Genomic DNA, 142916 nt, shown 5'->3' on the forward strand with positions numbered 1-142916 from the left:
TCTTCCAATAATCACTGAGTGGCTGCTCAGAGTTATCCAATAGATGTGATATGCTACATGCTATATACATGTTATAGCTTTTTTAATTTAAGGGCAAAGGCAATGAAAGCATGCACACCCTCTCTTACCCAGAACTCAAATTCAATACCATTAGTTCTTTCTTTCTTTCTGTCTCTCTTTCTGTGTCTCTTTCTTTCTTTCTTTCTTTCTTTCTTTCTTTCTTTCTTTCTTTCTGCCTTTCCATTCCTTACACATTGTATTTCCTTTCATGTTTTAGTATACTAACTAGGACATCCAATAATATTGATTAAGAACCTACTATGAGCAGGTAATCACTCACCTGTAATACCATCGTTGGGGAAGTCTAAGTGGGACTAAAAAAAAAAAGGGGGGGGGACTTAATAGAAGGAAGTTAGGGGGTCAGCACGAAGAGTTGCCATGCCTGACACCTGAGTTGATTCCTAGAGACCCCACAGTGGAAGGAGAGAAATGACTCCAAACAGTTCTCCTTTGACTTCCACATGTGTACCTCTGAATGCACACCCCACTACCGTCTTAGTTACTTTTCTATTGCTATGATAAAACACCACCGCTAAGCCGTCTTGTAATGAAAGCATCTAATTTGGGGCTTAGGACTTCAGAGAGTTAGAGTTCAAGACCATGATGGTGGCGAGCATGGCAGCAGGTGGTCAGGCATGGTGCTGAGCAGGTGCTGAGAGACAAAAAAATGCTGAGAGACATCTTGAGACAAAACCACCAAGCAGAGATAGAGATACACACTGGGGATGGCATGGGCTTTTAAAATCCCAGTCTGCATGGGTGGTGCCCACCTTCAGTCCCAGCACTCTGGAGGCAGAATTAGGTGGATCTCCGTGAGTTTGAGGCCAGTCTGGTCTACAGAATGAGTCCCAGGACAGCCTCCAAAGCTACACAGAGAAGCCTTGTCTTGAAAAAACCCCAAACAAAACAGATCCCTCAAAGCCCACCCCAGTGACACACCTCTGCTTGCAAGGCCACACCTTTTAACCCTTCCCTAACAATTCCACCATACGGGAACCAAGTATTCAACTATATGAGCCTATGGGGCTGCATTCTCATTCACACCACCACACCCCCAAATAAACAAAAGGTGATAAAAAAGGAAGTGAGGACATTGGGCTATTCCTTTAAAGAGATTATTCGGGACCAGGCCTGTGGCTCAGAAGGTGAGTGCTTGCCCAATATGCCTGAAGCATCTGGCTGAGCTCCCTATCCCCCCAAATAAAGGGCATCTGAAGGGAATGCTGGAACTCCCTCCCCTGCCTTCATCTTTCTGCTTCCTGTTCATGCCATGATGTTCTACTTCATTGTGGGTCCAAAGTAACACTTTATATCACTACGGATTGAAACCTATGAAAACATGAAACCAAATAACAATTTTTATTTTAATTTGAAAGACTAAAAATGTCACTTGGAAATAAAGGGGGCGGACATACAGAAATGGATCAGGACACAACGGACAGAGGGGTGAGCTGTAAATACAGCAGCTTACACCATATATCTTAGAGGATCAGTCTCCCGCACACACAGGCTTTGTAATATCAGACGGTCTATTTGTTCACAATGTTAAAGGGCATCTAGAAATAGCAACAGCAAGGGATTGAAAGTTGCCTGAAGAATGAGCACAGAAAGGCTGCATCCAAAGACGGCCTGCCACTCAGGAGGGTGGAGCCTTCCTGTTGACCACTGTCTTGCAAAAAGTGCAGAAAGGGGTGGGGTAGCATTAGTCTTCTGCTGTCACTCCTTCCACTGGGTCCTTTTGTCTTGTCTCATCCAGCTGTCTCTTTGTCTCTTCTTCCATCCTCTGAATGTCATCCATAGTCAGATCAACCCATTTATCGGACAACAGAACAGCTGCCCGTGAAAGTTTGTAAACAGACGCTTCTCTTGGTTATGTATAAAATTTTCCACTTTGTTCTGCAAGCCCCACCAATTGAACTTGACAGTAACCAGTTTGTATGCACACATACATGGGTAGCCTTTCCGATTTACAAGTTCTTGCTTCCAATTTGGGCCCAAAGGTCTCCGTCCTGTTTTGGCAGATTTAAATTTTGCTGGGTCTTCTTCTGCCTTGTAACCCTTGCTAAGTGCTTGGCTTCGATCAGCAATGGTCTATATTTACAGCTTCCAAATGTTTCCATGTCTCAGGCTCCAGCTTATGCACATTCTCCTGGGTGCCAAGATCTGGCTTGTGCCAGGTTTCAATTTTAATCAGAAAGTCTTTTTCCATGTACTCATTTGCAATAACAGTTCTGCAGTAAGGGTAGGCATTCCAGGCTTTCTCATGTATATTCAGGGCTCCTTCTGGGGCTAGCATTCGAACAAATGTGGGTACTTTGTAAGTGGTAGATCTTGTGTGTGTACTGGCCTTTCTCGCTGACATCCTTCTCATACGGCTCGTTCACCAAGACCTCCACACCTTCCCCACCACCAGTTTCATTTTTACTGGCTTCAGCCACGGCATACAGCTGCCCCGCTTGATAATCATCTACAGACACAGGCAGGATGACTCTGATTCGCAGACCTCTCACATCTTTCTTGCCTACTCCCTCGACCGTCTCTCCTCCAAGACTTGCTCATGCATCTAGTAAAACAGAAGCTTGAAAGATTTTAGTTCACGGAGAGAAAAAGTTTCCCACAGGCCTTGGCCCATTACAAGGAAGCTAGCCCCAACCCTGGGCACATCCTATGGTTTAGACAGAGGCAATTGCCAAGACAACCCTCTTTGGGTCACACCTGGCTGGCCAACAGACAATCAAGGACCTTCCAGGGTACATTCTGTGGTTTTTCCTTTATAAAAAAGCAGGTCACACCTGGGTGACCACTCTAACATGAGATCATACTTTGTAATTAATCACTTTGTGCCCCTTGCCTGTATGCTGATCTGCGGTTTTTTCCTATATAAGGAGCCTGTAACCCTTGCTAGGGTGTGCAGCTTTCCCGATATTGCTGACACCCGAATGTGCATTCGTTCAATAAACCCTCTTGCTTTTGCAGCTCTTGGTCTGGTTTCTGAGTCTTGGGGGCTCCTCAGGATCCTGAGGCCCTTAGGAGTCTGGGGGTCTTTCAAGCTAATAGCGAAGACTCATCATGATGAGGATTCAGATTCAAAGAATGTGGCCCCGGTAGTGTGCATCAGTGGGCTCAACTTCCAACATCAGCCCTCAAGGTCAAGGGCTGTGAAGGAGACAATTCCCCAGAGCCTTAATCAACCCTAGAGACTCAAGTGCCGACACCTCTGCTCTCTGAAGGATGTTACCACCAAATAATTTCATAAGCTGATTTGCCAATGTATTTTGTCACCACATTGTTATAGCTTGAATCTGTGATGTCCTCCAAAAAGCTCATGGGTTGAGGATTTTCAAAAATGTGTGGATCCAAGGTCTCTGACCTAATCAATGTTCTAATCCTTGATAGGTTTATAATATGGTGGTATAATATATAGGTTTATAATATGCTGGCCTCGAACTCACAGAAACCCACCTGCTTCTGCCTCCCTAGTGCAAGGATTAAAGGCGTGCACCATCAATGCCTGGCTAATATGGTGATATTATTGGAAGGTGGCAGAGAGTAGGAGTTGGGCCTGGTTGGAGTAAGTAGGTCAGTTTTTTGTTTTTTTGTTTTTTGTCATCCCGGCAGTTTCCTGGCTCTGCTCCCTAACTGGCATGAAGTCGATGGCTTTACTGCTCCATGCTCTGCCACCTGGATGTTCTATTGTGCCATAAGCCCAAAAAATAGTGGCTACTGGCCAAGGATGGAAACTTCTGGAATTCTAAGGCAGAATCTATTCTTTCTCTAAATTATTCTGGGTATTTGGTCACAGACGAAAAATCTAATGCAGCAATGGAAACAATAGGCCATGGATTTGAGGTTGGAAGACAATTTAGCTAGTAAAGTGCTTATCTTGCAGGCAACAGAGCTCTGAAGCTAGCTGGCCAGAGCTGCTCAGTCTCCAGCTCCAGGTTCAGTCAGAGATTCTGACTCAAAATGTAAGATAAACAGCAATAGAGAAGGGCACCAGACACCAACTTCTGCCTTTCACATGCATGCTTTTGCACTCTGGGCTCACACACACACACACACACACACAGAGAGAGAGAGAGAGAGAGAGAGAGAGAGAGAGAGAGAGAGAGAGAGAGAGAGAGAGAGAGACCACATGTACATATACATGCAAAAGGACAGAAATCATAGATCTTATTTTAAAATTAGTGTTAGCTTAAGATTTCTGTTGTTTTGTTAGAAGTCTATCTGCCTTTATTGCCACTACTGTCTAACTAATTAGATCTAATTTCTTTTTCTTTTAGATTTCATTTCTATTTACGTGTATGTATATGTCTATGTGAATGTTTGCTATGGGTGTGTAGGAGTCCACAGAGGCCAGAAGGCAAGAGGTGACTGCTCTGCAGCAGAATTACAAGTGTTTGTGAGCCATACACTGTGGGTGCTGGGAACTGAATTTTGTCTTCCAGAAGAACTAAAAGCATTCCTGACCTCTGAGTGATCTCTCTAGCCTGCTCCCTTTTAAATTATATTTTACTTTTAAAAATTTTTATTTGTGTGTGTGTATGTGTGTGTGTGTGTGTGTGTGTGTGTGTGTGTGTTTATGATTGTATGCCAAGTGTGTATGGAAAAGGGGCCAGGGAAAAGACACCCTGACTTGACCCAGAGTGCCCGAGACTTGGAAATTTTTGCCCCAGTGACTCAGGTTTAATGTCCAAACAATATGTCTGGTCATACTATACTTTTCCACTACCTCACTGTACACGTGCCAAAAAGCCTGACAGAGCCCACCCTCTCTGCACAACCCTCTGCTGTCTCTCTTCCAGTTCAGAGGCAGCCACCACCTTGTGTTTCTCCCCCAATAAATCTCTTGTGTGAGGTTTGTTGCATGGTGTGACTTTGTGATATTTCTTGGCTCCTAATTGCTAAGATACCTTTGTAAGCATTGCAGCTCTGAGGGGGATGTTTCCCCAGTGGAGAACCAGTTATTTAAGAGTCTGTTTTTTCCTCCAGTGATTATTTTTAGTGTCATTGTCAAATCAAGTGGGTATAACTTGTGTAGGTTTATGTTTGGGTCTTCTATTGTATTCCACTAACCAATACGTCTGTTTTTTATGTAGGACTAAGGCTATTTTTTTTATTACTATGGCTTTGTATATAGCTTGAAATCAGGTATAATGATATCTCTAGCATTAGTTTTCTGCTTAGTATTTCTTGGCTATTCAAGACCTTTTGTACTTTCAAATGAATTGTAAGATTGTTTCTTCTTTGTTGGTAAAAATGATGTTAGTATTTTGATGGGTGTTGCATCTAATCTATAGATTGTTTTTTTTGGTAAGATAGTCATTATCACAATATTGATTCTTCCAATCTAAAGCATGGGAAGGCCTTTCTGTCATCTTCAAGGTCTCTCTTTGTTATTGTTGTTTTAATTTATTATTCATTTTTGTTTAATGTGCATTGGTGTTTTGCTTGCATGTGTGTCTACATGAGGGAGTTAGATCTACTGGAACTTGAATTTCAGATAGTTGTGAGCTGCCATGTGGGAGCTGGGAATTGAACCCTAGTCCTCTGGAAGAGCAGCCAGTACTCTTAACCACTAAGCCATCTCTCCAGTGCCCTATTTTGGTTTTTCAAAGTTTTCATTCAAGAAGTTGTTTACTCCCTTGGTTAGGATTATTTCAAAGGCCCTTTTCTTAAGTCAGTATTACACGTGTATATAGGAAGGCTATAGGATTTTTTTTTTTTTTAGAACAACTCAGCAAAATAAAATTCCGGTTTACTGTTGGACATTGTTTCACACATACATCAAACAGGCCAAAAAAATAAAACAGCAACTTCATAGACAAAAAAAAAAAAAAGAAAAAAAGAAACTTTTTATCTTTGGCCTTTTTAACCATCTCATACAAACCAACTACTTATAGTACAGCTAGGTACATACACAAAAAAAGTTACTGGAATGCTCGGAATAAGACTGTTTTTTTTGTTGTTTTTGTTTTTTTTACAAGGTTTCTTTTTCTCCTTTGAGATTATAATGAACATGGTCACACCACAAGTAAGGTCAGAAGTAGGACAGAAAACGCTCTGAAGGCTGGTTTGGTCACCCGTTATCATTAAAAATGGCTGACTCCCTAACAATATGCACAAAAATATAAAATGTAAATAAAAAATACAAACAAATTTTCCTTTTAAAGTATTTTTAAGAAAAAAAGCAGGGCCTTGGAAGTTTTGGTTCTTTTTCCCTCCCCTGTTGCAAATTCATGGTGTGGATTTGGTGGGGTGGTAGAGAGCGCATGTCATCTGAGACGGGAAGTGGAGGGTGAATAGGTCACGGTGGCCTTAAGTTTAGCTTTTCCTTTCTGCTGTCTAGTCATCCTCATCGGTCTTCTGCTTCTTGGTGTCAGCATCATCAAACTCATCATCTTCAGCTACCAGCTTGCCCGTAGGAGCCTCAGCTTCCTCATCTTCATCTCCATCCTCTTCCTCACCGTCGCCTTCTTCCTCCTCTTCCTCTTCCTCCCCACCTTCTTCCTCTTCTTCATCTACCTCATTGTCAGCCTCCTGCTCCCCATTTTCCTCATTAGCATTTCCATTGGCAGGTGCGTCTCTTCCATTCTCTGCCTCCTCCACAACTTCCTTCTTCTCCTTCAAGTCCTTGGTGGTGATCTCGGAGCTGGTGTCCACGGCCGCGTCTGACGTGGTGGGGCGCCGGTGATGTGCTGCAGCGAGCGCGAGCAGGACCCTGGAACAATGCAAAAGTGGCTTTTCAGAGCAGCCAGTGGGGCGGAAGGCTATAGGATTTTGCACATTGATTTTATATAATGCCACTTTACTCAAAGTGCTTATCAGTTCTAAGAGTTTTCTTATGGAGCTCCCCCTTTTTTTAATTTGTGTTTTTGAGACAAGGTCTCTCTGCAAAGTCCTGGCTGTCTTGAAACTCACTCCATAGAACAGACTGGTCTTGAACTCACAGAGAGCCACCTGCCTTTATCTCCTTGCCTACTTTGGGTTTAAAGTCTATTTGACAGAGTTTGGAACAGACTCCTGATTATCTCATAGTTCAATTTTTTAAAGATATGTTTCAGTTGTAAGCCAGGCATTGGTGGCGCACGCCTTTAATCCCAGTACTCGGAGGCAGAGGCAGGTGGATCTCTGTGAGTTTGAGACCAGCCTGGTATACAAGAGTTAGTTCCAGTACAGCCTCCAAAGCCACAAAGAAACCCCGTCTCCAAAAACCAAATCTCTCTCTCTCTCTCTCTCTCTCTCTCTCTCTCTCTCTATCTATCTATCTATAATTCCAGTTGTTTATGTTGGGGTGTTTCTTGGACACAACAAATAGGTGCATCTTGCCTTTTAATCCAATTAATTGGTCTGTATCTTTTGATTAAAGCATTGAGGACATAATATTCAAAGTTATTATTGAAAGGTATGTATTAATCCTGTCACTGTTGGTTTTGTAGTGTTTGGTGTTTTCCTGTTCTCTGGCTTGACTAGTAAAGAGTGGTTTATTTTTCCCTGTGCCTTCACAGATGTATCTGTCTTTCTATTCTGCCTGAAGAATTTATAGAGCTGACTTAGTGGTCATGAGTTACTTAAGCCTGTATTTATCGTGGAAATGTTTTCTTTTACCTTCAGTTATGTCAGATAGCATTGTGTTGGCAGCTGGTGTCTCAGAATTTGAAAAACATCATTCCAGGCCCTTCTAACTTTAAGTTTCTGTCCTGGTTAGCTTTGGGGGTTTTTGTTGTTGTTTGTTTTTTGTCAACTTGACACAATCTACAGTTGTTGTTCTTTGCTGCTGCTTAGGGAGATGAAACATGATCCACCACACTCAACAAACACATAAGGAGTTTATTGGGAAAGGGAGTGAAGGGAGGGGTAGGTGTTAACTGATCGGGAGAGAACAGGCAGGAGGCACTTGCTTAAAAAGGGAAAGGGAGTGGTTTGGAAGGAGGCCAGAAGTTGGGGCCTTCGAAACTGGAGTCTTGGAGCTGCTGTTGCCCAGCACCACATGGCTTCTTCATGCAGAGTCCTTATGCAGCTACTTAATACATGCATACATGACGTAGCAATGCAACCTTGGACAGCCTTTGAGCTGTCAGGGTGGAGCTATCACCTGTCAAAGATAGATCCCCAGGGCAAGGGAAGGTCACCCGGAGAAGGGCAATCCCAAGGTGGGGAGAGAGCCTGAGGATTAGAGAGTCCCTGAGACAAGGAAAGGTTCCCTAAGGAGAAGAAGGCCCAGGCCCAGGAGAGGGCTGGCTCAGAGTGACAGGCAGGCACTGAGGAGAAACCACCAGGGCAGGAGGAGAGGAGTTGGGAGCAGGAACAGGGTCAGGTTGCCCAAGACCCAGGGAGAGGGAGAAGCCAGGATACCAACAGAGGGGCTTATATAGGGCCTCTTAGGGGCAGAATTTTCCCAGAGAGAAGTTTTTCTGCTCAGGGATTGGTTACTTTTCCTGTATCTTTCACTGGTCTATTTTGTCCCTTTGACTCTAGTTTTAGGGCCAGGGTGTATTTGTTTCACTGGCTCTGATTCTAGGAACAAAGCGTTAGGATAAAGTTGGAGGGGGACCATGGCAGATTCCATGGCAGGTGAGGTGACTGAGGGGAACGGACAAACACGCCAGGCAGACAGAGCTTAAATGAGAAATTTTATTAGTAAGGGGAGAGAGAGGGTAGGAAAGAGAAAAGGGGTAAAGAGAGACAGAGAGAGGACCGAAGAGAAGAAGGAGACAGGAAAAGTCCTGTCTGCCCCAGGGGAACAGTGGGAAGAGAGAGCAGGAAGAGAGCTGGAAAAGAGCAGACAGAGAAGAGAGCAGGGAGTGAGAAGAGCCGGAAGACAGCAAAGAGAATGTGAGTGGGCAGAGGTCTTTCTTTTAAAGGGGTCCTTTGCACCTGCGTGCAGATTAGTACTCATGGAACCCTGGGCTGACCAGGGTACTGCCTGAGTGCGTTCTGCCAGGTGACAGGGGCAGGCCGGCATAATGCCTGAATCCTTATACAAAGTGTGTTTCTTTGGCACTGCATTCAAAGCCAGGATGTTTTTTTTTTTGAGTTTAGGTCCAGGGATAAAGTGTTACTTTCATTGGCTCTGGGTTTAGAGTCAGACTGCTCAGGGATTGGTTGGTTTCATGTATCAGTTGGTCAGGGGCAGAGTTGGCTCTGGTGTCAAGGCCAAAGTGGGTTTCTTTGGCTGGCCCTTTTACCCTACATAAGTAAACCCCCTAGTTGCTTTTGGTCGTGGTGTTTAGCCGTGGAAAGCAAATCAAAACAGTTTCTGTGGAGAAATCTGTTATTGTGACAGGCCTGCCTTCTATGTTACTTGGTGTTTCTCTCTTACCACTTTTAGTATATTTTCATTGTTCTAATATTTGCTAGTTTAATTATAATAGGATGCAGGAACTTTTTTCTGGTCTTGTCTCCTTGGTGTTTCAAATGCCTCCTCATCTATGTAATCTCCTTCCCTAATTTAGAGAAGATTTATGCTATGATTTCATTGAAAATGTTTTCTATGCCTTTGTAATGGAATTATTAACCTTCTTTATGCTCACAGTATTCAATTTGATCTTTTCATAGTGTCCCAACTATTATGCTCACAAGTCTTCAATTTGACTTTTCATAGTGTTCCAACTATCTTGAAAGTCTAGGCCATACTTACTAATTCATCTTTGTCTTTGTTGGAATGATACAATTCCTCCTAAACATTTTCAAGCTCAGATATTCTTTCTTCCTTTCATTCATTCTGTTGGTGAGGCTTTCCACAGAATGTTTTAATCTGATTTATATTTTTCATTTTCAGTAGTTACACAAGGCTTTTCTTTGGTATTCTTACCTCTTTATTGGATTTTTATTTCATATCTTGTATCAACATCCTTATTGCATTCAACTGTTTGTATTCTCCTGAGAGTCTTTCAAGAGTTTAATTTCTCATTTGGTTTCTTTGAACTTATTTATAATTATTAATTTTAGTTCATTTTACCTAATTCACTGTCACTAGAATTAAATAAACTACTGATGGATTAGTAATTTTCAGAGGAGTTAGGTTGACTTGGTTTTTCATATTATTTGTGTTTTTATACTGGGGCATGAACATCTGGAGTTAGACCATTGGTTGAATTCATTTATTATTTAACTAGATACTAGGCTGTTGTTACCTAGAAGGAAGGGTGTGGCTAGAACCTTGATATACACACCAACAATGCATCCCTCCATACCCTCAATGGATACTGGGTGATAGAAGAGTGGGAGCCTCTCAGACACAGAATCTTCACCAGGTGACAGGTGGGAGTAAAATTTCAAAGACATGCTGATTTTACTGGAGTTTGTGACAGGACTTCAGTCTCCTGGGCCCACTGTTCTCACTCACCTAGGTGAGTGATATTAAATGCCATGGAGGGCCAGTGAGATGGCTTGGTAAGTAAGAGCCCCTGAGGACAATGCCTGGGACTCACATAGTGTAATGAAAGAACTGACTCCTGCAAGTTGTCTTCTTGTCTTCGTGTAAGCATACTTACACACATATACCCCCCCACATATATACATACATACATGTAAACAGGTATGGAAACAGTAATTCTGCCCGATAGTGTTGAATTAGATAATGAAAGAGAATGAACTGAAAGTAGAATGGTTGTGAATGTTGAATCCTAGCCCTACATTCTTTTGTATTTAGTGAGTGAAGACCAGTCATGTAACATCAGTAAGTCAGCTTGTTTATCTCTAAAATTAGGATTGACATAATGGGCTTGGAGTGTGAATTCATTAAGATTTTTTCAGAAGCAAGTAACATAAATCCCAACTCAGATTAGCTTAAACCATAAAGAAATACATTAGCTTACATGATTGGAGACCTGGATAGAGGAAGGCTGAATCAGTTCAGGATCTCTGTCTTGCAGTCACTGTTTTCTAACTCTATTGCTCTTCTCCATGCTCACACAGTAATAGTAGTAGGGCTGCAGTGGTCCCAGACTCATGCAGGTGCAAGCTCATGTCTGGATAAAGAGGGAGTGTGTTTCCCGTAGGCTTGTCTTTGAGGGAGAATTTTCCTCAGAAGCTTTTGCACACTCTTAATTGGGTGATATTGGTCCAGGTGTCATAAAACACTCTTTTCTGCATAACTAAAAGTTATATAATTAGTTCTGTTCAAGGAGCTGAAAAAAGTCAGGGTTTTGTTCAGGAAAGGAGTCAAAGAAAAAAGTGGATATTGGATAGGTACCTAACCAATGTATACTGTAAGTGATAATGATCATTCAGTAAATAGCAGCCATAGATATAATGTCATAATAAGCCTTTAAAGGCATGACTTCTTGTTCACTCTATTCTAAAAAGTGATTAGTTTTCACTGAAAAGTAATATTTACAAGGCACAGGAACAGAAAGGCTTGTCATAGGGTTTTCACTTATACCTTTCTGATAGCTTTACTACTTTGAGGTTGATGTTTGTGATGGTTAGGTTGTTTGTTTGCTTGTTGTTTTGTCAACTTGACACAAGCTAGGTCATTTGGGAAGAAGGACACTCAGTTGAGAAGATGCCTGTAAGTACTAGGGCTTACTTACTGAACCAAGGTCTCCTGATATGCTCAGTGGGAATTAAAATCAGACTGTATTGGAGGGGGTCTCAGCAACACTGAGGCTGAGACAAGTTTATTGTAAGCAATCAGACCTTTTTTTTTTTTTTTTTGGTTTTTTGAGACAGGGTTTCTCTGTGTAGCTTTGGAGCCTATCCTGGCACTTGCTCTGGAGACCTGGTTGGCCTTGAACTCACAGAGATCCGCCTGCCTCTGCCTCCTGAGTGCTGGGATTAAAGGTGTACGCCACCAATGCCTGTCGCAATCAGACCTTTTATACCCTTATCAGAAACAGAGTACAATGGTGGTTGCCAGGGAGAACACATTGTAGTTGCCAGAATACAATGATGTTTGCAAGCCATACAGGGTACACAAGATTAATATCTAAGACTAATTGTCCTGCCAAGCTTCTATGTTTCTTGCTGACTTCTAGGGAATGCAAAGATACACAGGTGGCCTGAATGTGCCACTACCTGAGATAGTGCCTTGGTTTCTCAGGAGCTGGAAGACACACAGTGCCCCAGAACTCACGGACTTAATGGGGGATGTCCTTCTGTATACATGTTTCTTTTATTGGTTGATGAATAAAACACTGTTTGGCCAATAACCAGTAGACACAGGAAGATAGGCCGGACTAGGAGATGAGAATTCTGGGAAAGGTAGTAAAAGAGAGGTGCCACAAGAGACGCCATGAAGGGCCCAGGAGGATAGAACATACCAGGCATTCTCGGGTAATATAAGACCATGTAGAAATACATAGGTTAATAATTAAGACAGAGCTGGGCAATAAGAAGCCCTAGCCATTGGCCAATAGTTTAATAATTAATATAGCATCTCTGTGTGTTCATTTGGGGCTGAAGTGGCAAGACCTGGTGGACAAGAGAACCACCAGCAACGTGGACTCTAACTTGAAAAACCTTTGATGTGTGCCTCTTCAGGCATCTAGACCAGACCAACTCCATGATTCCAAAGAAATGCCCCCATCAGACTGACCTGCAAGCATGCCTGTAGGGTATTTTCTTGATTGATAATTGATGTAGGAAGGCCCAGCCCACTGTGGATGATGCCACCCCTGAGCAGATGGTCCTGAAGTGTATAAAAAAGCAGGCTGTACTGGGTGATGTTTTGTGTCAACTTATCATAAGCTATAGAGTCATCAGAGGAAGGAGCCTCAGCTGAGGAAATGCCTCCTTGAGACCCAGCTATAAAAATTTTCTCATTTAGTGATCAATGGGGGAGGGTCCAGCCCATGGTAGATGGATGGTACCATCCCTGGGCTGTTAGTCCTGGGTTCTACGAGAAGCAGGCTGAGCTAGCCAGTAGGCAGCACCCTTCGGTGGCCTCTGCATCAGCTTCTGCCTCCGGGATTCTGCCCTGTTTGAGTTCCTTTTCTGACTTCCTTCAGTGATGAACAGCAATGCTGAAGTGTGAGCCAAATAAACCCTTTATTCCCCAAATTGCTTTTTCATCATAATGTTTCATTGAAGCAATAGAAACCCCAAGACACAGGCTGAACAAGTCAGTAGTAAATGGCATTCCTCCACGGTCTTGAGAATTCATTACAAATACACAAGAGCATCAGAGTGCTTGGCTTATTAACTAATTTAAATTCTAAAACAACTTTGGTTGAAATAAGTATAAAAGAAATGTTTTTTGGAGAATATGGTTGCTCACTGATGGAAATCTGAATTGTAAAAGATGCAGGACAAAGGAACTGAGGAAGCAGGGACCATAGCTAACATGAACCACAGGGTAATGCTAGCATCAGTAGCACGGGTCTCTCCAACACCACAGATGCCCCTACCACCGAAGCCAACTCTGGATACTGTGTTCCTGCTGGATGCACATGTTAAAGACAGCTGGAAGACTTGCATGGTTGTAACTCTTGGCAGTGGGATGATTGTTTCAGTGATTCTGGAAGCTCCATTGGAGAAACTGAAATGTAACATCAGTGAAATAGCAAATGCAGGAGAGAAGACAGTAATAGGTTGGGGAGAGGGGAAGACCGTGAGTTCAATCCAAGATACATTGAAGGTCAAAGGTATCCAGGGGCTCAGAAGTTTATACATGGAACACAGGATATATGTTAGGTGCATTCAAGTATAAGTTAAAATTAATGCTTAGCTATGTACTATCATAAATCTAACATAAGGTTTATAAGGAGTATACGAAGTACTTCATTATGTTATCTCATTTAACATTAAAATAGAATGAAGTACATGATATTCCTTTATCTTACAGCTGAGGAAACTGGCATCAAGAGTTTAAGCAATGCTCAAACTCACTCAGTTCGCTACTGTCAAAGAAATACCTGCGTATCTGCCTGGGAAGGTTTGGGCAAACATCACTGCATCATTATAAAGAAAAAAAATTACAGTAGCAGGAGGCTGAGGCAGGAGGACCATGGAGGAAAATGAGATAAATCTGAGCTACATAGTCTCAAAAACAAAACAAAAAGAAATAGTCAAGTTAATGGGAAATGAATAAGTTGTAGCTCATAAAAATTGTGTCATCGATAAACTTTGTAGTTATCAGTATGGTTAGTCTAGAAAAATTAACAGGCAAAACAATTTCAGAATGTGACACACAGCATATCATTTATGGGAAACATATATGCTATGCAAAAAAGTAGTACTATTCATTAAGGAAAAAACACAGCATGCATATCAAATTAATGGCAGTAGCTGCTGAATAATATTTCACTGCATGTGATATGCCACGTTTTGTTTATCCATTCAGCAATCAGTGAACGTTTGAGCTGTACTTAGCTTTGGCCTAGAGTGAATAATGCTGCTTACATTCTGGGACAAGATAATTTTGTTTTTTCTTTGACACACACTATCACTCTATAACTCAGGCTGGCCTTGAAATCACATAGGTCTCTAGCTCAGCCTTGTGAGTGCTATGGTTATATGTGTGAGCCTCAATGACCAACTGCGGAGGCCTATTTTTATGTAGACATGTTTGAATTTGAGAGAGGAGTGGAATAGCAGGGACAGTGAACGAGGAAGTTCCAGGGGCCCACACACAGTAAACAAGGGTTTCACTTTGAAGCCACACAGCCCTCAACCCCTGTATTTAGCCTTTTAAGCTTCTGGACTGTTTTCCACCATTTTTACATTCCTATTAGCAGTGTCTAAGGGTTCTGATTTCTCCAACACTTTATTATCTTTTTATTATACCACTCTAGTTTCTGTGAAGTTTCAATGACTTGGCTTGCACTTTCCTGGTAGCTAATGATTTTGTGTCTTTTTGTATGATGACTGGCAGTTTTATGTATTGTTTTGAATCATTTTAATATTTATTCTGTTGGAATTGGTTTGTCTATTATTATTCGGCTTCTTTTATACAGTGTCTGTTTCTTTTGTGGTACTCGGGCCTTCAGCACACTGCGCAGGTGCTCTTCTAATGAATTACCACACCCTGTATCCCTCCTACCCCATTCCCCTCCCCCCCTTTTTTTTTTGTTTTTTCGAGACAGGGTTTCTCTGTGTAGTTTTGGAGCCTATCCTGGCACTTGCTCTGGAGACCAGGGTGGCCTCGAACTCACAGAGATCCGCCTGCCTCTGTCTCCTGAGTGCTGGGATTAAAGGCGTGCGCCACCAGCGACCAGCTTTACCCCATCCCCTTTGAGGCAAGGTATTGTCAGATTATTTAGCATGGAACTGAATTTTGTAGCAGGCAGGACTGGAGCTTGTGATTCTCCTTCCTCAGCTTCCCAAGCTGAGAGTGTGCGTTACTGGGACTAGCTCATGCTGGGTCTTTTTGTTTAAGATGCTACAGATTACATTCAGGACCTTGCACTCTAAGCAACCATTCCACCACTGAAGGGCATCCTCTGCCCATCATACAGTTTTAAATATTGCTACTTGTGACAGCCTTTCTGATCTTTGGGGCTGATTGTAGTGGAAGTCTGGAGCATAGGAAAAATAAATAAATGTTACCTTTCAGTGAGAAGTATAGTTTTATCTTTTGTTTGTAATATATAAACAGCATTAATTAGATGTTCTCACAGTTCTGCAGGCTGGAAAGCACAAGATCAAGGTGCCAGCAAGTTGAGTCATCTGGTGAGGGTGTCTTTCTGCTCCAAGATGCTACCTTGATGATTCATGGTGGAGAGGGAGGGAACACCTTACCCTCTCATAAGGAAAAGCAGGAGGCTAAGACCTGACGAATTCATGGTCTCATATCTCTGATTAGCTCTTGCCTCAGAACAACCAGTGGCACATCTAACTTTTGTAACTAACACTTGAATCATCGTGTAGAGCCACAGCCATGCAGCACACATACTTCAGCCAATCACTGAGCACTTGTAGGACTGAGGTCCAATAAGATTATATAATCTAGGCACACCAGAGCCACCTTTAAGCCCATTTTGATGTTTGCACAGTGAGAAGTAATCTAACGATACATTTCTTAGAACCTATTTCCACTGTTAGAGGATGAGCGATTGTAACTACTTATCAGCTAAGCTGCCTATAATTTTCTTAAGAGTTTGCTTCGTGGGGCTGGAGAGATGACTTCGTAGTTAAGAGCACTGGCTGCTATTCCAGAGGACCCAGATTTAATTCCCAGCACCCAAATGGCAGTTCACAACTGTCTGTAACTCTAGCTCCAGGGGATCTAGAATCGTCACGTAGACATGCAGGCAAAACACCAATGCACATAAAATAAAAACAAGTTATTTTTTTTAAAAAAGAGTTTGCTTTGTGTTTCAGTGTCTGAGAACTTACTAATCCAATTATGTGTGTGTCTGTATCTGCAAGACTTTTTGAAAAATCATAATATTTTGGTATATCTCTCAAACATGAATACTTAAGTCTACTTTTTAAAAGGGTAGAGTCTAAGCCAATTCAATCAATCCCATTTAAAAAACTGAATAAACCATGTGTAAAATTGGAGAGAGATGTTTTCCTCATTTCATGTTGGGGAAACTGGGAGCAAAGATATGGTGCCATTTGAAGCTGACCAGAAACAGCAGATCTGTTGCCAAATGAAACAGTACAAGTATCACACCTGTTACTTAATTAAACAGCATAAAGAAGCTTAGAAAATGTCCCTTTTCTTAAGTCCAAAAAATTACTTAGAATCCCAAACAAAAACAAATCATTAAAACCAACCAACCAAGTAACCAACAAAAGACCAAGACCGATATATTTGCAAATATAAAATATCAAGACCTAAAACAATGCCTAGCCCATAGAAGTGGCCTGTAAATCATTTTAAAATACTGAATGAGTGAATCAACATACAGAGTACATATCTTTCAGGAAGTGTTAGGAAGTAAACATCATTAGGCAGAGAAAAGCACAAAACCAGTCTTGGGCAAAAGTTAGTATATATTAATTTGGGAATTACAGAAGGGAATAAATACAGCACCAGGAATTCATGTTGCAATGAACTCTTAGTTGGCTAAGTAGGGTTTTATAAATGGTAAATGATAAACTATGGTAAGTACTGATTGGGCATAAAGAATCTTCCAGAGTTGTTGGAGTGTTGATTCTTGACTAGCAGGGCACTGTGTGTTAAAGTACAGAGTGCTTCAGAGTAATTCCAGAAAGAGGATTAGGGGCTGGAATGCACAATAACTCTAAAGGATAGGCGAGTTCATCATTAAGAATGAAGACACTGAATTTCCCAGGGCATCTTACTCCTAAGAAGTCACACAAACATGACAGACACATATAAAAATGGGGGCAATACCAAAAAAAAAGGAGTACAAAGAGGGAGGTGAATTATAGTGAAATTTTAATTTTTGAATACTCATTTATACATTATTTTTAAAATAATACTTAAAGCCAATGTAAGTGGATAATGAGATTATTCTGAGTATATGCTAAGCTCTTGGAGATTTGTTCTATGTACACTGGAGGGTGAATGTCATTATTTTGTTCTTTGGGCTTCCAGGAAACAATTATCCAATGCTACTGAAGTTTTAATGAAAGAATCACTCTGGGGCTCATTAAAAGTACAACAGTAGATCATGTACTTTCAAGTCATTAATAAGTTGCTTTCGTGATCATTACAGGCAGTTAGTATCCCTTCTGGGACACCCTCATTATGAGACATTTGGGATACCTCGTGTTCTCATAAATGAATACCCCAGGCAGGAGGCCAAGAGGGTCCTCTTACAAAGCCATTTTGAGAAGTTGCAGGTCAAGTTTTGTTGCACTCTAGGGTAGAGAAAGGCTGCCTTTGTTCTCAATCGTGTCCCTGTGGGAAAGATGGCTCTGCCTAGTGGGAGCTCCTTTTCAAAGACTGTTTAGGGAAGGAGTTGTCAATACTACTTTCTCGATTATAAATGGAACTATTGACTAGTCTGTGTGTAATGTCTGGGGTTTGCTTTAAATACCACAAAGCAAACAACACTCTTACAACAAACTAAAACCATAATACTGAAGGGGATAAATTAAATAAGATTGCAAAATGTTGATAATTTTGAGACAGGGAGTCATGTCAATGTAATTTTTGAGGTATACAGAACATTCATTATACTACCTTTATGTATACTTAATAATTCCAATTAAAACTATTATATAGCTATATAAAAAGAAATTTTCATCTATGGGTTAAATTAGTTAATGCTCTCTATATTTATGGGTTCTTCAGTTATAAGTTAACAGAAATTCCTATGCATATTAGCTCTAGCAATAAATGGAGTGCATAGAATTCATGTAGCTGCAAAGTCCAGGGCAGGCATAGGCCTCAAGAGATGCTTGACCCTACAGCTCAATGATGTAGCAAGGACTGAATTTCTGTCATTTGCTCTTCCTTCCATGACATTGATTTTATAGTAAAGCTTATATCTCCTAGCTTCAAGAAGACTGTCACTGGTTGCTGGGCTATTTACGTGTATTATATGGCATGAGCTGGATTTGTTCCAGTATTTCTAATGAAAGTCTGGGAGGCAACAATTTAAGCCACATGCCTAGACCAAAAGCACTCTTTCTTAAACTGTGAATCACAACCCTACATGGGATTAATGAAAACCACTAGTTCTAAAGTTTATGTGCAAAGGCAAAAGACCAGAATATTGAAGAAAGTTGGATGGCTGATATCTTTGAAAAAAATTAACTCAAAATGAATCACAGGCCTAAATACAAATCACAGAACTCCTAGAAGATATGAGAATAATCTAAATTAAATTAAAAACTGTTCTCTTAGTCAGATGGTGGTGGCGCATGCCTTTAATCCCAGCACTCAGGAGGCAGAGGCAGGCTGATTTCTGTGAGTTGGAGGCCAGCCTGGTTTAAAAAGCTACACAGAGAAATCATGTCTTGCAAAACCAAATCCAAACCAAACCAAACCAAACCAAACCAAACCAACCAAACAAAAAACTGTTCACTTGTGGTTGGGGAAATGGCAAAGTTGTGAAAGTGCTTGCTACACAAGCATGAACTAGTACCCATGTAAAAAGTCGGGAATGACAGCACACTTTTTGTTATTATTGGTTTTTTTTTTCCCCCACAGGGCCTTTCTTAGTAGCACTGGCTGTCCTGGAACTCCCTAGGTAGACCAGGCTTGCCTCAAACTCACAGAGATCTGACTGCCTCCCACCCCACCCCACCCCATATACTGGGATTCAAGGTGTGTGGCACCACCTGCCTGGCTATGGAAGCACTTAACCCCAGCACTGGGGAGGCAAAAAAAGGCAGTCCCTGGGGCTTGCTGGTTAACCAGTGTAGCTCCATTGATGAGCTCCAGGCTCAATAAGAGACTCAAAAAAAAAAAAAAAAAAAAAAAAAAAAAAAAAAAAAAAAAAAAAAAAAAAAAAAAAAAAACAAGGTAGATGGCTCAGAGGTTAAGAGCACTGGCTGCTCTTCCAAAGGTCCTGAGTTCAATTCCCAGCAACCACATGATGGCTCACAACCATCTAAAATGAGATCTGACGCCCTCTTCTGGTGTGCAGGAACACAGGCAGACAGAACACTGTATACATAATAAATAAATAAATCTTTTAAAAAGAAACAAGGTAGAGAGTGATTGAAGAAGACATTTGATATTGACCTCTAACCTAAGCACACAAAATGAAATGAAAACAAGACAACAACAAAAACTCCCTGAGTCAAGCTGCCCAGGCAGTGAGAATAAGTCTCCTTGAATCAGAGGAGATTCCAAAGATCTTCATGGGGTAACTGGGGACTCCAGGGGTCTGAGCTTAAGTAGTACAAACAAAGCACATTTCATTTTCAGTTACTAAGTCAAGTAAAATATGAGGTGACCTTTACAGCTAGCTTAAGCAAATAATACAAGTACAGCAAGGGAATACACCTGGTGTTGTCTTAGAATCTTTGGACATGTAAAAAACAACCAAGAATATTCCTCCCAGGGCTTTTTCTTTCCCACAGAGATAATGTAAGCATGCCAGGGCATTCCCGTCATGTTCTTACTTTCAAGTGTGCTCACTTGTAGTTTATGCAACTTTTTTTCTAGAAGGATGCCTTGTGGGAAGAACATTCTGCATTCTTCCTCAGCCATAGTTCACAGTAAGTTCACGGTTTTCTTACACAGGCTCCCACAATGTCCCTTTGAGTTCTTGGCCAGGAGGATCCAAGAGACTCCCAAAACAATACAGGTTATTGCCAATACCCTTGGCTGCCTCCCAGAATTTGACTGTAAGACCACATTGCTGAAGATACTAGAAACTTCAGATACAGGACTTGGAGGAATTGACCTGGAAGCGTCCTACCCAAGGACCAGCTCTCATAGTCTCTGAGGATTCTATGTCAGCTGCCAGGAAAGAACAGCAATCAACAGTTGATGTAAAGCAACACTAAGTCAACTTGGCAGAATGTATGTATATGTAATAATAATAACAATCAAGATAAATAACAAAGATAAAAGTCATGAGTTTGAGGAGAGAGAACTACATGGGAGGAATTGCGGAGGAGAAAGGGGGGTGGAAATGATTTAAATCCAGTGCTCATGCTCAAAAGTTTTGAATTTTTAAAGATGCTCTGAAAAAAAAAATGGTCCAGACAACGAGACAAGGCCCAGATTAAGAAAAGATACTCACCAAGAATACACGTAATAAAGACTGTCATCCAGACATACAAAAGTAAGTCTCAAGAGTCAACAATAAAAACCAAATGGCATATTTAAAACTGTCAAGATCTGGACAATTCACAAGATCTGGACAAAGATACAGATGACAAATAAATGTAGGAAAAAAGATGTTAGTATCTTATCTCACTAGGAAGCGAGAAGCCATACACACCTATTAGAAAAGCAAAGATACGAAAACACCAGCAACACAACTTGGGAGAGGATGGGAAGCAGTTTTTGGAGTTAGAAGTAATTCTTGTTTTTTGTTTTTTTTTTTTGCTGGTGGAATACAAAATGGAATAGCTATTCTGAAAAATTTTGGTGGTGTCTGGCAGAATTAAATATACCTAATGTTTCATTACCTTTATCCAAATTAATTGAAAACTTACAAATACACAAAACCTACACAAGAATATTTATAGCAGCTATGCTCATAATTGCCAAAACTTAGAAACTACCAACATATTCTAAAGTACATAGATCTACTGTTACATCCAGACAAAAATATTATTCCACGCTTAAATAAATGAGCTCTTAAGAAGTCAAAAGACATGAGAAGGGAAGAAGAGGAAGGATGCAGAGGTCATGAGGGAGCAGAAAGGTTGAGTCAGGTGTAGATTAGAAGAAAGGGTATGTGATAGGTAGGGTTTTAGTTGGGGGTGTGGTAGGGGAGAAAGGGAGGGAGAAGGGAACTGGGATTGTCATGTAATTCAAACTTGTTTCTAGTTCAAATAAAAAACTGATAAAAAAGAAATCAAAAGCCATATAGAGCAGTCTCAGGTGCAGTTGGTAGAGCCCTCGCCGAGTGTGCACAAAGGCCTGGGTCCCATCCCCAGCACCACATAAACTAGGGATGGTAGTGCACAACCTGGGAAGCGCAAGCAAGGGTAGAGTTCCAGGTCGTTGGTGTTTTTGGGAGGAAAGGGAAGGAGGGAGGGAAGGAGAAAAGAAATAAATAAAGGGAAAGATGGGGAGGGACAATGGCTAGCCCTTCTGATTAAGACACTTTGTGCCAAGTCTAAAAACTTGAGCTCAACCCCTGGACCCACTGGCAGAAGAAGAGTACTGACCCCCACAAGTTGTCCACTGATCTCCACATGTGCACTGTGGCATAGGGTGGCTTATATTGACCTGGCAGAAGTGAATCCTTCTGAATTGGTCTTTGAAGGAGAAGTCTTCATGTCATCTTTTTAAATAAGCTTTTTTTTTAAAAGTTTACTTATTTTTAGATTTATTTATTTATTTATTTATTTATTTATTTATTTATTTATTTATCATTATACAGTGCGTGCCAGAAGAGGGCACCATATCTCATTACAGATGGTTGTGAGCTACCATGTGGTTGCTGGGAATTGAACTCAGAACCTCTGGAAGAACAGTCAGTGCTCTTAACCCCTGAGCCATCTCTCCAGCCCTTAAATAACCTTTTTTAAACTGTATTTTTATTCTGTGTGCATTGGTGTTTTGCCTGCATGTATGTCTGTGTGAGGGTGTTGGATCCTCTGGAAGAGAGGTAGTTGTGAACTGACAGTTGTGAACTGCCATGTGGGTGCTGGGTTTGAACCTGCGTCCTCTGGAAGAGAAGCCAATGCTCTTAACCACTGAGCCAGCACACAAGCCCCTGCATATCACCTTCTAAAAGAGTGATACGCAGCTTCTAGTTATCTGCCGACAACATCCACTCAGGGCTCTGAAGCATCCACTTCTAGTCTGTGTAACGGTGATGGCTGTTGCACCACTGAGCAGCTGTGGGGAGTGGAAGACCATTTTCCTACCAGGTGACGTGGGATTTGATTTGGCTCTAAGTTGGATTTCTTTCATTCCTTGTAGTAGGGAAAGGATTAGGTAGGTCAGCATTGCCCTAAGTGGTGTTCACAGGAAATTCTTCTGCGATGTTAGGTGTAATAGATCACATACCACTACCATGGATAAGTAAGGCCAGCAAATACAGCATGTTTATACTCCTCCTGAACCCTGAGGTTCACTCTACATTTAAATATAAATGCTCCAAGTTAGCTGTGGTGCACACCTATAGTTTCAGTGCATGGGTAAGTGAGGCAGGAGGCTGGTGAGTTCAAGGCCAAACTGGGCTACAAAGCTCCTTTGAGGAGGAGAAATAGCTTTCTGAACTACAAAAAAATACTTACTTACTACAACGAAGTAATATCAAGGGAAAACAAAGACTTACTATTTTAGGAGTGCTGGTAAGATGGCTCAGTGGGGGAATGTAGGTGCTATGCAAAGCCCGGTGACCTGAGTTTGCTTCCTGGAACCCATTAAGTGGAAAGATAGAACTAAGTCCATAAAGTTGTTCCCCTACTTCTACATCAGCATGCATACACTTCTACATACACATTAATATTTTGTTTTTAAGGAATATCTCAGCCCAGGTATGGTGGCACAAGCCTGTAATCATACTACTTGGAAAGTTGGGGCAAGAGTTCAAAACCATCCTGGGCAGCATATAACCAGCTCTGGTTTCCATGCTGAAAATGTCTTCCTTTTCTTCCCTGGAAATGACAGCCTCGTTGTCATTTCCTACCTCTGTGTGTGTCACTATAATATTGTTTGACTGTTGCTCTCTGGTAAACTTTCCCTTTGGGCATTTTTGAAACTACACTTGGTAGTGTCACTACATCTCAGAGAGAGATGTAGGCTGATGATTTTCGGGGTCTGATTTTTGTTTCAGTCTTGTTGGAATAAACACAGGAATCAGCCTAGAAAAAGGAAACTGCAGGAGTAGAAGTCACAATTCAATTATTTTCAATGCTAAAATATCATGAAACTGCTGGGCATGGTGGCACACACCTTTGATCCCAGCACTCGGGAGGCAGAGGCAGGCGGATCTCACTGAGTTAAAGGCCAGCCTGGTCTACAGAGAGAGTTCCAGGACAGCCAAGGCTATACAGAGAAACCCTGTCTCAAAAAACCCAAACCCAAAACTAAAACAAATAAACAAAAATAATCAGGAAACCAACGCACACATTCTGTCTCTCTAGTAAAATAAAATAGAGAAGCAAAATATTAAAGGATTAAGTCCTTGTAAAGGTTCATATCAAGGCATGTCTCTTTTTTTCTCCCCTTGTGGAGATTTTTCTCCCTGCTGGAGATTCTATGGTACTGTCTTTAAAGTCTGAGGAGTGTTGGACCCATGGCTCTTCTCCTTGCTCCAGACAGGAAATCACTTTTGGTTTAGGGAGCACAGACAAAGCTGTAAATAGAAAAATGAATTCAAGGGCTACAAATTAATTGTAAATTAGCTAATTAATTTAGGATATTAAAAAAGAAAAACCCTTTCATAATGTGTTATCTCAAATGACAGACTTCTATATCCAGAGTCATGTTTATACTCTACTGTAAATCAGCAACTACTAAATAAATCCCAATGTATGTCAATGAAAAGAAAATGGGAAGCGAGATCCAGTGCACTTGTCCTCTTCTGTCACCAAGAAATTACTATGGTTGTGAAGAACACAGGCAGGTTGTAATATTTGTCCTAATGTATCTATTATTTTTAATGGGGTAGGGTAGAGTACCCATGGAGGCTGGATGAGGTGTCAGACCCCATGGAGCCAGAGTTTCAGGCAGATGAAGCTTCCTGACACAGGCACTGGAAATTGAACTTGAAGTCTCTGGAAGAGCAGTATGAGCTCCTAAACACTGAGACATCTCTCCAGCCCCATAATAACTGTTTTTTAAAAGAGAGAAAACTGGGTTGCCCATGCATGAATGATTACTGTTATAACTATAGTTTCTTATTTTGCTTTTATTTATTTAGCACTAGGGCCAAGACAAGGACATATTTCTATTCCCTATAAATCACTCTTTTTGTTTGTTTTGGTTTTGGCTTTTGCAAACAGGTTTCTCTGTGTAACAACCCTGGCTCCCCTGAAACTCATTTGGTAATTAGGCTGTCCTCAAATTCACAGAGATTCCATTGCCTCTGCTTTCCAAGTGTTAGGATTAAAGGTATGTACTACCACCACCTGGCTAAATCACTCTTACTATAACAAAATTATTGTGTGACTTGGTGGGAAGGGAATGAGTGCCCCAGCATGCATGTGAAGGTCAGAGGACAACTTTTTAGATCCATTTCTCTCCTTCCATCTTTATGCAAGTTCTGGGCAACTGAACTCAGGTTTTGAGGTTTGCTCAGTAAGTGCCCTTTACCTGCTGGCTGACCTCCATCACGCACTGTTTCATATTCATCTAGAAGAGACACCCAAGCACTTGAACTTTTTTAGTTTATCCGCTATAAGAAGTATTTGTCACTCAATATTTTCTGAGACAGGATATTGCTAGCCCATGCTATTCTGGAACTCACACGGTAGCCCAGGCTGGCTTCAGACTTGGAGCATCCACCTGCTTCAGCTTCTAGGTGGTATAATTACGGGAGTTAATCACCATTCCTGGATTATTAACTACTTCAATAATTATTCTAAGTGACTGGGAGATGTTAAGTCCAAAGTAAAGCATGTCAATACTCAACACTCAAAGGAGATGAACACTTGTTGGGCAGGTGTGATGTGGTAGATACTTTACTGAGGATAGAGTACCGAAGTCAAAGTTGGTGATTTCATAAAGCTTGTGTTCTGGTAGGATAATGATGCAATACACTATTAAAAAACAGAATGTGCCAAAAAAAAAACTAAACATGATGAGGAAGAATTCTAACATTTTGCTCTTTGGAGCCTATTTCAGATAAGGTTTATAGAATTCTTTGAGAAAGTATTATTTGAACAGAAAGCACAACATGGTCTTTGCCACATGGCAAAAAAATTAATGCTACACAGAGGAAAAGGAAAAGCCACAATGTGACTAAAGATTGAATTGAGGGCATAGATAAAGGAAGGAACACAGCAGAGCTGAAGAGACGGCTCAGAGATAGAGAACTTGCTGCTCTTGGATAGGACCCAAGTTCAGTTCCCACCTCAGACAACTCCCAATCACCTGTAACCCCAGCTCCAGGAGATGCAACATCTTCTCCTGAACTCCAAGGGATCCCTCACTTACACACACACACACACACACACACAGAGAGAGAGAGAGAGAGAGAGAGAGAGAGAGAGAGAGAGAGAGAGAGAGACAGAGACACAGAGAGAGAAAGAGAGAGAAAGAGAGAGAGAAAGAGAGAGAAAGAGAGAGAAAGAGAGAGAAAGAGAGAGAAAGAGAGAGAAAGAGAGAGAAAGAGAGAGAAAGAGAGAGAGTCACACACACAGTTAAAACATTGTTTTTTATTTATTTTATTTTTTTAGGCATGGTTTCCCTGTGTAGCTCTGGGTGTCCTAGAATTGCTCTGTACACCAGGCTGGCCTCAAACTCAGAGAGATCTGCCTGCATCTGCCTCCTGAGTGCTGGAATCAAAGGTGTGCATCACTACTACCCAGCCTAAAAAATCTTTTTAAAAAGAAGCCAATACAGTATTTTTAGAGTGACTCTAGCTTCTATATAAAGACAGTGGTAGGCCAAGAACAGAATATGTGAACTAATACCTAGAAATCTATATAGTTTTTACTACTTCAGGAGATTGAGACCTTGTTGGACTCAGTGTATAATATAAAACTTGTGGATATGAAAGTGAGATTAAAGAATTGACTACATTTTTTTCCTAACTGGGTGGTGATAATGTCTTTTACCAAGTGGAAACCCCATGAACAAATCTAAGGTTAAGAGTGGCAGACTAGATCAGTAATTTTATGGAAGTAATCGATGAATACGCAAATCTGGAAAAAGCTCCCACATCACCTGGATACATCTTTCTCCCTCCTCTTCAGTATCTACCTAACGGAAGGGTGGAACTCTGACCAGGGTTATTCTCAATAAGCCAAAAACCAGATGATAGGTTATAGAACTTCACAAAAGGAAGAAGAGCTTCTGTCTACAAAGATGACAACCTCACAACTTACCTGCATTACAAAGCTGTAGAGGAGAGCCTTAAATGGGATTCAATAACTCCCATTCTTCCTGGGATAGTTTGCAAATACCAACAAGTTCTAAATAGAATGGACTTCAGCTGGGCGTTAGTGGCGCATGCCTTTAATCCCAGCACTCGGGAGGCAGAGGCAGGCGGATCTCTGTGAGTTCGAGATCAGCCTGGTCTCCAGAGCCAGTGCCAGGATAAGTTCCAAAGCTACACAGAGAAACCCTGTCTTGAAAAACCAAAAAAAAAAAAAAAAAATTGGAATGGACTTCAGCTCAGTACTAACTGGACTTAAGAACTGTGTAGTAGGGCGAGTTTTGAAGGAACTAACAGTACATAACAATTTTTTTAAGTGAAAAAAGCAGAAAGGAAGGACTCAGTACACAGCTTGGGAAGTGCCTGGATTTCCTGGGCCAAGCTTAGTTGTTTAGGGAAGAGTATCTACAGTAACATGCTCTGATGGTTAAAGTGTGTACGAGTGCATATAGAGGCCAGAGAACCACCTGGGTTGTTTCTAAGGAGACACCCCCATGCTGGCTAGTTTTATATCAGCTTGACACAAGTTGGAGTCATCAGAAAGGAGGGAGCCGCCATTGAGAAAAATGCTTCCATTAGATTTGGCTGTAGGCAAGCCTATAGGGCATTTTCTCATTTAGTGATTGATGGGGTAAGGTCCAGCACATCATGTGAGGTTCCATCCTTAAGCTGGTGGTACTGGGTTCTATAAACAAACAAGCTGAGCAAGCTATGAGAAGCAAGCCAGTGAGCCTCTATGGCCTCTACAGCAGTTCCTGCCTCCAGGTTCCTGTCCTGTTTGAGTTCCTGTCCTGACCTCCTTCAGTGAAAATAGTGATGTGGATATGTAAGCCAAATATTCTTTCCTCCCCACCTTGCTTTTGGGCATGGTGTTTCATCACAGCAATAGTAACCCTAACTAGGGCAATCCCCACTTTTTATGTATTTACTTGTTTTTTGAGATTTTTTTTTTTACCAGCTTGGAACTCACCAAGTGGGCTAGTCTCACTGACCAGAAAGCCCCAGGGACCCTCCTTTCTCTGCTTCCCCAGCACTGAAGTTATAAACGCATGCCATCATGCCCAGCTTAAGTTCTTAAGTGCTCTCTGGGGGATCAAACTCAGGTTGTGTACTTGCCTGGCTGAATCATATCCCTGGTCTTCTTTTTGTCTTCTTATCATTATATTATTATTATTATTATTATTATTATTATTATTATTATTATTATTATTGATGAGGTCTTGTTATGTAGCCCTGACTGGTCTTAACCTCCCTTGAGATTGCAGGCATGGATCACCCACCACACTCTTGTTAATTTGGCCAGACTGTGACATTGCTTGGAGAAGACAGCATAAAGCTGAGCCTGTCCAGGTGTTCCCAGGGAGGACTAAGCGGGAGATTTGTCCAGAATGTGGATGCTGTCATCCCATAGGCTGAGTGCTGGGGTGGAAAGAAGGTGAAGAGGAGAAAGGTGTCTAGCACAGGTGTTTTCTGTTTACTAGCCATCCTGATAGGAACCATCTGCCTGTGCCACACCCTTCCCTCATTACTGAATTTTGAAACTGTAAATCCAAACACATCCTTTCTTCCTAGTTTCTATCAGGTATTTTGAGCAGTGACTGACTGACTGACTGAGCTTCAAGAAAAGATAAGGTCAACCCAGGGAGCCCTACATAACTGGAAAGCACAGTTCTCCTGGGACTCAGGCAAGATTAGCTAAGGTGCCAGTCTCTAGTCTTTGGAGCTTGTCGGCTCAGGAAAGGCTACGTGTGTTGAGCAGGCAGAAAAGAGCCAGGGGAAATTTCTTGTTTTGTTTATAAACATTTCTAAAATACAGAACATATTTATTCTCTCATTAGAGGAGGGACACCCTTACAAGTACACTCCCAGAAATGGATTTCTTATTACAAATAAGAATCAAGAGCCTACAGCTGGGGAGATGGCTCCCAAGAGCAGTGACTGTTCTTCCAAAGGACCCGAGTTCAAATCCCAGTAACCACATGGTGGCTCACAATCATCTGTAATGAGATCTGGTGCCCTCTTCTGGCCTGCAGGCGTACATGCATGCAGAACACTGTATACATAATAAATAAATCTTTAAAAAAAAAAGAGCCTATCAATCCCTAGAATTATTTTCTCAGGTAACCATAATCTGTTCCCATGAATTTGTGAATTAATAAATGATATGCTTGCATTCTTTCCCCCTTTGAGTGTTGTTCTGAATTGGGCAAAATTTAAAGGTGTTTGAAAGTGAAGCAATAAGGGGCTCCAGACTGTTGAGTAGAGGAACTAGGAAGGTAGACATGAGCACAGCAAGTGCAAGCAATGGCAGAACACAGGGTCACAAGGAACAGATGAGGCGGAGAGGGGCAGGGTTGAGAAGGCCGTGAGGGTCATGGAAAGGCCTGGGCTTTTATTGTCAATATAAAAAGTCACAACAGGACTTATTCACTTTATCAGTGGATAAAATATGGTAAAGTTAAAAAATTTTTAAAGCCTATAGTAGGGCAAGAATGGGGTTAGGAGTGCCAGCCAGAAATCTACCTGGTTCAAGGCATCACAGGCTTTGGCCAAAATGTTAATAGTGCAAGAGGCTAAGACACGGTTGGATTCACACTGTATTTTGAAGGCAGAGTTAAGAACATATCTCTTAATTGGTTGTGATTGACGGAGGATGGCAAGATCAAAGTAAAGGGTAACAGTCTGAGACATTAAGCGGTGGTGTCCTTTATCAAGATGGAAAAGACAAAGAAGAGTACATTTAAAGGCGTCTAGAAGGGATAAAAAATTTTAGGATAAGAATTGAGCATGTGATTTTGAAGAACACTCTCAGGGATCTGTGTATACCTCCACCACCACTCCCAACATGTAGGTCTGAACCGACCAGCCAGCTACTGAAAGTGAGATCCACGGGATTTCATTCTTAGTAAGCAAGAGGACAGATTATTAAACTTTACACAAAGGAGAGAAAATCTTTACCTACACAGAAGACAGTCTCAAAGTTCTCCTGCATCACACCATTGTAGATAACCTTCTGAAGGGGACCCAGTAGCTCCCACTCTTCCTGGGAAAAATACACAGCCAAATCTTCAAATTTTAACATGCTCTAAAGAAGAGAATGGATTTCAACTCAGAACTTGAACCCTACAGAAGCAGTCCAACCACCTGGCTACAAACTGTAAAACAGACACAGAAGAGATTAACAGCATGCAACTGCAGTCACATACTGCATAAAAAAATGTTTTGGTCAACAACAGTCCACAAAGCAGTGGTCCCATAAGATTACCAAGGAGCTACAAACTCTAACTGCTTAGTGACTTAACTTAGAATGCATTTCTCATGTTTCATTCTGGGGTAAACAAGCCTGTGACATTAGTGCTATAAAAGTACAGTTACATCCGGCATATGTTCCTTAAATGATTGTTTCTGGTTTACATATATACTATACTATACTATACTATACTATACTATACTAATTTTATTACCTTAAAGTCCTCTCAAGAAACTGACTTCTAACACCTAAGGTTATATAAGCACAATCTTAGCTTCATAAAATTACCCACAACCACTCTTCATGTAAGCATAATTTATGTTTATACTATAAGAAAAAAATAATTTCCCAGAAAATATCCCCTAAGGGATGAGTGCATTTTAAAAAGCAACAAGGCCAAAAGGAATAAGGAATTAGCTTAGGAGGTATATATTCTAACCAGGTTAGAATAACTGGGTCTAACACAATTCAGAGCCCATCTTGGGCAATCGGAATCATGGGCAGTAGAGAAAAGCAGCCAAAACATGTAGAAAGCACAGCTCACTTAGGACTTGGGAAAAAATGAGCTCAGGTACCACCACCCAGTCTTTGGTGCTTGTCTGCTCAGAAAAGGCTAGAATCTGTTGGCCAGTCATGGCTGTAGGTAGAGTAGAACCAGAGGAAAGTTCTCATTTCTATCAACACCCTGAGTGCATTTATAAAACACAGGTCCTGGTCTTTTCATTAGAGATTTCATTAGATAACTCTTACAAGTTGTCAGGTTGTGCCAGTAGCAGTCTTCTTGTAATGAAGAACTAAGTCTCTACCAGCTGCTGGAGCAAGTTCCCTAGTTGTTTTCTTAGTTGTTGGGATGGGGGAGTGTCTGTAAACCCTTTTTATTTTCTTCTTATATTTTTTTCTTAGGCAAAAATAAAAGAGATATCCAATTGAAGTACTTGAGGACTCTAGGATACTGTAGTAAATGAACTCTTTGTTTCTGGTAGGAAATGGAATCTTCCACCAACCCCACCCCACGAAATAAGTGTCCTCACTAACACCCCATATTTTCCTTCATTAAACACCTAGAGTATTTCATGTCTCTAGTGGCCAATTCAGATCCCAATTCCTTACACTGTGAGAATTTGGTGAATATTTTTGTGAGAATGAGGTGGCCACAAACTCCTTGCTTTATTTCTTCCTTTCCTCTCCAATTTTCTAAGGAACAGAATTCATGATGTCATTTTCAGAGTTCTATGATGTAGATGTTTCTCTACCCTAGGCCAAATCACCTGCAGTTGGTACAGCATCTGAGAAAAAAAATCATAAGTGTCATCAGTTTTTCCACAGCTCCACAGAGCTGGGTATCAAAAAATGCCCATGACACTTTGGTTCAACAAATTACTAGGAGTTCTCAGAAAGACATTTTCCTGAAGTTCCTTACCCCTTTCATATGACGGGTCCATTTCTCTATGTTTGCTTCTGCTCGGCTGCTCTGGTAGATCCTGGTATACATTCCAGAACGCTTCATCCCGAGACACATCTTGTGGTTCAGACTCTGCTGGCTTCAGCTCAGACCCTTCTGTTTCTCCCAAGAGCACAGCATCCTTCCCTGGGGCATGGATTACAACCTAGAAATAATCCCTATCCTTAATATGACAGAACTTAATTTAGATGGAGAAGTAGAGGTGGGAGGGGGTACAAATATGCACCCAAACTATAGGAAGTATAAGACACTGAAAAAGAAAAGCAAAAAGTCTTCAATATTGGGCACCAGTGCTTCAAAAAGAAAAGCAAGGAAGGAAGAAGAGAGGAAGGGAAGCTGTTAAGAAATCTGGGAAAATTAAAAAGGAAAAAAATCTGGCTTTTGCTGTTTCTCAACACAACCTTCACCTCTGTATATAGTCTACTTCAGGCACTGGCAAGGTTGGGCAGTCACCTATACTTACACTGCTTGTCTGGCAGACTTTTTACTTACAGCCCTTTATTAGTGGGTTTCATTACAACATCTTAATAGATGTGCATGATGTACTTTGATCAAATTCAGTGTTCCCCTCCTTTACACTTTCTTGTCCCTTTTGACTTTCATGTCTTTTTAAATGACAAAGAAGTTTCTTAAGGGTTACAGGTGCATGGGCATCTTGCCAGTGGCTATGCCACTGAAGAAAATGTCTCTCTTCCCCATTCAGCATTACTGTAGAGGTCTAGTGTAGTGACACACACCTTTAATCCCAGCACTCTGGAGGAGATGGAGACAGGTAGATCTTTGAGTCTGATGCCATCTTGGTCTACATTTATATAGCAAGTTCTAGGCCAGCCAGAGATGAATAATGAGACCATGTCTCAAAAAAGAAAATTAACTGTGGCTAAATCCTAAGGGAAGGATGGTATGAGGCCCTTCTCTCCATAGTATGTTCCATTTTCTCCAAAAACTAAGGAACTGAATGAAATTTCTCCTGTTGGCCAGATTTTCTTTAATGTAGGAGAAGGTATTCCAAGAATGCAGATAGAATAGAGAAAAAAGAAAGTGTTGCTAATCCACCTGCCAATTATTTTTAACACATCCTTTATTCTTTACAATAGACCTCAGGCTAGCTGTCACCTACTCATCTCTCAGTAGCAAAGCAGGGGACTAAACACTAGGAAGAATGCTGGTGCTCCTAGAGCAAGAAGAACACTAGTGCTACCTTTCCTCTCGCAGCCACTGGGACTTGTCTTCTTTCCAAACCCATTAGCCTTTTCTTCTAATGTTTCTTTTCCTAGGCAGCCTTTACCTAGTTGTATGATTTCTGCTTGTCTTACTGCTTTGCTCTCCTTTCATCTTTAAGCTTTTGTGTTGGCTAGATCTATGTCAACTTGACACAAACTAGAATCATTTTGGATGAGAGAATCTCTATTGATAAAATACCCTCACCAGTCTGGCCTGTGGGCAAGCCTGTGGTGCACTTCCTTGATTGATAACTGATGTAGGAGGGCCCATCCCATTACAGGCAGTGCCTTCCTTGGACTGGTGGTCCTGGATGGTATAAGAAAGCAGACTGAGGGCTGGAGAGATGGCTCAGAGGTTAAGAGCACCGACTGCTCTTCCAAGGGTCCTGAGTTCAATTCCCAGCAACCACATGGTGGCTCACAACCATCCATTAAGAGATCTGGTACCCTCTTCTGGTGTGCAGATACACATGGAAGCAGAATGTTGTATACATAATAAATAAATAAAATCTTATAAAAAAAAAGAAAGCAGACTGAGCTAGCCATGGAGAGCAAGCCAGTAAGCAACACTCCTCCATGGCTTCTGCATCAGTTCCTGCCTCCAGGCTCCTGTCCAGATTTGCCTTTGTGATGGACTATGATGTGGAAATGTGAGAAAAATAAACCCTTTCCTCTCCAATTTGCTTATGGTCATGGTTTTTCACCACAGCAATAGAAACCATAACTAAGACAGTCTTTTAATTTGTATATTCCTCCTCCCCTTCACTGCCTTTTATTCTAAGAATTTAGGTTCTGCTTAGTATGCTGGTACAGTCCTATCATCCCAGCTACTTGAAAGGCTTGGCATGGGGATCACACATTCAAGGGATATGTGGGCTACATAGCAAGCCCCTGTATCAAATCTGAAGGCTCCAGTATATAGTTCCAACTCCATGTTCACACATGCAGCCCTAATAACACTCAGCAGGGTTCAAAACGAGAAGACATGGAGTGGGAAGGGGAGTTTTAGGAAGAGTTGCCTGAGTGAGAAGTTTGGGGATGAGAACAATCAGAATGTATTATATTCATATAAGAAATTGTCACAGAAAAATTAATAAAAATAAATGCAAATTTAAAAGTAGGGCAGGTGGCTCATTTAGTAAAGTGTACGTTGTGCAAGCATGAGAACCTGAGTTCCATACCCAGTACATACATAATAGCCAGGCATGGCAGCTCCTGCCTATAGCCTAGTGAAGGAGGGTGGAAGGCTCACTGGCCAGCCAGTCTAGAGAAACGTGGAGAGCTCTAAGTTCAGTAGAGATCAGTGAGAGCCCCTATCTCAAAACTGTAAGATGCAAAGCAATAGAGGAAGACATTTGAAGCTGATCTCTGATCTCAACATGAACAGCTGAGTGCTAGAACACATAGGGATGAGTGTGTGCAGGCAAACACACACACACACACACACACACACACACACACACACACACACACACACACACACTGGCAGAACTCTTGCCCAGCATACCCAAGGCCCTAGTTCCAATTGCTTTCTGTCTTCTTAGACAAAACCATTACTCTTCACCCATCATAGCTCCAAAGAGCAAAAATGCAACTTTTTCCTAAAGTGTGCCAAGACTGTCACAACCTCTAAAACAGTAGACTGACTTTTTCTATGTGCTTATACTTCAGGTCCTACCTTAAGTGCCCTAAAGAGCAACAGAAGTGATTTAACTATCATTTTAAACTAACTTTCCCATCCCCATGATTTCCACCATCATCTCATTTCACGGTACATGACAGCAATGTTTCTCTCCCCACCTCCCCTGCTTCCTCACTTGCTCAGGGTCCCTCTGCAGATGCTAACCAGGGTCACTGTCTCTTCAATGCTCTGTGGATGCTGTTTCTCTAGCTGAGACTGCACCTCCCTTGGTAGAATGGTCAGAAACTGTTCTAGCACAAGCAATTCCAGAATTTGCTCTTTTGAGTGGATCTCTGGTCTCAGCCATAGATGGAATAATTCTTGAAGCTGGCTGACAGCCCTACAGGGGCCAGCTGCTTTGTGATAACTGAAGTTCCAGAAGTGCCAGCAAAAGCTCTTAGGTTTAGGATTGTCTTTTTGTGGAATGGATTTTGTACTTTGACTGGCCTTCTTTGCTCAGGCTCCTTGGATACCATAAAGCTTTTATCTGAGGGTCCAAATACTCAGCCATTCCCAGATTCACAATCACCATTCTGCTCTTTTACCAGATTTGCTCCTATGTTGGACACTGTACAGGTGCCCCCTTTGACAACCGAAGCACAGGCTGGTCTGGTGTAAAACTCAATGAAAGAATCTTCTTCCCGAAGGCACCAAAGACAGGATGGTGAGGAGAAGGGAAGCACACTTCAATAAAAAGCCACGATGATCATGAAGATTTGCTACTTCTAAGAAAACGGAACAGAAAGGGCCCCGACTTGCCCCCTAATGTAAACTACTATGGATTCAAGAGATGTGTTCAGCAGTTAAGAGCACTTGCTGCACAAGCAGAAGGCACTCGGAGTTACCAGTCACGGAATAGTTCACAACTGTCTGTAAATCCAATTCCGGGAATCTGATACCTTCTTCTGACCTCCACTGGCACCAGGCACACAGGTGGTATACATACATTTGTATAGGCAAATCTTTAAACAACAAAAAAATTTTTTTTAAATCATGAGGCTTTTGTTTCTCTTTTATGTCTATGGGGTATTTTGCTTGCATGTATGTCTCTATCACTTGCGGGCATGGTGCCCACGGAGGGCGTCAGATCCCCCTGGATCCAGTTATAGATGATTGTGAGCCTCTTTGTGGATGCTGGGAATCGAATCCAAGTCAATCAGAGCTACACAGTGAGACCTTGTCAGATGGGGATGTTCGGTGGGAGAGAAGAGACAAAGCAAGAGACAGCAGAGCTGGTGATTAAGGTGTCATTTTACTGATTTTATATTTCCGCGAGCGCTATTTAGACCTGTAAGTGAGGTTTAGTGGGCCTCCTTTCCCTGAGGTAAACCGAAATGTTGTCAGTTTCTTGTTGTCCACGGCGGTTCTGGAGACGTGAGCCTCTCCCTGCCTTTACGTCAACATAAGCTACTTCGCGAAGGCAGGGACGTCTCTCCACGCAGGTGCAGATGCAAGCGTGAGAGCCAAGGCGGGGCCCTTAATTGCCCCTGCCTGAGGATGCCAACGCCGGCTGATCACCGCCTCGCTTCGGACACTTCCCGCACCGGCAGAAACGCTGCAGCCTAGGGTCGGCTGCCTCCCGGTACTGACGCTTAGCAGAAGCGGCCAAAGAGTCAATGCCCCGGTTACCTCCGAGAGCCCAGCAGGGGAAGCCACTCACCGGCGAGCCGCCACCCTCAGCCGCTCGGCTTTTCACGAAAACCAGCCCGAGGCAGCAGAGCCGTAGGTCTGCGCAGCACAGCCTCGCGCAGCATAGCACAACCGTGCTCGGCTTCCCAGAGACAGATGCCACCTTTTCCTCAAGTGGGTTGGATAGAGCGCGCGCTCTATCGGGAGCGGAAATGGTGTTTCCGAGGTTTCGGTTTGTCTCTCCGTAACCTTTCCTGGGGGAGCGAAGCCTGCATTTACCAGTCTGTGCCTGTGCGAGCATCCTGGGGGTTAATGCCACCTGCGGGAGTCTAGAGTAGCCGTGCACACTAACGGGAAGGAGGGAATCGCCGCCTCGCCTCCCGACCATCCCTGAGGACACCTGGACCGCTGGTGTCTGGGGTCATCGCGTGGTGTGGTGGCCGCCCCTCTGTATGCCGTGCTCACTGCCTGGACCCCTCTTCATGCTCCAGCTGTGCCAGGGGAGCCCTCCGCACCTTCCTTCGGGACCATGAGGGTTTTGAATGCCTGCTGAGTCGCGTGATGCGTTCCTCCCAACTGTTAGTTTTTGTTTTGTTCTTTATTTTTTGTAAGATAGGTTTTCATCTGTGAAATAGATTGTTTATATTTTCCATTTGCTCAGTGCCACATATTTATCAGTGTGTGTGAGTGTGGGGGGGTGCTAAACCAGAATGTGGGCTTCCTGTTGTCATAAGGTCTGCTTTTTTCCATCATTGTAATTCCTTGAAGGTGATAACATTGTCTTCATGTTCTCTAGCAATGCCTAAGTATAATCAACTGCACAAGGGAGATTATCCCTAAGTGTGTACTGTCATATGCTTTGGATTCTCGCTGATCTCCAAATGTTTGTATACCAGTAAAGGGATTATTTTTAAGTGTATCGTATGTAGCCAGCATCAGTGTCCAATAAGCCCGTACTTCAACAGTCTAGTTAAAGGAATCGGCCAGTTTCATGCCTATGGAGAACACAAGGCAATAAAAAGGCATAAACAACCCTGTGAGAACTCAAAGGAAAAAAAAAGCTGATTTCGGGTTTTGGAAATTATCTCAGGCAGCAGACTCAGGACACATGCCAAACAGAAAGAAAACTTAGGAGTTTGTAAGACTAGAAGTGTACTTTCCTTGAGCTGGATGGACTACATTGAGGGGAAGAAGGAGTTTACGAATTAAAAGAAAATTATTTGATTCTTATTCTGGAATCTCTAATGGGAAGAGAAAATCGCATTTAAGAAAGGAAATAATAGGTCCAACATCTAATACTAATGTACAAACTGACTTAGTGGAGCCCATTCTATATGGAGAAATACCTTGCCCAGCCTAGACACAGGGGTGTGGGGGTACCTTGGTCCTGCCTCAATGAGATGATGAGACAGAATTAGACTTCCTAGGGGAGACCTTACACTCTCTGTGGAGCAGATGGGGGGGTGGGGAGTGGAGGGAGGGGGAACTGGGATTGGAATGTAATAAGATAAATTAATAAAAAAGAAAATTAGGAAAACTGAAAAAAAAGAAATGAAATAAGGTTTTGTTTTGCTATTGAGCTTTCTAGGGAAGCTTATCTGGAGGTAAGCTTAAGGTGAGAGTGAAAATGAGATGCTGTTTTCTTTTTGCTCTGGGATAGAATGTATATGTGTCTGAGGCATAGCTCCTGATCCCTTTTAAGCATTACAGATTAAACAGACACTAATGAACATTTGCTTGGCACTTGAATATGTGCCAAAGAACATTCTCCTTAGAATCTCAAACTGATTGCTACTTACTTTCTTGATGCCAGTCTCAGAACCAGTGCACGGTAAAGCCTTTATTATTGAGATGCTGATTGCTTTGTCCGGTGTTAATTAAAACTATTAAGCCAGGTAATGGAGGCACACACCCTTGGTCCCAGCACTTGGGGGACAGAGGCAGGCAGATCTCTGAGTTTGAGGACAGCTCGGTTTACAGAGTGAGTTCCAGGACAGCCAGAGCTGTTACACAGAGAAACCCTGTCTCAAACAAACAAAAAACCAAAAATCCCCACTAATAACTGAATGAATGAAATGCTCCAAGTATTGTGCCTAGATATCTTTAATGAGCCTTAGTCATAACATAAGGAGAATTCTGGTTAAAGGGACCCTGTGGGGAAGAAGCAAAGCAGGGTACAAATGACAAATAAGACCATTGATAGTTTTCATGTATACAGTTTGGTGTCATAGTTGCTTATCCTTCCTGTGTGCTACAAAAGTTGCACCTTTTGACCTTGCCTTCCTTTGTTTTAAGAGTAATTTATGTGCAGTTTGGGAACAGTGAAAACATCTACACAGACTTAATTCTGAAAGACCTACAGAATTCATATTGGATCAAATTTAGACTATCTAGAGTTATTGCTGCTGCTATTGGCTAACAAGTGCTCTTTTCTTTCCCTGTTTATAATAAATGGTACTTAATTGTTCCAATTATAATTACTTTTCCTTTTTTCTTTCTCTTTTAAGTCAGGTTCTCACTATGCAGCCCTGGCTGACCTGGAACTTATTGTGTAAAGCAGGCTGGTCTCAAACTCAGGGAGATGTGCCTGTCTCTGCCTCTAGAATGCTGGGATTGAAGGTGTGCACCACTACACCTGTCATAGCTGCTTTTTAAAAAAAAGTTGTTTGTAAGCTGGACATGGTGGTTCATACCTGTAATCACAACACCTGGATAGTTGAGGCAAGGTGGTTGTCATGTGTTCAGAACCAGCCTCAGCTACATAGTGAAACCCTATCTCAAAAGGAAGGGGGAACTTTTACCCTTGCCTACTAAAGGACTCCACACCATCATTCTTCCATGATCACCGTAATGCTCCACAGCTCAGAGTATTGTTTCTTATGGTTCATGTTAGACTAAGACCAATGCTGGCCTCCCCTGAGTCTCTAGATGAGACAATTGAAGGATTCGTGCAGTTAGGACATACATGGGATAGTGAGACTGACCTAAAGGAAAAATAACTGAGGTACTAATCATTTTCCTTGTTTTCTGCCATATTTTCTTTTTCTGTAGCACCTAGAATGGACTATAGTGGCAGTTGTGTTCTTCCCATGAAGTTGTGTATCTGGAATAAAACCATGTCATCTAGAGCAGACATTTCAGAAAACCCCGGAGAGGCTGGTTCTCAGCATCATCAGGAGAACCTGAGAAGGAATGTAAAGGCACAGAACTTGTCTTAGGGTTTCTGTTGCTGTGGAGAGACACCACAACCACAGCAAATCTTACAAAGGAAAAACATTTAATTGGGGTGGCTTACATTTTCACAGCTTTAGCCCATTGTCCTCCTGGTGCAACATGGCAGCATGCTGGCAGACATGGTGCTGGAGGAGTTGCTGACAGTTTTACATCTTCACTTGCAGGCAACAGGAAGTGGTCTGTCTCACCGCATGGTTTGAGCATATATGAAACTCTTATGCCAAGTTTGTGAGGCCCCAAGAGACCACCAAGGAGCCGATTCACTGATGCAAATGCACAAGGTTTAATGTTAAGTTACAAGCCTCGGCAGGGACCCTGTCCAGCAAACTGGAACAGCAGCTGCAAGAAAAGGGTGCCTGGCCTCAATTGCAAGGGGTTTATAAAGGAAAAAGACACAAACAGGGTGGTACATGCCTTGGCTGTTCAGGATTGGGTAAGAGTGGGTTACCTTTGGATTCATTGGCATGGGGTCTAAGGGAATTTCAAAATTGTTACTAACAGTTGCCCACAAGAACAGTTGTGACGAGAAGATGTTATTTATTAAAGTTAGTGATCGTCTGACCATCCAGATAGGGTCATTTTGACTAGGATGGGAACTCCTTGCAACTGTTTATGCTTCTTTGGCTGGAGCTGAATCAGCCTTGTGCCACGCAGAGAATTTCTTAAGGAGGCTTTTCTCTCCAGTTTACCTTGCTCTTACAGAACCTCAAAGCCCACCTCCACAGTGACACACTTCTTCTGAAAAGGCCACACCTAGTCCTAATAGTCACACCTCCTAATAGTGCCATTACCTTTGGGGGCCATTTTCTTTCAAACCACCACATTACACTCCCTGACCCCCAAAAGCTTGTAGCCATATCATAATGCAAAAATGAATTCAGTCCAACTTCAAAAGCCCTCACAGTCTATAACAGTCTCAACAATGTTTAGAAGTCAAAAGTTCAAAGTCTCTTCTTGGATTCATGCAGTATCTTAACTGTGATCCCCTGTAAAATAAAAATCAAAAAGCAGACCACACACTTCCAACTTACCATGGCACAGGATATACATTACCATTCCAAAATGTAGAAAAGGAACATAGGTAGGAAATAGTAGACTAAAGCAAGACTGAAAACCAGCTGGGTAAACTCCAAACTCTGCATCTTCATGTCTGATGCCAAAATGCTCTCCAGATCTCCAACTCCTTCATCTTTGTTGACTGCAACACACTTTTTCTCCTGAGCTGGTTCCACTCCCTGTTAGCAGCTCTCCTCAGCAAGTATCCCAGGACTCTGGAATCTCTAACATCTTGGGGTCTCCAAGGCAATCCAGGCTTCAACTTCACAACTTCATGCAATGGCCTCTCTAGGCCTCCATTCAGGGACATCCTTGATACATACCTGGCCTCAGTGGCTTTCCTTATTCGCTGAGACAAATTCCATAGCCCCTTTCTTCTATCCTTAACTTCAGAACCACAAGACCTAAACTGCCAAGTTCTGCTGCTTGGTGGGGCTGGAACATGGCCCCCTTATTCAATTACATCTTCACCAGTTTTCTTTTTTCCATGGTTTTCTTTACTGCCTAAGCTTGACTGTTCTGGAACTTGCTCTGTAGACCAGGCTGGCCTTAAACTCAGAGATCCACCAGTCTCTGCCTTCCTAGTGCTGGGAATAAAGGCACGTACCACCACACCAGGCTCTAAGCTTTTCTTTAACTCTTTCACTATTTGGAATTTTAGCTGGGCAGGATCTTGCCCTGAGGTCACCACTCCCTTTATTCCATTTTCTAATATGTTTATCTCCTTGAACACAGGACTTGGCTCCATTCTACTTCCTGGTGCTCCTTTTCTCCTCTCCACTCCCTTTGGGGGCCATTTTCTTTCAAACTACCACAGAGCTATAGAAGAATTTCCCTTCTGAAGAACTTATGAGAAAAGTTGATCAGAAACAACAGCATTTGAATTCTTCAGGCAGTTGAATCTTGGTTTAAGTAAAATCTATACTGAAGAAAAATTAAACTGAAATAAAAGCATGTCATTTAATATCCTGATGTAAATTTAGGAAAACAAATGAACAGGCAGATTTTTTTAATTCTAGTAAAATACTCTGCAAAACTTACAAATTCCTACATAAGAACTGCACAATTCTGAAGATGAGATGAGATCCCAAATCAGAAAACATTTCATGAAAATATATCTGGAATACTCAAGGAAGAGGATCGAGGAATGGAAAAGTGCCAGTAAATACTATGTGCCTATTTACAGGTTGCTTTGGAAACTCAGTGACACCCACAGTTTACTGTTATCTTGACTGAAAGGAAAGGTAGATTGCAGTCATGTGTACAGCTACTAACCTGTCTACACTTAAATGTCACACTATTTCCAAGTTCCTGCTCTCCAGATTTCCAGTGTCAGGATCCTTGAGGCTTGTAGTCTCACTATATAAACTTGCTCAGAAAATGTTATGCTTAGAGCAACATGAAACTTTTTTTTTCTGAGACAGGGTTTTTCTGTGTAGCTTTGGAGCCTGTCCTGGAACTAGCTCTTGTAGTCCAGACTAGTTTTGAACTCAGAGTTTCCTTTACCACCTAAGCTTGACTGTTCTGGATCTTGCTCTGTAGACCAGGCTGACCTAAACTCAGAGATCCACCAGCCTCTGCCTCCGGAGTGCTGGGATTAAAGGCGTGAGCCACCACCGCCTGGCTCACCACTCATTCTCTTTTCTAACAGTGAGGTAAGATCAGGTTTTGGAAGAAGCAGAGTGACAGTGCAGCTCTGCTAAACAGCTACTGACCATTGTCTCTGAGTCTCCCACACTTCTCTCAAGCATTGCATCCCATCCTCATCTGTTCTTGTGGGAACACCTCTCAGTTGCTTCCTTCTTTGCTTTGTCCCTTTCTGTGTTGAGTTAGGGGAGATATGCAGGTATCCCTGTTATCCCTGACTGGGGGAATAAGCACAGAGCTCTAAAGACTAACTTCCTCTGCCTTGCAATAGCGAGAACCAGACAGTACTTGGACAATGACAGCTTTGAGTAGGTCCTTACCTTTCTAGCTTGTACTTCAGTCAGTTACTTTTCTACTGCAAAATCTGTGGCCTTCTGGAGCTTTGATTTCTTGTTTTAAAAAATCTTTTCCGGTTTTCTAAGACTCTCCCCATTTCTCCTGTTTGTTGTCTGTAGTCAAATTCAAGATGAATAAGAGGGAAATAAGCTACTGAATTTGGAGAGAAGACAAAGGTTCTAAGTAGGACTGAAGCTCTTGAAAGTGTGCTGGATGAATTTGGTATCAGTAAATCAACATTTTACAACATTAAAAAGAACAAAAGTTTATTTTGGATTTTGTGGTGAAATGGGATATGCCATTAGTAGGGACTGAAAAGACAGAGAGGATGACAGGAGGCAAATATGGTGATGTAGATGATGCAGTTCACATGTGGTACTAACAGAAGTGCTTGTCTGGTATCCCTGGTAAAGGCGTGGCTTCAGGCTGCTGCAGAAAGATGTGCAGTGTTTGGGCACACAGACTTTAAGGCCTATATGGGTTGGCTCTTTAGATTTTGAAATAGGCGTACAATTGGGGACCTGTAGGCAGAGTTTTTCATCAGGACCACCAGCTCACCGCCAATAATCACACAGAGATTTAATATTAATTATAAATGCTCAGCTGATAGGTTTGTTACTAACTAGCTCTTTCAATTTAAATTAACTTTTTTTTTTTTTACTTATTTTTACAACCCAATCCATTCTCCCTCCCTCCCCTTCTTCCTCCTCCCCATCTTCCCCCATCCCACCCCATTTATTCCTCAGAGTGGATAAGGCCTCCCTTGGGGAGTCCCCAAAGTCTGGGATACCATGTTGAGGCAGGACCAAGCCCCTCCCCGCTGAATCAGGATGGGTAAGGTATCCTACCATAGGTAATGTGTTCCAAAAAGCCAGTTCATGTACCTGGGATAGGTCCTTGTCCTACTGGCAGGGGCCCTCCCAAAAGGATCAAGTCACCCACATTCAAAGGGCCTAGTTAGGTCCCATGCAGGTTCTCTAGGTGTCAGTCCCCAGCCTGTGAGTTCCCATGACCTCGCATCAGCTGACTCTGTGGTTTTCCCCATCATGACCTCTCCTCCCTCTCTTCAACTAAAGCTCCAGCAGCTCAGCCCAGTGCTTGCCTGTGGATCACTGAATCTTCTTCCATCAGTTACTGGATGTAGGTTCTATGATGGGAGTTAGAGTGGTCACTAATCTGTTATCAGGGGCAGGCCAGTCCAGGCATCCTCTCCACTATTGCTAGGAGTCTTAGCTGGGGTCATCCTTGTGGATTCCTAGGAGTTCCCCTAGCACCAGGTTTCTCCCTAACCCCATAATGCCTCCCTCTATCAAGATATCTCTCACTGCTCTCCCTCTCAGTCCCTCCCCCAACTAGGCCTCGAGTTCCCATCCCCATCCCCTCCCTTTCACCCCCTCTCCAGTTTACCCAGATCTTAACTATTTCCCCTACCTGGGGCCCTCCTTATGTGTCCCTCTCTTAGGGTCCGGTCCTCCTTTTTACCTAGCTCCTCTGGGGCTGTGGATTGTGCCTGGTTATCCTTTGCTTTATGTCTAATATCCACATCATACCATGTTTGTCTTTCTGGGTCTGTGTTACTTCACTCAGGATGTTTGTTTTCTAGATCCACTCATTTGCCTGCAAATTTCAAAATGTGTTTTGTTTTTGTTTTTTTTTTTAACCACTTGATACTCCATTGTGTAAGTGTACCACATTTTCTTTATCCATTCTTCAGTTGAGGGGCATCTAGGTTGTACCAGGTTCTGGCTATTACAAATAATGCTGCTATGAACATAGTTGAGCAAATGCCCTTGTGGTGTGAATGTGCTTCCTTTGTAACTCATATTTCCTACCTATGTTCTACCTTTTTTCAGCATGGCATGTTCATCTCCTGCTTCCTCCACTTCTGGCTGGCAATTCCACCCTCCTTCTTCCCAGTGGCTTCTGGCTCTGGCTCTCCTGCCTAACCTCTTTCTGCCTAGCTTATAGGCCAGTTGGCTCCTTATTAAACCATTGAGAGCAAAAACATCTTCACAGTATACAAAAGGAATATTTCACAGCAGGAACCAAAAAGCATGTGGGGATATGTCCAAGGTTCAGCGTCAGAACACACAGCCATTTTGACACTGTCTGTGATACTGAAAACTAGCCCAGGTGTATAGTGAGGATGAGACTGGCCCCTTTTGGAAGTCAAAACCAGAGAACACTCAGGCATAGCTACCTACCAGGGAGAAAAACAAAGAATGGTTGTCTCCCTCATGTGCAAATGGGCAGATGGAATTTATAAACTAATGTCATTATCGGAAGAGCTAAGGTACCCAAAAGTGTAAAAGAGGACACTGAGAAGTTTCTATACCTGGATAAGCCTTTCCGCAGATAACAGCAATCCAAATCAGACCAAATCAAACCAAATTAGAAAAAAGCCCACATTTAATGGATGCAATGCTCCCAGATAGCCTTTCAGCTCCCCCCCCCCCCAAGAGAGGAGATGAGAAAGTGACCAGAAAACCACACGTCTATTTTCTGGGGGGGGGGCAGTTTAAATATCCCGTGGGTGTGGTTTTGAGCATCTCTGGGGGAGAGGTCATCATTTGGTGGGATTTCTGAGATGCAGCAGGGTTTGGAGGGAGTTGTGGGAGGGGGCTTAGGTGGAGTTTCCACCATAACATTCCAGACTCTTTGGTATATGGATGGTAGTGACTGGGGTGAAGCTTCCACCTTAACAGACACAAGTCCATTATCTGTGATATATAAACCTAAGATGTTTGGTTCATGAGAGAACTGTTTTCAGAGTCTTTCAAAAATTTTGTTCCAGAGGTCCAGCATTTTCAAATAAATGTCCTAACACTTCATGAAGAAGACTCAGGACATTGTCATTTCTGGACAGTTCTCCAGTTCACCCTTGGTCCTTTTGTGGACAAAACTCACTCATGCACTCACTGTGGCTATGGTTAGCTGCATGAGATAAGACAGTCAAAATTCCAGCATGGCTAGAAGGCACTAGTGATACCTTGATGGCATTGGCAGGGGGATACTTGGAGGGAAGGTGGCCAGTTCTCCAGTTGGATGACCCCAAATCTATGCACATACAGGCATCACTAGCTGAACTTAGAGTGTTATAAAAAAGGCATTAAATTTGGGGTGGGGGCATGTTGAGGGGGGTATATGGGGAGAATGAGAGGTAAATATGATCAAAATACATTGTATATATGTTTGAAATTCTCAAAGAATAAGTAAAAAGGGCTGGGAGATGGCTCAGTGGATACAGGTACTTGCTGTCAAAGCTGACAACCAGAGTTTGATCCCCGAGATTTACATAGCATAAGGATAGAACTGACTCACAGACACACAGACATGGACACATAGACACACACTCACCCATAAAATCATCCATGCAGATATTACATGGTCTAACTGGTATTGATGTGTTGTGAGCCTTTTCCTGGGCAGATGTAAACAATTGTCTGTCACCCCAGAAAGGAACCAACGGCAGACTAAAGAATTCCACCCACGTCAAGATTGGTGAGTCAGTGAGTGTCAGATGGGAACAGTTTCCTGAGCCTAGAATTTTCTTAACTTTATGTGAGGATTTAGAGGCCAGAGCACCTATGATGTCATGCTTCAGGAACCAGCCATCTTTTTTTTTTTTTTTTGAGACACTCACTGGGACCTGGAGCTTACCTACCATTTAGGCCAGGTTGGCTGGCTCCACCTTATCAGCCTCGCCCTACTCCACAGGACCAGGCCTCTGCAGATCATTAACCTCTAGTTATCTACATTACTCTCCTCACTTTCCCTTGGTCTTCATATTACCACTTCTCACCTCCTTCGAAAAAGGCCCCCAAGATAAAGGGAGAGAAACATGAAAATGATTTTTAAAAATTTGGTCAAAAACCAAGCTTTTGTACACACTAATCTGAGCCAAGAGCTGGGGTAAGAATAAGGATTTCTTTGACAGACTCCTGCTAAAAGACTGTTCCATCATCTTGTCCTCCAAAAGAACAGCTAGCTAGAAAGCTTCCTCTAGAGATAAGATGGCTTCCTGGCATCTGACTTTCAACTCCTAGAGTGTTGGGATCTAACTCTCTCAAAAGATAAAACACGCCTATGATTCCTAGCCCAAGCCCACCTTCTAAAACATAATGCTTACTTCTGAATAATTTTGCCCTTTTTTTTATCTGTGCACCATTAATGATCAATGGCTGTTGTATCAAGACCATTATTAGATTCCCTCCTGGGAACCAGTTTTGCAAGACAAACATATCCTGTCTTTAAAAAGCCTGATCTATTAAGATCCTATGATGAAACCATTACTTGTGCATACTAACCTAAAACATAAAAAAACAAAAACAAAAAAAACACAATCCACTTCACAGGAATACATCATCCCAAACAGAGCTGCAAAGACTTATACTACTATAAAAAGAAAGGGAAAGAATAATTTTTGCAGACCCTTCATCACCCCAGCTATCATTCATTTCGGCCTCACCCTGCTAGCAAAGAACAGTCCAATCCAGGATTCCACCAGTCCAACACCTTGCTTCAACCAATCTATTGCTACCTCTGTTAGAACCTACACAAGGAAAGAGCACTTTGTCTGAAACATATCAAAACAAAACATATCAATGAAGACGCATACATACCATGTTTCCTGGGAGATATTTATTATAATCTTTCAAACATTTTCAACAGGGAAAGACATAATTCCTAATATTTTTAGGATCTGTTTGTTTCTGAGGATTCATGGAACCTTTCACCCAGAAACACGTCTCTAGAGCTCTATGCACCTTTTGAGAGGTGGAAGAAAGTCTCAATCTCAGGAAAGGTAGACTGTAATCACAATCCCATCTTATCTGTAAAATACTGGGCTTATCTGCAGATTCTACCTTATGACTTCCTATGTCTCTTGTTCCCTTTTTTTCTGAGGTCACCTTACATGCCAATGAGCACCCCTGCCAAACTACTCAGAGGGGTACTGTAGTGGCAGAGCTAGACTGCCCAGGACTTCCCAGCCAGGGCCTTTCAAAAAGATGCAACCTAAAATAAGTCTTGTTGACTTTCAACTGGTCTCCCAGGAGACCTAGCCCTTCTTCCATCTCAAGGGCCTCAGGAGCCTGAACTCTCCTGCTAAACGTCACAAATAAGGAGGGAATTGAAGTCACATGTATTCCCCAAACTGTTGGAACACTAGAATCAGTACAGCACCCAAGTCCCACCTTAGTCAGACAATAAAGTGGGTGCACTTCACAGAAAATGGCCCTGAGCAGGGCAGATCAAACTACTTGAATTCTTACTTCTGGAGACTGAACTTTTTAGTTTTAAGCTAGTTCTTCACCTCTGCACCTCCCTTAAAATAAGTTCACTTTCTCTTTATATTAATTACCAGCAAAATACACCACATGGACAAAGAATACCAGCTCCGGATAAGACAACTTTCTGCCAAACTGGAGCTGAAAGAAACACCACTGTTTCTAACCGGTGTGAGTTCTCTGATGACTTGTAAGGCGTGAGCTCCGAGAGAAACTTTCTCCACATTCAGAACACTTATATGGTCTTTCTCCTGTATGTGTTCTCAGGTGACGAATCCGGTTGGAACTATGAGAGAAACTGTCTCCACACTCATGACAAGTGTAGGGTTTTTCTCCGGTGTGAATTCTCTGGTGCCTGATTAAGTTAGATCTATGAGAGAAGTTTTCCCCACAAAGGGTACACTTATACGGTTTTTCTCCCGTGTGTGTTCTCTGATGTCTGGTAAGGTGCATGCCCTGCCGGAAACTTTTCCCACAAGTCAAACATTCAAAGAGTTTCTTCTCCACTCTGTGGGCTCCGTGGTTTGTAAGAAAGGTGGCACTGTCATTATTAATTCCTTGCCCACACTCAGGGAGAGGGTCAAGTCTCTCTTTCTCATGGGTTCTTTCATGAATGACAAGATGTGAACTTCGAGAGAAACTTTTCCCACACTCACTACACCGATAGGGCCTCTCTCCAGTGTGGATCCTCTGGTGCCGAAGCAGGTTGGAGCTGTGAGCAAAGATTTCCCCACACTCAGGGCACTTGTAGGGCTTCTCCCCAGTGTGTGTCCTCTGGTGTCTGTGAAGGTTGGAGTTGCAGGAGAAGCTTTTTCCGCAAACATTGCACTGATAGGGCTTTTCACCTGTGTGGGTGCGCTGATGGCGGGTGAGGTGGGTATTTTGGCTGAAGCATTTCCCACACTCAAGGCACTTATGGGCTTCCTCTCCTATGTGTGTCCTGTGCAGTGACAGGAAATGTGGGTGCCCACCAAAGACTTCACCACACTCTACATCCATACACAGCTTTTCTGCTGCATGTATTCTCTGGTGCCTAATTAGGTTTGAGTTATTAGAAAAATTCTTGCCACACAAGGGACACAAATGGAGTTTCTTGGGCTGTTCCTTTGGTTGTACCAGTCCTCTACAATTTGTGGTTCCCACTAAGGACTCCTCTATTTTGTCCTCTGGGGGACATTCCCAATGTCCTTCTTCTCTGTCATCAGGTCTTCCCTGCTCAGGACTCCAGGGCACCTCCCTTCTGGCCTGGCCAGGTAGCAGTACCGGAGGATGGGCACTTTCAGGAGAAACAGACTCAACACTTCTCTCTGGGTTCTCAAACTTGTCTACCCCTAGGAAGGGAGAGAAAGCAAGCCATTAGGTTATTTTACAGTGGAAAAAAGGAAATCTCTACATGCTTTTCATGTGGGAGCCCCTGAGAACAGAGTTCTAGGTCGGTTTCCCACCCTGTCCTCATCAGGAAAGCATGCCAAAGAAGCCTGTGGAGATGAGACTCAAAGACTGGGAGCTCGAGCTAATCTTAGAGCTCCCTTTTGTAGGCCCCACCCTGCTTGCCGATTAGCTTTACTCTTCTGCTATGGATCAAGACTGAGACTAGAGTACACTGAGTCAGTCCGAGATTTAGAACCTTCTCAAATTTACAGCACACATTCCTGACTTGCCTTGCTGGGTGTGCAGGAGACAAAGCAGTTGTCCCCAGTGTGCTGCTGGCCATGGCCATGTACTTGGATCCCCAAATGTCACACACACCTTGGGAGCCCTCTTGAGCCCTGTTTATCTTCACTTCTTACCTGGAACTGGGTCTCTGGGGCTCCTGCCTCCCTTGCAGCTCTGCACACTAGGGTCCCACGGCTTCCCTCCTTGTTCCACCTGGGTGCTTATGACCTCCTGACCAGGAATGCAAGACTCTGTTCACAATGAGAGAAACATCATCACTTTCTTCTACCATGCAGAGAAAACAAGTCTTGTTCCCTGCCAGCAGCAGACAAACAAACTCACCCAAAGCCTGACATATATTACCCGGGAAATACACCAAACCATCCCCAGTAGTTACTCTGTAGAAAAAAGAAATTAGAGAAGACTATGGGTTTTTTTTAAAAAATATTTTCAAAGAAGTTGAATTTTTTAAATGAGAATATACAATTTGCAATTCAAGTAACTATAAACACAAGATGACCCCTTCTTTGAGAATCAAAGTTGGCTACTTAACTACAGTTAAGCTAAACTTAACTGTAAAACTCTAGAAGAAAACATGAAATCAATTGGAAAAGAACCCCAGGCTCCTAGAAAACCATGAGATTAAAACTCGTAAATCTTCCTGTGCTGTGCTAAAAAGAAAAGCAAACAACTCACTCTGCCTCCAGCAAAACAGACAGACTTAAACAGGAGCTCATTTTCAACAAACCAGAGTCTCAGAGTTGGCATAGCAATGCAAAGTCATGCAAAGCCAGGGGGTGGGTCTCAATGAAGGAAAGCAAAAGCACAATAATGCTGCACAAGCAGTCCAAGTGAGTTCGAAGTTCTAACTGGCTTTACACAAACATGGTGGATGAAAACACTTGCAATGTGATATCTTCCTGGTGTGTGTTTCAGTATAATCAATCATTCTGTATACAGCCCCAGTTAGAGTGCCTCCAACTTTTTCTTTTCTTTTTCTTTTTGGTTTGTAGAGACAGGGTTTCTTTCTATAGCCCCGGCTATCCTGGAACTCACTCTGTAGTCCAAGCTGGCCTCAAATACACACAGATCTACCTGCCTTTGCCACCGGAGTGCTGGGATTAAGGTTATGCACCACCACTGCCTGGTGCCTCCAACTTTTTATTATGAGAATTTTCATATACACAGAAAAGGCTGAGGAACTATGTAATATTTACATATATCCTATCAAATTCAGCTATCAGTTTGTCTTATTTTATTGGCATCACTTTTAATCTTTTAACAATTATTCAATACACAGATGTACTTTAATCAACGTATTCTCTAACTTACTTTGTGAATACACAGTGTTCCAAATTTATAAGTTCCACTTCCCTTCCTGGATTTTTACAGGCTAAGAGAGCTAATAAACTGATCTGTTGATGCCAGCACCCCTGGCTTTTCTGTCTTTGGTGAAAAGTCTAGAAATATCAAAGGAGCAGAGGGCATAAGAATGCCAGTAAGAATGTAGAGCACTGAACATGTGAGACATGGGTCTTTGGTCACTGGATATGCTTTGTGCTGCCCTTGGACGTTCTCTACAGCCCAGACTCTGCCTTAAACTCCAGCAACGGAAATACAGTCTAAAGATGCCATTAAGTCTGTCAACTGTGTCACTTGGCAGATGTTTAACTGACCATAGTAGGAGAAACTTTAGAGCAAAGGGGGTGCGTGTGTCTGGGTGTCTCTTGTCCAGAAGGAATGTGTGTTCCAAGGAGCAGGGCACTCTGGTCATAAATGCCATCATCCCAGAAAGAGAAGTTCTTACCTAGTGTGCCCACGTTCTCATAACTATCTTGCACCATTTCCCTTGAGAGAGCTCTCTTACTAGGATCCTGATGGCCCCACTCCTGAGAGATATACATTGCCACATCCTCGAAGTTCTCAGGCAACTGAAATAACACAAGATCTCTTTTAGCATCATATGTAACAGGAACAATTCAAGCAGAGTTCTGGTTAAAGGAGGAAAACCAGGAGTGCCAAGAAAACATGTCACAGGGGAAAACACAAAGAAGCTAAGGGAGTTATCTGATCAGAAAGAAAAAGGTCCTCCTGGTAGCAGAGGGTACCTCCCAGCCCAAAAGGAGAGGAGAAAAGGAGGATTCTGGGGAGAGGCAATGAGAACTTCCACATCACCTGGGACCCAGTCATATCCTTATCTTCCATATTCCCTTCAGGAGGAAAGAGAGAGAGCCAGGGAGCAGATAATGCTGAAGATGACAGAAATCATAATGAGAACAGTAACATTATCTTGGCAACCCACAGATTATAACAACACAATATGCATTCCCCAACACCCAGTCTCAGCTTTTAGGATTGACATTAAACAAAAGGTAGCAAAAGGTGTAATAAGGAGATTAAAGTAATGGGGGCCACAGTAAAGGTATGTGAGCAGTCCTTCATCCCAGTCAACAGTTCTAACCACACACATCCCATGTCAATCATCTAACTATAACTGCAAGTTCTGTACGCAAAAGGGCTTTCCTAAGAGATTCCCCTTTTCCTCCCACCCACCCCTCACAGAACCCACACCACCACTTTTAACTTTTTCAGACCACATCTGAGAACCTTAACTTCAGAAATTCCTTCTCCTTAACACCTGTACTACATTCTACTAGGGTCAGAGGCAACCCCAAAGTCCCTCCTCCATCCCGCCTGCCCAAATAACTGCCCCTCACCCCTCTCCTTTACAGCCTGGGGGTCCCTTTTGGGGCTGGGGTCTAGCAGCTCCTGCAGCCTGGGGCCAGGGCTTCGCTCAGTCTCCATTGGCTCCAGCTTGAAGCTCGGTGACTCTCCTGCTGTTTCCAGTGGCAAAGGCTCCTCCAAAAGCACTTCTGCTCCCCGCCCTTGGTTTGTGACCTGGGAACCAACCCACATCACTCATCATCACAATGGGGCTGACAGAAACGGAAATCAGTACAGGATTCTAGGACAAGCCTTCAACAGAGAATCACAGACCATCCCTTTGGTCTTGGCCAAATAGATGGTTAATGCTAAAGGCTCTTAGATTGTGTGAAGCACAGAAAAATGGGAGGGATGGGAGCAAGAAAAAGTGAGGGTCCACTGACAGAGCACACTTCAATGTACTCTTCTGATACACCTTACTTCTGCTCGCTTGCTCTTGTTTTCTCTCTTTTCCTAGCTATTTCAATTTTTCACTACTAGATAAGGTGAACTTATCAGGCAGTGGCCACAAAGCCTCAGTGCCTAGCTGTTTTTCAAACTTCAATTAACAGAGATCCAATTCTGCATCGGAGACTGCTAAGATACATTGGGTATTAGCCACTAAATATAAACCTGGGGCGATGGCAAATGTCTGTGGTATCCCAGAACTAGGGAGGTTGAAGCAGGAGGGGTGCTTCGAGTTTAGGCTTGGGTTGCATAGCTAGAGCTGCCTTTAAAAAAAAGAGAAGAGGAGAGCCAAGTGCAATGGCACACGTCTGAAATCCTAGAACTCCAATTCTGGGAAACTAAAGCTGGGAGGATCACCACTGGTCTGGAGCCAAGCTAAACTACACAGTGAGTCACAATCAGCTTGGGCTACATAAGACCCTGTCACAAAACAAACAAACAAAAAACTCTCCAAGAGTGGCAGTAGTGTCATCCAAACGTGGCATACTGTTCTCCTGACCTCCGGAATTGTCCCCAGACAGTACTTTTGCATCTTCATTTTACCAACAGAAAAACAGGACAAATTAAATTAGTCTGCCCAAAGTCACAAAGCTAGTACTAACAAGGGCTAGCTACTGGTGGAGCGACGCCTACAAGTTGAAATAAAGTCCTCATCACTGCCCACTACCGTCATATGGGGGAAATCTGTAAGGAAAATGTTCCAGAGAAACCACAAAAATCCCTCTTCCTCATGTAAAGTCTACTCAGGGGAATCAAGTATATTCGACTACAAAACTAGGCTAGCAAAATGCCCTAGTCTTCTGGGCCAAACCACAGATAAAACAGCTCTTTCTGTCACCTGTTGCCTCAGTTTCCCAAGTTCTCTCTGCATACGCTCCACAAGGGTTACTGCTTCTTCGCCGCTCTCTGGGCGCAGCTCCTGCACCCTGCTCTGAATCTCTTGGGGAAGAATAGTCAAGAACTGCTCCAGCACCAATAGCTCCAGTATCTGCTCCTTGGTGCGCATCTCCGGCCGTAGCCACCCGTGGCAAAGCTCCTGAAGCTGGCTAAGGGCCTCTCGGGGTCCAGCGGCCTCTTGAAAGCGGAACCGTCGAAAACGCAGGTGGGAGGCCTCCGGGCTGGGCTCTGGGTCCGGCGGGGGAACTTCCTGGCTCCAGGTGCAGTCCTCCTCCAGTTTCACTATCAGGAGCCCTTCCGGCTCCTGGGAGCCCGGACCAGCAGCCATGGTCATGCCCCCAGAGTGCCTAAGTCCCGAAACCAGCCACGTCCGCCTTGAAAGACGCCCTAGGTTGCGTGCAACAGGAGAGCACGACTGCACTAGTCGAGAGGCCCCGGCCTCCAAATCCCGCCGGAAGAACCCAGTTCGAAATCTTGGCAATAATGGCTCTGCAGCGTCTCCACCTGACCGGCTTCTCAGGCCCGCACAGAACTTAGCCCTCAGCGCCCGTGGCGGAAGTCTCAGCGCGCGAGTTATGCGTCATAAGCCAACGGCCGCTAGTCGAGACGGACTTCCGATTCACGTCTTGCTTACTCTGTCTCCCATTGGGTCGGGTCTCGCCACGTACTCACGGCCGGCGGTCCACAAGGGAAAATTGGCATAGAAGAGCGGGAGGGGAAATTGTCCACTTGTTGATGAGAGGCGGGGCTACAGAGTGGGCGTGGCAGCAGGTGGGAAGCCGTAAGAGTGGTGATCCCTGGGCGGCCCTGACCGGGACACCACTTAGGTCCAGTTTTCTTAGATTTGCCAAAAGCAATGTTCCTGAGCTACGCTCGAACCAGAATCCAGCTGCGTTAGAGTGTCATGTTGGGGCCCAAAAATGTCCGTTGTTAGCTGCTCCATAAAGAAAACCTTCCTGAAGGCCGATACCAACCCGGGAGAATTACGGCCTCTGCAGCAGAGGCGGGTGCCCTGCGCTTACAGGGCTCGAGCCGCGCGGTGACTGCTGGGAAATGTAGTCCACGGCACGCCCTTGTTCCTGCGCCTGCGGCGTGGATCCAGCATTCCAAAGCAGGTTGAGTTCCGACTACCACAGTAAACCGTATTTAGGTCCCTGTGCGCTAGCTTCCCTTTGAGCAGTGGTCCCTAGTCCTCCAGCTTTAAGCGGCTAGTCGACCCAGAGGAACGCGCTGGGCATGACTTGTTCTATGCTGCTCTCCCAGAGCAGGTCTGTGGCCGAGCTCTGCGAGAGCAAGATTGTCAGATTGTGGGCTGTGACGGTCATCCTGAGGGAAGAAGCGAAGGGAAACACCAGGGAGGACCCCTTCTCTTTTGAAGAGAGAACTGCCCAGGCCTGAGACCGGAGCATGTCTGTGACGGCTCATGGAGTCCGCAGATCCTAGGAGTGTGTGGCGAAAACCAGTAATCGTTTATTAAACACATGCTTACATAAAATAAGACCTTCACAATATTGTATAAAGTAGGCTTTATTATAAGCCCTGTGATTGTGGCACCGGGTGTCAGTTAATAAGCCTTTTGCCTAAGTTATTCTATTTAGACTGTGGAAATAAAAGTCGTCTGTTTTGAATGACTGTGTGTAGAGTCCGTATTTCCTCATTTCATCACAGGTACAAACAAAGGCCCACAGGCTGCAATGGCACATGCTTATCCAGACGCAGATGGGCAGGTATAGGTTAATTTAGGAAAACCTTGTTAAAGCTTGTGAGGTTGAGACAGACAGCTCAGCGGTTAAAAACACTTAATCTGCCCTTCTGGGGGACCTGGATTCTGTTCCCAGCAACCGCATGGTGGCTCACGGCCTTCTATGGGATCTGACACCATCTTCTAGCCTCCAAAAGCACTGGTGTATGCCAGGCGTATAATGCAGTTGCAGCCCAAACTGAAAGATTAATGAGCTTCCGACAGAAAAGTTGACCCCACCTGTGTGCTGTTAGGATCCAGAGAGCTTCTGTTAAGATCAACTACCAACCTCCTTTGGTATTTACTGTGAGCCCCTCCACGAGTGTCCAGGCCCCTCCCCTGAGGACCTCCAACTGCCCATCTAACAAGCTTAACTGCCCTAACGCCTGGGCCCTGCCCCCACCCTACCGAGTTAAAAACTCCAGCTCTGGACTTGAAATCCTACCAATCCCCACCCTGAAAAGTTCCACCCCCCTCAAGAAACTAAGCCCTGCCTTCTGCTCAGTCCTCTGCTGTTTGTCATGTGAACAGAGGCAGCCACCCTCCTGTTTTGTTTTGTTTTGTTTTGTTTTCTCCTCCCAATAAATCTCTTGTGTGAGGTTTGTTGTGTGGTATAACTTTGTGGTATTCCTTGGCTCCCAACTGCCAGGATGCCTTTCTATCTAAGCTGTAACCCTTACATTTGGTTAGGCTCTCCTTGTGCCTGCCTTTCCCTCGGAGGCCTAAGCTGCCCTGGGACTCTTTTCCTCACCTTGAGTCCACCTGCAACAGACTCACTTTCTGGCTCACCACTGGCTTAGCATTCCATCCACTAGCAGCAACTAGGTAAGTTTCCCCTTTAATCCACGTAAATGTTTCTCTGAGTCTGAGGAAGTGACCATTGAGTAGCCAGCACCCCTCTGCTACTCTTCGAGGTGGGGGTACCCCCAGCCATAGTTGTTAATGCTACAGCTGAACCTCTTCACTTGACCCCAGTCCCCAAACCTTGGAACTGCAATCCTTGGAACTGTTTCCAACTGGACTATTACACCCCTTCCTGCCCTCTTCTCCCATCTTCCATTTGGAGCTGCCCATAATCCCTCAGCTCCTTTAGGCCCTCATGGCTTCTGTGATCCCATTCCTGACCCTTTCCTGTGGGTGAGACCCTCTCTGAGAGCGTGGTTTTTGTCCTCACCTCCTGGCCTCTATGAAAATGCTGGTACCAGGCACCCAGGCACCAAGTCTATCCTCTGGCTTAGCCAGGCTATGCCCATGTCCTTCACCCCCTTGAGTGTGGAACCACAAAACAGTTTGGTCCTCCCTGAATCCTGGGGACAGCCACAACTACAGGTTGCAGTGACACTTTCCTTCTTTCTCAACCATGGCTACATGTCTTCCAGTCTTCCATACCCTCTCATTCCCTCTTGGGATGACTCTAAGCAAACTTTCAGCCACTACACCTGGCACCTGACCTGAAGGACCCTACATTTATTCACTTTTACAATTAAATTTGGCTTCAATACCCCTTAGATGATCAATCCAAATGGTCACCCAATGGCACCCTAGATCTCAGTATTATTTGAGACGTTTACAAATGCCGCAAGTGATCAGGAAAATGGAAAGATTTCCCATTCCCTGTTTCTCTTTTCTCCTACGTTACAAGCCCTGTTTGTTTGTCTGCCCCCCCCCACACACACAGTGTAAATGTCCTGTTTTTTATTTATTTACTATAGATGGATCTCCTAAGTTTGTTGCAAAGTCAGAGCCTGGAGCCAGATGGGGAGAAAGCAAAGGATTAGGCCAGCTGCAATATGCACAAATTCTTCATTGGCTGATTCATCTATCAGCTCCCTCCTGCAGGATCCTCTGTGTATAGCCTGGACTGGAAAATTTCCTATCTCTAAGTCTTCTTTTTCTCAGCTTACTAGATTCCATTTTACATGAATTCAGGTGTCTTTTAGGTGTGAGTGGCATTAGACCATGGTTTTATGCTATTCCACTTCATGTAAAATCTGGCAATGGAGTGATGTTATGGCTCCTTCTCCTCTAGACCCAAGCATGTTTGTTTAAAGGCTTCTTCCAAAATATGTGTCCCATATCAGGTGATCCACCTAAAGGAGAGCAAAACAAACAAAGGGACAAACTATTAAAGTGCAGGTGATTACTACTTACCACATACTCTTTTGGTTTCGGTTGAACACCCCAAAACTTATGCTAAGGTATAAATTGTATCTCAAGATTTATAAAATAATTGTATACATTGAGATTTGTAAGCATATCGGGTATATGTGATGGCTATTTTTGGTTGTCAACTTGACTATATCTGGAATAGATTATAATCCAGAAATAGAGGGCACACTTGTCATTAGACATTGAAGCAAGAAGACAATAGGCCTTTTACCAGATCTTGAGGCTGGATGACATACACCTTTAATGTGGGTAACACCTTCTTCTGGAAGGACAATGGAAGAAGGAAGGTTTTGATCTTTGCCTGCTCGCCCTCATCTTGCTAGCACATCCATTCCTTCACTGACATTGGAGCCTACTTCTTTGGGATTCCAGCATATACAGAAGACCATCTGTGATATTTGGCTGTGGTGGAACATTATTTTAACTGGGCAAAAATGTGATACATTTGATTATGTTGCAGAATATGATTTAACTGTGTAAAGGTGTGTTGCTTTTGTTTATGCTGCATTTAATTATGTAAACATATGCTGCATTTGTTTCACCTTGCCTGCCTAAGATACCTGACTGATCTAATAAAAAGCTGAATGACCCATAGCTAGGTGGGGCTAGTCAGCAAAGAGAATAAGTAGGTGCAGTCACTTTGCCCCAAATAAACACATAAAGACTTGTATTAATTATAAACTGTTTGGCTGATGGCTCAGGCTTCTTACTGGCTAGCTCTGTCTTTATTACTCCCCACCACTCCTCTCTGTGTCCTCTCCCCAGAATTCTCGTCTGGTAGCATCACCTATACTTCCTGCCTGGCTACTGACCAATCAGTGTTTTATTCATCAACCAATAAGAGAAACATATATACAGAAGAACATCAGGAGGAAGAATGAGGAAGAGAAGAGAGAAGCCAGGCAGCCATCAGCCAACAAACACAGGGTAAAATATATAGAAGGAAAGAAAAGTAAACAGCCCTGAGGCAAAAGGTAGATAAAGAGAAACATTAATTTAATTTAAAAGAGCTAGCCAGAAATGAGTCTAAGCTAGGCCAAGCATTCAAAACTATAATGTGTCATAATTTGAGAGCTTGTTGGTGGATGACACACTTTTATCCATGCCCGTATCTCAATATTTCAAACCAACTCAAGTTGTTGATTAGACTCTCTTAAGATGTGTATGCATGAGGGCCCTACCCTGCGCTGGGAGTGGTGGGTGGATGGGGTGGGGGATAGGTTGGGGGTGGGGGAGGAGGGATGGGGGTGAAGGGAGAGGGAGAAGGGACTTACATGTGAAACAAGCTTGTTCCCTAACTAGAACTAATAAAAAAATAAAAAAAAGATGTGTATGCATCATTTTCTTCTGTTGGCTTCTGACAACCACCATATTTGATTCCCAATTCTAGAGTCCACCTCTTAGCCTCTTCTTCCCTTCACCTGCTCTATCCATCCATCTCTCCTCCCCTACTCAGTAAGTATCCTTCTTCTCTCTGCCTCCTGGATCCCACTACACCCTCTGGTGCCCCACCTTGTGGGCAACTCTGTAGTTACTAAGACATTTACTCCTCTGCCTCTATCGGAACCCTTGCCTTCTGCACCAGGAGCTGCCTGTTAAGTCCCAGAGCTTCCTTAAGCCCTTCCCAGTCTCCGTGACCTTCCTCCTCCTCCTGTCTCCCAGCTCCATCCTGGAAGTCTCACAGCTTCTCCACGCCCACGGTGCTTCTCTCTCGCCTCTCAGCTTCCACTTGGAGCTTATAGAAACTTCCTCCAGCCGAGTTCATTTTGCTACTCTAACTTTCTTCCTCCATGGACTCAGATTTTATTAAAGCCTCACTCTATTACCACAAAACAGCATGGTCCAAGTACATTTTTGTTGCTGCTGGAGCAGCAGGACTGACTACTTCCCCAGCTATTTGCCGCAATCTTTCCTATGAATTCATCCAGCATCTTCAATGGGTGGCTCAGACCATCTTCACCCTCCAGGGCCAAATAGACTTGCTGGCTACCTTAATGCTACAAAATCAGTGTGGATTAGATTTACCAACAACAGAGAGAAGTTTGACCCTTCCTTTGGGAAGGAATGTTGCTTCTGTGTTAACCAATCAGGTATAGTGAAAGACATCATCTTGACAATTCCAGACAGATCTTCAAAAATGTAAGAGACAATTGGATACCTCTGGCCAATGGCTCATTGACAGTTCAATATGGAATTGGATATTACCCTTCTTAATCCCCTTCTCCTTTTCTTTTCTTTTTTTTTTTTTTTTTTTTGCTTTTCGAGACAGGGTTTCTCTGTGGCTTTGGAGGCTGTCCTGGAACTAGCTCTTGTAGACCAGGCTGGTCTCGAACTCACAGAGATCCACCTGCCTCTGCCTCCTGAGTGCTGGGATTAAAGGCGTACGCCACCAACGCCCGGCTCCCTTCTCCTTTTCTTAATCATAATAGTCATATCCTGCCTTATAAACTTCTTGTCTAGATTTCAAAAGATTTCTAACCAGACAGAGTCAAAAGATTTCTGAACAGACTTAATCAGTCACTATTACAGGTTTACCAGCCCCTAGCTACAGAGCCAGAGGCCAGTGACTCCCAGTTATACCCTGATGAAGATAAAGTTCACCCAAAGGACTTCAATGACATAATTTAGCAGGAAGTAATTTAATGATAACATTACTCCCCTTTCCCATATCCGGATTGTTTATCAATAATAAACCAAAAATGGGGGAATGTAAGCCCCTTGAGCCACACAAGTGGCCAGGCCCCTTCCCTGAGGACCTCCAACTGCCAGGTTCCACCCACAGAACACACTTAACTACCCTAATGGCTGGACCCTGCCCCCCACCCTACAGAGTAGAAAGCCCAAGCTCTGGATGTGAAATCCCACCTGTTGATATCCTATTTTCTCCCTCTCCCCGGGTCCTGGGCAACCTGGCCCTGTTCCTGCTCCCGACTCCTCTCCTCCTGCCCCGAGGTTTCTCCTTAGCACCTGCCTGTCACTCTGAGCCAGCCCTTTCCTGGGCCTGGGCCTTCTCCTTAGGGAAACTTTCCTGGTCGTGGGGACTCTCTAATCCTTGGGCTCTCTCTCTGTCCTGGGATCGCTCTTCTCTGGGCTACCTTCCCTCACTGGGAATCCATCTTTGACAGGTGACTGATCCTCCCTGACAGCTCAAAGTCTGTCAAAGGTTGCATGGCTGTGTCGTGCATGCTTTAGGTGAGTGCATAAGGACTCAGCATGAAGAAACCATGTGGAACTGGGCCAATGGCAGCTCCATGACTCCAGTTTCAAAGGCCCCAACTTCTGGCCTCATTCTAAACCACTCCATTTCCCCTTTTAAGCAAGTGCCTCCTGCCTGTTCTCTCCATTTCTGCTCCAAATCGGTTAACACTAAGCCCTCCCTTTGATTCCTTTCCCAATAAACTCCATGTGGGTTTGTTGAGTTTGGTGGATCGTGTTTCAGCCAGAAGCTGCAGCAAAGAATACATCAATCCCTGCCCTGGAAAGCTTCACCCTGAAAAGTTTGTCCCCCTCCACAAGGAACTCTATATAAGCCAAGCCTTATGCTCAGTGTTCTGCTGTTTCTCACTCGAGCAGAGGCAGTCACCTTCCTTGTTTTTCCCTCCCAATAAATCTCTTGTGTGAGTTTTGTTGTGTGGTGTGACTTTGTGACATTCCTTGGCTCCTGACTGCCAGGGTGCCTTTCCATCCAAGCTGTAACCCTTATATTTACCACTTTCAGACTGCAGGCCAACTGACCTGCAGATGCAATCAATCTTCCACCCTCAAAGTTCCTTTTCCTGCCCTATAAAATCTCCCAAACCCCTGTTGCCATGGAGCACAGTCTCCACTCCTGAGGAGAGACTGCTAGCTTTCAACAGTTCTGAGTAAAGGACAATTCTGCCTCTAGAATGGTTAGTTGGTCTCTTTATTTCTGTGCTGCCTCAGTCAATCTTGGTCTAGCGAAAATAATCATACACATAAAAATAAATCTTATTTTTTAAAAAAAAAAAAAGACTTGTGATGTCAAGCATCCCCTATTGTCATTTTCATGTATTTTTAGATATTCGAGTTTCAATGGACTATAGATTCTAACCAGAAGCCCCCTTTATTCCTAGCATTTTTCAAGTGATCTCAGACAACTTATCTACTCTCACTAAGATAATAAACCTCAGTTTTCTCTCCTGTTTTGGAGTAATATTAAACCACATCCTAGCATGGGGCAAAGATTAATAGTGCTAATAGATCTGTGGCTCATGGAACAGAGCTGTGCATACAATATGGGCTTAAATCAGGACCAACAGATTGGAAAGAGAGGGGCCATAAGAAGGCGAGAAGTTTTCACACCAGGATCTGGATGGAAGTCAGAACATTGAACACAGATGATCTAAAAAAAACTTACAGAAGTTGGCCATGGTGGCATGTGCCTATAATTCATCTTAACACATGGGAAACTGAAGCAGGGATCAGTTCAGCCCAAGCAACATAAGACCCTGTCAAAAATAAACATATAACATCACATGCTTTATACATTTATAAAACTTTGCTTGGTCTTTAAATCCTACTGTAAATTATATCATTTGAGCAAAATGACTTAGAAAACCACAAAATCATATAAAGCTGTTGTCAGAACACTACAATTCTCATGAGATGCTCACATCCATGTCTTGGGTGCATATTGTCTTTTTTTTTTTTTCAATTCTTCATGTGAAACATTAAAAGAGATTACTTATTGTACACGTTACATCTAGACACAACTGAAACAGAACTAGTTCTGAATGCACTAGCAACAGGGCCTGTTTGGGATATAAATTCAGCAGGTCTTCGAGAGGTAGCATCAGTAATACACAGTGCTGGACATTCCAGATCCACTGCGGCAAACTGTCAACAGTAGCATGAGTCCAACAATCTGAACCATCACCACCATTTCTTATTTGGCTCTTCCAGCACCAAGCCTTCCTTATTTCTGCTCTTGTAGCTTCCATGGATATACAAGCCAGTTTAGTTGGCCTGTCTCTTCTTTTTTACTTCACCCTGCACGGTCACTTCTTTCTCCACTTTGCTCTCATGGCACAGAGAGTTTCAAAAAGGATCATGGTGCTAGAGCTAAGGCCAAAAGAACCTATTCATACTTGTAGGGAGTGAATAAAGCCCTACATATATTGTTGGACATATGCATGTCAAGGATCCCAGTGCCTCAGACTCATGGGAGTAGCAAAGCCATCCTCGAGCCCAAGTATGAATGTTGACAGTGTGTGCAGAAAATCTCTAACTTCCTCTACCCCACCCCCTCACTAAATGTTTACAGCCTAAAGACAGCTCCCCTTCAGAGACTAAGAGTAGCCAAATCTACCTTGTTGTTCAGCTGTATAAACAATCCTACCTCCGTGTTTATCTTATGTAATGACCCAGCTTCCTTGTTTGTTTGTTTCCTTCCTGTTCAAATGTGTATAATAAACACACTGGGCTTTCAGGGTGCTTCAGCTTGTCCATCAGAGAGCTCAGTCCACCTGATCTGGCTCTTCTGTGTGTCTGTGTTCTTGTCTTCATTCATCACCTCCCTAGTCCCTGGAGCCATATAGGACTCAGTATATAATCTTATGGGTATCTATTTCCCTCTTTCCTTCTGCTCCTCCACCCCTGTGTGTATGTGCCTGTGTATGTGTGGGTATCATGAATGTGTGGAAATCTGAAGTGGGGAAATCTCATAGCTCTTGATAACATTGATTTATTCTGAATCATCTTGAATTTATCTATTTGTTTATCTGTGTACATGATGTGTGGTGGTTTTATTAGGAGGTGTCACCTTGTTGAAGGAAGGTGTCAAGGTTTCAAATGCTCAAGTAAGACCCAGTGTCATTTTCTCTTCCTGATGTCTTCCAATCTAGATGTAGAACTCTCAGGTGTTTCTACAGCTCCATTCTGCCTGCATGCCTTCATGCTTCCAGCCAGGATGACAATGGACTAAACGTCTGAACTGTAAGCCAGCCTCAATTAAATGTTTTCCTTTACAAGAGTTGCATGGTCATGGTGTTTCTTCATAGCAATAGAAACCCTAACTAAGACATGACATGACATTGAAGTGTCTTTTTCTCAATAGATTATCAATAGTCCAACAACATTTACAAACTGACCTCTCTTCTCTTTGTCTTTTAAAAGTCATCTTTTGTATAAAACATATATATATATATATATATATATATATATATATGGTTTGGTTAAAATGCACCCCCTTGGTTTCTAGGTTTTGTTTCTTGGGGGTTTTGTTGGTAGTGTTTGTTTTAAAGAGAGGGAGAAAGAACAAACTTGGGTGGGTAGGGAGGTGGAGAGAATCTGGGAGGAATCTGGGAAGGGGTAAACATAATCAAAATATGTTATATGAAAAAAATTCGATAAACACCCCCCTAAGACTCAGATATGAAAATCTTGACTCCCAGCTGGTAGATCTAATCATTAAGAGGTGACTGACCTGAGAGCTCTGAAGCAATCAATGTATTAATCCACTAGGTGATTTATAATTTGATAGCATATTGGGAGTTCATGAATTCTTTTAGAGGTGGAGCCTAGTTGGAGGAAGTTAGTAACTGGGGCATGTACTTGGAGACGGATTGTTAAAGGCAGCTGTAGACAGACAGAGGTAGAATGAAAGAGAACCGTAGTCTGACCTTAAGCAGGACGGTGGTTATTCACGGTGAGGGACATTTTTTGTCTTTCATGTGTGCAGAGGGCCAAAATGCCCACAGAAGATGGGATACAGCCCCTTATAAGAGCAGAAGTGACTTACATAGTCTGAAAGGAAAGCTAGGAAAGTATCTTATCCTGGGCCCTTCTCTATCAGAATATCTGCTTTCTAGTCACCATGACATGAGAAGCCTCTGCCATGTGCTCTCTACCTCATCTCAGAACCAAAGCAATTCATTAAAAAAATATTCCATAGTCCTGGATGGAAGACTCACTATTATAAGTTCATTAAGCAACCCTAAATTAACAAATTCTGTTCAGTTCCTCCTCTGCTGTCTTCTCTTCATACAGAAGCCATATGTGACCTCTTTATGTGTGTGCGCTGGCTGCATGCATGTATGTGCATCATGTACATGTCTGGTTCCCAAGGAAATCAGCAAAGGGTGTTGACCCAGAACTGGAGTTACCAATAGTTGTGAAGCACCATTTAGGTGCTGAGAACTGAACCTGGGTCCTCTGCAAAAGCAACAAGTTTTCTTACCTCTTGAGTCATCTGCCAGCCCTAGAAGCCATGGGTTTTGGGTGGGGTTTGTTTGTTTTTGTTGTTTGAGATAAGGTCACTCTATGTAGCCTTGGCTTGCTAGGAACTCACTATACATGTCAGACTGGCCTAGAACTCATAGGGATCCACCTGCCTCTAATTTCCAAATGCTGGGATTAAAGGTGTGCACCGCCACGCTCATTTTAGAAGATGAAGTTTTAAAGTGTCAGTCCGATCATGTCAGGTGAGGTGGTGTAGCAGGCCCCTACACCTTAGCACAACTGATTCTATGATGGAAGTATCAGTCAGGCTGTAAAACTTGGTATGTAGACAGCTCCACTTGCCAAAACCAAAGCAAAGATCTAATCCATCAAAGTCCATAGTTCTGGGAAAGTCTCTACATGGACTAACTTTTTGGCTTTTTAGTTCTGTTTTTGGCTAACTATTCTTGTTAACTGAGTATGTCAACCCAGGGTATGGTTTTTGTGCTTAAAAATCCTACCCCAAGAAAGCCTTGGGGGCTATACTGGTACCCTGAAAACTCAGTGTAGTCACCAGCTGCCCAACAAAGACTTTCTATTTGCTTAAACCCATGTGCAAGCAGTCTTCTCTGGTGGATACCCCACAATGGTGGCACATGTCTGTTATCCTAGCATTTGAGACATGGAGGCTGAAGTGCTACTAAAAACTTGGGGGAAATCAAAGTCTGTACCCCAAGAAGCCAAGTTCAGCTACCTTGTCTTAAGCAAATTAAAACAGCCAAATTAATAGTAAAAGGTAGAAAGGAGAGATTTATTCAGTATAGTGGCAATGGGAAGAGGGAATAAGAGATCCAGTCTACCTTCCAGAACGGAAGTTAGGTTATAGTTTAAATAGAGGGTGAGGGATGTGCACCTCTAAGCAGCTACCATCACAGTGTGGTCCCGCCCACTGCTGACCCCTCATTGTCTGGGCTTCAGGAACATCCTGTGAGGTAATATGACCACTTGAAAAGATTTCCTAGAGTTTTAACACCATAGGAAATCTGGCTAGCACCCCTTCCTTCTCTTGACATGAGCTTCCTAGGGAAACTCCAATTTCTTTGGGGTCCATTGTTTCAAGTGTTTCTTTAGAATTTCTACCAGGTCAGTTACAAGAGGACCAAGTATTGGAAGTCAGCTTCAGCTGCATGGAAAGTTAGAGGCCGCCTTGGGCTACATAAGTTTCTATATTGTGACAGGGCATGACACTGCAGAGTTTCCTCCATCTTATATTCTTGCTGAGGCCATTTCAGGGTTAACTAGAACTTGATCTCCCTGATGGAGAATCCCATGTAAAATTACCCAACTCTGTTCCAGGAACCGAAAGTCAGGCTGTCATAGATAATTTATCTAAGCTTCTGTCAAATTTCTTGTTTACTAAAATACCACACACACACACACACACACACACACACACATACACACACACACACACTAATGAGTAAGACACCAGAATGTGGCTTTTGCCTTTAAAAAAAAAGTGGATATCCAAGGCTATACTGAGGTTGCCAAATGCTTGGGTGTTGTCCCAGCTGTCTATAACAAAGATTTCAGTCAGCTATAAACTGTGTCTGAATGGTCATCTCTGGTGAGCTAATCATAACAATATTAAAAAACAAAACAAAACAAAAAGTCAGCTCCTGTCACTGCTCAAACTCTCCAGTATCTCCTCATCTTAGGAGATAATGACATTTTTGCCACAATCCTGAAGCCCTATTTGATCAGGCACCAGGTTCCCTTTTGTTGTTTTGTTTTGGGAAACAGGGTGTCACAATGCTTCTGAGAATATCCAGGAATTTACTATGTAATCTAGGCTGTCCTTGACTTTGCTAGTGATCCTCCAGGCTCAGCTTCCAAAGTGATTAATATGTAGGATACCATATCCAGTTGTTCCTCAATATTCCCTCCCAATACTCAAGCCTCACTGTCCCTCCTCAGACACTAAGCACAGTCACCCCCGGTGTCCTTGTACTCACTGTGAGTAGGCAAAGCCTCCTCATCCTCTTCCATACACTTCCTGTGGGATCTGTTGAAGCACAAAGGCCTTCTTCTACTGTACCTTTAAAATACCAGGGGCTGGGATATAGCTCAGTGTTTGCAGAACACTTGCCCAAAATACCAAGCCAGTCCCCTGCACTCACAAAGCCTTGTATTCTGTTGTGGTTTGGTGAACTTCCTTATCATGGCCATGCAAGTGATTTTATTGTCTGTCCACACTTTCCTATAACAATGTAAACTCTGTGAAGAGCTTGGCTTTATTTGTATCTGTACCCCAAAGTACCTAGAATGGTACTCAGCGTGTGCCAAGTTCTCAGTAACTATGACTTAAATGTATGGTCTCAGTATGTCTCTTCCTTGCTAAGTTTTCAGCATGTCAAAAACTCTTCTAAAGTTTTCCCAGAATGGAAGGTGCTCTAAGAATACCTTATCTGGGAACTTCCAGTGCTAAACTGAGCAAACTGTTTTTTGGTCCCACAAACATTTTTGTAATCTTCCATCTAAACCAAGATTTCCTCATCTATAAAAAAACAAAACAAAACAAAACAAGGAAAACCAGGTATGGTGTCTTGTACTTGTAATTACAGCATTTGGGAGGCAAAGGCAGGAGGATCAGAAATTAAAGGTCATTAACTACTTAGCAATTTTGAGGTAGCCTGGACTAAATGAGAACTTATTTCAAAAGAGAGAGCAAAACAACACACACACACACACACAGAGAGAGAGAGAGAGAGAGAGAGAGAGAGAGAGAGAGAGAGAGAGAGCCAACAAACAATCCCCAAATCAAAACAAAAGCCACCAAAAGCTGAGGCTGCAGCTCAGTGGTAGAGTATTTAGTAGTACTGTACGACTCCTTATTGATCCCCACACCACAAAAATAAATAGTAAGAAAGAAAAGAAAAAGAAAAAAGTGTCTTCCTCACGGACTTGGGTGATAACTAAAGGAAAAACACATGTATAAAATAACACATCCCAGGTTCCGTCAGAGTGAATTGTAGGTGTGTTTTGACACCCTTTATTCTCTCCTGACTCCAGATCCACAGCTGTGTCCATCATCTGGTCTAGATATCCAAGCCATCATTTTGTTTTGGTCATTGAAAAAGAAGATGTGTGTGTGTGTGTGTGTGTGTGTGTGTGTGTGTGTGTGTGTGTGTGTGTGTGTGTGCTATAATATGTGTAGGTACCTGTGGAAGCCAGGAGAGAGTGAGATCTCTCATGGAGTTGGAGTTAGAGTTACAGGCATCTAGAAGCTGCTCAACATTGGTGCTGCAAAGCAAATGCAGGTCTTTTGAAAGAACTGCTGAGATATTGGAGCACAGTCCAAGAATGCAGTCATATGAGGAATTTCCTGAGTGCTTGTGAGAAAACTCTAAAAAATGAAGAGTCTTGTGACCTGTTTCTTCTAAAACACAGAACTGTTCTTGGATTATGCTTTCCTGCTCCTCCCAGGTGGTGCTGATAGGAGTATAGGTCTGAGCAAGGTCCTCTGCATATAAGTTATGGTTGTGTGGCTTGGTGTTCTTGTGGGATTCCCAACAGTAGGAGTAAGGAGTGTCTCTGCCTCTTGCCTGACTGCTATTATTTACCTCTATGGAAAAACATGTTTTTGGCATGTTTGGTTTTGTCCACCATTGGTCACTTGCCCTTGCGATTATACACTTGACTCCTGTGACTTTCTTAACCCTCAGAGTATATAAATTGTCTGATGCTCTGAATAAAATTGGCTATTGCAGATCACTTTTAGGCTCCATTCTCCAGGTCTCACCACTTGTAGAGCAGTAAACACTAAGACATCCCTCAAGCCCCTGTTTTGGTCATTTTGATACAGTTGTTTGGGTATATCAAATATGTTGTGACTTTTGACAAGTCTCATTTGTCACAGATACATTTGTATTTGGCTTCCTAAAATATCATTGGCTGGCCCAGCAGCAGTGGTAGTGTTCATCTTTAATCCCAGCACTCAGGAGGCAGAGGCAGGTGGTTCTCTGTGAGTCTGAGGTCAGTCTAGTCTACAGAGTGAGTTCTAAGACTGACAGGGCTACACAGGGCTCAAAAAAAAAAACAAAAAACCACCACCACCACCACACACACACACACACACACACACACACACACACACACACTAACCTTTCAAGTTTCAATTTTTATTTATAAAGTACTTTAGAAAGCACAATCTCAATGCTGAAGATGAGAACTGGATTTGGGGTTGGGATCCAGGTGGTGAACAAACTATTAATGATCATAGAACATTTGCTAGATTCCTCACCCTGGCAAAGGCTGCTGAGCAACCAAGAAAAGCCTAGAATTTCACTTCAAACTTAAATGATTGCCCTCTCAATGTCAAAGATTTGTCCCTTAAAATTAAATACACTGGGAATAAACAGGCACGGCAACACACCCCTATAATTTTCACACAGGGAAAAGAAGATAGGAAGACCAGAAGTTTAAGTTTATCTTGGCTACTTAGTGAGCTCAAGGCTGGCCTGGACTACTTAGGACCCTGCTCGAAAACAAAACAAAATAAAAGGATAAAAAGATAGTGGAGAAGGGCAGTGGAAGTTTGACTCACAACAAAACCCATTTATTTTTGGCTCCAGACCAACATAAGAAATCTTCCATGACCTTTCCATCCCTTCTTTCTGTTGACTGAATTACAGATGTATTTAAATAGCATCCTTTATCTTGATGCTTTGGACGACAGACTAGATATTCCTTTAGAGGCTCAGCTAATTAGAATGACTGAAAGACTATCTTTTGGAGCTGGAGAGATGACCCAGCAGGGAAGAGCACTTGCAGCTCTTCCAGAGGAACCAAGTTTGATTACCAGCACCTACATGGAACAATTCACAAACACCTGTAGCTCCAGGGGATCTATCTGACAGCTTCTCTGGCCCCTCTTTAAGCACCCCAACACACAGGATATGCACATATACAATCAAACACGCATATATAAATAAAATATTTCAAAAAGACTATCTTTTTCTTACTCTAAAAGTAATACAAGATTGTATTTTTTTAAATCTCTGAGAGTGTTCTTCCTTTATGTGCATAAGGCACAGGGTGTGATCCTCTGTACTGCAAACTATGAAACATCTGGTGACTAGGAGTGCAGAGTGAGGGCCCAGGCAGTTGAGCTGTGCTTTACTGGGGGGTGAGCACTGAGGGTGAATCCTTTAAGCACCTGAGTTAGGTTTAGACTTATTGTTTACACCAAATAAGATCACACATCTGGTTTCAGAAGGTCAAGAAAGAAAAGCTCATTGTTCAGGCCTAACCTGATGTCTATATCAACTCCAGCATAGCTTAGAGAGCATCCTGGAGGAGAGGAGGAAAGAATGAAGGAGCTGGAGGGTGGGGAGGCAGGCTGTGAGATCTGTCTTCTTGTCAGGACACACGCACTGCATTCATGAACTCACAAGATCAAGCCAACAAGCTTAGTCAGCATTCCAGTAGGCAGCACCAAACATACTCAATAAGGAGAGAGGGAGAGGGGAGAGGGGGGGAGGGAGGGAGGGAGAGAGAGAGAGGGTGCTAAAGATAGGAGGATGGTGTATTGGGGAAGTATCTTCAGTAAGCAGGTAAACAGGAGGGAGTAGTTAGATCAAGATACGTTGTATACATGTAATTAAAAACAAAGAACTCATTACCATTCCACTTTCATTTTTGAATCAAACACTTAAAATATATCACCAACGCTTTAATTGTATTTTTACATTTCATCAGAAGCCCCTGAAAATGAAATGTTTGGTAGTCGCTTGACCTAGGAAGACCCTATGGCATCAAAACACTGCCTTTTGAGAGTCGAGTCTCTGACTCAGAATTGCCTCTGTTAGAAACCAAGTGGTTACAATTGCAACACACGGGCTGGAATTCCCCACTGTCAGCCTGCTAGTGGCTAGTGCTCCAAGGAGTTCCGTAATGAGTCAAGAAGGAGTCACAGATCCTAGGAACCCGCAATACCTTGCACGCCATGAAAGCTCACCACTTCTCCATCAGAAGCAGGAAGCTGCCTGACATCAGGGAGTGGGTAGCAGCCTACTGGAGTCTACTGTAGGTCCTGGCCCAGTGAGACTTCACTCAATATCCTTCTGGCATAACCTGAGAATTTGTACATATCTGCCATCATCTGGCTACAGTAGCAAGCATGTCTGTAATCCCGGAGTTCCTATGAAGAGATGGAAGACGCAGATAGGAGAATCCACCAAAGCTGCAGCACCAGCTCTTCTGGCATGCACAGTGGTGAAGAGACCTTGCCTGACCTCTGATCGCTACATGTGTGCCCCCCACACAAAGATGAAGGAGGGAGAGAGGGAGGGAGGGAGAGAGGGAGGGAGGGAGGGAAGAAGGGAAAAACAGAGCAAGCAGTAGATCTGGAATAAAATAAGTGCTCTTTTTATTTACTTTTTATTTACTTATTTATTTATTTACTTTTTATTTACTTATTTACTTACTTTTTATTTATTTATTTAGAAGGGTTTACTGTATTATTCACAAAACAACTTTAAGCCAAAATTTTAATGGGAACAAAAAAGCAGAAGTTTAATCCAAGATATGCAAATAATACAACACAAAATGGAAATATCACTATTTCTCAATCTCTTAAAGTAATTTATTTAGGAAGGATTCATCAATGAATTCTTAGAACCAGTGGGTGAAAGATCTTGTCCAACTCTCAGGTCAATTGGTAACTACAAAGAAAAGATGTCCTTTGACACTAGAGAGATCATGAGGAGAGCTGAATGTTACCTACAGCCTACTCAGCAAGAACCAGCCATACAAGTCTGCACCCAGGGACACTCTGAAATAGACCTTAAATAAATCAATGTCCATAGTTTTGAAAATGCCAATTGGTAGAGGCGTGTTTTAAAGGTGGACTTGCAGATGACATGAAAACCATTAAGGGACTATTGGGAACATGTGGTGTGTTCGTTTTGTCAATTTGACACAGCTAGAGTCATTTGGAAAGAGGAAACTCAAATGAAAAAAACAATGGCTCTACCGGATTGGTCTGTGGGCATGGGGTGGGGGGGCATTTTCTTGACCAATAATGAATGTGCAAGATCCCAGCTCATTGTTGGTCAGTGTCACCCCAGGGCAGGTGGTTCTGGGGTATAACAAAGCAGGCTGAGTGAATAGTCAGAAAGCAGTTTTCAGTTCCTGCCTCAAGTTCCTTTGATGGCAGACTATGATGTGGAAGAGTCAGCCAGATAAACAATTTCTTTCCCAAGCTGCTTTGGTCATAATGTTTATCACAGCAATGGAACCCTACGTAAGAGAGGTTATTGGATGATCTTTTTGTCCTGTTTGACCTCCTGACTAAACTCGATATTTTTCAACAAGGACTTGGAAAAGTTCTGGTTGGTTTCAGTTAGTTTATTTTGCAAGGGGAGATATTTTCTCTGAGTAATGTAAGTCTACAGAAAAGTTTCTTGCAAAGTGTAATTTTCCAGCATTTCAAGACTGTGAGTTACTCCCCACTACCCCAGTTTTTGAGAACCTGTTTCAAAACAAAGAAACCACCCCTTTAACAAAAATCAAAAAGCCTGAAGTGGCAGTGCCCACTAAAAATCCCAACTTTTAGGAGGTATAGGAGGATCATAGCTCAAGGCCATCCTTAGGTGGATAACAGGTTCAAGGAGAGCCTGGGCTGTATGAAAACCTATCACAATCTATCAAAAGGCCTGGTGTGACATCCAAACACTAGTCTCCGCACTTGAAAGGTGGAGGCAGGAGGATCAGGAGCTCAAGGTCATCCTCATCACATAAGTTCCAGGCACACCATCCTAAGTGAGGACCTGCCTCAACCAAACAGGCCAGAAGCCATCGTGGACAACTCCAGGCTAATATCTGTGCCTGTTTCTTCCATTATATGACTTTCCTCACAATAAATAATTCAGAAATGACTGAATTCTTTCCATTGGTAATACCTGTCTTCCATGATTAGGACTTGAACTTTGAAGGAGCAAGAAAAGCATCCATCTTTAGTCAGGGAACCTTCCACACATGTGACTTCAGCCTCCATACAAGGGTTATATAGAGAAGGTTCACTCCCACACACTTTCTCCTCTTAATGTATGCAAAATCACCCAACAAAATATTATTTTATTCTTAAAATGTTTCCAAATCTCCTTATCATTACACAGGCTCAGATCTGTAATAATAATAATAATAATAATAATAATAATAAAGTTTTACTTTGGGAATGAAAATCAGGTTGAACTATTTAGATTATAAAGCATTCAGTATTGACCCGAGTGTAAAAGATTAGATTGACATTTAGAAAATGATTCTTTAAAAATGAGAAATGGATATAGAAAATATAATATATATTTGAATTTTTCAGTAATAAAGAATAAAATTATATATCATTTTCAGAAAATGGATGCAAGTGAAGATGAACATATAAAATTAATTAAGTCAATCTCAGAAAGATAACATATTTTCTTTCTTTTATAGTTCCTGGATTGCTAAAATAAAAGGGCAGATTATTGAATCTGCTCTGAAAAGAAAAAAAGGGAGGACATAGATATAAGATAAAAAGGTAGATTATTGAATTTACTTTTAAAAAGAAACTACTAGTTTTAAATATTTTACATTGATATGTATCATTGTATATTGATACAAACAAGGTTATTTTTTAAGAACATACTGTACATACATTTTTAATCTTGTCCAAGGTATCCTATCTATACAGCTCATTTAACAATGCAATTTCTAGTCCTTGAAAATTATTATTACAAACTATTTAGGATAACAAGGAAGTTCAGGTTAGTAGACAGTCACCTATTACAATCAAACTTGTAGTCATATTATGTTTGTTTTCAAGGTCAAACAGAGATATATTTTAGATAGGTAGTCTTCAAACATTTCAGAGATTCACAGAATGTGGCATTTAAGATGTTTTAGTAACATACAGGTCTTTTTTTTATGACAATGAGACATGTCTGCTCCTGGCAGTGCCAATCTACAATGGAGAAGATGATGGGCATTGAAAAATTTCCACCTGTTGATTACTTTCTTTGTGGCAAAAGTTAGCCACTGGCAAGAAAGTGCTCTTGCCTTGACTTCTGACAGTATGCTGTCCAAATTGGACAAGCAGGACACAAAAGAGAGTGACTGCCACACCTTGCCAAGACAAGGTAGGCCTGTCTTTCAAAAATCCGGCTTCATGGAAAAGTCCAACATTCTAGGCCTATAAGCCAAAGACGGATGCCCCACTATTGCAGAGGGTCCTTGGGTATCCAGGAAGCCAGCTGTTTCCATCATTTCTCACATTTTTTGTAAGTCACTTGCTTGAACTTCCTGCCTACTCAGTTAATATTTCCTTATCTGATCTCTGAGGGAGTTGAAGTCTAGATAGTCCTTGTTTACCAGACTCAGAAAAGAAACTCATGAAAGAAATGTAAAGTGTATAAGGTTGGGAGACATTAAAAATAATTTTGATAATGTAAATTAGAATAGAAAGTGAATTAGATACAACCTTTTAGACTCACCAAGATAGGATGGATATGGAATATTTTCTTCCAATTTGTCAAATGCAAATGGACTAGGCATTGTTGATGTATTTATTGCTTGCATGTATTACATATAGTTATTATACTTACTTTATATGGTTTTTATTAACCCAGTTATAACCTTTTTATTTTAGACAAAAAAGGGGAAATATGGTGATATTTGTTTGTGATCTAACAAATAAAGCTTGCCTGAAGATCAAAGTGCAGAGCTAGCCACACTAGTTAGTCATAGATGCAAGGCAGTGGTGGTACACACCTTTAATCCCAAGATCTCAGGAAGCAGAGGCAGGTAGATCTCTATGAGTTCAAGGCCATCCTGGGCTACATGATATTGACCTAATCTAAAAGAGAAACAGAGCCAGGCAGTGGTGGCTCACACATTTAGTCCTAGTATTTGAGAGCCACATGCACTAGGGAGGTGGAGACAGGAATGACAGGGCTCGGTGGAAAGAGGAATATAAGGCAGGAGGAGACAGGAGCTCATGGCATTCAGTCTGGGGATTAGCAGGGACAGAATCACCCCTTTGGTCTGAGGATTCAGTAGAGGTAAGAGGTCTCTCTTGTGGCCGGATCCTTTACTTCTCTGACCTTTCAGCATTTACCCCGATATCTGACTCAGGGTTTTTATTATTAAGACCTATTAGGACTCATGGTAGTTACTAAAAATCATGTGACATGAAAGTAGAAAAACCATTGTCTAGGGGAACAAAGGGACTGAGGCAGTGATGGCACAGATGGTATGGGAGAAAGTTGTTCAAAGTGTATTATATTGTTGTATAAAGTGATTCTTATGTGATTTAGTACTATATACAACAAATATCCATCAATGCAAATTAACCAATTAGGTTTAAAATGTCCATATGAATAAAACACCAAAATCAAATTAAAATGGAAAAAAGTTGCCCTACTGCAGCTAGGGTCTGTGTTGATGTCAATGACTCCTGTTGTCATCTAGGGCCATGTTGATTGCAGGGGCCATACTTCTGCTGGGGCTGTGCCAGTATGGGTGTCCTTCACTGCCACCTGGAGTTACGACGACATCCAGACCAGATCCAACAATCATGTTTGGGCCCATGGTCCTACTGCAGCCTGGGTCTGTGTTGAAGTCCATGGCCCATGTTGCCACCAAAGGCCACATGGAAGCCCAGGGTCTGGTCTATAACCTGTGGCCTTGTTGGTGTCCAGGGGCCATACTGTTTCCAGAGCCGTACTGATCTGAGTGGCCAGTTCTTCCACCTGGAGCCAGGATATTGACTAGGCCAAGCTGCTGCCTAGGGCCATGTCTGGGTCCATGGTCCAGTTGCAGCTGGGGTCTGTGTTGATGTTTGTGACCCATGTCACCTCAGGGGTCCATAGGAACCATGTGTATGAAATCAGAGGTCCCTCCTGAGCCAGGCCCACCCTTTTCTGGCCCTGCCTCTTGCTAGACACTGCAGCACGAAAGCTGGCTTCTGCTCAGGAGAGATGATCCCACCCCTCACTGCAGGCAAGGGAGAACTGACACTGATGGCATGGGCACAGCAGAGCTGGCTCTGCCCCCTTGCCTGAGGCAGGTAGCCCTAGTGGCCTGGAATGACCAGCTCAGCCACCACCCAGGCCCACAGCTGAGCTTTGGGTTGGCCCACCTGTAGCCAGATGTTTCTCTTCCACCCTCCAGTTCCTGAATAACCACTCAGAGATTAATGTTAATTACAAATTACAAACTGTTGGCCTATTAGCTCAGGGTTATTATTAACTAGCTCTTACAACTAAATTAAACTATTTCTATTAATTTCTATTTTATCACAAGGCTTGTGGCTTGTTACCTCACATCTTGCTTCCCCAGTGGCTGCCTGGTGTCTTCCTGACTCCACTCTTCTTCTCCCTGTATCTCTGCTTGGACTTCCCACCTGGCTCTATTCTGCCTGGCTATTGGCCAAATCAGCTTCTTTATTAACCAATGACAATCAGACACATTCACAGCATACAGAAAGACATCCACAGCACCCACCCTAACATCTACCCCATCTAGGACCTGCTGGAACTCCTGAAGGGACTGGTCCTGTGGAGCAATACCAGCAGGATCTCCATGACTGGGGGTGGCCATGGAATAGCCCAGAGGAGTTCTGGTGACGATCCAGTGATAATGATATACCAGAAACCAGAGGCCTTGAACTGTACCAGTGACTCACTGCAAAGAGCATTTGCTAGTAAAGCTGATTGTACAAAATTTGTATGCTATGTGACACACTGCTCCCAATGCCACCAGGACAAATGAAGAAGTGTTGGAGAGGCAAGAAAGAAGGAGAAAGGAAAAGGGGTTGGGGAGTGCTTTGTTCTTGTTTTTGTTTGCTTGCTTTGTTTTGTTTTGGTTTGATTTTTTAAAATTTTCTTTTGGGGGCACTTCAGGGGTGAGGGGAGGATGTGGGGGGTATCGGGAGGTTATCAGAATTAGGGTGCAAGATGTGAAATTCCCAAAGAATCAATAAAGAAATTATGTTAAATAATAAAGGAAAAAAGCCAATAAATAAAAAAAGGAAAAGCAAAGGATAAATGGAGAAATTTCATGAACTAGTTGTTCTATTGTGATGTTACCTTTCTTGAATGTAAAAATTGCATTTCTGTTACTTAAAATAGCACCTTATTAGTTGAGGGGCTTGCTCAGTGGGTTTGATGCTCACCACATAGCAATAGGAACCTGAGTTCAGATCTTCAGCACCCATGTAAGAAGTGAGGCATGGTGGTACATATGCATAATTCCAGAACCAGAGGGATGGAGAATCCCGAGGGCTCTCATATCACTCTAATTGGTAAGCTCCAGGTTCAGGTGAGAAACCCTGTCTCAAATAAATAAATAAGATGGAAATCAATAAAGGAAGACACCCAATGTCAATCTCTGGCCTCTATAAATGCACACATGCACCTGAACACATGTACACACACAAGCACACACCACAAACATACACAATACAGTAATATACTTTTAGAAGTGTTTAGGGTATTGTTCTAGTTTGGGCTCCAATGCTGCGATAAATGTCATTACCAAAAGCAATTGGAGAAGGACAAGGTTTATTTCATCTTCCAGGTTGTAGTCCATGATCAAAGGAAATAAAGCAAGAACTTGAAGTAGAAATGGTGGTGGAACACTGCTTACTGGCTTGCTCCTAGGCTCACATTCAGCTACCTTTCTTATACATGTCAAACCCACCTGCCTCGGAATGGTATCACACACAATGGGCTGGACACTCCTACATCAGCTAGCAATCAAGAAATGCCTACTGGCCAATCTGATGGAGGCAGTTGTTCAATTGAGGTTCCCTTTCCAAAGTATGTCAGTTTGACAACCAAGATGAGCCATCACAGATATCTAGGGTGTTTAGGATGATATATAATAACACTTTTTATTTATTATCAAATGGTTAAGAAAATAGTGAAGCAGGGAGCAGAAATTGCAAAACAGAAGCAGTTCGTGGGCCTATGTAAAGGATATAAAGTGTGCCTTGTACTATCTCTCCACTTTCCTGTAGGTTGAAAATTTTCAAAATAAAAGATTAAGGATAAAAACCAGGAAGTGCATAAAGGCAGAAACAGGAAAGTGAAGTAGAAGTCAGCTCCCCCCATGCACCCTTTAATGGCTTTAGAACCACTTTGAGGCCCACCCTGGTTCACCTGTAAGTGCCAAAGATTATATGCCTGCATCTCTCCAACCCTGCATCTCAAGTATCCTGGCAAGTGCCTAGAAAATATATTTCAAAGGGAACTCTGACTCCCAGGGAGCAAGTGCCAAGTCATCTGTGGGAACAGATACATGAGAATGGTGGTCCCCAGAGCCTCCACGAGGACTTTGTGTTGCTGGACAGACTAGACATGGACCAGACAGACTGGAACTGCATTGCAGTGTCCTGGCTTCTTCTGCTTTCTTGAGCAGGCCCAGGCAAATCCTATAAAGATTATTTGCTGTCTGTTCCTTCACCAGTCATTAGCCCTGGAGGTCTATAAACCCTGAGTCCAAAAAGAGCAGTTAGCCAGAGGGACCAACTCCAAGCAAGGCCATCTCTCTCCTTCTCTTCCTCCAGCCCCAGGTCCTGAGAGCAAGAAAGAACAATAGAGCAATTGGAAGGTGTGGATCCCAACCCCAAAACCTCCCTTACAGTCTAGCCTGCATTTTGTTCAACCAGGACATGGGCTGCCAAAGCAGAGCCCTCCCCATTGGACATCCTCTGAAAGTTCAAAGAAAAGATACAGCAGCCTGGACACTGGACACGCCCTTATTAGTCTCAGTTCCCACCAAAGCCTATGGTGTTTCCTGTGCCTTGTCCGTTATTTCACAAGCTATTATTTCTTGCTTGAAGTTTCAGGGGAGAGGTCTTTATCTTCTCCCAGAAGCCACACAGCTAGCTACAGTCCCTCCTGGCCAGCACCATGGCCAAGACTCCTGGTGACCATTTGCTAAACACCCTGGAGGAGCTGCTGCCCTATGACTTCGAGAAGTTCAAGTTCAAACTGCAGAACACTAACCTGGAGAAGGGTCACTCCCGGATCCCCCGGGGCCATCTGCAGATGGCCAGGCCAGTAAAGCTGGCCAATCTGCTGCTCACCTACTATGGTGAAAAGTATGCTGTAAGGCTGACCCTGCAGATCCTAAGGGCCACCAACCAGCGCCTACTAGCAGAGGAGCTTCGCAGGGCCACAGGACCAGGTAAGTGGCCAAGCCCTTTCCCAGCTACAATGGCTGCTGGCTACTTGTGGAGGAAGAAAGCAATGCTCAGGCCCAAGCTCTCTAGCTTAATGGCCGGGAAGCCCCGTCCAGTGCAATGTAAACCCAGAACATCTTGTCCTTCCCTGGCATTTGTAGCTTGCTTACTGAAGCTCCCCCAGGAGTCTAAAGTCTTAAAAAATAAAAACCAATATTCTGACTGTGGGTCGGAATCAGGGAAGGCAGAGCTTGAACACCCCTTCCTAGAGAATTCTTTACTCCATTTTTTGGTTAATACACATGCCCAAACAAACGTTAGGTTGGTAGAAAGGGCTGAAAATCCTCATTAATCACCCAATTTCAGTTTAGAATTCTTTAGCATGCTTTACAAACATACTTAAATATTCTTTACTTTTAATGAAAGGTTCTTCAAATTAAAACATGGGTTGCTAATTACAGATTATCTTCATTATGTAGACTTTGGAACTAAGCCTTTTCTGACATTTTAAACAGCAATATTCTGAAATTACAGGCAAGTTTGCTTGCTGTTTTTGTTTTTTGTTTTTGTTTTTGTTTTTTGTTTTTTTTTTTTGTTTTGGTTTTTAGATAGGGCTTCACTATGTAGACCAGGCAGGCCTCAAACTCAGAGATCCACCTGCCCCTGTATCCAGAGTGCTGAGATTAAAGGTGTACACCACCATATCCATTTAACCTTGTTTTCAAATGCCTTTTATACTTAGCTTTGCGACCTGGGATTTCCTTCAGCTTGTGTAATGAAGGAAAAACAGATTCATTTATAAGTCCCCACTTTAGTTAGTTTTATGTGTATGGGTCTTTTGTCTGCAGGTATATGAATGTACCATTTGCATGTCTGGTTCCACAAAGGCCAGAAGAGGCATCATAGTCCCCGGAATTGGAATTACTGATGGTTGTGAGCCACCATGTGGACACTGGGAACTGAATCTGGATGCTCTAGAAGAGCTCCCAGTACTCTTAACTACTGAGCCATCTCTCTCTCTCTCTCTCTCTCTCTCTCTCTCTCTCTCTCTCTCTCCTCCTATATTAATTTTTTTACTTTAATTATATTTTGTATATGTATTTGTGTCCGTCTGCATATATAAGTGAGTGTCATCATACCATGGCATACGTAGAAAGGTCAGAGGACAACTTGAAGGATTGCTTCTCTCCTTTCCCCTCGTGGGTTCTGGAGGTCAAACGCATGCCATCGAGCTTGTTGGCAACTCACTGAGTTGGTCTGCTTTAATTCTTTTTCCTTGCTTTGTTTTATAAATCAATTTTCACATCTATAACCATGCATCCATCCACCAATATTCCAGCTTTTATTTACTTTGTATTTTATGGTTTTGTGTAACTGAGCTGCTGTTGTCTAGAATGTTCTGTGCTTTCCTCTTTAGTAACTTTGAGGAGATTGTCTCTTCCTTCCTCCTGCCTCAGCCTTGAATGTAGGATAGCTTCATGCTCCCATCTGATTGTCTTTCTAGAACAATTAACGGAAGAAAATAGAATCGGTGATTCTGTCCAGTCTGGAGAGAATAATCTCAAGAGTGTAAAAGCACCAGATGTCCTGGAAGGTGATGGGACAAGGCAGAGTGGTGATGGATCAGGCAGCCTGCCACCTGGCCAGTCTGAAGTGGACAAGGGGTCCCAGAAGAAGTCTTTTGTCAAAAGGAGGGATCAGAGGGGCCCTGAGAGCCTGGATTCACAGACAAAGCCATGGGCCAGGAGCACAGCATCACCCTATAGAAAAAACCTGGTCAACACTCTGTGCCCAGCGGACAAGGAGGGAGGGGCAAGTGCCCAGCTCCGCAGGAATTCCAGTTCTGCGGGGAGGCTGCAGGGACTCTGCAACAATGTCCCAGGGAGAAGAGAATGCAAGAAAGCTGAAGCATATTTGCCTTCAGGAAAGAAGCGACCCAAAAGTCTTGAAATTACCACTTACTCAAGCGAAGGAGAACCCCCAAATTCAGAAGCTCTTCTGAGTCCAGAGGAAACAACTAATGGGAATCCACATGTAGTCCCTACTCCCATCAGCGTAGCCTTCTCGAATGAGGGGATTGCTGGGGCTCTAGAAAAGGGCTCAGGGATTCCAGAACCTTCCATGGCTCCCAATGAAGAAACATCTAGGAACATGCCTTCTAAAACATCGTTGATTGGAGAGGAAAAGAACACTACATTATGGAAGGAAAATGCAGCTGGAATATCAGAAACCCCTGAGAGCTTAAGGAAGATGGCTGGAAGTACACTCTATGAGTCCTGCAATCCAGAAGAGTCTTTGTCACTATCTGAAAAACCAGCCCAGACTCCAGAAGACCCAGAATTCTTGGCATTGACGGCTTGTAAAGGTACCCTTCCCCAACTCTCCAGAATTTCATTTTATTTTTGCCATATTTAGATTGCTGGGATACCTAGTTGTCTCCAGAGATCCCTGTGCAAATGTGATGCAGACCCAGAAGAATGCATATTTACACGTCGTACACAAAGGGTTGCATAAAATTTCAGTTAGTGTCTGAGCTCTAAGAGCCAATGGTTAGGTTAAGGATCTAAAAGGAATGGGCTAAAACACTCCTTTCCCACAGTAACCCCACAGTGAAAGTCTTGGGGCAGAGATTCTTCTGTTAATCACCTTTCTCGGGGCGGGGGAAGATGTTGACCAAAAACCCTCTTACTGGGAAATTAGTCACTAGGTTATGTTTGTCTGCAAGAAATAGAAAGCAACATCTTAGATGAACATTACAGAAGCTTGTTCCTCTTTCACATAAATGTGAGTCATTTGTGTGACCACAACTAAACTTCTGCTGAGCTGTTTTTCTGCTTCAAGTTTTTCCCCCTGAAATTCATACCTCAGAGGTGATAACCTGTCTCCACTCAAGAGTATGGAGGGACAGAGGTGACACCGTGCTGAAGAGAAGGTTTTTAAACATTATATCTTCTCACTTACTTCCCTTTCACTGGAGTTTGATCAAATGGCTTCTGCTAACTGCACAGGGAGGCTGAGAATCTCAGTGTGGAGTGAGGAACAGCTATATAAGCAAACAATTCTGTCACGAGAATGGTTCCTTGTGGGGCATGATGATTTTTGGTTGTGAGGCAAATTCCTGGGCCAGGGAAGGAGGAGGAATGAAGAGCTAATGGATTGCATGTGTTTCTATTTCTTCTTGCGTCTCCTGTCATTTCTGATGTTTAGGGTCACTGACTATAGTCTTGGAGCAGAACTTTCATAACTGTTATGTCTTCACTGGGAGATTCACCCTTTAGCTTTATAAAGTCCCCTTCTTTGCTTTTACTTCTTGAATGGGAGCAGAGGTTTCACCCAACACACACATTTCAAATGCTTGCTGTGCACTCTGGCCAGATTTTCTGCAGGGAGATGAGGCACACAGTAGTCATCCCCAGGAGCTGTTGTTTGCATTGCGGGCGATCTGTGGTGGTTTGGAATAGTAAAGCAAATGCTGTCAGCCTGTTTTGCTTTCTTTTAAATGAGCCACTAGATCTGTGTCTGTGCAAGGGGGAAGCAAAGTATTTATAGCAAAAGGCCACAGATGTCTCATAGAATAAATGCCCAAGAATTACAGGGCCCAGAAAAGTCTCACCCTCAGCTCTCAGCCTCAGTTGCCTGTTTATAACTTCATTTGGATGGAAGTCAGAGAAGAGCATGCTGGGAAGTGGCCAGTTCTAACTGAGAATGTATGTGTCCTATGAACAATTACTCTCTTATAACTATCATGGGTTTTCCACTGAGGAGATTTTTCCGCTGCTGTGTCTCCAGGAAGGTCACAGGACAAGGCCGCATGTCCTCTTTGCCACATCCAGGAAGGAGACCTGCATGGTGGTGCTTGTGTGCAAACTTCCTGCAGCTGTTCCATTGCTCCTGGGGACCACAAGGCCCCAGGCAGAAGCTTACCCATATGCTTCCAATGCCAAAGTTCACTTGCAGCAAAGAGCTGTGGAGACCAGAGCCCCCAGTCCCTACCACAGTGCCCACGTCACATGAAGCAGGTACAGCTGCTCTTCTGTGAGGACCACAAGGAGCCCATATGCCTCATCTGCAGGCTGAGTCAGGAGCATCAAGGCCATCGAGTACGTCCCATAGAGGAGGCTGCACTGGAATATAAGGTAGGTGTTCACCCCCACATAGGTGGACACCCAGGCTTGTGTTCTTCATCCAACCCCTCTGGGATATGGGTGCAATAGGCAGGATTCCTGGGCTCTAAATGGTAAAAACACAAGACTAACCAGGACAGCAAAGAAGGAACTGCTCATTTACATCGTCCAAGGGTACTGGCTTTCAGTTTGGGTCCTGGGTCTCCGTGTGGGGATAGATCGTTGGTGACAGATTCACACCATTCCTTTCCTAGAGCCCACCCCCCTTGCTTTCAATTGCAGCATCCCAGCTCTGTTTCCAGAAGCTGATTCCTCCCTTTAGGATTGGTATGAGCAAAAAAATGGAAGGAATCAAACATAAGCATCTAAACCAATACTCGTTTCCAGGAGCAAATCCAGAAGCAGCTGGAGCGCCTGAGGGAGCTGAGGGTGTGTGTGGAGGAACACAGTCTGCAGGGGGATAAGAAGACAGAGAACTTCCTGGTAAGGCCCCAGGCCAGTCCTTGTCCCTTTACACCTGCAGGAAAGGGTCCTGGGCCTCTGCCCTGACTCACAGGGCAGCCGGGATTGTCACCTATTCTCTAGTCCCAGTGGTGATGGTAGGGAGGTCTAAGGTGAGCTCATTCATCCTTGTGGTTCTCTGTCAGGGCAGAGAGAGGGTCACCTCCAAGGACCTGCTCATTTTCTCCTTCTCATAACTAAACAGTTTAGAGAAAGTAGAGACTGTCATTTCAAAAACTCTCTGTATTAGTTATATAATTATTGTTAGAGCTGAAGGTGTAGCTAAGTTGGTAGAGTAGAGGCACAGAATCAATGAGGCCCCAAGTTCCATCCCCAGAATGGCAAAAACTAGATGTGGTGGCACACAGATAACCTCAGCATTTGGAAGATAGAGGCCAGAGGAGAAATTTGAGCTCATCATTAATATAGCAAGTCCAAAACCAGCCTGGGCTATGTTAGACTCCCACATATGCCAAAAAAATCTGGTAATGTTGGCACACACTTGTAATCCTAGCACTCAGAAGAAAAAGGCGGGAAAACAGGGCTACATAGTGACATCCTGTCTTAGAATAATAGTAATAATAATAATAACTTTTTATTTGTAAATTTTATAAAAACTATCTTGACTTTTGGGTTCCCCCCCCCGCCCCCATTCTAGGGATAGGACCTAGGGCTTTGTATTTTCTAGGAAGGGGTTTTATACTTGAGATGCATCCACAGCCTTCCCTTCCTTTGGCTTTTTGAGACTTGACCTCATTATATACTCCTGGATGGATGTCAACCTACTAAAATGAGCTCTTTGGGTGTGTGTGTGTGTAGGGGTGCAACAGGGTTTCTCTGTATAGCGCTGACTGTCCTGGAACTATCTCTGTAGACCAGGCTGGCCTGGAACTCAGAGATCCAGCTGCCTCTGCCTCCTGAGCACTGGAATAAAAGGCATGTGCCATACAGCCCTGCAGAATGACCTCATCTTAACTAAATACGTCTGCAAGTGTCCTACCTCCAGACAGGATCACATTCTGAAGAACTGGGGTGTCAACATGGAACTTAGCACCATATTCGACAGACTTTCCCAAGAGCTGGTCCCTCTTGTGTTCTAGAAAGTTCCATACAGATTGCTCCCCATTTTGGAGCCCAGTTCTCCAAGAGGCTGAGAATCTTAGTTACATCTAAATTGTTATGACGATGGGGGTTGGAGAGATGGCTCAGCAGTTAAGAGCACTTGTTGCTCTTGCAGAGGACCCAAGTTCAATTCACAACACTTACATGTTGGCTTCCAGTTCCAGGGAATCTGAAGCCCTCTTTTGACTTCTGAGGGCACCAGTAAGGACACATGTACACCAGCATATCAAATACATGCATCCAGGCAAAACATTTGTTAACATAAAAATAAAAATATTTGCTATAAAGAGCCACCATGACCAAGGCAACTTATAAAAGAAAGCATTTACTTGGGGGCTCACAGTTCTAGAGGTCTATGGCCATCATGGCCAGACGCATAGCAGCAGGCAGACAGGCAGGCAGGCATGTTGCTAAAGCATATCTGAGAGCTTATGTCTTTGTCCACAAACATTAGGCCAAGAAAGTACAGGAACTAACTGGGAATTGTGTGGGCTTTTAAAACCTCAAAGCTCAGTTTCAGTGACACACCTGTCCTGAGACCACACCTCCTAATCCTTCCCAAACAGTTCCACCAACTATGGACAGACATTCAAATGTATGAGCCTATGGGGGCCATTCTCGTGCCAACTTCACACTAAGGAAGCCCGCCTCTCATCTGTCTCTGTGAAGTGGGCTTTCAGAGTATCCCTAGATACATACTTCCAGCCCACAGCACATACCCATAGGTCTCCCAATTCTATGCTCCCCAGAAAGAAACAGAAACCCAGCAGCAGAGGGTTTCGTGTCAGCTTGAGAAGCTGTACCAATTCCTGGAGCAGCAAGAGAAACTCTTTGTGACCTGGCTACAGGAGCTAGGCCAGACTATTGGCAAGATCCGAGAGACATATGACACCAGGGTTTCCCGTGACATTGCCCTCCTGGATGAACTGATTGGAGAACTGGAGGCCAAGCAAGACCAGCCAGAATGGAAGCTCATGCAGGTGAGTGTGGGTGTGCCTGGCCTTCCCTTACCTGCTGTGCCCAGTGAGATAATTCAGGCTCGTCACTGCCCAAGGCAGTGGTCATTGAGGCCTGGAATGGGACTTGGTCGCAATGATCCATGGTGTCTTTTGGGCTCATGCCTCTTTGATAAGGTCTCTTGGAAGCCCAGAACATCTCAGCATCTAGGATACCCCTGGCATCACCCAGAATAGATCAGAAGAACTGCAGTGCAGTTGAACTGTGGGTTCTGGCAAGGCCTCCAGCCTTGTGATTAGAATTATAATAAAGGAGGAATGTTTCTATTTACTGGTACCCTAGCACTGGGGGTCCTTGAAAGGTCAGAGGGCAGCTGGCAGCCTGGGAATCACAGACACTTGGAGACTGGTAATGGAGATCTTCCCTCTTTTCTCTCCTAGGACATTGGAGTCACGTTGCACAGGTACAGAGATGTCCCATGGTGTCCCTTTGAGTATCTTGCAGGAAGTATATGGATGGGACAGTCCTAGGAGAGACTTGTGTCCTGAGACTATCCTTCCTGGGTTTGTGTGGAGAAAAGAACAGAATGGGAGCCTAGGCAGGTGGGAGGGGAGAGGGAGGGCATGAATAGAAACTGAGAAGAATGGATTTATCCCAGTCAGTGCTTTGTGTCCTCTCAAATGGCCTGCATTCCATGCCACTTGTTTTATGACAGTGGCCTCTGAAGAGCTGCCTCTAGTCTCAAGCACTTTCAGGGGCTTCTTGGGGGTCCACTTGGAGGTGGGCTAAGCCCAGCAGGCAGGGGGAAGAGACAGGTGAGATAGAAAAGGCAACATCTCATAGTTACTTGAGAGCTTTACAAAATGCTGGTGTCTAAGCCACAGCTACACCAATTAAATCTCAATCTTGGGGTTGGTACTTGAGCATTAGTGGGTTTTTAAAAAAATTTTCCAGTAAAATATACATAACATAAAATTTCCCCTATTTTATATCTGCAGTGTACTGATGTTAATACATTCACATTAGTGTGAACCTGTTATCACCTCCACCTTCAGAACCTTTCATCCTCCCACATGAGAACTCTGTACCATTCCACAAACACTCATCCCTCATCCTACCTCCCCTATTGCCTGGCAACCACCATTCTGTTTTTCCTGTTCATTAGTCTGGTTGTTCTAAAGACTGCATATTAGCAGAATTGTACAAAGTTTGCCCTTTAGCCTTTGGCTGACTTTCTTTCGGTACCACGGTTCATGTATCAGAATTCCATTCCTTTTAATTGCTAAGTGACACTCCTCCTTTGTATGCAGATGTCACATCTTCCTTATCTATTCATTTACTGACAGACATTTGGACTGTTTCTACCTTTGGGCTATTGGGAATGGTACTGATATGAACATTAATATACAAGCACAACTTGAGACACTGCTTTCAATTCCTCAGATTTTACACTTACAAGTGGAATCTGCATACTATTTCCCACAGCAGGAGCATCATTTCACATTCCCACTCACAGTGCCAAATTCTCCACATCCTTGTCATCAACCTGTAATTTCCTGTGATCACTTTTTACTCCTGTTATAATGGCCATTCTAATAGGTGTGAAGTGGCATTTCATTTTTTTTCCTTTTTCCTTTCCATAAGAATAGTAGAGAAGTATAACTAATTTGACATTGAGAATTCTGACAGTGAGAGAACTCAATTTTAAGGCTGCAATTGAAAGTCATTGTGATTTTTATTAGTGGCTCAGAGATGCTATCTGCAGCTGAATTTGAGGACCAGTGTCAGAACTCTGGGTCTAGCGAAGATTTCTTTGTGTCGCCCAAACTGGGATGCGTGTGTTTAGTGAGGATGGTCTGACTGCCACCTCATGGGGACTCAAGCTACATCTTGCTCTTGTTTTCTCTGGACAATCTTTTGTCTCTAGGGCCAAGATGGTGACTGTCTCTGAGCCATCGGCCACTCCTCCAGATGTCAAAGAGAAGATCCACCTGCTCTATCAGAAATCAAAGTTTGTGGAGAAGAGTATGCAGTACTTCTCAGGTGAGTGAGCTTGGAGGAAGATGAGAAGCACTTGCTCACTTCCTCCCTGGGATCCACACAGCCCAGAGCCTGACCATTCACTTCCCATCTACCAAACCTTTATGGCCCTGTCTCTAGCTTCTTTCTGATCTAACTCAATCCACTAACTCAAGTTTCTCTGATCCCTTTCTTCCATTTCAGAAACCCTGCGCTCTGAAATGAAAACATTCAGTGCTGTGGATGTAGCAAAATGGGGAGAGTGCTGGCCTAGCATACCACAGGCCCAGGGTTTGATTCCCAACACTTACCAAAAATGGGATGGTGGAAACACACTGGACTATGATATAGTACTTTATCCAGAAGTGGAAGCTGGAGGAGCAGAGCCTCAGGAAGCTCAAGGCACACCTGAGCTACATGAGACCCTTTCTCAGAACAACAAACGAAAATTTAGATCTTTCCTGAAATGGAAATCTTCATTTGTAAGTATAGTGTTGGAAATATAAGCTAACCAAGAGTTTCTGTAATTGTCCTTTATCTGTTGCTTTGGGAGAACTATTCAGAAGAGGTGGGAAACAACTAGAACAGAGGCACCAGACGGGTCATAAAAGGCCCCCACAGCTCTGCTTCGTCCTGGGTCTGCCTTGTTCATTGATCTAACCTCTTGAGTCTCTGCAGTACCTGGGAGGCCTTCACTATAACTAACAGGATGCAGAGCCCTAAGCAGGAGGATCCTATTCCCTGTGGGGATGGTATAGTTCAGCCCCCTGAACTGGTATGCTTAGAACTTTCTTTATTCCATTTTCCCCCTCTGTAGTTCCAGAACTGACTGATGCTCAGGAATGTGCTGGTAAGTGCCTAGATAAAGGCAAGTAGTAGCTTTGGTATATCGGGTCCCTGTATGTTCCTGTCCCCTACCACAAGCTCACGGAAATCCCTCTTCCTTAGATGGGGACAACCTTCGAGAAGCCTGCAGATCCCCACCCCCAGCTAGGTATTCTTATTCTTCCTGCAGTTTCTGGGATTCTGATCCAGCAACTACTCAGCCCAGCCTCAACTTCTCTGACATGAAGAGTGTGAGATTTGGAAAAAGTCATACCTGCTGCCTGATAGTCCCCAAAGATCCTAAAGTCACATCATCACTCTGGATACTCCTAGCTTTGACCCCAGTTGCCATCACTGGGAGGTAGAGTTTGGAGACAAGACAATGCAGGTGCTGGGAGCACGCAAAGCACTGCCAAGCAGAAAGGGAAATATAACTATTGGGTGGCAATGATGACAAAGCAACAGGAATCCACTTTTCTCCAAACTGTGAAGATAGCACACACGGCAATGACACGCAGCGGCGTTCAGAAGAGGAAGTGCATGGCTACTGCATTATCCTGCATGAATCAGTGCTCTCAGATGTTCTTCAAACAGAAGATTCCACTTCAATTTCCCTCTCAGGGTGAGAATATGTCCTGTCTGCCCTGGTCTTGAGGACACATAAAACCTATAGAAAATAAATATTCACAGACTGCAAGATGGGCACACTCTTTGTTCTCACTCATTTTTTTCTTTTTGGTTTTTCGAGACAGGGTTTCTCTGTACTCTGGAACTCACTTTGTAGACCAGGCTGACCTCAAACTCAGGAAGATCCACCTGCCTCTGTTGGGATTAAAGGTGTGCACCACCACTGCCCAGATTAGTTCTCATGCTTAAAGCAGCGCCTCTCTGGGTTTTGAAGGTATAACCATATTATCTCTCCATATGATATACTGTACCTCCAATGCTCTCCTTCTACCTGGAGGCACAATCTCGGCCTTGAGACCCTTATATTCTAATAAATCTCATACCTGGAGGGCATTATGTATCAGCTTCCTTTCAGGCAGACCGCTGCTATTCTTAGCATTATAAAACAGTTTTGTAACTTGCCTTTTAATTTATTCTATTTATTGGTTTATTATTGGTTGTATTACATTAACATATAATGATTTACCCATAGCTACTTTTGTATCTGTGCATGAATCCCCCAGTCTCTGCCTTCCCAGCATTGTGATTATGTCTGCCTTTTTTTTAACACCACTACCACACACATACACACACACACACACACACACACACACACACACACACACACACGTGTTTTCTACTGTTCACTCATTTAAGCTTTGTATAGTAAACTTTTAAGTATAAGCAGATACCTTTCAAAAATTTCTGTTGCCTGTTTTCATACTCGTTATTTTAAGCCATGGTTAACTGAGTCGGCTATTACTAGTGTTGACATGCTTACAAAGAAAAAAATTCAACATCATACTGGAGGCTGTCATTTCACTCATGTAGGCATGGGGTGTGACAGTCAGCGCTACCTGACGGCGCTGTGGTTTTGCCTGCGGAGAACTGACCTGACCTGCTGTATCTTAGTCATCGGAGTGCTCAGACTTGAGTAATGATTTACACAGGTCCCCTGTGATGACTAAAGAGACTTAATATGGAGCCAGGCATCCCTTAAGGGCCCTTGACCTTTTCCTCTGGGATGCCTGGGAGATCCTAGTGGCCTGCAGGTGAGATAAGAAGAGGATAATGGACTGTGAAGTATTAACAGCTGCCTTTGCTTCTGTAAATCCTGCTGATCGCTATGGGAAAGAGACAGAATAGGTTCTTTATTACTATAAAGTGGGAAAGAAACAACTGAGGAAAGTAATTTTCCTGCCCAGCTATGGGTTCCATGGATGGTTGTTATGCATACCTTTATGATGTCTCCTTAAAACCCCGCCTTAATCCCCCTTCCACATGTAATGCTCTAAGGTCCTCGACCTTCTGCTAGCGGTAAGAATAAATTTATTTAATCTAAATTTGAATTGAGCCTAAGTCTTTGGTGTCTCCCAGTGGATTCGAACGCCACAACAAAGGAATAAGAGAATCTGTGCCCATAGATTGTGTTAATCCTCATCAGTACCTAACCGGAAATAAACTGAGTACGGAAAGAATGAAGCAAGAGCTAGGGTTGGTGGTCACACTTGCTTTCCTTGCACTCAGGAAGCTGAGGCAGGAGACCGCCTGGATCAGAAAGGATCTCAAGTCTGTGAGAGGCCAAAAATGAATAGGGAAATGGAAACTCTTTTAAAAATATGACAGTGTAGAGGATAGTAAACTGGGACCTACGCGCAGCCCAGCACTCAGGTTCCGCAAACATAACCAGGGCGTATGCCCAGCGGGTCCTGAGCCCTCAGGAATGCTGCAAAGGCAACCGAGGTCGACCACGTGTAACCAACTTCCTCAGGGGCTCCGATCGTCCGCCGCCCTCCCGGCCACCAGGAGGTCTCCCGGTAACAGTTTGGAGGGAACTACATTTCCCAGCAAGCACTAGACACTATATTGCCAATCACAGTGGATGCGCACCCGCCAGGGGGCCCAGAGGTAGCTTCCTTTTTCTCGCCTCCCAAGTGAGGCACAGAGAGTAGTTACCGCAGGCCTCCCGTGGACCCTAAGAGTTCCACCAGCAACCCTTCAGCCTCACTTTTTCAAGCACCGAGCGTTCCCTTCGAGCGGGGAGACCAGGCTTCCACAACGGAAGTGACTAACCGGAAGTGGTCCCACAGAAGCGGGAGCATCCGGCTTCACAGGGGTTCTCTGCAGTCTCAGCAAAAGGCACAAATTCCGAAAGGTTGCTGCCAGTCCTTGAGGGAACTCAGAAGGAGGAGGCTGGAGGTCGGCCTTTCGCGCCTGATTTTCTCGGTCATTTCCAGAACCTAGGTCTTAGCGCCAGGCACTGAGTGCCGAATGCAGAGGGCGGTTTGGACAGTCAGCCAGGTTGGGGCGGCTGATGGGTGAGCATCACCCGTTACTGAGATGCTAGAGCGGCCTGGATACCACGTGCGCCCACAAAGAGTGCCACAATCGGCCCTAGGCTGAGCAGTGGGCACAGTGTCCAGTAGAGTCACTGAGTTTTCACTTAATACAGCTTTCTCTTTCCCAGTGCAATCTCATCCTTTCGTGAAGCTTCCTCCCAGAGGAGTCCAGCAGAAAGTGTTTCTGTGCTTTTGTTTTCTACTCACTGTTGCCTTCCTCGCTCCTGCAGCCGTCCCTTTTCAGCCAAATTGCATCTAATACATTTTTTTAAAGTCAAGTTCCCATGGATATTTCTTTTCTGTTTTTTAACACACACACACCACGGGCTCCTCGGCCTGGCTGTCCGGTCTGTTCTCCTCCTGTATGGGGTTTATAGGCCCGTTTACCATTCTTTCCCTTGATGGTTCAAGTCTTTCTTAAGCTGCAGAGCTGGCAAGAAATCTCAGTTATTAGAAAGAAAGGGGCCTTTTGTTCTTACAGGCATGATGGACTTTGAGGATTTGAGTGTACATCACTCCCAAGAAGAATGTGTGAGCTCAGAGCCTGTTTGCAAACCAACTCAGAGAAGGAAAATAATAGTCACGTTGGGGAGATGATGTCACTGGGTAAGGAATCCTTTGTGTTCAAATTGTGTGCTATAATGAGAGCTGGGTCTCATTTTGTGGCCCTGGCTTGTTTGGCATTTACTAGATAGAACACACTGATATGCAACATGGAACAATTGTCTTGTTTCTACTTCCAGATACTAAGATTATAGGTGTATATACCATGCTCAGCCTAGAAGTCTGTTCTTCATCTTGGGAGTGGTTGAGGCAGTACTCACACTTAATAAAGTACAAATACACAGTATTGGTTTTGTTCCATCTCATTTAGTAGAGCCTCACCACAGACTTGCAGCTGTGGGTGACCATTTTCCCTATACTTGGAGACACTAGTAGAATGAAGAACTTACTTTATGAGATTGATTTCTGAATTTGGTGTAATTCCTTTGATGGTAGCAGTAATTTTTTTTTTAATAGAGCGACAATCTGACCTGAAATTCATTTGGGGAAAAATTGTGCTATTAACCAGGGAACTAGAAAGAAAGAGGAACAGAGTAGGAGAGGTACCAGCCCTGTGTGATAGTGATTAGCAGTCTTGTGTCACTTTAACAAAATGACTGAGAGAAAAGGAGGAATTTTATTTTCCTGAGAAAGTGAAGGGATCAGACCCTCATCTAGCCCCCTGCTTTGGCAGCCATAACAGGCTGCAGAAGAGATCCAGCAAGAGGTAGTGTTGTTTTGCTACAGCTGCAGGTGATGAAACACAAACCACAAAACTCAACCAAACCCACATGGAGTTTATTGGGAAAGGGAACAAAGGGAGGGGTAGGTGTTGGTCAACCCAGAACAGGGATGGAAGGGGAAGAAGGGAAGAGGTGAACAGGTGGTAGGCGCTCACTTAAAAGAGAAAGCTTGCATATACACAGTCCTTACGCAGCCACATAATGCATGATGTAGCCACACAGTACAGGGCCCTTTGAGCTGTCTAAGTATCTGCATGAATGCCGGAGTGTGTATCCTGACCATTGTCAGGGGGCAGGGTCAGCATAATGCCTGAATGCTTACAGGTAGGCCTCTGACTCAGCAACCAACATGTGCTGAGCTTCCAACCTTGCCCCAGTCACTAGGAAGCCAGATACCCACCATGTGGCAAGGAACCAATCAGAAGTTAGCTGGCAGACTCTGGATGTTCTTTACAGTAACAGTGGAGTGCAGAGCATAGCAACTGTCCTGGGAGGGCCTATAGGCCATAGCAACCTACCTGCAGCTGTAGTTGACCAATCAACTCAGGACAGGTCACCCAAGCCCAGAAGCACACCAACCCTGAGACTGTTGTGGACCACAGACACTCCCCTTGCTCTACACCCCAATAAATTCCCTGGCCCATGGTCCCTCTGGCTCCTTCTTGATCCACCTGCTGTGTCACATGGAAGACCCACGTTAAGGAGTGAGATAGCAATGACATAGCCACCGCCTGTTGTCGGGGGCTGGGTCTGTCTCTTAAAGGGGTACTTTGCACCTGCGTGTAGACTAGCTCTCATGGAACCCTGGGCTGACCAGGGTACTGCCGGAGTGCATTCTGCCAGGTAACAGGGCAGGTGGGAATTTGGATTAGCCCACCATCTGAATTTGAGTAGCTAGCTACTGGGGCGATCACCTCCCATCCATGAATCTGAAACTTGTAAGTCTTTGAGATGGGCCCTTTTGTGTAAGTGATGTTGAAAGGGGGGAAACTAAACTCAAAGGCTTCGCTCCTAGGAATGAAGGAATCAGACCCTCACTCAGCCCCTGCTTTAGCAGCCATGACAGGCTATAGAAAAGACACATAGGCCTCTGACACAAGGAAACTCCAGATCCTCTGGCCTCCCAGAGCCTAGGGCCAAAACTGAACACAAACTCCAGACCCGCCTCCCCACCCCCCCCCCCTCCTAGATACTTGGTTCCTGGGAACTGTTTGACCATAAAAGAAACTCCAGGGGAAGCCAAAACCTCTCTTGTAGTCTCCAGGATACAGTTCTGAAAACTATTGGTATCTATGTACAACAGGCCACCTGCAAGTAACAAGACAAAGCCATAGAAACCACAGAATGTTCCCTCTCTGCACTGACCAATGAAAATAATTGGTACACAGGTATTTCATGCCAAAATATGACTTTGAGAAATTCTGCTGATTATTCCTAAATGTCAACCAATCAGAGACCAACCCATACCTACTGATATAATCCTGTAACTTTTGTCTTTAAAACCTAGCAGTAGATAGGGAACTTTACTTCCTCTGGAGGCTGCAGTGACAGCTTGCTAGACAGGGTCCCTGTCATGGTTGGATGAACAATTAGAACCTTGCTTTTGCAGTTTGGTGGGTCTGTCTTCCTGGTGGTCTCTGGGGATCTTTGTGACTTGGGCACAATACTGTGTTGTTTGTCTTGTCTTGATGGCACTGACACTGACTCGGACACAGTCTAACATGAGACAGACCCCTTGCTCCCCTTTGTAAAAACAGAGAATGTGTGCTGCTTTCTCACTACAAAGCAGCCATGCTGTGGCTGTGAGAGTCGGGGAAGTTATAGACCCCAGCAGCAGGCTCACTGAATCCTGGCAGCAGTGGTGGCAGCAACTCTAGATGTGAGCCGGGCCCTTCCTGAAGATCACCCCAGCTGCAGTGGTAGGCAGCAGCCAGAGGGCACCCCCCTCACTCCATCCTCACCCACCCGAGTGTGGTTCGGGGTGGGGGTCTTTCTGTCCCCTCTGACATCTTGCCAGTCAGGCGGAGGGGCTGCACACCACTCTTCCCCTGCTGGGTTCACACATCTACACACCAGGCCTCGGGTTTTCTGAGGAACCTTGGGCAGTGCCTAGCATGAGACTTAAGCAGAAAGGCCAAGGTATAGGTTTTAATATGTTAATATAAGTTTAGAGTTATTGAAACCACAAGAATGACTTTGGTAAAAGTTTTTATGTTGACTGAGAAATTGAAGAGACCAACCCCCATTTTGGCAGCCATGACAGGCTAACACGTGCTTGCATGACCTTGCTGGGCATGCCTTGGTCATTAGGAGGTCAGATACCCACCTCGTGGCAAGGAACCAATCAGAAGTTAGCTAGTGGGGCTATGCTTTATGACTCTGGGTGTGCTTTACTGACGAGTGCACAGCAGAGACGTTCAGAGCATAGCAACTGCCCTGGGAGGGCCTATGGGCCATAACAACCAGTTGACCAATCAACACAGGTCAGGTTGCCCAAGCCTGGAGGTGCACCAATCCTGAGACTATGCGTACCCCTATACACTCCCCCTGGCTGCCTTATAAGATCTCTGTCCCTCCCCTGGAGAAGCAGAAAGGGACAAGATCTCCTGAGCAAATTGGGAGAACGGGGAGGGGGGGATGACTAAGAGAATGAGAAGGGGAGAAGAGGTGGAGTGAGGAAGACAAGATGGGGCAGGGAGGTTGAGTTGAGGGAAGAACAGAAGAGAGCAAGATAAGAGATAATATAATAGAGGGAGACATTATAGGTTTAAAGAGAAATCAGGCACTAGGGAAATGTCTGGAGATCTACAAAGATGACACCAGCTAACAATCTAAGCAACAGAGGAGAGGCTACCTTAAATGCCCTCTCCTGATAATGAGATTGATGACTAATTCATATGACATCTATAGCCTTCATCCAGTAGCTGGTGGAAGTAGAATCAGACACCCACAGCTAAACCTTGAACTGAACTGAAATCCAGTTGCAGAGAAGGAGGATTGATGAGCAAAGGGGTCCACACCATGCTGGTGAAATCCACAGAAACAGCTGACTTGAACAAGGGAGAGCTCTTTCCCAGACTGATACCTGGGAAACCAGCATGGGACTGATCCAGACCCCCTGAATGTGGGTGTCAGTGAGGAGACCTTGGAAATCTATGGGACCTCTTGTAGTGAATCAGCACTTACTTTTCCCTAGCATAGGAATGGACTTTGGGAGCCCATTCCACATGAAGGGATACTCCCTGAGCCTAGACACAAGGGGGTTGGCCTAGGCCCTATCCCAAAGAATAAGACAGACTTTGAAGACCCCCTATGGAAGGCCTCACTCTCCCTTGGGAGCAGAAAGGGTATGGGATAGGTAGGGTGTTAGTTGGGGGGGGGAGGAGAGGGAACCTGGGATTAACATGTAAAATAATTTTCTTTCTAATTAAATTTTTATTTAAAGACAAAAAAAAAAAAAAAAAAGATCTCTATCCCGTGGTTTCTCGGGGTCTTTCCTCAGCCATCTGCCATGATGGATGGATGAAAAGCCCGAGCTAATGGGGTTAGCTCATTAAACAACTGCAATAAAAGACTCATTGCTTTTGCATCAAAATGGGACTCTTGGTGATTTGGGGGAGGTACAGAATTTGGGCACAACAAAATGAGAGAAAAGGTAGGAGACTGAAGTAATAAAGAGAGGGAAAGGGAAAGAGAAATTTGTCTAAAGTAAAAATGTCTGAGCGATCAGAGAAAGATAGTAAAGGTACATAGAAAGTTGTAGAAGCTCAGAGGGAAATGTGAACTATGTTTGCTGTGGTTTCTCATGCCTGCAAATACTGAATTTGAAAAAAAATTGGTAATATAAATTAAAATTTTAATCATATTAGTTAGTCCTGGTTAAAAAGCTTGTCTATTTCTCAAAAAAATGTGTATGCTTGTTAGAAAGTTTTGTCTATATTTTCTGGTGTAATTGTAAGTTTTGTTGCAAGCATAGAGCTAAAACAGAAATGGTTTGGCTTGCCGCCATTTTCTTAGCCAGCCGAATGGCTGATAACCATTTTGCTGGAATTGAAAAAGATACTCTAACCATCATTTTGATTGAAAATGACCACATGGAGTGGGCCTAGTGAGGAGATAACAACAGATCTCCAAGAGAGTTTAGATTGAGACAGATTTTTATATGATGATTCATGTACCTTACAGTCACCCAGGTGATAATGGTTTTAAAGGCATAAAGGGTACTTTATTTTTGATATTGCAGAAAGGCATTGAAAGATTTTTAATTTTTTAAGAACAGTTTTTAAAATGTTTAAATTTATAAGGCTATGGGATATTCAGGCTTATAAAATGTTTTATATTGTTAATATTTATACTTAAGTTTCAAAGCTAAAATTTAAGGTTGTAGCTATAAATACCATCTGTTAACCAGAAATTGGGATGTTTATTTCTTGTGATGCAGTAATACAATGGCCTAAGTCTGGCAAAGGGCTTGGAGTAGCTTCTAAGCCCATGGGTGTCAATCCTTTGGGGACTGAAAAACCTTTTCATAAGGGTAGCCTAGGACCACCTGTATGTCAGATGTTTGTATTGATAACAACAGGAAATTTTTGTAATAGAGGAACAACATGGGGAACTTCTTTAAAAGGTCAAAGCATTAAATTTTTAAAGCTAAACCCGACAGTATAAAGTCCTAGTCTTATAAAAGTTGCTAACCTATTTTTAAATGTTAAGACATATGAGTTACTAGCCATCCTTATAAATGATCAATTTAATTGTAGTCATGCTAAGTATAAATATGATTAATTACAGGGATAAACCTTACTTAGTCCCCCGTATATGTTTTCAAAAGTTAGGCTCAAAACCAGTAACTAAAAACAAAGTTGTCTGTAGAATCTCCGTGTAGCCCAGCCTGGTCTCAAGCTCACTGTTGCCAAGGATGACCCTGAACTCCTTATCCTCCTGCCCCTCACCTGAGTACTCAGATTGCAAGGATTCATCGCCATGCCTGCTTTCTGTGGTGCTAGAAATTGAACCCAGGCCTTTGTGCAATTGATACAAGCACTCTTATCAACTGAGCTATATCCCCAGCCCCAGAAAAAAATTTTTAGGCTAAAGTTAGATAAACAAATTTGGATTACAAATTTTTGGGTTTTTTTTTTTTTGAGACAGGGTTTCTCTGTGTAGCTTTGGAGCCTATCCTGGCACTTGCTCTGGAGACCAGGCTGGTGTCTGAACTCACAGAGATCCACCTACCGCTGCCTCCCGAGTGTTGGGATTAAAGGCATGCGCCACCAATGCCCATTGGATTACAAAATTTTTTACAGAACACTATCAAGTGTATTTCAGCATTTATGATGTGGGTCAGGCATGTAGTTCATGCCTGTAATTGAAGCACTCAGGAGGCAAAGGTGGATAGATCTCTATGAATTGGAGGCTAACCTAATCTACATAGCAAGTTTCAGGCCAGCCAAGGTTATATAGTGAGACCTTGTCAAACAGAATAAAATGACAAACAAAAACCGTCTATGATGAAAAGTAAAATTATTCTCAGAAAAAAAATTCATAGCTCTTCATTTTGTTTAATATGTAATTAATATGTATTCATTTGTAATGATATTTATGCCTCTGAAATGTAAGAAATCAGGATAAATTAAATAACCGGCATTAATATAAAAATAGAAATTAATGTGCTAGCTTTAGAAAAAGAGAAATTATTAAGTCAGATTTAAAACCATGTAACACAATTTTCATAAAGGAAATTTAAATTACTAAAAGATTTGCTTCTATCTATGAGGAAAATATTAGTCTCAAGCTGTTTCACAAGAAATTCTTCTAAATCATTAAGTTTTAGACAATTCAAATCAAAGAAAATATATATACCACAATATAGAAAAAAGAAGACTTTAGAAATTGCTGTTTATGAAATGAGTATAATACAACACTGACAACTAGCTGGGCATTGTCACATCTTTAGTTCCAGCACTCAGGGCAGAGGGCAGGCAAGTCTCAGAGATTAAGGCCAGTCTTGGCTACAGGGTTACACAGAAAAACCCTGTCTCAAAAAACCAAAAGAAACAGTGAAACCTGAAAAATTACCATTTTTTTTGATGGTACCATTTTTCTACAATGCCTGAATCAAAGATTTATCCCAAGAATACAAAATAACTTAATAGTCAGCTAAGGTTAGAAGTTATACTAAAAAGTCTACTAATAGAATCAAAATAAAAGAAACTTCTTTCATTGGATTTATTTATTTATGTGGTTTTTTGAGATGGCATTTCTCATGTAGCCTTGGCTGTCTAAAACTAATTCTGTAGACCAGGCTAGCCTCAAATTCACATAGATCTGTCTGCCTCTGCCTCCCAAGTGCTGAGATTAAAGGTGTGCACCACCACCTCCTGGCTCATTGATTTTTTTTTTTTTTAAGTCTGGTAAGTGAGCTAGATAAGTGGCTCAGCGGGTAAGAGTACTTATTCTTGCAGAGGACCCAGGTTTGATTCCTAGCACACAACTATCCATAACTACAGTTCTAAGGGGCCCAATGTGCTCTTCTGACTTCCTGGACACCAGGCACTCATGGTGCACAAATAAACATACATGTGAGCAAAATACCCATACACATTGTCTTAGTTACTGTTCTATTGCTGTGGAGAGCCACCATGACCAAGGCAACTCTTATGAAAGAAAGAATTTAACTGAGGGTGGCTTACAGTTCAGAGGTTAGTCCATTGTCATCATGGTAGGGAGCACGGTGGCATGTAGGCAGGCACTGGAGCAGTAGCTGAGAGCTACATCCTAATTGGTATGCAGAGAGAGAGAGAGAGAGAGAGAGAGAGAGAGAGAGAGAGAGAACACCAGTGAGCAGGCCTAGCCTGGTGTGGGCTTTTGAAACCTCAGCCCACCCCCAGTGACAAACTTACTCCAACAAGGCCACACCTCCTATTCCTTTTGTTGTTGTCGTTTTGGTTTTATTGAGATAGGGTTTCTCTGTGTAGCCTTGGCTGCCCCTTTTCTCTCAAACTCTATGTTTTGTATTATTTTTTTGTTCAGCTTGCTCTCTTTTCATTATAGACTTGCAGAAGAGTGCTTACTAATAACCATATGACAGAGCCAATACTAAGGCTGTCTTGAAATCTCCTCTGTCAATGCCATTAATCCAAAACTGTTGAATTTAGCTTCAGACAGATTTTTAAGACAAGGGTAAAAACAACCACATCCTTTGCCAAAATTATCACAAAAATGATCTCTAACCCTCTCATGGTACGAGTGTTATGTTCACGGGGTCCATGGAAAGAAGGCTCAGAGGCAACTTAAGAATAACTTTAGCAGCAAGGCAGTGGTGGTGCACTCCTTTAATCTCAGCAACCGGGAGGCAGAGGCAGGCAGATCTCTGAGTTCCAGGAAAGCCTGGTCTACAAAACTACACAGAGAAACTCTGTCTCAGAAAAAAAAAAAATGACTTTAGGTTTTCTAGGCTGCAGGGGGACCCGGCCTCCTTTCCCTTCACCCAGAGCAGTTTTATTTTTCTCAATATTTACACTTTAGCCAGTTGATTCCCATATGCTCAAAACAACCTGAATAAAGCTTCCAAAAACACAGTGCTAAGCGTGAATTCTTGATTCATCAGGTACCACAGTTTTCTGGGTTTCCCAAATGAAGTTTTGCATAGGCTCTGTATCCCTGGCAAACTGTCAGACAAGGTTCACATAGAGCAACAAGAGAAACAACGGGTATCAGCAAAACAAAAGATGGATTAGGACTAGGTGTTGATACTCCAGAGCTAGGCCAGGTGTAGCTCAGTGGGGATTAGGTGCTAATACTTTGGAGCCAAGCCAGGAGTAGCCCAGCGAGAACGCTGTCCCATAACCTATCCACTAATACTCTTCCCCTCTGAAACTTAAGCTGGGCCTTAAGTTGACCTTTGACTTAAACTGACCTCAGCACTGTCTACATGGTCCTACTAGGCTGGTCCAGTAAGTACCACTTAAAGCATGCAACTACTTTTCTTGCCCAAAGTCTCTGAGTCTTTCATAGTCCCCCCCAACAAGCATCATGGTCAGGCCCATTGCAGCAATACCCCATTCCCTGTTACCAACTTCTGTCTTAGTTGCTGTTCTGTTGCTGTGGAGAGACACCATGACCAAAGCAATTCTTATAAAAGAAAGCATTTAATTGGGGGTGTCTTACAGTTTCAGAGGTTCAGTCCATTACCATCATGGTGGGGAGCATGGTGGCTTGCAGGCAGGCACTGGAGCAGTAGCTGAGAGCTACAACCTAATCTGTGTAACAGTAAATCTTTCCACCAGCCACCCAAGTTCTGCCTGCCGAGTTAGGGCCCCAAATAACACAGAGAGATTAATATTAGGTATAATGCTGCTGGCCAATGACTAGGATTTCTTATCTGCTATCTCTGTCTTAAGTATCAACCATAATTATTAATCTATATATTTTATAAAGACTTATCTGATCAAGGACACTGGCGGCATGTGTCCTCTCTTGTCGGGCTCACATGGTGGCTCCAGAGAAGAGAGCAGGAGGGAAAGGAAGAGAAGGACTTCCTGCTTGTCCCTGCCTATATTCTGAGTCGGCCTGCTATGTCACTTCCTGCCTGGATCACAAGACTACTGCATTTCCCAGAATCCTCCTTGACTCCTAGTCCCACCTAACTGGCTGCCTCATTGGCTCAACAGTGTTTTATTCAACAACCAATAAGATAAACATACAAAGAAGATCATCCCCCATCAAATCTGTAGGCATAAACAAAGAGTCTGGGCCTGGTGTGGGCTTTTGAAATTAAAGCCCACCCCCAGTGACACACTCCAAGACCATAGATACTCCAACAAAGCCATATCCTAATAATCCTTTCAAACAGTGCCACTCCCTGGTAACTAAGCATTCAAATAAATGAAGCTATGGAGGCCATTCTTATTCAAACCACCACACACATAAAATATTTCATTTAAAAAATATTATGGTCGTTTTCATAGTTATTGAAATGATAAAATTCAACTCCCTTCCTTATAAGAAGATCCAGTAAATCAGTAATAAGCTTTTAATCCCTCTAGGGTTAAAGTGCATTTTTTCTGTGTTAGAATCACACCCAGTGTACTGCCAACAAGCATTCTGTCACTGAGCTACAATTTATTTTTATTTACTATTCATTGGTGTTTTGCCTGAATGTGTATCTATGTGAACGTGTCAGAAGCCCTGGAACTGGAGCTACAGACAGGTATGAGCTGCCATGTGGGTGCTGAGACTTGAACCTGGGTCCTCTAGAAGATCAGCCAGCGCTGATCCCTGAGCCAACTCTCCAGCCCCAGTTCCTGATTTTAAAATTTTTTTTTTCTTAAAGAAAAAAATCTCATGTATCCCAGGCTGGCCAAGAACTTCTGATTCTCCTTCTTCCATCTTTTTAGTGCTTGGATTACAGGCTGGAGATTAAACCCAGATGGACTTTGTTTATGCTAGAGAAGCATTCTAACAACTGACCTTTATCATCAACCCTTAAAATACCTCTTTAATGGAAGACATTCCCACTAAAAGTGAGGTCATAATGAAAAATCCCACTAGCACTGTTTAGCATTTGTCTTAGGTTCTAGCTACCACAGGTAGATGAATAAGAAATCAGATGCATTAGGATTTGAGAGAAAACTATTGGTGTATAGCATGCTTGTGTAGCTAGAAAACCACACGTCATGTCTGAAAACACAGAGGAGTAGAGTAATAGGATGTTAAGCTGATAAACAGAAAGTAGCTTGCACATATGAAGACAATTTACCACTTAAAAGGGACAATGAAAACCCCACTAAAATAGTAACATGAAAGATTAAATGCCTAGGAATAAACTTCTGAAATGTGGAAAATTTGAAAGGATAAAACAGTTGATTTTAATGAATAGAAAGAAACATTTTGTAAGCTATGAAGACTTAACATAATAAGAAGGCCATTTCTCCCAGGACTGATATATTTCCTACATCTCCTAAGTGCTAGAATTATAGGCATGCCCCACCAGGCCAAGCTGAGAGAGCTGGGGCAGCAAACCCAGGGCATTGTGGATGACAACTCTATCAACAGAGCTATAACCTCAGTCCCTTAACTTAATACTTATTCAAGAGTTGGTGTACAAGCTGGGCAGAGGTGGCACACGCCTTTAGTCCCAGCACTCAGGCAGGAGGCAGGAGCATCTCTGAGCTCAAGACCAGCCTGGTCTACAAGATCTAGTTCCAGGATAGCTGGAAAAACACTGGGGGGAGGGGAGAGTTGGTATACAAAACAAAAACTGATGGTAGTTTCTTAAAATTGAAAGCAAGGGCTGGAAAGATGGTTCAGAGTTTAAGTGTACTAACTGCTCTTCCAGAGGTCCTGAGTTCAATTCCCAGCAACCACATGGTAGCTCACAACCATCTATAATGAGACCTGGTGCCTTCTTCTGGCCAGCAGGCATACACGTAGGCAGAACACTGTATATATAATAAATAAATACGTCTTTTAAAAAATTGAAACCAAAACAGAAACCTGACATTATTAAACCTATTTAATAGTTTTTATACAACATTATAAGAAAATGGAATTAAGAGGAGTAGATATTAGAAAAGGAGGAAAACAAAGACTAAATAGATCCACTAGGTACATGGGGGGGGTGGCTTTTGGGAGGGTGGTTTTGTGTTTGTTTTAGAAACAGGCTCTTACTGTGTATCGTGTTTAGCCTGGTATCATATAGACCACAAATTTAAAGATCTGCTTGCCTTTGCTTTCAAGTTCAGGGATTAAAATGTGAATCACTGTGCCCTGCTCCACCTTACTTTTTGAGGCAGAGTCTCTCACTAAACCTAGTACTTGCTGTTCATGCTTGATTGGCTGGCCAGTGAGCCTTGTGTCTGCCTCCCACCTGTGGTTACAGGTGCATATCGTGCATATCGCCACTCTTGGTTTTACATAGGTACTGGATTTAAACTTAGGTCCTTATGCTTACCTAGCAAACCCTGAGTTCACTGAGCCATGTGCCTTGGCCAAGACTTTATTGTGAAGTATAAGCTAAATACAGAAAAACCTGTATGTTGTAAAAGCTAAAGTTTTCATCAAGGTTGTTGTTTAATAAGAAACCTGGCTTTTCCTGGCCAGTGTTGTCATAACTCAACAGTAACATTCTCTATATCAGCAGACAATGGGAGTAATGACAGGGATGAAGATCTTCAGAAACAAGATTGTAGAGAGAAATCTTCAGATACTGATGCAGTGGCTTGTTTCTGGGTTTCTAAGTGACCTCCAGATTGCCAAGAAGAAAGAACAAACACACCCATTCCACAGCAGAAGGAAATTGAGAAGCCTTCTAGTTACAGTTGAAAATAATGCTCTACCTGAAGATCTCTCAAAATATGTGGGCATTAATATTACTGTGCTTTCTCAAGATGAGAAAACAAAGGCGTTGTACATGTGCCCTGTGTGGGAAGCAGTTTTATGAAAGTTCTTACCTTATTTCCCACCAGAGGAGTCACACTGGTGAGAAGCCCCATGACTGTAGCCACTGTGAGAAAGGATTCAATCATAAAACAAACCTTAATAAGCATAAGTGAATCCATACAGGGGAGAAACGCTATTCCTGCTCTCAGTGTAAGAAAAACTCATCAGAATTTTCATCAGAGTTGCCATAAAGGAATTCATGTAGGGAAGAAAATATTTAAGTGTCCAGAATGTGGGGAAAACCTTCCCCCAAAATGAAGAATTTATGTTTCATCTGCAGAGTCATGAGGCTGGGAGACCATATAGCTGAAAAAAAAAAAAAAAAAAGGGGGAGAAGATTCAGTCGGTTGTCAGTCTACATCTGGCACAAAAGAACTCACTCAGCTTCTAAGATCCAGGAGCAGAAATGGGATCAGGAAAAGTCCTGCTTCTGTCTGAAAAGTTTCACAAAGAATTATGAATCCCAAATATTTATAAACTAAAGAACATTTCTAAATAAATGGGTCAAAGGAAAAAAATTCATGTAAAACACAGCAAAAATAAAAATAAAATTTGGTATATTAAAGTTTGTAAGATATTGATATCTCTTCAATATTGTACTTGAAGTTCTAGCTAGAGCAATAAGACAAGAAAAGGAGATCAAGGGGATACAAATTGTAAAGGAAGACGTCAAACTTTCACTATTTGCAGATGATATGATAGTTTACATAAGTGACCCAGGAACTCCTACAGCTGATAAACACCTTCAGCAAAGTAGCAGGATACAAAATTAACTCAAAAAAATCAGTAGCCCTACTATATACAGATGATAAACACAATGAGAAAGAAATCAGAGAAACATCGCCCTTCACAATATCCACAAACAACATAAAATATCTTGGGGTCACGCTAACCAAAAAAGTGAAAGACCTGTACAGTAAGAACTTTGAGTCTTTAAAGAAAGAAATTAAAGAAGATACCAGGAAATGGAAAGATCTCCCATGCTCTTGGATAGGTAGAATCAACATAGTAAAAATGGCAATCTTGCCAAAAGCAATCTATAGATTCAACGCAATCCCCATCAAAATCCCAACACAGTTCTTCACAGACCTTGAAAGAACAATACTCAATTTTATATGGAAAAACAAAAACTCAGGGTAGCCAAAGCCTCTGGAGGCATCACCATCCCTGACTTCAAGCTCTATTATAGAGCCATAGTCCTGAAAACAGCTTGATATTGGCACAAAAATAGACAGATAGACCAATGGAATCAAATTGAAAACCTTGATATTACCCACACACCTATGAACACCTGATTTTCAACAAAGAAGCTAAATCTATACAATGGAAAAAAAGATAGCATCTTCAACAAATGGTGCTGCACAACTGGATTCAGACATGCAGAGGATTGCATATAGATCCATCTATCCAGCCAGAACCTGGAAGCAACCTAGATGCCTCTCAACTGAAGAGTGGATAGAGAAAATCTGGTACATTTACACAATGGAGTACTACTCAGCAGAAAAAAGCAACGGAGTCTTGAAATTCGCAGACAAATGGGTGGAAGAAGAAACCATCCTGAGTGAGGTAACCCAGTCACAAAAAGACAAACATGGTATGTACTCACTCATATATCAATTTTAGACATAGAGCAAAGGATTACCAGCCTATAATCCTCTTCACCAAAGGAACTAGGAAACAAGAAGGACTCTAAGAGAAAAATGCATGGACCCTGGAGAATAGGAAGGGGCAGGATCTCCTCAGCAAATTGGGAGCATGAGGGTAGGGGAAAGGGAGCTGCCAGAATGAGAGGAGGAGAAGAGGAGGGGAGAGGAGGAAATTGAGGAGCAGAAAGTTTGAGTCGGGGTGGGGGGAAGAATAGAGGAGAGCAGGATGAGAGATACCATAACAGAGGGAGCCATTATAGATCTGAGGAGAGATCTGGCACTAGGGAGATTTCCAGAGATCTACAAGGATGACACCAACTGACAATCTAGGCAATGGTGGAGAGGCTACCCTAAATGCCCTTCCCCTATAATGGGACTGATGACTACTTTATATGCCATCCTAGAGCCCTCATCCAGTGGCTGATGGAAGCAGAGGCAGACACCCACAACTATACACTGAACTGAACTTTGGAACCCAGTTGCAGAGAGGGAAGAATGAGGATCAAAGGAGTTGGGACCAGGCTGGTGAATCCCACAGAAACAGCTGGCCTGAACAAGGGGGAGCACATGGACCCCAGACTGCTGCCTGGGAGGTCAGCACGGGACTGATCCAAACCCCTGAACATGGATGTCAACAAGGAGGCCTCGGGACTCTATGGGGCCCCTAGTAGTGGATCAGTATTTTTCCCTGGTGTAAGAAGGGACTTTGAGAGCCCATCCCATGTGAAGGATGCTCTCTCAGCCTGGACACACGGGGGAGGACCTAGGTCTGGCCCAGGATGGTGATGTGGAATTTGGGAAGCCCCATAGAGGGCCCTACCCTCTATGGGGAGCAGAGGGGGGGAAGGGGTTAGTGGGGGATTGAGAGGGAGGGAAGGGAGAGGGAGAAGATTGACAGGTGAAACAAGCTTGTTCCTAATTTGAACTAATAAAAAATAATAAAATAAAAATTTTAAAAAAATTGCAAGATAAAGCAAGAGTGGTGACAGGACATCTCTGCCCTCTGGTACATGTCTGAGCAAGGAGATCTGAAGCCAATGGCTTATAGCTTTCCATTTCTGTAAGACCTGAAAATTAAGAAAAGGGAAATTTATTTTGACTCAGCATCCAAGTTCAGTTTATAGTTGCTTGACCCTGTTGCTTTGGACCTATGGAAGCTCCCTATATCAAGAAGGGCATATGGGGTGGAGAGGATCTATTTACCTCATGGGATCCTGTGAGCAAAGGAAGACACAGAAGAGAGGTTGAAGTCCTCTGTCCCCTAAGGATGTGCTGACTTCTTTGCACTAAGCCTTACCCCCAAAGGTCCCACCATTCCCCAATAGCAACATAAACCTGTAACACATGAACCTGAAACACATGTACCAGAAATCACTGAGAAAGCATTACCACTAATCCCATTGACATTAAAAGAATGATGAAAGGGAGATGGATAGATGGATTAGTGGTTAAAAGAATGGCTGTTATTCCAGAAGACTCAGTTGGTTTCCAGCACCCACATAACAGCTAATGCCTGAACTCCACTTCCAGGTGACCCAGTGCCCTCATCTGGTCTTCTTGGGAACTGTACACACATAATACAGGCATACATACAGCCAAAACACCCATATACATAAATAAAAATCTAAAATTTTAAAAGAATAGTAAAGGAATCCTATGAAAAGACCTACTCACAAATTGGAAAACCTAGATGAAACAGACCATTCTTTTAAAGACACAGTCTATATGTCAAACCTTACACAGGAAGAAATGTATGAAGAGTTGTAATCACCTTGCTGGGTTGGGTGTTCTCAGATGTGCTCAAATCAAAGACTTGTGAGAAAGGAAGCTTGGTGTTATCACCCAGGATCTGGGTGGGCACAGTTTGGAGTTTTCCCAGTGAACATAATTTGATAGAAGAGCTGTAGCAAGTAAGGTCTCTATGATTGTGACATCACAAGAGATAATTCTGCAATGACCGCTGAGAACATTATCAAGAATAGTGCCCTATTCTAGAGGAGGTGGTGCACACCTTAAGTCCTGGTACTTGGAAGGCACAGACAGGCGGATCTACATGAGTTTGAGGCCAGCTGGGTCTACAAAATGAGTTCAAGGACAGCCAAGGTTACATAGAGAAACCTTGTCTCAGAAAACAGTAACACACACACACACACACACACACACACACACACACACACACATATATATATATATATGTGTGTGTGTGTGTGTGACCTGACCACAAAATGACCTCCATTCAGTGCTCCAAGATGATTCACACGAATGGCTACTGTTTCTTAGCCAGAGCTCAAGCATTACCTGTTCCTTTCTTCTAAAGGAAATACACCAAGAGAACTAGTCACAAGCATCCTGAATAACAGCATCCCATCTGAAGCAACAGTCAGTCCCCATTTCTTTTCTGACATCACCCAAAGAAACTTAGCTTATCATAAATTCTTTTAAGCAGCTTCCAGCTGAGACATCTCACTGTTGCTCCAGGCATGTGCATTCTTTTCTCTTGTACTCAGTAATAAAGCATAGGTGTGTTTGAGGTGCCTTTTGTCAGGGGGGCACTCACGATTGAAATGAAGGGATTTGATTGAAGTGTTTGTATTGGGCAGGAGAGATGTCTCAGCAATCAATCACTTGCTCTTCTTCCAGAGGACCCATATCAGGTGACTCACACACACCTATAACCCTCTTCTCTCTTCTTGGACACACACATGTGGCATCTAGACACACATTTTAAACTTTGAAAAATTTTATATTTATTGTAACATGACTAGGAATCAAACCTGGGCCTTGTACGTGCTAGGTAGGCACTCTACAACTGAGCTGCTTTCCACCTTTCACCTATTTAGTCTACAACAGGGATTTTATTCTCCCAAGAGCAATAGTAGATGCTTTCCTAACAAAACTAAAATGTTTACTTTCACACAGTAGAGTAAAAATGGTTTTCTTGGAAATTATTTCTTTATATGATTTTCTTAGCTTTACGGAGTAGATGAAAATTTCATGGTAAGCACTCTCCTTAAAGCCCCTTTCATGTCCTTGTTCTTCAGGCTGTAGATGAAAGGGTTCAGCATGGGAGTCACCACTGTGTACATCACAGCAGATGCTGTATCTTTCCCAGCTGAGTGAGAGGAGGAAGGGTTGAAATACAGAGATATGATGGTGCCGTAGAAGAGGCAGACCACAGCCAGGTGGGAGCTGCAGGTGGAGAAGGCCTTCCACCTTCCCCTTGTGGACGAGACTCTCAGGACGGCACAAGCAATAAGGACATAAGACACGAGGATACAAACAAACGGGGCTATCATTAACAGCCCTGCAACAAAAAGAATCATCAGCTCATTGAGGTGTGTGTCAGAGCAGGAGAGTTTCAGGAGGGGAGTGACATCACAGAAGAAGTGGGGAATGATGTTGTCTGCACAGAATGAAAGTCGAGCCATGAGCAGGGTGTGCAACAGAGCATTCAGGCTGGCTACCACCCATGACCCAACTACCAGCAGGGCACAGAGCTGATGGGTCATCTTGGTTGCATAGTGTAAAGGGTGGCATATGGCCACATACCGGTCATAGGCCATCACAGCCAGCAGGAAATTGTCCATGACAGCAAACACACATATAAAATAAATTTGCATGAGACACCCAGAGAAGGAAATGGCTTGATTCCTGAGTATGTGTATGGCCAGCACCTTGGGGACAGATGTGGAGGAGAAGCAGACATCCACAAAGGACAGGTTGCTGAGGAAGAAGTACATGGGGGTGTGCAGGTGGGAGTCTGTGCCGATGGCCAGGATGATGAGCAGGTTTCCCAGGACAGTGACCAGGTACATGATGAGGAAAAGCAGGAAGAGGAGCTGTTGTTGCTGCTGGGGCTGCCTGGAGAGTCCCAGGAGGAGGAACTCGGAGACCATAGACTGGTTGGTGCCTCTCATGAGTCTGAGCCCAGCTACAGAGAATGGAGACAGAGGTCAGAATGCAGTCTTCAGGTTTGGATGCTACAACCAGGTTTATATTAAGCCTGCATTAAAGTTTCTGAATTAAGATCAGCTCCTATTTTCCACATACTCAATTTACAAATCCCAGTTTTACATGGTGCTGATTTGCTATGTTCGCCCTTTTAGTTTTATTGACTATAAGGTAAAGCATTTGTGAACATACCACCCTTCCCTACAATCATGTGTTCTTCTGGTAATATTCCCAGACTTGCTCCCACCCCTTAGTAGCTCGAAGAAAAAGAAAAGCAGCCGATTATTGTACTGATTTCAAGCTCCAGTTGATGGGTGTGTGACTCCTGCTGCTGTTCCCTCTGTGTAAGGGTGAGCAGCTCTTGCTGCAAAAGAAACGTTATCATCTCTACTATTCTGAAAATATCTGGACAGGCTAGTTCTATTATTTTCACCTTGGAGTTGCTGGGCAATGGTGTTCTTTATTCTAAGGATTGGAATGTCTTAAATCTAGGAAGGTTCTGAGAAAGTGAAGAGTGAGTGTGTGATCACTGTCTTAGCCCTCTGTGTTGGAAGGAGGTTTGGGAGAATTAGAAGGGTATTTCCTGCAGCATCCAATCCCACTGGGTATAGACTCCCTAAGCATCTCATTAAAGACCTGCAGAAAGTAGTTATACCACCTAGCTCCTGGTCCCTGTTGACCAACAATGATGGAGTATATCATCTAAGTTCTCAGTCATCATTTGAGGATGAGGCAATCAGGGCAGAGACAAGTCCCAGGAAAAATTCCCTGAGAGCTTAATCAACTCAGTTATCTAAGCTGGTCCAGATTCTTCTTACTTTCAGTGCAGAAACTGGAGTTATCGAACTTCTGGAGTAAATGTACTCTTACTGCATAGGGTTTATGGGACATTTCCTGATAGGATGCCCTGGACATACAGAAGGGAGTGACTGGCATTCCAGGGCCAGGCTGGACCCTGTACAATATTTGGTGTAAAGTACGAGGGCCGAGAAAGATGGATAGTGTGTAATCAGTTGTGACTGACTTTCTTTGGGATGTATTCCCAGCCCATTTCTGAAAATCTACAGACTCCGCAACAGCTTCATATGTATTCCCCATCCCTTCCTTATCCAGACAGGACTTGTGTAGAAGTTAGAAACCTATCATGGGGACAGAGAACTAGTAGGTCATCCTCAGTGTGACTTGCCCCATCCATGTACATCTAGAAGCTTACAACTCTTTCCTGCTTGATTCACAGATGAACAAGCAAAAGATGACAGCAAAAAATGTAAACACACAGAGGGGAGTGGAAGGAATCTGGAAGAAGTCCTACTGGCTATTGAGTTTATGGTTCAGGGTACTTCTAATGACCAGATAGACGAGGCCTTCGTTCCCATTCAGTGTCCAACAGTAAAAACCACATCTTTCTTAGCTCAGCCTGCAAAGGAGTTTATAAAAATGACAGCATATGGTGGCTTACACTTATTCAGATACACAAGTCTGAAGCAAGATTGCTGCCATGTTCCAGGCTAGCCTGATCTATTATACCAAGACTCTGTAGCTATAGTGATGACTCAGTGGTTTAGAGGATTTTTTGCTCTTGCAAGGGGTCCAGGTTCTGTTCCCAGTACCCACATGGAGTTTCCCAACCATCCATAACTCCAGTTTCAGGTACTCTGAGATCTGACACTCTCTACTAGTCCCCTAGGGCATGCACGTGGTCCACATGCATGTATATGCAGGCAAACACATATAAAAGAAATCTTTTTAATTATTTATTTAATTTAGAAACAATCTTATTTTACATATCAATTTCAGTTCCCACTCCCACCCATCCTCCCATGCCCCCATTCACTCCCCAGGGAGGGGGAGACCTTCCTTGAGGGATCATTAAAGTCTGTCACATCATTTTCGGGAGGGCCTAGGCCCTCCTCCATGTATCTGGGCTGAGACAGTATCCCTCCATGGGGAATGGGCTCCCAAAGTCCATTTGTGCACGAGGGATAAATACAGCTTCCACTGTCAGAGGTCCCATAGACTGCCAGGCCTCCTAACCTGCACCCACATTCAGAGGGCTTGGTTCAGTCTTTTAAAAAATAAAGAAAGCAGGTATATCTCTGTGAGTTTGAGGCCAGCCTGGTCTACAGAGTGAGTTTCAGGACAGCCAGGACAGTTTCACAGAGAAACCTGTTTCAAAAACCAAAAGGAAAAAAAGAGAGAAAGAAAGGAAGGAAAGAAGATGATACTATGTAGTCTAGGTTACATAGGCATCACACACACACACACACACACACACACACACACACACACACAATACAGTAAGAATAAAATGGAAGAGCAAAGTTCAAGGTCATAGATGAAATGATGTTGACTTAATTCTCACATCTATGTGCTTTGAACATCTATACTGCCTGCTCTTACATATGTTTGAAATCATCTACAATAAAATTTTTTGCTAAAAGTACTTTTGCTGGCCATGGTGGCACATGCCTTTAATCCCAACACTTGGAAAACAGAAGCAAGTGGATTCCTGTGAGTTTGAAGTCAGTCTGGGCTGCACAGTGAGACCCTGTCTTGAAAAACAAACAAAAAATCATTACTTTTCAAGCCTGGAAGATGGCTCATAGGTAAAGTGCTTGCTCTATAGGCTTAAAGACCACCACAGCTCAGATTCCTAGCACCCACATATACCAAATGAGAATGGCAGCCAGCCTGTGATCTTAATGCAGTGATGAGATTCCCCACTAGCCGAGTCACCAAGCTCTCAGTTCAGTGAGAGAGCCTGCCTCGGTGCAGAATGCAGAGAGGGTTCACAGAAGACACCTGGCATCAACCTCAGACTTCTACATGCTTGCTCACATATATGCATCCTGAATGTGTGCACTCACAGGAGCACACACACACACACACACACACACACACACACACACACACACACACACACACACCAGTGCAGTTTTTAAAGAAAATAAAACTATCAGAACTGCTGAGGATGTAGTAAAAGATAGCCTCATGTCCTGCTCAAAAATAATTTAAGGGGCTGATTGGAGTGGTACCATACCGGTTTGTAAATGTCTAAGTCTCCTCGGGGAGACTGAGGAGAGATGATCCTCAGTCAAGGTCAGTCTGGGCTATATAACTCCTCAAAATAAAACAAAACCAAATGGGAGAGGTTTTCCACAGGCTCAGAACACATATCAACAATGACCTCAGAAACTATTCTTTTTAATGTGCTATATGATCTTAGTGGATTTTTAAAGCTTTTTAATTTTATATGTATGAGTGTATAGGATGTCCTTGTGCTCAGAGCTAAGCATTAGAGGTCCATGAATGTTCACACAGGGTTGTCTCTTCAAGGGGAGAGATGTAAAACCTGTTTTCCACCCACAAAGCTGGAAGCAGATATGGTTAATAGCCTGGTGACCTTTTAGATATCTGTGTGGCCAGGCCACATTGGATTCCCCAGACCCTTCTGTTGAAGTTGTTTGTCTCAGTCAATCTACAGCCCTGTCCTCCCCACAGGCCCTTAAGATTTAAGGGCCTGTTTCCTCAGTTCATCAATAGAAGAGCCCATCTTTTGTTTGTTGGTTGGTTTGTTTTGGTTTGGTTTTGTTTTTCAAGACAGGGCTTCTCTGTGGCTTTGGAGGCTGCCCTGGAACTTGTTCTTGTAGACCAGGCTGGTCTTGAACTCACAGTGATCCACCTGCCTCTGCCTCCTGAGTGCTGGGATTAAAGGCGTGTGCCACCACCGCCTGGCCTTCTATAGAACCCATCTTTATGGAAGATGCCACTTATACTTTACAATGAGTTTCAATGGAGTCATGTCTTAAGCTTTGTTGTGCACATGGAATTGAGTAAATTATCCCCAGGAAATATTTTTCCAAATTGTGCTGTGCTTAAATGTGACTAAAATAAATTACTCCGTGTCAGATTCTCAAAGTTTGAGCCAACACTGGCTATTGAGTCATGTTGAATTGAACTATTTTTTTCTCTCCAGAGGATTGCGACGCCGCTAGCTTTGGTGGTTGCAGAGACCCCCCCCCTCCATGAGTGTTTTGCTTACATGCATCACACACATGCCTGGTGCCCTTAGAGTCCAGAAGAGGATTCAGGACTCCTGGAGATGGAGTTACCGATGGTTGTGAGTCACCATGTAGGTACTGGGAATCAAACTCCTGTCCCATCAAGAGCAGTCACTGCTCTTACCTCTGAGCCATCTGTCTAGATTGGATGCTTTAGTGGGATTTATTTCTGTCAATATAGTAGGTCAGTCTGGTTTAAAGTACTAGAGCTCATCAACTCCTGTAATCAACAAAGTGAAAGAGAGTTTTAATAACTTCAGAGCCATCCCAGGATGATGACAGGCAGACTCAGAGCTGTTTTTCATGAGGTACCCCATCAGAAGATTAACAGTATTAGAGGGATGGACTGCATAAAAGAACTCATCCAATACTGAGCAAATAAGGAAGAGCAAGAGCAAACAGAAAAGCAGGGATAAGCAGAACCTCGGTATACAGCAGTTCAAATGTATCCAGTTTCCATCATCAAACTGAAAGACATGCAAAGAAACGGGAAAGGATGACTCTTATGCAGAATAACAAGTGATAGATGTGGCCTGTGAGAAAGATCAGAAGTCATCTTTAACAAAAATATTTCAAAGAAACCATTGCAAAAATGTTGGCATTTGGAAAGGAGAGTATGACTGGAGAAGTAAATAAAAGTACGAACACAGTGTCGACTCAAACAGGAAATAAGGAGACAAAAATATGGGGAAATGCCAAATGGAAATTCTGGAATTGGGAAGTAAACAATTGAAATAAACAGTCCACTAAATTGGCTTACCAAAATTTGAATCAGATAAATAAATAATTGGCAAACTTATAAATACTCCTTTATAGATTTTGGAAGTTGAAGATCAGAAAAGAAAGAATGAGGAAAAAGTGAACATGGGATGAAAGGTAGACAGCATTAGTACACCAAACATAATCAATAAAGACTCTTGGGAAAGAGGCCAGGCGGTGGTGGTGCACACCTTTAATCCCAGCACTTGGGAGGCAGAGGCAGAGAGATCTCTGAGTTTAAGTCAAGCCTGGTCTACAAAGCAAGTTCCAGCACAGCCAAGGCTACACAGAGGAAACCCTGTCTAGAAAAAGAAAAGAAAAGAGAAAAGAGGGAAAACTACTTGAAGAAACAATGGCTGAAAACTTCTCAAATCTGTTTTTTGAATGATCTGTACATACATAGATCTCAATTGATTACAACTAGCATAAGCACAGAGTCAGGTGTCAGGTAAAACGTGCTGAAAGTGAAAGATGAGGAAAATATTTTGTATGTTTCAAATCAATTTACTTTCTTATTTATTTATTTATTTATTTACTTATTTATTTATTTTGGTTTTTTGAGACAGGGTTTCTCTGTGTAGCTTTGGAGCCTATCCTGGCACTAGCTCTGGAGACCAGGCTGGCCTCAAACTCACAGAGATCCGCCTGCCTCTGCCTCCTGAGTGCTGGGATTAACGGCGTGCGCCACCAACGCCCGGCTCAAATCAATTTTCATTTGTTTTGTTTAATGAGACAGGATTTCACAGTGTAGCCTAGGATGACCTGGAACCTATAACATAGACTAGGCTAGCCATGAGCTTGTAACCCTCCTGCCCCAGCCTCCTGGTACTGGCATTATAGCCCTGTGATACCATGTTAGACTTCTTAGTCATTCTCAAAATAAATTTCAAAACATACTGTAAGTTTTTTTAAGTTTTAAAGGATAAATAGAATTACGAGGGAGTGAAAAATACAAAAACCAATAAAGATAAAATTAAAGAGAAATAAAGTAATTTAGAACACATCTCATAAAATAACAGTTGAATGCTTAGATATACCCTAGTATTTGAGTAAAAAATGTCTGAGCCCATTTGCATAAATATGGCAGAACAGGAGAAACAATGCTGTTGACTAACATGCCTGGATATTGGGATTGTAGAAATATTTCCCTGTTCCTGCTTTAATATTGTATGCTACACAAGGTTCATGAGACGATAAAAATATTAGCTCATACTAGTAGGATTATGTTTTCCTGTAGCTCCAGATCAATCCTTTCCTACTTGTCCCATCAATACTGTGATCTTCCCATTGGTTACATTGATATCAAGGTCCCACCTTGAAACACATGGTAGATCAAAACCAGCTGTTACTCCACCCAACACCCTCTTCTGGCCACTGTGGGCACCAGCATTCACATGGTGCACAGGTGTACATGCAGGCAAAACAGGCACACAGATATAAATTAATAAACACACACACACACACACACACACACACACACACACACACACACACACACACTGGCATGCACACATGTGTACACAGGACTTAGCCAAAGGACTCACATTTTCAGCTGGCCTTTGTCGTGTGTTAAGTGAACATCAGAAAGTAAAATCAGTACACAGTCCTTGCAACCCTCCATCAACCGTCTGAAGCCCTTATACTGCCACCCCAATGACACGGCTTGCTTTTGTTTTTATGACACAGCGACTCACACTCTAGGGGAAGCTGGCATGGAACTCATCTGCCCCCAGATAATCTCAGACTCACTATCCTGCCTCAGTCTCCTGAGTGCTTTGATTTTATGTGTAATCAATCAGACATGACTTCTCAAACTTTTTATACCTTGGACTCATTTTTTAAACAAATTTCAAAGCATAATATAATGTTGGCATTTCACAAAGAAAAATAACTACTAGTAAATACAAATATGAAATGAAAAAAGAGAAAGTAGACACTGTTTTTAAAAAAATGTGTGATACAATGGAAGCTGACAGCTAATACATAAATTTTTAACTAAGTGAAAGTTCCAGAAGAACCAAGCCTACATAGAAAGACTTATTTAAAAAAAAAAAAAAAAAAAAAAAAAAAAAAAAAAGGCCAAGCAGTGCTGGCATATGCCTTTAATCTCAGCACTGGGGAAGCAGAAGCAGGCAGAACTCTGTGAGTTCAAGGCCAGGCTGGCCTACAAATTGAGTTCCAGGACAGCCAGGGCTGTTACATAAAGAAATCCTGTCTCAAAGAACAAAAACAAACAAACAAAAAATAGGCTAAGTGACAACACAAACAAACACTGACAAAAGGAACAGAGAAAGGAAAAGAGGGGAAGAGTTGACTGACATGTCTGACACTGGAATTGTAGAAGGCACAGCACAGTGCATTTTTATTGAGTTGACCAATTTCCTGCCTAATGTTATATGCTACATAAGCCCAGATGGCAAGAATAACACATTAAGCTGAATGAGCTGCAGAATTAGGGTTTCTGCTCCAAAAAAAAAACCTTCCTTCTTAAGACACCTGATCAGATCTTCCCCTGAGGTGGGCTCAGGCAAGGTCTCTGCTGTGAGAGAGAATGAATAGCTGTGCTGTCCCAGAGGTGGACTGAACTGGGTCCTGGCACTCTGATAAGGGACACAGGGAATTACTTAGAGCATCAGTAGCAAATAAGGTCTCTGATACAGTGACAACACAAGACACGGAAGAACATGTTGTGACCACACAGAGCTCTCAACAAAAACAACAGCATCCACTGCCCTGAAAATGGCTGACACATGTGTCTGCTGCTACTTGACCAATCAGAGCCCAGTCTTCTAGGTGACTTGGGAAACACATCCCATCCGGACAGGAATCAATTCCCAATTCCAACCATACCCAACACAGGTTCAGGCTTATCATCAGTCCCTTGCCAGCATTCTCCCATTGAGACTCCTCCCCATTCTGCAAAGCTGTGCAGGAAAAGTACTGAGAGGAAAAGTACATATGTGTTCATCATGGATGTTGTCAAGGCTTTGACATGACAACCTAAATAAAGACATTTGTTAAAGAGTTTTCTTCATTCTTTTACCTAAAGGAACTATATCCTGGGTTTTGCTCTAAAAATTAGGTAATTTTTTAAAACATATTTTATGTGTGTGGATGTTGGCTTGCATGTATTTCTATACACCATTGGCAGGCCTGTTAAAAAATGGAAGTCAGAAAACTGTGTTCAATCTGAAACAACTGTAGTTGTAAATGGTTGTGAGCTGGCTTCTGGGCCCAGGAAATCAAATCCAGGTCCTTAGCAAGAGCAGCAAGTACTCTTAAATGTGGATCATCTTTGAAGCTTTTCTTACAAAACACAAGTGGAATTTCAGATGAAATTTCAGGTGATTGACACGACTACACAGGGTTCTTGAACATTAGTTCCCTCTGTGTACTAATCACTTTCAACATCGGCGAGAAGATAAAAATTTCATGGTAAGCACTTTCATTAAGGCTCCTTTCAGGTCCCTGTTCCTCAGGCTGTAGATGAAAGGGTTCAGCATGGGGGTCACCACTGTGTACATCATAGCAGCTGCCATGTCACTCCCAGCTGAGTGAGAGGAGGAGGGGTTGAAATACAGGGATATGATGGTGCCATAGAAGAGGCAGACCACAGCCAGATGGGAGCTGCAGGTGGAGAAGGCCTTCCACCTTCCACTTATGGATGAGACTCTCAGGACTGCACAAGCAATAAGGACATAAGACACGAGGATGCAAACAAACGGGGCTATCATTAACAGCCCTGCAACAAAAAGAATCATTAGCTCATTGAGGTGTGTGTCAGAGCAGGAGAGTTTCAGGAGGGGAGTCACTTCACAGAAGTACTGGGGAATGATGTTGTCTGCACAGAATGAAAGTCGAGCCATGAGCAGTGTGTGCAACAGAGCATTCAGGCTGGATAACACCCATGACCCGACCACCAGCAAGACACAGAGCTGATGGGTCATCTTGGTTGTATAGTGTAAAGGGTGGCATATGGCCACAAAACGGTCATAGGCCATCACAGCCAGCAGGAAATTGTCCATGACAGCAAACACACACAGAAAGTAAATTTGCATGAGACACCCAGAGAAGGAAATGGCTTGATTCCTGAGTATGTGGTTGGCCAGCACCTTGGGGACAGATGTGGAGGAGAAGCAGACATCCACAAAGGACAGGTTGCTGAGGAAGAAGTACATGGGGGTGTGCAGGTGGGAGTCTGTGCTGATGGCCAGGATGATGAGCAGGTTTCCCAGGACAGTGACCAGGTACATGATGAGGAAAAGCAGGAAAAGGAGCTGCTGATGCTGCTGAGGCTGCCTGGAGAGTCCCAGGAGGAGGAACTCAGAGACCACAGACTGGTTGGTGCCTCCCATAGGTCTGATCCCAGCTAGAGAAGAGAGACAGAGATGAGATATGTAGACGCTGGTGGTTTAGATGCAACAGATCATCCTTCATCTACGGGCATGTTGAAGATACATCCCTACATCCCAATCTAAAGGTTCAGTTTAAAGTGGTTGTGGTCCCACTGGCTTTGCCCTTTTAGCTTTATTGAATAAAGCATAGCCACAGTTTTGAACATACACTCCCCATTCCCCATCATCATGTACTCCTGTTAACATCCCAAGTCTTTCTCCCACTCCCTAGCATCAAAAAGACAGAAACAAGAAAAACAGCTGATTATTCTCAAATACTCTGTGACAGACTCCTGACTTTTGCTGTTGCTCCTTGATGTGGAAGAGTGAACATCACTTGTTACAAAGGAAACTTTGCCATCTCCATTGTTCTAAAGTACCCAGATGGGCAGATGCTATGGTTTCAACCTATGTTTCACCTTGAAATTTCTAACGATTAGAAAAATCTTAGGCTCATAAGAAGATTCTGAGGAAGTGAAGAGTGGATGGCCACCATCCTAGCCCTGTGAAGAAAGAAAGGATATTTGTGAGAATCAGACAGGTATTTACTGCAGCATCCATCCCACTGGGTCTAGACTCCCTGAGCATCTCATTAGAGACAAGCAGAAAGTCATTGTCCCACCTGTTTCCTCATCCCTGGGGATCAGTGATGATGTCAAAGTGTGTCATCCCAGTCCTGGGTCAGCCCCTGGAGATGAGGCAATGTGGGTGGAGGCAAGTCCAAGAGAAGATTCTCTCAGAACTTCTTCATCACATGACAGAAGCCCACAGATTTGAAGAGTTTGTTTCTTATTTTCTTAACTCAGAATGTTAGGGTGTTGTAGTACTGCCAGAGTGAACTTTGCCTTTTTTCCTGATAGCTTAATCATTTCCTCTGTAGGGATTTGTGTCACTTTTGCCACAGGATGTGCTTGGAGCATGGGCGTGAGTTGGTGAATTTACAGATCTAAGATTGGTTCCTTAAGACATATGATGTAAAGAAGAGTGACAAAGGAGCAAGATGGAAGAGCATACAACCTGCCATGACTGGGGAATCCATTATCCAAGAGTAGACCCCCTTTGGGATATCTGACAGCTCACAAAGGATCCCCATTGGCAAACAATCCCCTAATCTCTACCCCCTCAAGAGTCTGTCTTCAACAGCCTGATTCACCCTCCACCATTTCTTTGTGTTTTATGACGTCCATCCACACCTCCAACACTGTGAGGCCCCTCATGATGACAGCTTTGGGACAGCCTTGGAAACCTTTGGTGACTTTGATATTGTTAGAACTCTCTTCCCTTTTGTTGACTATGTGAGCTGTAAAACTAATACTTTGCACCATTGTGACTGACATAAATCAACAGACATAAATCACTATGCAATCCAATCATACATAACCTCTTAAAAGGAATAGTTTCTGAGGTGGTTGGTGTGTGTTCTGACCCTGAGGAGACTCCTGCCAGCTGGTTTTGTTACTTTTTTGAGGAATCTTGCTATGTAGCCCAGGCTGACTCCAACCTCCTTGTTTCACCTCTGTGGAGGAGTTACTGGCAATTAATACCTTCTAGGAAAGAAAGGGAGAATCAGTTTCCTTCTGAGTGTAGCCCTTTGTATGTCAACTGTGCTCCTGTGGACAGCCACACACCCAGGAATACACAGGCAGCACAAACTGAACCTGATGCATATGAGAGAGAAAAACAACTAATTAAAATATGGAGTAGGGAAGGGACTATGGATCTGGGAGCAAGTGGAAGAACACTGAATGTGATAAATAAAAAATCACTGGACAGACTTCTAAAAGAACTAAATTTTTAAATTAATTTTACTTTAGTTCAGTGGTGTTTTGCCTGCATGTATGTCTGTTTGAGGATGTCAGAAGCCCTGGAACTGGAATTACAGACAGATGTGCCCTGCAATGGGATTGCTAGGAACAGATCGTGCGTCTTCTGGAAGAACAACCTGGGCTCTTCACTCCTGGGCCACCTCTCTAGCCCCGTTACTAATCTTTTTAAACACAAGAAAAAAATGAGTAGCAACAGTTCCCAGAGAAAATTCCCAATGTCTTCAGATTTCACCATCTTTACTTGTCTAATGTTGAAGTCAGTTATGCAGATTTTTCTTGTTGGTACATAAACAGGGACTATTGCAGCTGTTTCTCAGTGAAAACTTTCCTCTTTGTAGATATCCGGTTATTGACTACATAGGGATTATGGCCCCTCTGAACACAAGAGGTGCTGGAAGTTCTAGAGGAGCAGGTAATACTATAATCACAGCAAAGCATTGATGTGAGGAGCCCCAAGAGAGGAGAGAGAGGAGTGCAAGCCTGCTGTGACTGAGGGGCTCCATGCTCAGACAGTAGACTTCTCAGGGATGTCTTCTCAGCTCACCATAGATCACCATTTTGCAAAAGCTGCCTAATCTATAGACACCAGGAGTGTGTCTTCAAGAGCCCTGTTTATACTCTACCACCTCTCTCCCAGGGAGGATCATAAATGGTCTCAGTAATGAGACAGGGGACTGGAAACTCCTAGGCCATCTTAAGTGTAATATTCCTGTCCCCATAAATCCAGAAGCTGGCTGTTTTCTCCCAAGCAAGTGTCAACAGATGAGAACAAAGACTAAAGATGCATAGAGGAGCTGGGGGCAGCTGGAGAAAGCCCTGCTGCTGTCCTGCTCTCAAGTCAGGAATATCCTGGAGAGCAGAGAAGTGCTCCCCTCACCAGCAGTCCTCGGTGGGCATGTTGAAAGCCAAGTGTTGTTGATCTAATTATTGTAAAAAAAAAAAGATTTTCATGAACATGATAGTTGGGCATGGTGGTTCATACATGTAATGACAGGATTATGGAGACTGAGGCAAAAGAATTGATAAGAGTCCCAGACCTATCTGAGCTACAGGGTAGGCCCCCGTCTCAAAAACAAAGGAAGACCAAAGGAAAAGAAGAAAGAAGGAAAGGAAGGAAGGAAAGAAGGAAGGAAGGCAAGAAAGAAGGAAGGAAGGAAGGAACAAACCAAGAAAGGAAAGAATGAAGGAAGGAAGAAAAAGAGAATGACAATGGATTTGTGACGTGGCTATGTAGCAAGACCCAGTCACAGAAACTAATCACACTCACAATACAAATGATCAAAAACAGGAGCGGAAAAAGGAAAACTGTTGACTGAGAGTCAGTGATTCTTGCATTAAGTGATTTATTTACACATATGTGGGTTCACTTTTACATGTTTAAAATTTTCCACATCAAAGGTTTTACTGAAAAATCTGAAGTTTTAGTGAGGCTGGAGAAATGGCTTATTGATTGAGAGCACTGGCTATGAATACCTGATTTTTAACAAAGAAGCCAAAACTGTACAATAGGAAAAAAGAAAGCATCTTCAACAAATGGTGCTGGCATAACTGGAAGCCAACATGTAGAAAATTGCAAATAGAGCCATGTCTATCACCGTGCACAAAACACAAGTCCAAGTAGATCAAAGACCTTAACATAAATCCAGGTACACTGAAGCTGATAGAAGACAAAGTGGGAGGTAGTCTTGAATGAACTGATTCAGGAGACCACTTTCTACACAAAACACCAGATGCACAGACACTGAGAGCAACAATCAATAAATGGGACATGAAATTGAAAAGGTTCTGTAAAGCAAAGGAGATGGTAAGTAAGAAAAAAAAACAACCTGCACAATGGGAAAAGATCTTCACCTACCCCACATCTGACAGAGGGCTGATCTCCAAATATACAAAGAACTCAAAAAACTAGAATCAAGATACAAAATAACCCAATGGAAAAATGGGGTACAGCACTAGAATTCTCAACAAAAGAATTTCAAATGGTTAAAAGATGTTTAAGGACTTACTCAATATCCTCAGTCATGAGGGAAATGTAAATCAAAACAACTCTGAGATACCATCTTACACCTGTCCGAATGGCTAGGATGGAAAACACTGATGACAGCCTATGTTGGAGAAGATGTGGAGTAAGGGGAATACTCCTCCACTGCTGGTGGCAGTGCAAACTTATCCAGCCATTTTGGAAATAAATATGATAGTTTCTCAGAAAATTGGAAATCAATCTACCTCCAGTCCCAGAATTACCACTCTTGGACATATAATCCCAAAGGATGCCCAATCATACCACAAGGACACTTGCTCAATTATGTTCAAAGCAACATTATTCGTTATATCCAGAATCTGGACAACCTAGATGCCCCTCAACCAAAGAATGGGTAAAGAAAATGGGGTTTACTTATACAACGGAGTATTACTCAGCTGTAAAAGACAATAACATAATGAAATTTGCAGGCAAATGGATGGAACTAGAAAAAAATCATTCTGAGTGAGGTAACCCAGACCCAGAAAGACAAACAAGGTATGTGCTCACTCATAAGTGCAGACTAGATGTAAAGCAAAGGATAACCAGACCACAAGCCACAGCTCCAGAGAAGCTAGGTAACAACAAGGACCCTAAGAGGGACACATGGATCACCCTGGGAGGGGAAATAGACATGGCAATATGAAAAATGACATTTGTTAAGTTTTTATCTCTCTGTTACTTAATGATTTGTATCCTGGGTTTTGTATCCAGGACAGATAGTAGACAATTTTCCTACAAAAGACAAGTGCTAAGTTTCAGTTAAAATTGATAAAAACATATAGGATTCTTAGCTATTATAGTTGCCTCTATGATACAGCTTCAAACATTATTGAGTAGATAAATATTTCATGGTAAGCACTTTCCTTAAAGCCCCTTTCAGGTCCCTGTTCCTCAGGCTGTAGATGAAAGGGTTCAGCATGGGGGTCACCACTGTGTACATCATGGCAGCTGCCATGTCACTCCCAGCTGAGTGAGAGGAGGAGGGGTTGAAATACAGGGATATGATGGTTCCATAGAAGAGGCAGACCACAGCCAGGTGGGAGCTGCAGGTGGAGAAGGCCTTCCACCTTCCACTTGTGGACGAGACTCTCAGAACAGCAGAGGTGATGTGGATGTAGGAGATCAGGATGCAGACAAATGGGGTGACCATGATCAAAACTCCCTCTGTAAGAATCATTAGCTCATTGAGGTGTGTGTCAGAGCAGGAGAGTTTCAGGAGGGGTATGATGTCACAGAAGAAGTGGGGAATGATGTTGTCTGCACAGAATGAGAGTCCAGCCATGAGCAGGGTGTGCAACAGAGCATTCAGGCTGGCTACCACCCATGACCCGACCACCAGCAAGACACAGAGCTGATGGGTCATCTTGGTTGCATAGTGTAAAGGGTGGCATATGGCCACATACCGATCATAGGCCATCACAGCCAGCAGGAAATTGTCCATGTCAGCAAACACACAAAGAAAATACAGCTGTGTCAGACACCCAGAGAAGGAAATGGCTTGATTCCTGAGTATGTGGTTGGCCAGCACCTTAGGGACAGATGTGGAGGAGAAGCAGACATCCACAAAGGACAGGTTGCTGAGGAAGAAGTACATGGGGGTGTGCAGGTGGGAGTCTGTGCCGATGGCCAGGATGATGAGCAGGTTTCCCAGGACAGTGACCAGGTACATGATGAGGAAAAGCAGGAAAAGGAGCTGCTGATGCTGCTGAGGCTGCCTGGAGAGTCCCAGGAGGAGGAACTCAGAGACCATAGACTGGTTGGTGCCTCCCATAGGTCTGATCCCAGCTAGAGAAGAGAGACAGAGATGAGATATGTAGATGCTGGTGGTTTAGATGCAACAGATCATCCTTCATCTACGGGCATGTTGAAGATACATCCCTACATCCCAATCTAAAGGTTCAGTTTAAAGTGGTTGTGGTCCCACTGGCTTTGCCCTTTTAGCTTTATTGAATAAAGCATAGCCACAGTTTTGAACATACACTCCCCATTCCCCATCATCATGTACTCCTGTTAACATCCCAAGTCTTTCTCCCACTCCCTAGCATCAAAAAGACAGAAACAAGAAAAACAGCTGATTATTCTCAAATACTCTGTGACAGACTCCTGACTTTTGCTGTTGCTCCTTGATGTGGAAGAGTGAACATCACTTGTTACAAAGGAAACTTTGCCATCTCCATTGTTCTAAAGTACCCAGATGGGCAGATGCTATGGTTTCAACCTATGTTTCACCTTGAAATTTCTAACGATTAGAAAAATCTTAGGCTCATAAGAAGATTCTGAGGAAGTGAAGAGTGGATGGCCACCGTCCTAGCCCTGTGAAGAAAGAAAGGATATTTGTGAGAATCAGACAGGTATTTACTGCAGCATCCATCCCACTGGGTCTAGACTCCCTGAGCATCTCATTAGAGACAAGCAGAAAGTCATTGTCCCACCTGTTTCCTCATCCCTGGGGATCAGTGATGATGTCAAAGTGTGTCATCCCCGTCCTGGGTCAGCCCCTGGAGATGAGGCAATGTGGGTGGAGGCAAGTCCAAGAGATAATTCTCTTAGAACTTCCTCATCTCATGACAGAAGCCCACTGATTTGAAGAGTTTGTTTCTTATTTTCTTAACTCAGAACATTAGGGTGTTGCAGAGTGAACTTTGTCTTTTTTCCTGATATCTTAATCATTTCCTATATAGGGATTTGTGTCACTTTTGCCACAGGATGTGCTTGGAGCATGGGTGTGAGTTGGTGACTTTACTGATCTAAGATTGATCCCTTAAGACATATGATGTAAAGAAGAGTGACAAAGGAGCAAGATGGAAGAGCATAGAACCTGTCATGACTGGGGACTCCATTATCCAAGAGTAGACCCCCTTTGGGATATCTGACAACTCACAAAGGATCCCCATTGGCAAACAATTCCCTAATCTCTACCCCCTCAAGAGTCTGACTTCAACAGCCTGATTCACCTTCCACCAATTCTTTGTGTTTTATGATGTCCACCCACACCTCCAACCCCTCATGATGACAGCTTTAGGACAGTAGCCTTGGAAACCTTTGGCGATTTTGAGATTGTTAAAACTCTCTTTTGTTGACTACATGAGCTATAAAACTAATACTTTGCACCTGACATAAATCAACAAACATAAATCACACTATACAATCCAATTGGTACATAACCTCTTAAAAGGAATAGTTTCTGAGGTGGTTGGTGTGTGTTCTGACCCTGAGGAGAACTCCTTCCAGCTGGTTTTGTTACTTTTTTGAGGAATCTTGGTATGTAGCCCAGGCTGACTCCAACCTCCTTGTTTCACCTTCCTTGGACTCCTTCTGGTGATAGTTTGTTCTCTAACAGAAAAAGCTTGCCTGAAGATGATAAGGTGGAGCTAGCCACTAGTTTACCATAGAGGTCAGGCAGTGGTAGCACACACCTTTGATCTCAACACTTGGGATCTCATGCCTGTGATGGCAGTATTTGGAAGCACCCACCTCTAATCCCAGCACTAAGGAGGTGGAGACAGCAATATAAGAAGGGTGGAAATAAGATCTTGTCCCTTTCAGTCTAAGATTTCATAGAGACAAAAATTCTAGTGACTGACTGCTTTTTTGCTTCACTGATCTTTCAGCTTTCGCCCTCAATATCTGACTCCAGGTTTTATTGATAAGACTAATTAGGATGGAGCTTCATCTGGAGACCAACTTTGGGGCACAACTTCACCAAAAAAGGTAATTGCCTGTGGTTTTGCAGCTTTGAAATGGTTGACAGACAAACCATATTGGTTGAGCAATGGCCTTTAACAACAGAGACTGGAGACCTTAGAACAGCAGATACAGGAGCAGCTAAACGTTCAGCATATTCAAGGGTCAACCAGTCCTTGGAATTTTCCTGTATTTGTTATTAGAAAGAAATCTGGAAATGGAGAATGGTAACAGATCTATGAGGTGTTAATAAGGTGATCCAGCCAATGTGCTCTCTACAGCCTGGAATTCCTTTGCATTCTCTATTACCTAAAGGACGGCCTCCTATAGTTATTGATTTAAAAGATTGTTTCTTCACTACACAATTACAAGAAAAATACAGAAAATTTTGCCTTCACAGTGCCTATTTATAATTCTCAGCCTGTTAAGAGATATCAATGGAAGGTTCTCCCATAGGGACTGTTAAATAGCCTCACCCTTTGCCCATATTTTGTAAGTCAGTCATTGCAAATGATGCATAAGCATTTTCTCAGTCTATAGTTTACCATTATATGGACAGTATTTTACTAGCTTATTCAAATGTAGATATTTGGAGAGAGTGTTTGAAGAAGTAAAGAAAAATTTCCTTGTTGGGGATTATAAATTGTTCATGAAAACTACAAAGAGAAGATTCTATTAATTACTTAGGATATGAAATAGGTCTACAGAAAATTAAACCCCAAAAGGTACAAATCAGATGAGATCAATTGTGGACTCTTAACGACTTTCAAAGATTGCTGGGAGACATCGCCCATCTCTGGCCCATTACTGGAGTAAGAAATCAAGAACTGAGTAATTTGTTCCAAACCTTAAAAGATGACAAGGACTTCAATAGTCCAAGAGAATTATCAGCTGAGGCCGAGAAAGAATTGGCTGACGTGGAAAAGAAATCACGAGATGCACATGTGGATCATTCAGATCCAGAACTGGATTGTATTTGGGTTATTTTACCCTCTATGAATTCTCCCACCAGAATATTAATGTGGAGGGGGGCAAGTAATATCTTAGAATGGATCTTTCTACACCATAAACAAAGTAAAAAATTAAAAACTTATGTAGAAAGGGTCTCTGAGTTGATTCTAAATGGAAAATTGAGACTTCATCAATTAGCAGGAATAGACCCAGAAGAAATTATAGTACCATTTATGTATGATGTAATTGACAAATGATGGACAAAAAGTAAACCTTGGCAAAGAGCTTGTTTTGCTCTTCTCCCAAAACAATTTTTTTTGGGAGAAATTAACAATAAATATCCAAAAAGCAAGAGTTCAATTCATTGTTCATCCAAACATTACAGGGACCCATCTAGCTAGCTGATGCAGCAGCCTCCAGAGGGAATGAAGTTCCCTGTCTACTGCTAGGGTTTTTTTCTTATTTTTTGGTTTTGTTTTGTTTTTTCAAGACAGGGTTTCTCTGTGGCTTTGGAAGCTGTCCTGGAACTAACTCTTGTAGACCACAATGGTCTCAAACTCACAGAGATCTGCGGCCTCTGCCTCCCAAGTGCTGGGATTAAAGGCATGCACCACCACCACCCAGCAAAGAGTTCAATTTATGGACAGAATTAACTGGATCCTTCCTCACATTGTACAAGAAACACCAATAACTGAAGCCCCTACATTCTAAACTGATGCAAATAAATCAGGAAAGGCAGGCTACAAATCAGAAAATTTAAGTAGAGTGGCTCAAAGCTTTTATGATTCTGTCCAAAAGTCAAAATTATATGCTATTCTCATGGTATTAATGGATTTTATGAAACACAGTTACTGATTCTCAATTTGCATATTGAAAATTCTGAATATATGCCCGATGATACAGTATTGACTTTATTGTTTATTCAGTTACAAGAAATAATCAGGAATAGGAATCATCCCATATATACAATACATGTCTGATCTCATATGGGTTTGCCAGGCCCTCTAGCACAAGCTAATGAAGAAACTGATCAACTATTGATAGGAAATGTGCTGGATGCCTCAGAATTTCATAAAAAGACAGCATGTCAATAGCAAAGGTTCGAAAAAATATTTTTCCATCACTTGGCAATAAGCCAAGGAAATTCCCTATCTGTTCTTTGTTCAAACAAACTCTACTACCTGCAGAAAGTAACCCAAAGGGTACTCAAAGGAATGAAATCTGGCAGATGGATGTGTTTCATTTTGTAGAACTTGGAAAATTAAAATATGTACACCACACCATTGATACCTAGTCATGATTTCAACAGGCAACTGCTGTGAGTTCTTAAAAGGCTGATTTGGTAATTACACATTTGGCATCATGGGCATACATGTACAAATTAAGACTGACAATGCTCCAGCATATGTCTCTAGTAAAATGAAACAGTTTTGCTTATTAAAATATAAAGCATATTACAGATATTCTTCACAATCCTACAGGGCAAGAAGTTATAGAAAGATCAAATTGAATTCTAAAGAATATGCTAAATAAACAGAAAGGTACAATAAAGACCTCCAGAAATAAATTTCATAATGCTTTATTAACTTTGAATTTTCCAAATGCTAATGAGAAAGGAATGACAGCTTTGGAGAGACATTGGATAGTAGGAAAAAACTTACAGAATTAAATCAGCCTATATATATTAATGATGTATTGATCTCAGAGTGGAAACCAGGATGTGTGTTAAGTTAGGGAAGGGGTTTTGCTTTGTTTCCACAGGAGAAGAAAAGCTGAAGAACCTGCTTGGGCTGTGAGAACCTGAACTTACCTGAACTTATGACCCTGCCTGGAAAAGAACCGTTGGTGTTGGGAAATTCCACCCTGATAAACAGTCCCCAGAAATAGAAGTGTAGCCACCCTGAACATTCCATGACCCTGGGGGTTTTGGTTTGGCAGATGTAGGCAGCCAATCAGAAACGTAACTGTTGGTCACCTCATTCCCACCTGCTTTGCAGTTTTTCCCTTTAAAAGAACTCCCAATTCTGAGGTAGGGGTCCGACTCTTTAACTCATGCATGAGCTTGAGTTCGGACCCCAGCGTGCTGGTAGCTGAATAAAGCCTCTTGCTGTTTGCATCAAGCTTTCGCCTCCTCCTGGTGATTGGGGTCGCCATGGTCCTGGGCCGAAATCCTGGGGGCATGAACCACCAGGGGTCTTTCAAAGCTATGAATACCATCAAAATTGATAAAGATTAGATTTGAACAAGAGAAATTTCATGATTAGAAGAGGTGGTAGTTCATCAAACAGCATGGCTGTTTAAACTAACTTGAAAACTAACAAATGGTTTTCATTTGATCAGATATAACTTACCATAAGGGACACTCCCCAAAATTAGGGTTAGGAAAGGATTTTGTTTTTCTCTTTTCAGGAGAATGTAGGCATCCAGCTAAGGAATCTGAAGACCACTGGACAAATGAGACAAGTGAAGAAAAAGGGCAAATCATCCCAAAAAAGTCCCAAGAAAAAGACTAATTTGGCCTATTGATATGTCACATTTTCAATAGGATAAAAATTTCGTAAATCTTCCAAAATGTTTGTTTCTGCTATTCTCTAAAGACATTTTTTGCAATTGTCCTTTTTGTAGTCCCAGTCCAATTAAAAATTAAATCTGGCTTTACAGTTGGAGTGTGGCTCTCGCCTTCTCTAAACCCAAGCATGCCTGTTAAAGTAAAATCCAAAATGTCTCATGTCAGAAGAGCCACCTGCTATGGGACAGAAGGAAAAGAAAAAGGAAGGGACTATTCTATTGCCACTAATCTCATAATCCTTTGGTTTCATTTTGATACTTTAAAGCTTTCCTGAAGGTATAGATATTATCTCAAAATTTATAAAATTTATACATATACATGTTAAATGTTTTGTCATGATATTAATGGTCCTATAGAGAATGAACTAATTCTAGAAAAAGACTTCATCTGTACATGATTTCAGGTTTGAGTCTCTATCAGGTAACTGGGAATTAAGTTTTTGTACTCTGGATGTATATAACAAATATTGATCCTTTAATCTATTTGAGATCTGCTGCATATGACATTTAAAATATCTAAGTTTTCTACAGTGAACCAGGACCATGCCTAACAGTGACCTTTGAAGTCTCCAAAAGGGTGATGGAGTCCCACAATGATGATTCCACCACTAAGCTGAAGACACCACACAAGGATCGACTTTGGACTACTAACTACTCAGGACAATTTCAAGGTGTCTAGCTGAGATTCAACCTCACAGACTACTCTAACTAGTTCTTATTTTCCCATTACACAGAGGCTGGATAATGTATAATAAAGGGACCAGCTCCCCATTTCGGCAGCCATAACAGCCGAACACATACTTGCCTGACCTTGTCTTGGTCACTAGGAGGTCAGATGCCTGCCTTGTGGCAAGGAACCAATCAGAAGTTAGCTGGTAATGCTAGGCTTTACGGCTCTGGGTGTGCTTTACGGACAAGTGCACAGCAATGACACACGGAGCATAGCAACCACCCTGGGAGGGCCTATGGGCCATAACAACCAGTTGACCAATCAACACAGGGCAAACCCACCAAGCCTAGAGGCACACCAATTGTGAGTCTGTGCGTACCCCTAGACATTCCCCTTACGCTCCCTATAAGATGTCTATGCAGTGGCTTCTTGCCATCTTTCCTAGCCATGCGCCATGATAGGTAGATGAAAGACCCAAGCTAACATGGGGTTAGCTCGTTAAACAACTACAATAAAGCCTTGTGCAGTTTGCATCAAGCTTTCGCCTCCACATGGTGATTGGGTGGCTGTGGTCCTGGGCTGAGAACTGGGGGCCTGAGCCTCCGGGGGTCTTTCATAATACAGCTACGTCTCCCAGGATTTGACTACTAATCCAAATTTTTCTTTTCGGGATCCCCTAAATAGGTCATCACCCCCAGAGAGTAGGAAGTAAATTTAAGAACACAATGCCCACATTCCCAAGAGGTGGGGTGGGTGGTTTTTGGTCATTCAATGTGTAATGGATATTTGTCATCGTTTAGGGTGGTTGGTTACGAGTTGTTACTGGTAATGGTCATGAAAAAAGTTGAACAAAAGACCCTGGATTCAGAGTTCTTGTTTTGAAAAGAGAAAATGGGGATGTAGATAGGATAGGATATAAGGGTAGATTGGATCTACGCTGAAAAGAAAAGAGGGATATAGAAATAGGATAAAAAGGTAGATTATTTAATCTACTTTTAAACCTAAAAAGCAACTACTAGTTTTAAATATTTTACATCAATATGAATTTTTGTATATTTGATACATATATTGTTGGAGCCCAAAAATTATTGATTATAAAGTTTTGGGGTCCAAACCTCCACTCAATTTCCAGGAGCCTGAATCTCCCATTGTCTTTTAGATGTCGGGTAAATTACTGCCTGATGGCTTGGCCTCAGTAGAGAATGTCTCCTAGTTTACATAACAACAGACCTAGGCCCTGGGTGCGCCCACACCTGTTCTGAGGTTTTTGTTTATGTGCCTAGGGACTGTATATAGGCCTCTAGGGTTAAAAGGATTTTTGATATCAGCTATATACATGATAGTAGACATCTTCTGCAGTCACTCCAACTATTGGAAAGCTATTTAAGAGGATGCTTGAATAAACTGGAGACTCCAGGATCCAGCATGGACTGAGAGCCCTCCTGAAATGACAAGATGCCTGGGTCTCATCTTTATTGCTGTTGGGTAGCTAGGGGTTTCCTGGTCCAGCTCTCCCCCACTAAGGGATTGACCTGGGGGCCACTCAGCTGGCAAAGACATCAGTCCAGAATAGATAGCCTCTGTAGCGTGGGACTGATACAAGCCGGGCTCTGGCAATATATGATTATTTTGTTAGAACATAATGCACATACATTTCTAATCTTGTTCAAGTTATTGTACCTATACAACTCATTTAACAATTTAATGCAAATTTTTAGCCCTAGAAATTTATTATTACCAACTATTTAGGGTAATAAAAATGCAGGTTAGTAGACATCACCTACTGACATCAAACTTGTAGTCATGTTAGGGATGTTTTCAAGGTTAAGCAGATATATTCTAGGTAGATAGGTGGTCTTCAAACACTTCGGGGATCTGCAGAATATGGCATTTAAGACGTTTTAATAACATGTTTGTTGGTTTGTTTGACAATGAGACATGTCTGCTCCTAGCAGCACCAATCTACTTCAGAGAAGATGATGGGCATCGAAGGGACTCCACATGGAGTTTGCTTTCTTTGTGGCAAAAGTAAGCCGCTGGGGAAGAAAGTGATCTTTCCTTGACTGCTGGCAGTATGCTGTCCAAATGAGACAAGCAGGACACAAAAGAGTGAGGTTGCCAAACCTTGCCAAGACAAGAAAGGACAATCCTTCAAAATATCCTGTTTCACCAAAAAGTCTGTCAGATATGCGAGGTCCGTAGGCTGAAGATGGATGCCCCATCATTGCAGAGGAACCTTGGGCGACTGTCCAGGCAGCCAGCTGTTTATGTCATTTCTCACAATTTTTGGAAGTTGCTTGCTTGCACTGTTAGACCCCCGGAAAACTCAGTTATCCGGGGTCCCAGGCCACGACTGTGGTCACCCCAATCACCAAGCAGATTCGAGAGCTTGCTGCAAACTGAATGAGGCTTTATTGTAATTTAACGAGCTAACCCCATGTTAGCTCGGGTCTTTCGTCCACCCACCATGGCGAATGGCTACAAAAGACAGTTTTAACCGGCTGCCAAGAGATCTTGTAGGGCAGCGTGAGGGGAGTGTCTACGGGTACGCACAGGCTCACAATTGGTGTGCCTCCAGGCTTGGAGGGCTTGCCCTGTGTCGATCGATCAACTGGCTGTTATGGCCCATAGGCCCTCCCAGGGTGGTTGCTATGCTCTGTTCGTCATTGCTGTGCGCTTTTCCGTAAAGTACACCCAGCATAGTGCCACCAGCTAACTTCTGATTGGTTCCTTGTCAGGAGACAGGCACCTAACCTCTAGTGACTAAGACAAGGTCATAGCGAGCACGTGTTACTGTCATGGCTGCCGAAATGGGGGGCTGGTCCCTTCATTCCCCCATTTTCTTTTTTTGGAAATTCCAATTATGGAACTGCTGTCTCTCTAGCGCCCCCATCAGGGAGTGAGAGATATTGGCATCCCCATGCAAGGGATGCCAATATCTAAAATGCTAATCCTGACTTAGCATTTTAACCAGGGAAAATGAGCGGCAAATTCTTCCCCAAGCTACTTCCTGCTGACTTTGGGACGAAGTTAGGGACCCCAGAAGGCTGAAATGCTAGTCAAAAGCAAAAAGGAATTTAGGCAATAGGGAATACATCAGGGGCTGTTGGCAGACTCTGTTGTTGCAGAGACAGGGGGTGTCCACGTCAGCTGGACTGGTTCACATCCATAGCAAGTCCAGGGCTCGTAGTCTACTTAGAACAGCCTGTAGTCAGCAACTGATACTCAGATGTCTGCCAGAAGCAGAAACCTGTTTAAGACATGTTTAACCTAGGAACAGAAGTTAAAACTTATTTACTGAAGCCCACAGTGTAGAAAAAGCAGATATCTGGATATCTGTTCAAACAGCAGGAATATATATATTATAATTTATATTTATTTGAGTCCTAGCAAAAACTACAGATTTGGGCTATAATCATGCACATTTTTCTTCTGTCCAGAGAGTCAGGTATGGATTGGACAGAGGTGTCTTTGGCCTGATGAAAAGCACTTTAAGTTTGTACTTAGATGACAACCAAAATAAACCTAAAAACCTTGAACTTGTAACTGAATGGTAGATAGTCATTACTTTATCAGCTAACATGCTGACTATAGTCTACAGTGGATCTGACTGTCTGATGCTGCCAAGTTGACAACCATTAATACTTCAGAGATCTGAGAAGGGTATATTCTATCCGAATCTACTAAAAGGTGACAGAAGCCAGTCTATATTCAGTCAGTCATACTTAAGTTTCTCCATTACCGGAGGCAGGTGTCTCAAAGACCAGCAATCTTTGCCAGGCCTATAAGGTGAGAGGTTTTTTTCCTCTCTGTGGAAGAGGGACATGGAAAAGACTGACCTTGTTTTGTCTAGGCAAAGGGGGTGCGATCAATTTTCCAGTGTCCAGCAGCTTTGTCCAGTCTCGGCCAGGTCCTTGCAGGCGGCAGATATCACATCTGAGCATCTCGCTCACTGGTCCAGGTGCAGGAACTGAGGTGCCTCATAATCTTCTTTGGAGACTTTGTGTCAATGTCAGGATCTGGCAGTCTGTCTGATATTATAAACTTTAAAGATAACAATTTAAATGCCATATTCCGCAGATCTCTGAAGCATTAGGTCTGTTTGGTTACTTGCCTTAAGCATACAAGAAGCATGCAGGTGACTAGGTAAGGTCTTATTTCTGTAATTAATTTTCAGCCTGACTGTAACTGGTTTTAACTTAGTAAAATATTTGAAACTTAGCACAGCTGAATTTAAGACTGCATAGAGTTACCTTATAGTCCTTAAACAGTAGCTACATGTACACATTTTAGCTGCTTTGTTTAAACTTATTTCTGAGACAGAGTTTCTCTGTGTAACAGTCCTGGCTGTCCTGGAACTAACTCTGTAGACCAGGCTGGCCTTAAATTCACAGAGATCCACCCGCCTCTGCCTCCAAGTGGTGGGATTAAAGGCGTGTACCACCAACGCTCTAAACTTAAAGGTGTGTGCCACCAACGCCCTAAACTTAACTTCTGAAAACATAAACTGTAACATCTTATAATAGATTAGCAGCTTTTATAAAACAAGAACTTTACATTGTCAAGCTTTGCTTAAAAATTATTCTAAATTGAAGCTCTTTAAGTACAAACATTAATAAAAACAAACATTTAAAAAACAAAAATATTTTTTAAAAAAACTGGTTTTAAAAAGAAATTTAAATTCCCTTAATGTCTTTCTGCAATATATGGAAACATTAACATTTTAAATCTTAACTGAAAAACTTGTTTCTAAGATGGTACCTCTAATTTCCATGCGGTCACCTTTAGTCAAGATGGCGGTTTAAGTATTTTTTTTTTTAACTTCAGCAAAATGGCTACCAGTCAGCCATGTGACCAGTTTGCCATGTGGCTGGCTAGAAAATGGCAGTAACTTGCACCATTTGTTTTAGCTACATGCTTGTAACAGAACTTAGGTTATACCAGGAAACAGAACATTTTAAAACAAGTATACATAAATTACTTGAGAAATAAACAGGACTTTTTAAACAGAAGTAGCTTAATATGGTTAAAATTTTTAACTTATATTACCATTTTTAAAATTTACTATTTGTAGACATGAGAAACCATAGCAAACAGTTTACATTTTTCTCTTTTAACAACTTTTTTTCTGACCTTTTACGACTTGCTTTAACTCTCTATAACTTTTTATATCCTCTGATTTTCTTAGACATTCTTAGACATTCTTAGACAAATTTCTTTTTCCCTTTCCCTCTTTATTACTTTAGTACATTCTCATTTCTCAGTCAACATAAAAATTTTTATCAAAGTCCTTTTTATATTTTTTAATAACTTTAAGGCAGTTTTTTTTTTTTTTTTTTTTTTTTTAGAAGTCCGGATCAGGCCAGATATAAGTTCATACGCCCAAACTCCATGTGCTCAAGGCAGAGAGACCTGGGGTGGGGGTGCTGCTGGTAACCCCAGACCCTCGGCCAATGCAGGGGTGGGAAAAAGTCCCCCACGGCCCCCCTGCATACCATGTGTGTGGAGCACAGAGAAGGCCAGGCAGCCAGGCAGATGGCGGCCCTGCAGCCATGTTCCCTCAGAGCAGGGAAACCCCTGCCTCAAGCCAGGACCCGTGGCAGGACAGCAGCTGGGGCAGAGAGAGCCCCACTTGGCATGCCTCACAGACCCGCAGGTGGGGATAGAAAGGGGGTGGCGTGGTGGATCCTGAATTGAAAACCAACGATGATAACACAGAATAGACAGGAAAGAACAGACACCAACCCAATCTGCCTGTGCTGCTTATAAGGCAATGGCGCCAGGAAGACGGGCGGCAGAACCAGGCAGCTACAATCGCTGCTGAGGCAGGTCCAAGTGTCGTTGGCCTCCGTTCATACCTCCTGGGTGTCCTCAGAGCAGCAGTCTGTAATCCTCCTGGCACATCTGCCGATCACAGTTGAGGTGGAATCCAGGGATGGGGTGGTTAGTATGAAGACAGACTCGAACAGCAAAAACAAGACAGACATCAGACAGGACAAACCGCTCGGCAAAGAAATGGTGCCCCAAACCAAAATTACAAACAAGGGCGGGATCTCTTGGTCTCGAAACACGTCTGTTTTCCCCTGAGGTCCAAATTCCGAATTCCAAATACAAGTACAAATTACAAATATGAGTCCTGCGCAGGCTCAGATCAAATTCAAGTCACCAAACCAACAAAACAGCAAGAGACATAACAAGCAAACATATAACATTGAACATATAAGTTGCAAGCTCGAATCATCTTACCTCCAAGATCAAATCCACTCAGGTGAGGGGTGGTTGCAAATCGAGGACGAGCCCCCAAATGTTAGACCCCCGGAAAACTCAGTTATCCGGGGTCCCAGGCCATGACCACGGTCACCCCAATAACCAGGCAGATTTGAGAGCTTGCTGCAAACTGCATGAGGCTTTATTGTTTTTTAACAAGCTAACCCCTATTAGCTTGGGTCTTTCACCCACCTGCCATGGCAGATGGCTACCAAAGACAATTCCTAGGGGCTCCCGAGAGATCTTGTAGGACAGCATAAGGGGAGTGTAAGGGGTACATACAGGTTCACAATTGGTGTACTTCCAGGCTTGGAGGGCTTGCCCTGTGTTGATTGGTCAACTGGTTGTTATGGCCCATAGGCCCTCCCAGGGTGGTTGCTATGTTCTGTGCGTCATTGCTGTGTGCTTTTCTGTAAAGTACACACAGGGTCGTAAAGCATAGCGCCACCAGCTAACTTCTGATTGGTTCCTTGTCACGAGGCAGGCATCTGACTTTCTAGTGTCCAGGACAAGGTCAGACAAGCACGTGTTCGGCCATTATGACTGCCGAAAGGGTAGCTGGTCCCTTCAAGAGAAGCTAGGAAGAAAGGAGGACTATAACAGAGATGTACATCCACACATGGAGAAGGAGAAAAGGGACAAGATCTCCTGAGCAATTTGGGAGCATGGGGGGGGAGGGGAAATAGAAGAAACAGGAGAGGGGAGGAGAACATGAGGGATCAGGAAGATTGAGTTGAGGGAAGAATAGAGAAGGAGAGCAAGAAAAGAGATACCATAACGGAGGGAGCCACTACAGGTTTAAAGAGAAATCTGGCACTTGGGAAACGTCTGGGGATCCGTAAAGATGACCCCAACTAAGAATCTAAGCAGCAGTGGAAAGGCTACATTAAATGCCCTTTCTCTATAATGAGAATGATGACTACTTTAAATGCCATCCTACAGCCTTCACCCAGTAGCTGATGGAAGCAGAAGCAGAGATTCACAGCTAAACAGTGAGCCAAACTCCTGCAATCCAGTTGTAGAGAGTGAGGAGTGATGAGCAAAGGGGTCAAGACCATGCTGGGGAAACCCACAGAAACAGCTGACCTGAGCAACTGAGAGTGCACAGACCCCAGTCGGACAGCTGGGGAACCAGCATAGGACCAAACCAGGACCCTGAACATGTCAATTGGTGTTGTGGCCCGGCATGTCTCAGCCCCAAGGCCACGGAAGCCATGGGGTTTGGCCTGAGTGGGGGATCATGAACTTGGAAATTCCTTGCAACCCAACAGTGATAAAGACCAGACACGAGCATCTTGTCATCTTTAGAGAGCTCTCAGTTCCATGCTGCAAAACTGGAGTCTCTCCTTTATTCAGCATCTTCCTGGCTGTAATCTAACCATTCTTCCCTGACTCTGAGATCATTTCTCTCCCATCTTCCTAGACCCTACCAGCAGATCTCTCTCCTCCTGTAGACCTCAATGCCCAATACCTCCTCACCATCTCCTCACTGTCACGTAGATCTAGCCATCCACCCTGGTGCAGGTATAGTCAAATGTTTAGTTCTGTAGAGATGCAAAACTAGGGGACATTCTCCACTGAGGCTCTGCCATACAACAGCAAATCAGCTAGCATCTGCAATACAATGCAGACCAGAGCTCTGGAGGTTTGGACCCTGAGAAATCCTCTAATGGAAATTTACTCGGCTCCTGACAAATTAGGAGGCCAGGGCAGTATATGGGGCCTCTGGTAGTGGAACCAGTATTTATCTCTAGTGCATGGACTTTGGGAGCCCATTCCCTATGGAGTTGTACTCTCTCAGCCTAGATACATGGGAGGAAGGCCTAGGCCCTGCACCAAATGATGTGACAGACTTTGATGATCCCCATGGGAGGCCTCACCCTCCCTCTCTGGGGAGTGGATTGGAGGTGGGAGGGAGGGTTTGTGGGGAGCATGGGAGGAAGAGAGGGAACTGGGATTGGTATGTAAAATTAGATTAATTTTAATTTACATTAAAAACAGAGGCAGCTGGGTGGGCGTTGGTGCTGCACACCTTTAATCCCAGCACTCGGGAGGCAGAGGCAGGCAGATCTCTGTGAGTTCGAGGCCAGCCTGGTCTCCAGAGCCAGTGCCAGGATAGGCTCCAAAGCTACACAGAGAAACCCTGTCATGAAAAACCAAAAAAAATAAAAACAGAGGGAAAAAAAAGAAGTCAAGGTAAACTATCAATACAATTTAAAAAAAAAAAAAAGAATTGGGAATTACTAGATTGAAAGCCAAACCAAATGACTTTGATTTGTTATTCAAAGCCCAATTTCATGTCAAATTGAAGTTATTACATTTACCTAAAAAACAATAAACTTCATATTAATGTAAAAGAGGGGGGCCCAGCAGATGTGAACTAGAAGAAGACAGAGGGATCAAAGTTGAAGATAGAGTGATAGAGACAGTGCAACGTGAAGAGTAGAGAGGAAGAAAGAGTGAAGAAAATGAACAGAGGGTATGGTAGACAGTGCTCATAGATACATGACAGGACTCTAGGGGAAAGGAGAGGGAGGAGGGGGAAATTATTTTTAGAAATAATGGCTGAAAAGTTCTCAAATTTGTTTAAAAACAATAATCTATACTTCTCAGAAGTCCTATCAACTTTATCCAAAAAAGAGTGAGAAACCCAAAAGGAAAAAAAAAAAAGGAGGAGGTGGAGGAAGAAGAAAGAGAAGGACAACAAGAAGCAGTATAAGAGCTAGAAGTGGAGGAGGTCCCTAAGAGGGACATGCATGGTCCCCTGGAGAGGGGGAAAGGGACAAGATCTCCTGAGCTAATTGGGAACATGCAGGGAGGGGAGAGGGAGTAGAAGAAAAAGATGGGGAGAAGAGGGGAGAGGGGGACATGAAGGGACAGGAAGATTAGTCAGGGGAAGAATAGAGAAGAGCAAGAAAAGAGATACCATCATAGAGGGTATCTATAGGTTTAAAGAGAATTCTGGCACTAGGGAAATGTCCAGAGATCTACGAGTTTAATCCCAGTCTAAGCAGGGGTTGAGAGGCTAGATTAAATGCCCTTCTCCGATAATGAGATTGGTGACTACCTTATATGCCATCCTAGAGCCTTCATCCAGTATCTGATAGAAGCAGAAGCAGACACCCACAGCTAAACACTGAGCTGAACTCTGGAATCCAGTTGCAGAGGGGGAGGAGTGATGAGCAAAGGGGTCAGAACCAGACTTGAGAAACCCACAGAGACAGCTGACCTGAACAGGGGGGAGCTCATGGACCCCAGACTGATAGCTGAAAAACCAGCATAGGACTGATCCAGAACCCCTGAGAGAGGATGTCAGTTTGAAAGTCTGGGAAATCTATGGGGCCTCTGGTAGTGAATCAGTATTTATCCTTAGTATACAAATGAACTTGGGGAGCTCTTTCTACGTAGAGGGACACTCTCTCAGCCTAGACCCACGGGAGGGCCTAGGCCCTGCTCCAAATGATATGACAGACTTTGAGGATCCTCATGGAAGGCCTCGCCCTCCCTGGGGAGCAGAAAGGGGATGGGATGGGGGCTTGCGGGTCAGGGGAGGAGGGGAGGGAGAGGGAACTGGGATTGACATGTAAAACAAGCTTGTTTTCATTTCAAAAAAAAAAATAGAAGAACTAGAAGTTGTCATGGTGGTGGTGGCACACACCTTTAGTCCCAAAATTCGGGAAGTAGAGGCATGTGGATCTCTGTGAGTTTAGGCCAGCCAGGTCTACAGAACAAGTTCCAGGATAGCCAGAGCTTTACAGCAAAACCCTGTCTTCAAAATTGAAACAAAACAAAAAACATAGATTTGGTGGATGACTACAAGAAAACAGTGTCTTCCAGGCACAGTGGGGAGCTGCACACACAAAGTCACAGTAGCTGTGACAACATGCATGACTTCTAAAGCTGACCTAGCAGAGGAAGCATTAGAGCTGCGGAGAAGTGTAGCCATTAGGCAAGGAGGAGTTTGTTTTCTTTAAGAGTGTAGCCTACTTAACTCAACTCCACTCCAGTGGGAGGCCACCCATAAGGACAGTATGGGCAGCACAAATTAAACTCAGGGGAAGGGGGGGGTGATAAGGGGGGGAGGAGAGTGACCAAAATTGGGTGAGTAAAGAGGGTGACAGGGATCTGGAATGACCTAGGTGGTGGCGGGACAAAACACGTGCTTCCAAATATCCAAAGAACTAAAATATGAAAAAATAAAAATGAACTCAATTAAAATTTCGATTACAATTAAAAAATAGAAATATTAACAATAAAAACACACAGGATCAACAAAACCAGATTACAGGACCCAGTTTAAAAAGTTTTGTGAACAATGACAATATATAAAATTTAAACTAAGTAAAAATTCCAGGACAGCCAGGTCTACATAGAGAGACACTGTCTCAAAAGTACAAAAAAACGGTAGCTGAGTGAAAACACAAACAAACACTGACAAAAGAAACAAAGAGAGGAAAAGAGGGTAGAGTGGACTGACATGTCTGACACTGGAATTGTAGAAGGCACAGCACAGTTTGTTTTTATTGAGTTGACCAATTTCCTGCCTAATGTTATATGCTACATAAGTCCAGATAACAAAAATAAAAATAACACATTAAGCCCAATGAGCTGCAGAATTAGGGTTTCCTGCAGCTCCAAAAACCCTTCCTCCTCAACACACCTGGTCAGACCTTCCCCTGAGGTGGACTCAGGCAAGGTCTCTGCTGTGAGAGAGAATGAACAGCTGTGCTGTCCCAGAGGTCATCATCTGGTCTAAGCACTCCCAGCTGGGTCCTGGCACTCTGCTAAGGGACACGGAGAATTACTTAGAGCATCAGTAGCAAATAAGGTCTCTGATACAGTGACAGCACAAGACATGGAAGACCATTTATGACTATAACTGAACCCAAAAGCAAGGATCACCCGCTCCTAAAAATAACAACCTCTACTGCCCTGAAAATGGCTGACACATGTGACTGCTGCTGCTTGGCCAATCAGAGTCCAATCTCCTAAGATACATGAAAATAGTACATACTTTTCTTACAAAAGACAAGTGCTAAATTTCAGATAATTAATAAAAACACATAGGATTCTAGAATATTAGTTCCATCAGTGATATTCACAGCTTTTACCAATATTGAGTAGATAAAAATTTCATGGTAAGCACTCTCCTTAAAGCCCTTTTCAGGTCCCTGTTCCTCAGGCTGTAGATGAAAGGGTTCAGCATGGGGGTCACCACTGTGTACATCATGGCAGCTGCCATGTCACTCCCAGCTGAGTGAGAGGAGGAGGGGTTGAAATACAGGGATATGATGGTTCCATAGAAGAGGCAGACCACAGTCAGGTGGGAGCTGCAGGTGGAGAAGGCCTTCCACCTTCCACTTGTGGATGAGACTCTCAGGACAGCACAAGCAATAAGAATATAAGACACGAGGATGCAAACAAATGGGGTGATCATTATCAAGCCTGCGACAACAAGAAGCATCAGCTCATTGAGGTGTGTGTCAGAGCAGGAGAGTTTCAGGAGGGGGGTCATTTCACAGAAGTACTGGGGAATGATGTTGTCTGCACAGAATGAGAGTCCAGCCATGAGCAGGGTGTGCAACAGAGCATTCAGGCTGGATAACACCCACGACCCGACCACCAGCAAGACACAGAGCTGATGGGTCATCTTGGTTGCATAGTGTAAAGGGTGGCATATGGCCACAAAACGGTCATAGGCCATCACAGCCAGCAGGAAATTGTCCATGTCAGCAAACACACAAAGAAAATACAGCTGTGTCAGACACCCAGAGAAGGAAATGGCTTGATTCCTGAGTATGTGTATGGCCAGCACCTTGGGGACAGTGGTGGAGGAGAAGCAGACATCCACAAAGGACAGGTTGCTGAGGAAGAAGTACATGGGGGTGTGCAGGTGGGAGTCTGTGCCGATGGCCAGGATGATGAGCAGGTTTCCCAGGACAGTGACCAGGTACATGATGAGGAAAAGCAGGAAGAGGAGCTGCTGATGCTGCTGAGGCTGCCTGGAGAGTCCCAGGAGGAGGAACTCAGAGACCATAGACTGGTTGGTGCCTCCCATAGGTCTGATCCCAGCTAGAGAAGAGAGACAGAGATGAGATATGTAGATGCTGGTGGTTTAGATGCAACAGATCATCCTTCATCTACGGGCATGTTGAAGATACATCCCTACATCCCAATCTAAAGGTTCAGTCTAAAGTGGTTGTGGTCCCACTGGCTTTGCCCTTTCAGCTTTATTGAATAAAGCATAGCCACAGTTTTGAACATACACTCCCCATTCCCCACCATCATGTACTCCTGTAACATCCCAAGTCTTTCTCCCACTCCCTAGCATCAAAAAGACAGAAACAAGAAAAACAGCTGATTATTCTCAAATACTCTGTGAC

General features: G+C 43.1%; 8 protein-coding genes, 2 long non-coding RNA genes and 2 pseudogenes across 11 annotated transcripts; 4 read left to right on the forward strand and 8 right to left on the reverse strand.

Moving 5' to 3' along the window:
- Window positions 1–1520: 1520 nt before the first annotated feature.
- LOC100770649 lies at window positions 1521–2397 on the reverse strand (annotated as a pseudogene).
- Window positions 2398–6016: 3619 nt separating this feature from the next.
- Window positions 6017–36279, reverse strand: LOC113836540 (prothymosin alpha-like). The gene is made up of 3 exons (XM_027423992.2): window positions 36207–36279; window positions 35770–35953; window positions 6017–6781 (listed from the first exon to the last, which is right to left on the reverse strand). Exons 1-3 carry the CDS (start codon window positions 36277–36279, stop codon window positions 6406–6408), a joined length of 633 nt encoding a protein of 210 aa, XP_027279793.1. The 3' UTR covers window positions 6017–6405.
- A 10467-nt stretch (window positions 36280–46746) lies between these two features.
- Window positions 46747–53713, reverse strand: Znf263 (zinc finger protein 263). Of its 2 annotated transcripts, XM_027424038.2 has the most exons (6): window positions 53081–53713; window positions 51789–51969; window positions 51247–51320; window positions 50879–51002; window positions 49206–49322; window positions 46747–48746 (listed from the first exon to the last, which is right to left on the reverse strand). In XM_027424038.2, the coding sequence occupies exons 1-6, from the start codon at window positions 53471–53473 to the stop codon at window positions 47578–47580; spliced, it is 2058 nt and encodes a 685-aa protein (XP_027279839.1). In that variant the 5' UTR covers window positions 53474–53713; the 3' UTR covers window positions 46747–47577. The 2 variants fall into 2 exon arrangements, with proteins under 2 accessions (XP_027279839.1, XP_027279840.1); XM_027424039.2 differs by lacking the exons at window positions 51247–51320; window positions 51789–51969.
- Window positions 53714–53740: 27 nt separating this feature from the next.
- On the forward strand, window positions 53741–56728 carry LOC113836544. The gene is made up of 3 exons (XR_003486874.2): window positions 53741–54254; window positions 54403–55705; window positions 56593–56728. It is a non-coding gene; the product is annotated as an uncharacterized LOC113836544 (long non-coding RNA).
- Window positions 56729–56844: 116 nt separating this feature from the next.
- LOC113836545 lies at window positions 56845–70531 on the reverse strand. The gene is made up of 3 exons (XR_004770721.1): window positions 70226–70531; window positions 61428–61518; window positions 56845–56970 (listed from the first exon to the last, which is right to left on the reverse strand). It is a non-coding gene; the product is annotated as an uncharacterized LOC113836545 (long non-coding RNA).
- Window positions 70532–78180: 7649 nt separating this feature from the next.
- Window positions 78181–81065, forward strand: LOC118239191 (annotated as a pseudogene).
- Window positions 81066–81250: 185 nt separating this feature from the next.
- On the forward strand, window positions 81251–90019 carry LOC100771221 (MEFV innate immuity regulator, pyrin). Its single transcript, XM_035447899.1, has 9 exons — window positions 81251–81384; window positions 82242–82588; window positions 82964–83059; window positions 84949–85179; window positions 85597–85619; window positions 87084–87199; window positions 87380–87657; window positions 87993–88025; window positions 88191–90019. Exons 2-8 carry the CDS (start codon window positions 82463–82465, stop codon window positions 88002–88004), a joined length of 882 nt encoding a protein of 293 aa, XP_035303790.1. The 5' UTR covers window positions 81251–81384; window positions 82242–82462; the 3' UTR covers window positions 88005–88025; window positions 88191–90019.
- On the forward strand, window positions 89500–104387 carry Znf200 (zinc finger protein 200). Its single transcript, XM_035448087.1, is given in 7 exon segments — window positions 89500–89569; window positions 103435–103580; window positions 103582–103712; window positions 103714–103893; window positions 103895–103967; window positions 103969–104040; window positions 104042–104387. Coding segments are annotated over 7 exon segments (846 nt in total). The 3' UTR covers window positions 104216–104387.
- Window positions 104388–108351: 3964 nt separating this feature from the next.
- LOC103164199 (olfactory receptor 1361) lies at window positions 108352–109296 on the reverse strand. Its single transcript, XM_027423994.1, has one exon. The coding sequence runs from the start codon at window positions 109294–109296 to the stop codon at window positions 108352–108354; it is 945 nt and encodes a 314-aa protein (XP_027279795.1).
- Window positions 109297–117554: 8258 nt separating this feature from the next.
- On the reverse strand, window positions 117555–118505 carry LOC103161035 (olfactory receptor 1361). Its single transcript, XM_027423995.1, has one exon. The coding sequence runs from the start codon at window positions 118503–118505 to the stop codon at window positions 117555–117557; it is 951 nt and encodes a 316-aa protein (XP_027279796.1).
- Window positions 118506–123219: 4714 nt separating this feature from the next.
- LOC100767113 (olfactory receptor 1361) lies at window positions 123220–124164 on the reverse strand. Its single transcript, XM_027423909.1, has one exon. It carries the CDS (start codon window positions 124162–124164, stop codon window positions 123220–123222), a length of 945 nt encoding a protein of 314 aa, XP_027279710.1.
- A 15166-nt stretch (window positions 124165–139330) lies between these two features.
- On the reverse strand, window positions 139331–142591 carry LOC100766528 (olfactory receptor 1361). Its single transcript, XM_027423910.1, has 2 exons — window positions 141666–142591; window positions 139331–139349 (listed from the first exon to the last, which is right to left on the reverse strand). Exons 1-2 carry the CDS (start codon window positions 142589–142591, stop codon window positions 139331–139333), a joined length of 945 nt encoding a protein of 314 aa, XP_027279711.1.
- Between the last annotated feature and the right edge of the window lie 325 nt (window positions 142592–142916).

This window comes from Cricetulus griseus, chromosome 7 (genome assembly GCF_003668045.3).
Source record: "Cricetulus griseus strain 17A/GY chromosome 7, alternate assembly CriGri-PICRH-1.0, whole genome shotgun sequence".
NCBI lineage: Eukaryota > Metazoa > Chordata > Mammalia > Rodentia > Cricetidae > Cricetulus > Cricetulus griseus.

What these genes read in the sequence shown, in the direction of transcription:
- LOC103161035 (XM_027423995.1), bottom strand. Translation starts at nt 118,505, where the DNA reads ATGGGAGGCACCAACCAGTCTGTGGTCTCTGAGTTCCTCCTCCTGGGA.
- LOC113836540 (XM_027423992.2), bottom strand. Translation starts at nt 36,279, where the DNA reads ATGACCCCAGACACCAGCGGTCCAGGTGTCCTCAGGGATGGTCGGGAG. An exon ending in GCGGCGATTCCCTCCTTCCC is followed by an intron (nt 35,954 to 36,206) that starts GTTAGTGTGCAC and finishes TGTGCTGCGCAG; the next exon opens with ACCTACGGCTCTGCTGCCTC. An exon ending in AGGCTGCAGCGTTTCTGCCG is followed by an intron (nt 6,782 to 35,769) that starts GTGCGGGAAGTG and finishes GCATTGTTCCAG; the next exon opens with GGTCCTGCTCGCGCTCGCTG.
- LOC100766528 (XM_027423910.1), bottom strand. Translation starts at nt 142,591, where the DNA reads ATGGGAGGCACCAACCAGTCTATGGTCTCTGAGTTCCTCCTCCTGGGA.
- LOC103164199 (XM_027423994.1), bottom strand. Translation starts at nt 109,296, where the DNA reads ATGAGAGGCACCAACCAGTCTATGGTCTCCGAGTTCCTCCTCCTGGGA.
- LOC100767113 (XM_027423909.1), bottom strand. Translation starts at nt 124,164, where the DNA reads ATGGGAGGCACCAACCAGTCTATGGTCTCTGAGTTCCTCCTCCTGGGA.
- LOC100771221 (XM_035447899.1), top strand. Translation starts at nt 82,463, where the DNA reads ATGAAGCAGGTACAGCTGCTCTTCTGTGAGGACCACAAGGAGCCCATA. An exon ending in AGAAGACAGAGAACTTCCTG is followed by an intron (nt 83,060 to 84,948) that starts GTAAGGCCCCAG and finishes TATGCTCCCCAG; the next exon opens with AAAGAAACAGAAACCCAGCA. An exon ending in CAGAATGGAAGCTCATGCAG is followed by an intron (nt 85,180 to 85,596) that starts GTGAGTGTGGGT and finishes TTTCTCTCCTAG; the next exon opens with GACATTGGAGTCACGTTGCA.
- Znf263 (XM_027424038.2), bottom strand. Translation starts at nt 53,473, where the DNA reads ATGACCATGGCTGCTGGTCCGGGCTCCCAGGAGCCGGAAGGGCTCCTG. An exon ending in TGAGAACGTGGGCACACTAG is followed by an intron (nt 49,323 to 50,878) that starts GTAAGAACTTCT and finishes CATTGTGAACAG; the next exon opens with AGTCTTGCATTCCTGGTCAG. An exon ending in CCCCAGAGACCCAGTTCCAG is followed by an intron (nt 48,747 to 49,205) that starts GTAAGAAGTGAA and finishes CTCCCTTCCTAG; the next exon opens with GGGTAGACAAGTTTGAGAAC.